Source organism: Grampus griseus (genome assembly GCF_964374135.1).
Source record: "Grampus griseus genome assembly, chromosome: 8".
Taxonomy (NCBI): Eukaryota; Metazoa; Chordata; class Mammalia; order Artiodactyla; family Delphinidae; genus Grampus; species Grampus griseus.
This window is the reverse complement of record NC_139002.1, coordinates 49,498,891-49,643,069: the sequence shown is the minus strand read 5'-3', so window position 1 is coordinate 49,643,069 and position 144,179 is coordinate 49,498,891. Positions and strand designations below refer to the sequence as shown.

General features: G+C 39.4%; 2 protein-coding genes across 3 annotated transcripts; one reads left to right on the top strand and one right to left on the bottom strand.

The window, feature by feature from the left end:
• Nucleotides 1-38,114: 38,114 nt before the first annotated feature.
• On the bottom strand, nt 38,115-110,613 carry PRCP (prolylcarboxypeptidase). Of its 2 annotated transcripts, none has more exons than XM_082660181.1 (11): nt 110,581-110,613; nt 108,892-109,080; nt 71,742-71,882; nt 68,531-68,632; nt 65,274-65,455; nt 64,880-65,037; nt 64,026-64,198; nt 48,660-48,824; nt 47,532-47,719; nt 38,714-38,930; nt 38,115-38,612 (listed from the first exon to the last, which is right to left on the bottom strand). In XM_082660181.1, exons 2-10 carry the CDS (start codon nt 109,063-109,065, stop codon nt 38,714-38,716), a joined length of 1,500 nt encoding a protein of 499 aa, XP_082516307.1. In that variant the 5' UTR covers nt 109,066-109,080; nt 110,581-110,613; the 3' UTR covers nt 38,115-38,612. The 2 variants fall into 2 exon arrangements, with proteins under 2 accessions (XP_082516307.1, XP_082516306.1); XM_082660180.1 differs by having other exon boundaries at nt 38,116-38,612; nt 38,709-38,930.
• Nucleotides 110,614-117,798: 7,185 nt separating this feature from the next.
• DDIAS (DNA damage induced apoptosis suppressor) lies at nt 117,799-130,521 on the top strand (the record flags this gene model as incomplete). The annotated part of the gene is made up of 5 exons (XM_082660868.1): nt 117,799-117,820; nt 118,157-118,285; nt 124,993-125,154; nt 126,679-126,796; nt 127,921-130,521. Exons 2-5 carry the CDS (start codon nt 118,173-118,175, stop codon nt 130,519-130,521), a joined length of 2,994 nt encoding a protein of 997 aa, XP_082516994.1. The 5' UTR covers nt 117,799-117,820; nt 118,157-118,172.
• Between the last annotated feature and the right edge of the window lie 13,658 nt (nt 130,522-144,179).

Genomic DNA, 144,179 nt, shown 5'->3' with positions numbered 1-144,179 from the left:
AGCTACAAGGTAACAAGATTTATATTAAAATTCATCTGAATGTCCAAAAAGTATATTTTTAGAGAGGCATGTATACCACTAGCAGAGCTGGCCCAAGGAACATATTAAGATTCAATGAACTGTTACTCCCTAGTGTTTTGCCAGACATCTCAAAATCAAAGATATCCTGCCTCAGTTATATCCTATCACAAATGTTCTATTTTAATCTAGTGATTCTCTTCAGCCAAACTGAGTTATTCATTATTCCTAGAGGGGCAGGCCAACCAGGCCACTTTCCAAGACCCCAATTTATCCGGAGAGCTAAAGCAGGTCTATATTATATAATATCAACACAGATGGTTTTAAAAAGTGACAGCAACCCAGTTTCACCAGAAAAATCCACCAACAAAGTCAGAAGAAAGCCTCAGAGGGACTTCCCTGGCAGTCCAGTGGTTGCAACTTCACCTTCCAGTTCAGGGGGTGCAGGTTTGATCCCTGGTCAGGGAGATAGGATCCCACATGCCTCACGACCAAAAAACCAAAACATAAAACAAGCAATATTGTAACAAATTCAACAAAGACTTTAAAAATGGTCCGCATCAAAAAGAAAAAAAGAAAAAGAAAGCCTCAGAGTACCTTGTGCTTTATAAATGAGAAGAGTGTTTTGGAGGCTGGGTTGAAACAGACAAGACCGCCTCTCTCCAAATTCTGTGCTTCTGATGGGACCCTGACCTCCCCCTCCTTCCCCTGTCTAACACTCACAGCCTCACACTATCTGCCTTGAGACCTTCAAGCTTAATCTCATATACGCTTTATACCTGTTTAAGTCAGACACCCTGTAGTCAGGGCATCCTCATCCTCTGGGCTCTCATCCCTCACTTGGCTCTCTATATCCAAACTTCTGATGCCTTTGACTTCAGGAAATACCTGAGGAGACCCTTCCTCTGTATCCCTCTGGAAGTCAGAGCAGTCATCAGCAAATCCTATATATCCTCAATCTTGTACTGTCCCTTTGCCTTCTTATTCTAACAGAAATCTGACTCTCTTGGCAGGGCACTGCTTACCCATCAATGCTCTCAAGTGGTTTTTGTCTTATCTCCAAACCCCTTGTACCACAGACCCAGGCTAAGTAAATGTTCTCCTTTCCCATCCTAGTGTCTCTTGACCATGCTTACCCTTTCCTCCTAAAACTCCCAACTTTGAATAATGTTGCCAGACCATACTACCCTCTACCCTCTCATTGTTGCTGTCACCTCCTGACCTTTAAGTCATGCTCTTTCATTTCCTGGAGACTGTATCTCACTTTTATTCTCAGTTATAATTCAATAATTTCACTGAGACATAATTTCAATAATCATATAGCTGTTCTTCCCCACGTCCTGGCTTTTGTGTTCCTTGACCTCATCTCCTCCAGTGATATTGTCTTACACCCCAACGTAATCACTCATCCCCATAGTCATATCCTACACCTTATTATTACAAAGAGTTGCAACTTCTACCTCATCTCAGTTCCAAGCATGCCAATTCTGATCGCCACCACCTCTTATCTTTCCAGTTTGGGTATTCCAATTCCAACAAGTCTTTGACCCCACAAAGACCTACAATCTATAGATCCTACTCTTTTTCACTATTCCCCACTATAGCACCTTGCTGTGGCTTCCCTCCCATCTCTATCCAGCTTAGCGTCTATAATTCAACATAATAATTTCTCCCTTACATGCTCCTTCGGCTCTCTTTTCCTTTCTCGCTTCATTGTACTCTTCTTGAAAAATTCCAACCTCAGCAAGATCCACCTCTTCACTTCTCCTAGCCGGCACCTAAGCAGCTGAACCTGGCTGGAAATAAACACACAACTATGCTGACTGGTCTGAATTAAGTTCATGACTCCTAAGCTTGAGCAGACCCTCAGAGCTCAGGAATTGTCTCCCTGATCCATTCACTCTCCCACTTTCTCAGATAAGTATTTCATATGTTTTCCTCTCTATAACCTCCACCCCTCTTCCATCATTGCTGCCTTTCACATAGAACTTCAGAAGCTGCATCACCACATTTGCCCTCACACATGTGTCTGTGCCCACGTTCTCCACCTTCCCTCTCATTACTGTGAATGGACAGTCTCCTCCTACCAAAGGCCAACCTGTCTACTCCTATAGTGATTCTTTCTCCTCTCCCTATAATCAAGGGCATCACTCCAGTCATTCTCTTCTCTCTTTTATGTCATTGATTACTATCTTTCTATAAAATCATCCCCATCTACATAAACAGCACCTGAAATTCTTCCATTTATTAAAAAATATTAATTTATTTATTTGCTGTAAAGCAAAATTCTTGAAAGGTTTGTCTCGTGTTCATTTTCTCCAGTTCCTCTCTTTGTGTTTTCTAGGGAATCCATCTCAAACAAGAATTCACTCCTACCATTTCATAGCTACTACTCTTATCAAGGTCTTTAGTAATCAACACTACCAAATCCAATGACTAATTCTTAATCATAGTTTACTTCGACAATCAGGAACATTTGATATATTTGGTTCCTCCCTCATTCAAACATCGTGTTTACTAGGAATCCAAGAAACTGAAAACCTCCTCATCTCACTGACTGCTCCTTCTCAGTGTCCTTTTCTGGTTCTTCCTTATCTTCCTGACCTCTAAACATTGGCATACCCTAGGGCTTAGCCCTTAGATCTGTTCTCTTTCCTTCATGTACTCATATCCTTGTGATCTCATCCAGTCTCATGATTTTAAGTACAACTGCCTGGCTGACAACTCTTAAATTTATAAATTCAGTCCAGACTTCTCACCTGACTTTCACACTTAAATATCCAACTGTTTAATCAAATAACTCTATTTAGAAGTCTAATAGACATCTGAAATTAACAGGTCTGAAGCCAAACTCTTGATCTTCCCTTAAAACCTCTACTTCCAAAATTTTCTCTATCTCAATTAATGAAAACTCCAAACTTCTGGCTTCTCACATCAAAAACTGTGGAGTCAACATTGACACCTTTAATACCAGACATCGAATCCATCACCAAGTTCTGCTGTCTGTGTTTTCCAAATATCTACAATCCAACCTCTTCTCCACACCTACATTTTTAGCTCTTTGGTCCAAGACAACAAACCTGGTTTATTGCGATAAAACTACTAACCAGAGTCCTTATTTCCTCCCTTGCCTTGCCCTGTAAATCTATTCTCCAAACTTTTTAAAATGTGTAAGATTGTGTCACTTCTCTGCTCAAAACTTTTCAGCAGTTCCCATTGCACTCAGAGTAAGAGCCAAGGAGTTCCATGAGGAATAAACTAGTCTCTATTTCCTCTGAGTCCTGTATGTACCTGTAATAACACTTATCACACTGAATACTAATGAGCTTGTTTACCAGTCTGCCATTGCCTACTCTGTTAATTCCTTGAGGACATGGAATGTGGACACTTTTTTTACTTTCTCATTTCAGTATTCAGTATGCCTAGTACATAGAAGGAGACCAACACATAGCCATTGAATTCTAATTGCACATGACCACAGTCAGTCCTCCTAAATACCCAATTTTTCTTGAAGAAAAGGCCCAGGTACATTCCCAGATAGACTATAAGCTCCATGACGAGACAGACTGCATCTCCCTCTTTCACAGTTCTGTCCTCAGTACCTAGTGTGATGCCTACTACACAGTGGGTGCCAGGTAAATGGCTATTGAGTGAATAAGTGAATAAGTAATACAATAAATGTCCCACAGCTCAGGCTGACTACCCCTCCCCACAACTGTCATCTCCAGAACAGCTCCCTGTACTTTTCTGAAAGAAGGCTTCGAGCTCTTAGCTTCTTTCAGAAGTGCCGTGTTGGCAGAGAGAAACTGCTAGCCTCGTTTCCCTGGCTCAGCTGGCCGGGCTCCGAGCTGCATGGCTGGCCCTGGATTGGGGGAGAAAGGGAAGGGCAACTATAGATCACTGTTTCAGTGAAGTGAGCAACACTTGCTTCCGCAGGGAAAATATCTTCTTTATTCACCTTCACCTCGATGCCGAAGTGCTCCTGACCAGCCAGCTTTGTCCCCAGACACTTTCTCCTCCATCTCAGGAAGCCAGGAGCCAGGGCTCACTCTCTCTTTTCTGGTGTGTGGTCTGAGTTTCAATTCTGTCTGGCAGACAGTATGGAGGACTCCAGGTCAGCAGGGTCATCAGAATGCTAAGAGGAAATCTGATTGATGAGCAAGTGTCAGCAGGAATGAATGGGAGCCTTAATTAATGACTTCTGCCCTGTTTCAAAGAAAGGTTCCCTTACACCCAGTTCTCTCTTTTCTCTGAAAAAAAATTGGGGTGGGGTAAGGAACTGAGGAGGAAAAAGAGGAAAAAGCACCCCTATAATCCAAAGTTTTCAAAACGACATAAAGGAGACTTCAAAGACAGACATGGTCAGTTTTTTATGTGCGAGACTGGTTCAGTGATTCTCTCCTCTCTTTGTTTCCATGGACAGCTAGGCTCCATTCCAAAGCTAAAAAAGAAAAGGCCGCATTGTTCTGAGGGGAGCTCGCTTTTACAAGAAATTTCCTCCTCACCACTGGGGCAAATTAACTGCCTCGGCCCTGGGTGCTCCTGGACCATTTCTTCCCAAGCTGGCCCAGCAGGCCAGCCTCCCAGCCCTGCCCGCTCAGACCAGAAGAGGAGCGTAATCCATCTACTCGACTCAACACACTTAAAAAACTGACCTGCCTAGTGGAAGATCACAAGTCAGAGTGATAAGGGTGGTAACAGAGGATTGATCAGGATTTATGTACAACAAAGAGGTAACATTAGGGTACAGAAGGGTACCTAGAACAGGTGGTATCTAAACAGGTTTACATTCAGGAACTTTAGCTTGCCACTCAGCAATGGACATCTGCCACATGCCTCGTCACTGAGTTGGATGAAACAACAGAATACAAAGAGGACATTTCCAAACCGCAGCTCAGCAAGTCACTTAAACTCTCTGTTCTGGGAGATCAGCCCGGTGCTTTGTGACCACCTAGAGGGGTGGGATAGGGAGGGTGGGAGGGAGACGCATGGGGGAGGGGATATGGGGATATATGTATAGGTATAACCGATTCACTTTGTTATAAAGCAGAAACTAACACAACACTGTAAAGCAATTATGCTCCAATAAAGATGTTAAATAAATAAATAAACTCTCTGTTCTTATAATTCTCACCTCTAACCTGGACTCATGATATCTATTTCCAGGGGTTGCTGAGGAAACAATAAAATGAGATAACATAGGTACAATTCTTAAATAGTACTTGGCACATAGAAGTTCATCAATAAATGATAGTTTAGAAAGGGGGAGGGGAGTTAATCCCTGTTTGAAGGATTTCCCAGCGTAGTGAGAACAATAAACATGAAAAACAAGTAATTACATTGTATCTTAGTTCTAGTTAACAAATTACCATAGACTGGGTGTCTTATAAACAACAGAAATTTATTTCTCACAGTTCTGGAGGCTGGAAGTCTAAGATTAGGGTGCCAGCAAGGTCAGGTTCTGTGAGAGTCCTCTTCTGTGTTGTAGACTGCTGCCTTCTCACTGTGTTCCCATTCATGAGGGATCCACACTCGTGACCTAATTACTTCCCAAAGGCCCCATCTCCTATCTCATTGAGGCTGAGGATTTCAACATATAAATTTGGTGGGGGACACATTCAGTCCACTGCACATTGTGATATTATGAACGCTACAAGAGGTGTGTACAAAATATAAGTGAATATATATACAGATGGCCAACAGGCACATAAAAAGATGCTCAACATCACTAATTATTAGAGAAATGCAAATCAAAACTATAATGAGGTATTACCTCATACCAGTCAGAATGGCCCTCATTAAAAAGTCTACAAGTAACAAATGTGGGAGAGAGTGTGGAGAAAAAGGAACCCTCCTACACCGTTGGTGGGAATGTAAGTTGGTGTGGTCACTATGGAACACAGTACGGAGCTTCCTTAAACAACAAAAAATAGAGTTGCCATATGATCCAGCAATCCCACTCCTGGGCATATATCCAAGCAAAATTCTAATCCAAAAAAATACATGCACCCCTATGTTCATAGCAGCACTATTCACAATAGTCAAGACACGGAAACAACCTAATGTCCAGTGAAAGATGAATGTATAAAGAAGATGTGGTACATATATAGAATGGAATGCTACTCAGCTATAAAAAAGGACAAAATCATGCCATTTGCAGCAATATGGATGGAACGAGGGATCATCATACTAAGTGAAGTAAGTCAGAAATAGAAAGACAAATACCATATGATATCACTTATATGTGGAATCTAAAATATGACACAAATGAACTTACCTACAAAACAGAAACAGACTTACAGACATAGAGAACAGACTTGTGGTTGCCAAAGCGGGTGGGGGTGGGGAGTGATGGAGTGGGAGGCTGGAGTTAGCAGATGTAAGCTTTTATATATATAATGGATAAATGACAGGATCCTACTTTATAATACAGGGAACTATATTCAATAATATACTGTGATAAACCATAATGGAAAAGAATTTTTTAAGCCTTTTTTTTTTAAACTTATTTATTTTATTTATTTTTGGCTGTGCACGGGCTTTCTCTAGTTGCAGTGAGCAGGGGCTACTCTCCATTGCAACGCACAGGCTTCTCATTGCGGTGGCTTCTCTTGTTGTGGAGCACGGGCTCTAGGCGCACGGGCTTCAGCAGGCTCGCAGGCTCTAGAGCACAGGCTTGGTAGTTGTGGTGCATGGGCTTAGTTGCTTTGCAGTGTGTGGGATCTTCCCAGACCAGGGCTCAAACCCATGTCCCCTGCATTGGCAGATGGCTTCTTAACCACTGTACCACCAGGGAAGCCCGAAAAGAAGATTTTTTTTAATGTATGTATATGTATAACTGAATCACTTTGCTGCACAACAGAAATTAACACAACATTGTAAATCAACTATACTTCAATTTAAAAAAATAAGTATAAAGCATAGTATACAGTATAGTAACCCTCAAGGGGAAGTTTCAGCACAGATTTAACAAACTGGCCAAATTTAATGTGAGTGTTAAAAATCAGGTAACACTTCACCAAATTAAGGAAGCTGGGAGGACAATTTGAGGAGCGGGCCCAGTGAAATCAGATCAAGCTGCTACTATGAGCTTTATGAGTGGAGATGAACAGATGAGACAGGTATTGGGATAACAGAAGAACCAACTTGGCAATGGGTTGGATGTGGGGTTCAGGCCAGAGAAAGAAGTCAAAGATGGCTGAGATTGGGCTTGATGGCGGGAAGCTGTTGATGCACCAAATTAGTCTCAAAAGGAACAAGGCACAGTCAGGACAAAAATGAAAAAGCAAATTGAATGGATCCAAAACCCAAACCAATGGGGTACTTTATATTCTCTTATGCTTCTGGAAGTGATGAGCTAGAGGGAGGACACTTGGCTAACTTTCGCTTAGCAGCCTCAAATGATAATAGACCCCTTCTACAATTCCATTACACTTATGAATTACTGATTCAGCACTGCTCCCTTCTGTGGCAACCATCCCAGTGAGGAGAGAAGGGAAAACACACAATTAAAGGAAACAGAGCCAGCTTGGGCCAGACCCTCAGGGCTTCTGCTCCAACAGTTGGGATTAGATCATACCCCCAGTGGAGTGGTGATAGCCAGAGCAGAGGGGATGTCTCACCTTACAAAGGGCTCCAGCTCTAGCACTTCCACCTCTAGCCCCACCCCCTACCAAGGTGATAGCTGCCAGCACAACTTGAGGAAAGACGTGACTTGGGTCCACATCAAATCCAGCTCTCTCACCAAAGGCATTGGGCACATGCAGTCTGTATATGAATGCTCCCACGTAAGAACACCACTTCAAGACCACAATAGGTAATTGTTTCACCTAAATTCATAGAAGCAGAGAAAGTTAGGCAAAATGAAAAGGCAGAGTAACTGCTGCTTTCAATTGAAAGAGCAAGAGGAGACCTTCAAGATGGTGGAGGAGTAAGACATGGAGATCACCTTCCTCCCCACAAATACATCAAAAATACATCTACATGTGGAACAACTCCTACAGAACACCTACTTAACGCTGGCAGAAGACCTCAGACTTCCCAAAAGGCAAGAATATCCCCACGTGGTAGGGCAAAAGAAAAAAAGGAAAAACAGAGACAAAAGAATAGGGACAGGACCCGCACCAGTGGGAGGGAGCTGTGAAGGAGGAAAGGTTTCCATACACTAGGAAGCCCCTTCACTGGCAGAGACGGGGGTTGGCAGGGAGAATCTTCAGAGCCATGGAGGAGAACTCAACAACAGGGGTACAGAGCGCAAAGCAGAGAGATTCCTGCATAGAGGATCGGTGCCAACCAGCACTCACCAGTCTGAGAGGCTTGTTTGCTCACCCTCCAGGACAGGTGGTGGCTGGGAGCTGAGGCTCTAGCTTAGGAGGTCAGATCCCAGGTAGAGGACTGGGGTTGGCTGCGTGAACACAGCTTGAAGGGGGCTAGTGCTCCACAGCTAGCCAGGAGGGAGTCCAGGTAAAAGTCTGGAACTGCCTAAGAGGCAAGAGACCATTGTTTCGGGGTACGCGAGGAGAGGGGATTCAGAGCACCGCCTAAATGAGCTCCAGAGACGTGCGGGAGCTGCTGTTATCAGCACGGACACCAGAGACCGTCATGAAACGTTAAGGCTGCTACTGCAGCCACCAAGAAGCCTGTGTGCAAGCACAGGTCACTATCCACATCTCTCTCCCGGGAGCCTCTGCAGCCCACCACTGCCAGGGTCCCGTGATCCAGGGACAACACACAGCGTGCCTCAGGTTATTGCAATTTCACGCTGGCCTCTGCAGCCACAGGCCCAACCCACATTCCATATCCCTCCCTTCCCCCAGCTTGAGTGAGCCAGAGCCCCCTAATCAGCTGCTACTTTAACCCCCTCCTGTCTGGGCAGGGAACAGACGCCCTCAGGCGACCTACACACAGAGGAGGGGCCAAATCCAAAGCTGAACCTCAGAAGCTGTGCAAACAAAGAAGAGAAAGGAAGTTTTCTCGCAGCAGACTCAGGAGCAGCGGATTAAATCTCCACAATCAACTTGATGTACCCTGCATCTCTGGAATACCTGAATAGACAATGAATTATCCCAAAATTGAGGTGGTGGAATTTGGAAGCAACTGTAGACTTGGGTTTTACTTTCTGCATCTAATTTGTTCTGGTTTTATGTTTATCTTACTTTAGTATTTAGAGCTTATTATCATTGGCAGATTTGTTTATTGATTGGGTTGCTCTCTTCCTTTATATATATATATATATATATATTTCTTTCCTTTTTCTATTTTGTGACTGTGTATGTGTATGCTTCTTTGTGTGACATTGTCTGTATAGCTTTGCTTTTACCATTTGTCCTAGGGTTCTGTCTGTATTTTTTTTGTATTTTAGTATAGTTTTTAGCACTTCTTATCATTGGTGGATTTTTGTTTTTAGGTGAGGTTGCCCTCTTCTTTCTTTCTTTTTATTACTTTTTTATTTATTTTTTTTAAATAACATTAATTTATTATTTTTTCTTTCTTTCTTTCTTTTCCTTCTTCCTTTCTCTTCTGAGCCGTGTGGCTGACAGGGTCTTGGTGCTCCGTCCGGGTGTCAGACCTGAGCCTCTGAGGTAGGAGAGCTGAGTTCAGGACACTGGTACACCAGAGACCTCCTGGCCTCACATAATATCAAACAGCAAAAGCTCTCCCAGAGATCTCCATCCCAATGCTAAGACCCAGACCCATTCAACGACCAGCAAGCTACAGTGATGGACCCCTATGCCAAACAACTAGCAAGAGAGGAACACAGTCCCACCCATTAGCAGAGAGGCTGCCTAAAATCATAAGGTCACAGACACTCCAAAACACACCACGGGACATGGTCCTGCCCACCAGAAAGACAAGATCCAGCCTCATCTACCAGAACACAGGCACCAATCCCCTCCACCAGGAAGCCCACACAACCCACTGAATCAACCTTACCTGCTGGGGGCAGACACCAAAAACAACGAGAACTACAAACCTGCAGCCTGCAAAAAGGAGACCCCAAACACAGTAAGTTAAGCAAAATGAGAAGACAGAAATACACAGCAGATGAAGGAGCAAGGTAAAAACCCACCAGACCAAACAAATGAACAGGGAATACACAGTCTACCTGAAAAAGAATTCAGAGAAATGATAGTAAAGAGGATCCAAATCTTGGAAATAGAACGGAGAAAATACAAGAAGCATTTAACAAGGACCTAGAAGAACTAAAGAGTAAACAAATAATGATGAACAACACAATAAATGAAACTAAAAATTCTCTAGAAGGAATCAATAGCAGAATAACTGTGGCAGAAGAAGGGATAAGTGACTTGGAAGATAAAATAGTGGAAATAACTACCACAGAGCAGAATAAAGAAAAGAAGAATAAAAACAATTGTGGACAGTCTCAGAGACATCTGGGACAACATTAAACTCACCAACATTCAAATTATAGGGATCCCAGAAGAAGAAGAGGGGGAAAAAAAGGGACTGAAAAATATTTGAAGAGATTACAGTAGAAAACTTCCCAAATATGGGAGAGGAAATAGCCAATCAAGTACACGAAGAGCAGAGAGTCCCATACAGGATAAATCCAAGGAGAAAAACGCCAAGAGACATATTAATCAAACTATCAAAAATTAAATACAAAGTAAAAATATTAAAAGCAGCAAAGGAAAAGCAAGAAATAACATACAAGGGAATCCCCATAAGGTTAACAGCTGATCTTTCAGCAACTCTGCAAGCCAGAGGAGAGTGGAAGGACATATTTAAAGTGATGAAGGAGAAAAACCTACAACTAAGATTACTCTACCCAGCAAGGATCTCATTCAGATCCAATGGAGAAATGAAAACCTTTACAGACAAGCAAAAGCTAAGAGAATTCAACACCACAAAACCAGTTTTACAACAAATGCTAAAAGAACTTCTCTAGGCAGGAAACACAAGAGAAGGAAAAGACCTACAATAACAAACCCAAAACAATTAAGAAAACGATAATAGGAACATACATATCTATAACTACCTTAAAAGTAAATGGAATAAATGCTCCAACCAAAAGACACAGACTGGCTGAATGGATACAAAAACAAGACCTGTATATATGCTGTCTACAAGAGATCCACTTCAGACTTAGGGACACATACAGACAGAAAGTGAGAGGATAGGAAAAGGTATTCCATGTAAATGGAAGTCAAAAGAAAGCTGGAGTAGCAATTCTCATATCAGACAAAATAGACTTTAAAATAAAGACTATTACAAGAAACAAAGAAGGACACTACATAATGATAAAGGGATCAATCCAAGAAGAAGATATAACAATTGTAAATATTTACGCACCCAAAATAGGAGCACCTCAATACATAAGGCAAATGCGAACAATCATAAAAGGGGAAACCAACAGTAACACAATAATACTAGGAGACTTTAACACCCCACTTTCACCAATGGACACATGATCCAAAATGAAAATGAATAAGGAAACACAAGCTTTAAATGATACATTAAACAAGATGGACTTAATTGATATTTATAGGACATTCCAACCAAAAACAACAAAATACACTTTCTTCTCAAGTGCTCATGGAACATTCTCCAGGATACCTCATATCTTGGGTCACAAATCAAGTCTTGGTAAATTTAAGAAAATTGATATCATATCAAGTACCTTTTTCTGACCACAATGCTATGAGATTAGATATCAATTACAGGGGAAAAAACTATAAAAAATACAAACACATGGAGGCTAAACAATACACTATTAAATAACCAAGAGATCACTGAAGAAATCAAAGAGGATATCAAAAAATACCTGCAAACAAATGACAATTAAAACACAACAACCGAAAACTTATGGGATGCAGCAAAAACAGTTCTAAGAGGGAAGTTTATAGCAATACAATCCTACCTCAAGAAACAAGAAAAATCTCAAATAAACAACCTAACCTTACACTTAAAGCAATTAGAGAAAGAAGAAAAAAAAACCCACAGTTAGCAGAAGGAAAGAAATCATAAAGATTACATCAGAAATAAATGAAAAAGAAATGAAAGAAACAATAGCAAAGATCAATAAACGTAAAAGCTGGTTCTTTGAGAAGATAAACAAAATAGATAAACCAATAGCCAGACTCATCAAGAAAAAAAGGGAGAAGACTGAAATCAATAAAATTAGAAATGAAAGAGGAGAATTAACAACTGACACTGCAGAAATACAAAGGATCATGAGAGATTACTACAAGCAACTCTATGCCAATAAAATGCACAACCTGGAAGAAATGGACAAATTCTTAGAAATGCACAACCTGCCAAGACTGAACCAGAAAGTGAGCATAGAGGGAACCTACCTCAACATAATAAAGGCCATATACGACAAACCCACAGGTAACATCATACTCAACAGTGAAAAGCTGAAAGCATTTCTGCTAAGATCAAGAACAAGACAAGGATGTCCACTCTCACCACTATTATTCAACATAGTTTTGGAAGTCCTAGGCATGGCAATCAAAGAATAAAAAGAAATAAAAGGAATACAAATTGGAAAAGAAGAAGTAAAACTGTCACTGTTTGCAGATGACATGATACTACACATAGAGAATCCTAGAGATTCCACCAGAAAACTACTAGAGCTAATCAATGAATTTGGTAAAGTTTCAGGATACAAAATTAATACACAGAAATCTCTTGCATTCCTATACACTAATGATGAAAAATCTGAAAGAGAAATTAAGGAAACACTCCCATTTACCACTGCAACAGAAAGAATAAAATACTTTGGAATAAACCTACCTAGGGAGACAAAAGACCTGTATGCAGAAAACTATAAGACACTGATGAAAGAAATTAAAGATGATACCAAAAGATGGAGAGATATACCATGTTCTTGGATTGGAAGAACCAATATTGTGAAAATGAATATACTACCCAAAGCAATCTACAGATTCAATGCAATCTCTGTCAAATAACCAATGGCATTTTTCACAGAACTAGAAAAAGAATTTCACAATTTGAATGGAAACACAAAAGACCCCAAAGAGCCAAAGCAATCTTGAGAAAGAAAAATGGAGCTGGAGGAATTAGGCTCCCTGACTTCAAACTATACTACAAAGCTACAGTAATCAAGACAGTATGGTACGGGCACAAAAATAGAAATATAGATCAATGGAACAGCATAGAAAGCCCAGAGATAAACCCACACATATATGGTCACCTTATCTTTGATAAAGGAGGCAAGAATATACAATGGAGAAAAGACAGCCTCTTCAATAAGTAGTGCTGGGAAAACTGGACAGCTACATGTAAAAGAATGAAATTAGAACACTCCCTAACACCATACACAAAAATAAGCTCAAAATGGATTAAAGACCTAAACATAAGGCCAGACACTATAAAACTCTTAGGGGAAAACATAGGCAGAACACTCTATGACATAAATCACAGCAAGATCCTTTTTGACCCACCTCCTAGAAAAATGGAAATAAAAACAAAAGTAAACAAATGGGACCTAATGAAACTTAAAAGCTTTTGCACAACAAAGGAAACCATAAACAAGACGAAAAGACAACCCCCAGAATGGGAGAAAAGATTTGCAGATGAAGCAACTGACAAAGCATTAATCTCCAAAATATACAAGTAGCTCATGTAGCTCAATATCAAAAAAACAACCCAATCCAAAAATGGGCAGAAAATCTAAATAGACATTTCTCCAAAGAAGATGTACAGATTGCCAACAAACTCATGAAAGGATGCTCAACATCACTAATCATTAGAGAAATGCAAATCAAAACTACAATGAGGTATCACTTCAAACTGGTTAGAATGGCCATCATCAAAAAATCTTCAAACAATAAATGCTGAAGAGGGTGTGGAGAAAAGGGAACCCTCTTGCACTGTTGGTGGGCAGGTAAATTGCTACAGCCACTATGGAGAACAGTATGGAGGTTCCTTAAAAAACTAAAAATAGAACTACCATATGACCCAGCAATCCCATTACTGGGCATATACCGTGAGAAAACAATAATTCAAAAAGAGTCATGTACTACAATGTTCATTGCAGCTCTATTTACAATAGCCAGGACATTGAAGCAACCTAAGTGTCCATCGACAAATGAATGCTTAAAGATGTGGCACATATATACAATGGAATATTACTCAGCCATAAAAAGACACGAAATTGAGTTATTTGTAGTGAGGTCTATGGACCTAGAGACTGTCATACAGAGTGAAGGAAGTCAGAAAGAGAGAAACAAATACCATATGCTAACACATATATATGGAATCTAAAAAAAAAAGGTACTGATGAAACTAGGGGCAGGACAGGAATAAAGACGCAGATGAAGAGAATGGACTTGAGGACATGGGGAAGGGGAAGGGTAAGCTGAGAGAAAGTGAAAGAGTGGCATGGACATATATACACTGCCAAATGTAAAATAGACAGCTAGTGGGAAGCAGCTGCATAGCACAGGGAGATCGGCTCAGTGCTTTGTGTCCTTCTAGAGGGGTGGGATAGGGAGGGTGGGACGGAGATGCAAGAGGGAGGACATAGGGTGATGTATGTATATGTATAGCTGATTCACTTTGTTATATAGCAGAAACTAACACACCATTGTAAAGCAATTATACTCCAATAAAGATGTTAAAGAAAAGAAAAAAAGAGCAAGAGAAAACCCCTGAAAAATATGGAATAAAACAGAAATAAATAACTTACCATGTAAAGAATTCAAAGCATTTGTTATAAAAATGTTAACTGAATTAAGGAAAAGAGTAGATTTACACAATGATAATTCTAACAAGGGACTAGAAAATATAAAAAGACCCAATCAGAAATGAAGAATTCAATAGCTAAAATTAAAAAAAAAAAAAAAAACACACTAGAAGGAATGGATAGCACACTTAGAGATGCAGAAGAATGCATAAGTAATCTGGAAGATAGAAAAATGGAAATCACCCAATCAGAACAGCAAAAAGAAAAACAAATTTTAAAAAATGTAAATAGTCTAAGAGATCTCTGAGGTAACATTAAGCACACCAACATTTATATTATATGTCTCCAAGAAGGAGAAGAGAGAGAGAAGAGGATTAATTATTTATTTGAGGAAATTATAGCTGAAAATTTCCCAAATGTGAAGAAGGAAACATATATCCAGGTACAGAAAGCACAGAGAGTCCCAAACAAGATGAACCCAAACAGACCCATACCAAGCTATATCATAATTAAAATGGCAAAAGTTACAGAGAGAATTCTAAAGGCATCAAGAGAAACACAAAGAGTTATACATAAGGGAATACCCTAAGGCTATCAGTTGATTTCTCTGCAGAAAATTTGCAGGCCAGAAGGGAGTGGCATGGTATATTTAAAGTGCTGAAAAGGAAAAACCTGCAATCTAGGATACTCTACCAAGTAATATTATTATTTAGAATAGAAGGAGAGATAAAGAACTTCTCAGACAAGCAAAAACTAAAAGTGCTCATCAATACTAAACCTACCCTAAAAGAAATGTTAAGGGGTCTTCTCTAAGAGGAAAAGAAGTAAGTATATATCAGAAAGGGAAAACCCCACAAGGAAAGGCAAATATAGAGTAAAGACCAAGGATCAACCACTTAAATAAGCCACTATGAAGATTAAAAGACAAAAAAAAACTGTAAAAGCAACTATAACTATAATAAACAGTTAAGAGATAAACATGAAGATGTAAAATATGACATCAAAAACACAACGTGGGGGAGGGTAATAAAAAATGTAGACCTTTTAAAATGTGTTTTAATTTAAATTCATATCAGTTTAAAACAAGTAGATATAGTTATAGTAGACATATATGAACCCATGGTAACCACAAATCAAAAACCTATAATATAGGGTTTCCCTGGTGGCACAGTGGCTAAGAATCCGCCTGCCAGTACAGGGGACATGGGTTTGAGCCCTTGTCTGGGAAGATCTCACATGCTATGGAGCAACTAAGCCCATGCGCCACAACTACTGAGCCTGTGTGCCACAATTACTGAAGCCCATGTGCCTAGAGCCCATGCTCCACAACAAAGAGTAGCTCCCACTTGCCGCAACGTGTGAGAAAGCCCACGTGCAGCAACAAAGACCCAACTCATCCAAAAATAAATAAATAAATAAATGAAATGTATTTTTAAAAACTGTAATGTATACACAAAAACTAAAAAAAAAGGGACACAAGCATACTACAAAAGAAAATCATCAAACCACAATGGAAGAAAGAAAAAGAAGAAACAAACTGAGAAGAACTACAAAAACAACTGGAAAACAAGTAATAAAATGACAATAAGTACATACCTACTGGGACTTCTCTGGTGGTGCAGTGGTTAAGAATCTGTCTACCAATGCAAGGGACACAGGTTTGAGCCCTTGTCCGGGAAGATCTCACATGCCGTGGAGCAACTAAGCCCGTGCACCACAACTATTTAGCCTGCCCTCTAGAGACCATGAGCCACAACTACTGAGCCCGCATGCCACAACTACTGAAGCCTGCATGCCTAGAGCCATGCTCTGCAATGAGAGAAGCTACCACAATGAGAAGCCTGCGCACCACAGCGAAGAGTAGCCCCTGCTCGCTGTAACTAAATAAATAAAAACAAATAAGTAAATTTATATAAAAAAATAAGTACATACCTATCAATAATTACTTTAAATGTCAATGGACTAAATATTCCAATCAAAAGACACAGGGTGGCTGATTGGATAAAAGAACAAGAGCCTTCTATATACTGCCTACAAGAGAATGACTTCAGAGGTAAAGACACACACGGGGGGGGATGGAACATGAGGGGACGGAAAAAGATATTTCATGCAAATGGAAACAACAAGAAAGCGCAGGTAGCAATACTTATATCAGGCTAAATAGACTTTTTTAAAAGGTTATAACAAAAGACACCATATAACGATAAAGGTATCAATAAATGAAGAGGATATTACACTCGTTAACATATACACACCAAATATAGGAGCACCTAAATATATAAAGCAAATACTAGCAGACATAAAAGGAGAAATTGACAATAATACAATAATAGCGGGGGACTTTAACAACCCACTTACATCAGTGGAGCAATCATCCAGACAGAAAATCAATAAGGCAATAATGGTCTTAAATGACACAATAGACCAGTTGAACGTAATAGATATCTACAGGACAATATATCCAAAAACAGCAGAATACACATTCTTTTCCAGTGCACAGGAACATTCTCCAGGATAGATCACATGCTGGGCCACAAAGCAAGCCTTGGTAAATTTAAGAAAATTAAAACCATATCAAGTATCTTTTCCGATCACAATGCTATGAGATTAGAAATCAACTACAAGAGGACTTCCTTGGTGGTCCAGTGGTTAAGACTCTGTGCTTCCAATATAGGGGGCATGGGTTCAGTCCCTGGTCAGGAAACTAAGATCCCACATACCACGTGGTGTGGACAATAAATAAATAAATATATACTAAAATAAATAAATATAATTTTTTAAAAAATCAAATACAAGAGAAAACTGCAAAAAATACAAACAGCTGGAGGCCGAACAATATGCTACCAAACAATAATGGATCACTGAAGAAATCAAAGAGGAAATTTAAGAATACCTAGAGACAAATGACAATGAAAACATGATGATCCAAATCCTTTTGGATGCAGCAAAAGCGGTTTTAAGAGGGAAGTTTACAGCAATACAATCTTACCTTAGGAAACAAGCAAAATCTCAAATAAACAACCTAACATTACACCTAAAACAACTAGAGAAAGGAGAAGAGACAAAACCCAAAGTTAGTAGAAGCAAAGAAACAATAAAGATCACAGCAGAAATAAATACAACAGAGACTAAGAAAACCATAGAAAAGATCAATGAAACTAAAAGCTGGTTTTTTGAAAAGACACACAAAATTGATAAACCTTTAGCCAGACTCATCAAGAAAAAAAGGGAGAGGGCCCAAATCAATAAAATTAGACATGAAAAGAGAAGTTACAACTGACACCACAGAAATACAAAGGACCATAAGACACTACTACAAGCAATTATATGCCAATAAAATGGACAACTTCTAAGAAAGGTACAATCTCCTAACACTGAACCAGGAAGAAACAGAAAATACAAACACATCAACTACAAGTACTGAAATTGAATCTGTGATTTTAAAACTCCGAACAAACAAAAGTCCAGGACCAGATGTCCTCACAGGCAAGTTCTATCAAATATTTAGAGAAGAGTTAACCCTTAACCTTCTGAAACTATTCCAAAAAATTAGAGTAAGGAACACTTCTAGAGTCATTCTAAGAGGTCACCTCACCCTGATATCAAAATCTGACAAAGATACCACAAAAAATGAAAATTACAGGTCAATACCACTGATAAACATAGATGTAAAAATCCTCAACAAAATACTAGCATACTGAATCCAACAATACAATGAAAGGATCATACACCATGATCAAGTGGGATTTGTCCCAGGGATGCAGGGATTTTTCAATATCCGCAAATCAATCAGTGTGATACCCCACATTAACAAACTGAGGAATAAAGACCATATGAACATCTCAATAGATGCAGAAAAAGCTTTGGACAAAATTCAACACCAATTCATGATAAAAACTCTCCAGAAAGTGGGCACAGAGGGAACCTACCTCAACATAATAAAGGCCATATATGACAAACCCACAGGTAACATCATACTCAACAGTGAAAAGCTGAAAACATTTCTGCTAAGATCAAGAACAAGACAAGGATGTCCACTCTTGCCACTTTTATTCAAAATAATTTTGGAAGTCCTAGTCACAGCAATCAGAGAAGAAAAAGAAATAAAAGGAATACAAATTGGAAAAGAAGAAGTAAAACTGTCACTGTTTGCAGATGACATGATACTTTACATAGAAAATCCTAAAGACACCACCAGAAAACTACTAGAGCTCATCAATGAATTTGGTAAAGTTCAGGATACAAAATTAATGTACAGAAATCTGTTGTATTTCTATACACTAGCAATGAAAGATCAGAAAGAGGAATTAAGGAAACAACCCCATTGCAACAAAAAGAATAAAATACCTAGGAATAAATCTACCTAAGGAGGCAAAAGTTATAAGACACTGATGAAAGAAATTGAAGATGACACAAACAAATGGAAAGATATACCATGTTCTTGGATTGGAAGAATCAGTATTGTCAAAATGACTATACTATCCAAGGCAATCTGTTTCAATGCAGTCCCTATCAAATTATCAATGGCTTTTCACCAAACTAGAACAAATTTTTTTTTAATTTGTATGGAAAGACACTAAATAGCCAAAGCAACCTTGAGAAAGAAAAATGGAGCTGGAGGAATCAGGCTCCCTGACTTTAGACTATACTACAAAGCTACAGTCATCAAGACAGTACGGTACTGGCACAAAAACAGAAATATAGATCAATGGAACAGGATAGAAAGCCCAGAAATAAACCCACACACCTATGGTCAATTAATCTACAACAAAGGAGGCAAGAATACACAATGGAGAAAAGACAGTCTCTTCAATAAGTGGTGATGTGAAAACTGGACAGCTACATGTAAAAGAATGAAATTAGAAACTTTTCTAACACCATACACAAAAATAAACTCAAACTGGTTTAAAGACCTAAATGTAAGACCAGATACTATAATTCTCCTAAAGGAAAACATTGGCAGGACAGACTTTGACATAAATCACAGCAATATCTTTTTGGATTCGTCTTTCATCTCCTAGAGTAATGGAAATAAGAAAAAAGTAAACAAATGGGACCTAATTAAACTTAAAAGCTTTTGCACAGCAAAGGAAACCATAAACAAAACAAAAAGACATGGGCTTCCCTGGTGGCGCAGTGGTTGAGAGTCCGCCTGCCAATGCAGGGGACACAGGTTTGTGCCCCCGTCCGGGAAGATCCCACATGCCGCGGAGCGGCTAGGCCCGTGAGCCATGGCCGCTGAGCCTGCGCGTCCGGAGCCTGTGCTCCGCAACGGGAGAGGCCACAGCAGTGAGAGGCCCGCGTGCCAAAAAAAAAAAAAGAAAGAAAAGCCCGCAGGTGGCAATGAAGACTCAACACAGCCAAAAATAAAATAAAATTCTAAAAAGTAAATAAATAAAATAAAAGCCACCGGGGTGTGTGTGCATAACAGAAAAACCATGTGAGGACACAGCAAGAAGGCAGCCATCTGCAAGCCAAGGAGAGGCCTCAGAAGAAACAAAACCTGCCGACATCTTGATCTTGGACTTTTAGCCTCCAGAACCGTGAGAAAATTAATTTCTGTCATTTAAGGTACCCAGTCTGTGGTATTTTGTTATGGCAGCCCTAACAAACCAAAGCAGATGCAATCCATTTCAAACATGTTCTCAAGCAAAACAAGAGCTAGTCCTCAGGTAAGAGGACTTGTCACATATAGTTTATCCTATATTCACCTGGTAACTGAGGGGGCCATCTATGTCTGCTAATTGGTTTTATCCAAAAGAAAAATAAACTTCTCATATCTTTATGAAAGGAGGAAGTTTTACAACTTGAAGCAGGTCACCCACTGAGGTTAGGCTCCTACCTTCTCCCAGAAACTGGGATATAGGTGTTCTGTCTCCCTTAATGGTTACTTTTCAAAGAGAAGTCTCCCAGGATGGATGGTGATGCAATTGTACAACAATGAGAATGTATCTAATGCCACTGAACCAACCACTTTAAAAGGGCTAACATGCGGGCTTCCCTGGTGGCGCAGTGGTTGAGAGTCCGCCTGCCGACGCAGGGGACACGGGTTCGTGCCCCGGCCCGGGAAGATCCCACATGCTGTGGAGCGGCTGCGCATCCGGAGCCTGTGCTCCTCAAAGGGAGAGGCCACAACAGTGAGAGGCCCGTGTACCGCAAAAAAAAAGAAAAAGAAAAAAAGGCTAACATGAAAAAAATAATAGTATAGAAATAAAATGGCTAACATGGTAAGTTTTATGATATATATATTTCGCCACAATTTTAAAAAGAGAGATGGTTCCCAAGTCCTTGAAAGGCATTCCTGGGTTGTAAAACTGGCAAGATGCTTTTTAAAAGATTTATATACATCTCAAAGGGGTAGAGAAAGAATTTGTAAGTTTTCTTTTTAAAATGCTCTAAGGAAAAGGAGGGGAGAAGTCTCTTTTCTTATTCTCAACAGTGCCCTTACAACTTAAATTCTATTCCTTAATTTCATACTTAAGGAAACTGAGGTCCAGAATGATAAAAAGAACTTGCCTGAGGTCACACTTGGTGAATTGCAAAGCCTGAACTTGAATTCAGATGTCCTGATACCCGGGCTAGTCCTCACTTCTGAGATACCTCCAGAGAGAGTAAAGCCCCTATACCTATACCTGGACAAACAGCATCTTATCCTGAAGCTCACTGCCTGGCTGCTGTGCATATTAAGGAGTCAATGTCCTTTGGCAATGTCTGTGTGGCTAGAGACAACACAACAAGTCATCTCAGTTTAGGCCAAATACAAACCACCAAGCAGGGCCCTCACTCCCTGCTGCAAGGGAGTACCTGCTCACAGTGCTTAGGGAAGTGTCCCTGCCTTCCTTTCTAATCTGTCTTGACTTGGATAGATGGTATAAATTCTATACTCCCCCTCTGCTTCTAGGCCAAGGAGAACCCCTTTGAAGGCAGGGCTTTGAAGAAGCAAAGCCTTGAAGGGGTTAGGAGAGAAAATCCTGGTGCTTGGCCCAACGTGGTGCCATCTCCAAGAGGCTGGCTTATATTGTTCCAGGCACTAACGATAACAGCGACTACATTTCTACAGCACTTAACTTTCTAAAATCCTGTAAAACCTCCTTTATCATCACAATAACCTTCTGAGTAAAAACGGAAGGCTTTACGCACATCCACTACCTACCTTCCCCTTCCCCTAATACATACACACACACACACACACACACCACCACCACCACCACCACCACCACCACCACCACCACCACCACACATACCACTTCACCCTCCTGTCAAAATATACACATACATCTTTTCCCTCCACACCCAACCTATTATTTTTTAGTTAAAAACCTTAAGGACATTCAGGAGTTTGACCAAGTTGCTGACACAGGAGGCTGCTGAACTCCCGTGCTCCCATGCACACTCCAAACATATAGCTATAGACAGAGCAGTTCCCTCTGAAATAAATACAGAAACTAGCTGAGAAACTCTTACACATCAGGCAAATGAGAAAACATCCATATCAAAACAGGTAGGAAAAACTGAGACACACTTACCATAGACTCTACTACCAGCACAGCACCATGTAGTTGGGAAGGAATTCCCAACATCCAGCTTCTCCCTGAAATGCAACGGGTTTGGACCCACATTTTGTGATCTAACTTTTAACCTGAGGGATAGGCCCCCAGAACACCAGGCTCTGAAGGCCAGTGGGGCTTGCATCCACAAGTCCCACAGGACTGTAGCAAACAAAGACACAGTTCTTAATGGTTTCAGGAATACACCACCCGGGTTACACACCTCAGGCCAAGCACAGAGGGAGCAGGCAAAAATGCTCATCTACCAGTTTCTTCCTGAAAGGGACTTAAATACATACTTTCCCAGCTGCTGCCTGAGGGGCCAGCTTCCAATCAGCCTGCATGTAGGTACTGAATGCATTCCTCCCCTTTGGCACACTGACAGGTCTTGACACGCCTACTACTAAATAGTCATTAAGAACAAAGAAGGCACTTTGGACAATCACAAAGGTTTGTGAGACAATTAAGAGCTAGGGCTGGGCTGAGCAATAAGGTTCATCTCCTACCCGAGGCCACTCCATCAAGACTGGGAGAGTTGGCTCTTTTATCTAATTTACATAAACCAACACAAAGAGTCAAAGAAAATGAAGAAACAGAGATCTATGTTCCAAACAAAGTTAAAAGATAAAACTCTAGAAACAGACCTTAATGAAACAGAGATAAGGGATTTACCTGATAAAGCATTCAAAATAATGGTCATAGTCTCTTCAGCAAGTGGTGTTGGGAAAGTTGGATGCTGCATGTAAATCAATGCAGTTAGAACATTCCATCATACCCTACACAAAAATAAACTCAAAATGGCTTAAAGACCTAAATATAAGACATGACACAATAAAACTCCCAGAAGAGAACATAGGCAAAACACTCTCTGACACAAATCAAAGCAATGTTTTCTTAGGTCAGTCTCCCAAGGCAATAGAAATAAAAACAAAAATAAATAAATGGGACCTAATCAAACTTATAAACTTTTGCATAGCAAAGAAAACCATTAAAAAAAAACACACAACCTATGGACTGGGAGAAAATATTTGCAAATGATGTAACTAACAAGGGCTTAATTTTCAAAATATACAAACAGCTCATACAACTCAATAACAAAAAAAAAAACCAACCAATCAAAAAATGGGCAGAAGACCTTATTAGACATTTGTCCAAAGAAGACATACAGATGGCCAATAGGCACATGAAAAGATGCTCAACATTGCTTATTATTAGAGAAATGCAAATCAAAATTACAATGAGGTATCACTTCACACCAGTCAGCATGGCCATCATCAAAAAGTCTACAAACAATAAATGCTGGAGAGGGTGTGGAGAAAAGGGAACCCTCTTGCACTGTTGGTGGGAATGTAAACTGATACAGCCACTATGAAGAACAGTATGGAGGTTCCTTAAAAAAATAAAAATAGAGCTACCATACGACCCAGCAATCCCACTACTGGGCATATACCCTGAGAAAACCATAATTCAAAAAGAGTCATGTACCACAATGTTCATTGCAGCTCTATTTACAATAGCCAGGACATCAAAGCAACCTAAGTGTCCATCGACAGATGAATGGATAAAGAAGATGTGGCACATATATACAATGGAATCTTAGCCATAAAAAGACACGAAATTGAGTTATTTGTAGTGAGGTGAATGGACCTAGAGACTGTCATACAGAGTGAAGTAAGTCAGAAAGAGAAAAACAAATACTGTATGCTAATACATATATATGGAATCTAAAAAAAAAAAAAAATGGTACTGATGAACCTAGGGGCAGGACAGGAATAAAGACGCAGACATAGAGAATGGACTTGAGAGGGCTTCCCTGGTGGCGCAGTGGTTGAGAGTCCGCCTGCCAATGCAGGGGACACGGGTTTGTGCCCTGGTCTGGGTAGATCCCACGTGCTGCAGAACGGCTAGGCCCGTGAGCCATGGCCACTGAGCCTGTGCATCTGGAGTCTGTGCTCCGCAACGGGAGAGGCCACAACAGTGAGAGGCCTGTGTACCGCAAAAAAAAAAAAAAACAAATCAACAAAATGAAAAAGCAACCTATGAAATGGGAGAAAATATTTACAAGCCATACATCTGATAAGGGGTTAATATTCAAAATATGCAGGAAACTTTTACAAATCAATAGCAAAAATACAAATAACCTGACTTTAAGATGGGCAAAAGACCTGGATAGACATTTCTCCAAAGAAAAAAATATTTGAAGATCATAATAATGAGTTCAACTAAAACACAAGCCATAGGTACGTGATGCATGGCAACCTTTTTCAACAACGGTCCCCCGATAAAATTAAATCTTACAGAAAATATTTCGAATGACTTTTTTTTTTTTAATTCTCTTAAGGATGGTGCCATTTCTAGATGCAATGGAGAAAAGTTAATTCATTACACACAATAGATACTTTAAGCATTGGGGCATAATTCCTTCATTGAATACACAAAAAAGACTTGAATTGAGAGTCTGAGAAACAGAGAAGGGTCAAGAAGGAAGCCTGGGCTTCAGGCTTGGCACCTGAGAAGCTGGGAGTTCTATTTACTGAAACTAGAAACACAGCACTCCACCCCCACCACTCTGGTTGTAGAGAGTTCTGCTGCAGCTACGGTGATATTTCTTGTCCTTTCTGTGCAATCTTCTTGGATGTCCCACAAGCAGAATCACTCCTCATGTCCTGAAACCAAGTTCTCATTTTTCATTCCCCTACATTCCTTCTCTACCCTCAGTTGGTTGGACTTTACCCTGGAGATGACAGAAAGTCAGTGTTTTGCAATCATCAGTTCAAGGGCAGGCCCTATGCAGATGTATCTGTGCAATCTCACAGTGCCTGCCACAGGGCAGGTGCTCCCTATATATTGAGTGAATAACTAGTTATGCATTTATGATGACTAAACCCTTTGGAACTTCCTAAGCAAGAAAGTGACTTAAGATTTGTCTTTAATTGGATTACTCTGGCTGCAGTGTGTAGAATCTCCTAGAGCAGGTCTTCTCAACCTCGGCACTACTGATATTTGAACTGATTAATTCTCTGCTGTGAGGGGCTGTCCTGTGCATGGTAGGATGTTTAGCATCCTACATCCCTGGCCTCTACCCACTAATTACCATTAACTCTCCTGTCCCCAGTTATGAAAGCAAAAATGTCTCTTCAGACATTGGCAATGTTCTCTAGGAAGCAAAACTGTCCCGGAATGAGAACCACTGCCCTGAAGGGAAAAGAAAATGAAAGATCAGTCAGGAGGCCATTCACCACATAATGTCATAGGAGGAAGAAGAGGGAGTACAGTCACATTGATTGAAAATGTCTACTATGTGCTGGGCACTTTGCATATATTATCATATTTTAAAGAGGGATATGGGATAAGAGAGCTCTACTCCCATACCAACTGCCCCCTAAAATCCCTTCAGGGTTACCTGAGGTCAAGCTCCCAAATGATTAAACCCTAAAACAGACACCATCACTTTCCCTGGCCCCATATAAACGCGGTGGAGTCTAATTCCCACGCCATGTCAAAGAGAAGTGTTTGACATTGCTCCATGGATATTAATTTAAGTTATTCTGGGGAGGCCTCAAAGTCACTTTCCAGTCAGATCCAAGGGGGGACAGGACAGAGGTTCTTTGCACAAGGTGGTCAGACTCCAGACCTTGGGTATCTTATTCCTTTGTCCAAGCCCTCAGCCACCCTTGGGGAGCCTCTCCCTGGGGACCGCACAGCAGCTGGGCAAAGAGCTGAATGTTGGAGCCGACCAGTTTTCCTGGTGAGGTCCAGCTCAGAGGGCCCTGGAAGGTGCCTGTGCATTCACTCAGCAGCCTGGGGACTCGGTTTGCTCCCACCAACGCCCGCTGATTGCTGCTGGTATTAATAACATAAGCAGCAGGAGGCTTTGCACCAGAATCAGGGCTGTCTGGATAATTATCTAGTGGCCTAGGACCAGTCAGTAAATTACTCTGTGACCTGAGAATTCAGCAGGTTACCACCATCACTCAGGCCTGCTCACTTTATTGCTCTCCCCTCCTGCTGCACTGACATTTATTTGTCTCGTTTACATTCAGAGCATTGATTTCATGCCTTTTGTTTTCTGTCTTAGAGGTGAGAAGTAGTTTCTTTAGGAAGGCTGGTTCTCAGGTCAGTGGGATAGCTGTAGTGACACAGGGAGGGGGGAATACTGGAGTTTTTGTTTTCTGCAATCATTTAGTGTGCTCCTAGCACGTCAACACCTGCTCTCTGTGGTACTCCCAAACACATTTCTATCTTTTTTGTCAGAGTTGTGACACTCTCTAGTAAACCGCCTGTATATGTAAACTTGCATATTGGGGAAGGGGAGGTCAGAGAAGAAAACTCATATCACTCCCTCCTCACACACTACACTTCAGCTATACCAAATGGGAATGGTACATTCAAGTTAACTTTCCCAAATTACTTGGGGTATTTGCCTAAACTGTTCCCTTTATCTAGAGCACTCTTTGCCCTCTCCTGCATTGCACTCTTACTCATCTTTCAGGTCTTACCTTAGATGTCACTACCTGCACCCCGCACCCCCACCCCGACCCAAGGAAGCTTTTCCTTGCCCATCCAGAACACAGTTACTCATGCCCCTTCTGGGCTGCCATAGCATCCTATACCTTATTTTTATTACTAAATTCAGTTGGTTGCAATTACCTGTTTTCTTGTCTGTCCCATCTTTCAGACTGTGAGCTCAATGAGAACAAGAACCAGCTCACAACTCTTCCAGGTCCCCATTTAAAGTGGCCAAAAAAATGTAATAAGTAGACGTAGGAAGATATACCTTAACTCTGTTTTCCGGCAAACTCGTTTCCCAGCTTCAGCTCAGCCAAGACACTCACTTACATATCCAACACCACTCTTCAAAGAGAGCTGTCATGAAGTTTGCCAGTGGGGAACCTACAGCTTCAGCTAAGGACTTTATTCCCATTCCCTGCAATTATCTACTTTATCTATCCCTCTTTTCAATTCACCAATTTCTATAAATGCACCTGAAGATAATCCTGTAACTATCATTTATTGTTCACTTTAACTCCATAATCCATCTGAAAAACACAGATATTCCTGGCTCAGCTGATTAAACTGCTCTATAACCTTGATTAAGACATTTACACGCATTCAACCTTGATTTCCTCTTGCATAGAATGAGTCCACGATCTCTTAAGTGCCTTCCATCATGAAAGTTTTCTGATTCTAAAATTTGAAGTATATTTTGTGATTCTGCACCATAAAAGTGGCTACCCTTCCCACTTTCTGCAAAACCCTTCTAAAAACTATTTATTATTATTATTTTTTTTGGCTGCATTGCATGTGGGATCTTTCGTTGCGGCATGTGGGCTCAGTAGTTGCAGCATGAAGCCTCTCTAGTTGTGGCACTCAGGCTCCAGAGCATATGGGCTCTATAGTTGTGGCACACAGGCTCCCCAGATGTGGCACGCAGGGTCAGTAGTTGCAGCACACAGGCTTATTTGCCCTGCGGCATGTGGGATCTTAGCTTCCTGACCAGGGATCGAACCAGCGTCCCCTGCATTGCAAGACGGATTCCTAACCACTGGACCACCAGGGAAGTCCTGTAAAACCCTTTTTGATAAACAAAATATGAATCAAGTAATTAATTAAAGTAAATAATTTACATACTTTTTCCACAAAGGTGCAGTGTGAAAGATCATAATCTGGCCCCAACTTACTCATCCAACCTGCCCACTCCATTATCATCACAAACTGCTTCTAACTCCTCTCTGCACAAATGCTTTTCTAGCCAATGTGCTCTCTTACCCATGATATTCCATCTGCCTTTCTCCTCTATACACCTGGAAAACTTCTAATTCTGTTTTGAAACCCAGCCGTGGTTAACTCCTCAGGGAAGTCTTCCTTGATTTGAGATGCAGCATGGCACAATGAATAAGGGTTTAAACTGTAAAGTCAGACAGATTTGGGACTCTAATTTGGCCCACCACCTATGGTGGTGGAAAACTGACTTAATTGATCTGACCAAGCCTCAGCCTCCTCATCTGTGCAATGGGCATAATAGTTCCTACCTCATAGGGCTACAAGGATTGAATGAGGTAACCTAAGGAAGACATTTGACTCAGCTCCTGGCAAATAATAAGTATTGTATAACATTTAGCTATTATTATTGACTCCAGGTTAAAATTAATCACTTCTGATGCATACTTATCAAGCTGAATTTTACAGGCCTGTCTTCCCTACAAGATTATGACTTCCTTAAAGTTCAGAGACTTATTCATATCTGTATTCCCAGAACTGTGCCCAGCACATAGTAAGTAACGAATAAATGTTTTAAGATAAACTGAATTATACATTTAGAAAAGAAAGGTATTCTTAAAAGAACAAGAATTTAAAATAATACTTTAAATAAAGGTAAAATAAAAGTGTACAACATGTTATCTGATCATGCTCTAGACTGGCTGTGACACTTTCACATTCACGTTCAGGTTTTCACTTTGGTTTTCACAGTGAATTTATGTGGCAGGTATTATTATCCTGAGTTCACAAATGAGAGAAAGGACCTTGATTTTGCTTCAAATTCACAGAGCAATTTGCAGAACCCAAACCTGTATCACTTTTCTCCCCTCTTATGCTTCTCTTGCCCACCCCCACCCCCCAAAAAGGAGCAGCTCAACCACTCTTAAAACTCAGGTGTAAGATTTTAAGCTTCCACAAGTGATCCCTCACCCAGCACCCAATGAAAGCAGGCACAAAGACAGGGCCCTTCTCCGAGATGCCATTCCCGCTGGTTACTGCGGCCCCTACTTCTTCGCACGCTGGAGGAGAAAGCATGCATGGGCTGTACATTTTGCCCTCAGCATTCAGGAGACACTTGGTTTCTGCCAGTGCTTTGAGCTCCTCCAGGCTTTTCCTGTACTTTTGTGCAGCTGAGAAGGTGAAGCATAAGGGTATCAAAAGCTGCAAACAGTTCCTACCTCTGGAGACAGGCATTTACTAGAAGAAAGAACGGACCAATGGCTCCCCAGAGCATTGTTCAGCCACATTAGAGAAAGGATTAAGCAGATACATTCAGCTATTCTAACAGATTTTCTTTAAGCTTTGAATACGCCTCTCACCCTCACTCAGATAATCACATTAGTTTTGTCATTAAAAGCTCCCTTTTGTAGAAAGTACCTAAACCGCTTAAACCACCCAGAGAGGTCGCATACATTATCAAACACCAAGACAAACAAAAGGGATTTTCTGTTCCACATCTCAGTTTTCCTTATTCCTCAAAAAATCTGGGAAATCAAGGTAGAAATTATTTTGCAAATGGATAGTGGCAGGACAGCAATTCTCACTCCTTCCTTCCCCGGGAAGTCCCTTAGCAATCAGAACTGGGAAGACTGAAAAACTTCTGCGCTGGGGCCAGAAAAAAACAAAAGTTTAGCCAGGGATGAAGACAGCAGAGAAAGGAGGGGGGTAGAAAGAGTGTGCTTGCCTCTCTGCCACAGGAAATTGCATTTGGAACCAAGGAATGGTAGAAAAGCACAGGATTTGGGATCAGAACATGCCATTTACTAGATCTGTGGTTAGTGGTTGGGGGTGGAAGAGTTTCTTCATTTTTCTTGGCCTTATGGTCCTCCTTTATAACATGGAGGTAGGTAATATCTGCCTTGCTTCCTGCACAGGGATGTTAAGGGGCTCAAAATGAGAAAAAGCAGGCAGCAGAGTTCATGTAAACTATGATACAAGCATTACAGGGGAGGTATCTTTTGGCTTTCTTTTTATAACCCCCATGATGATAGGAGCTATGTCTATCTTTTTCACAATAACATGATGGGTGCCTAACCCTTGGTACATGATGAGTGCTTAAGACTTTTTTTTAAATAGTGCTTTTATTGCCTTTCTCACCAAGCTCCATCCTCCCTGCAAACTTCCATCCTTCAAGTCTCAGTTCAAATGTTACTTCTCCTTTAGAGCCTTCCTCAAACTTTCAGGATGAATTCATCACTTCAGCTTTCATGCTCCCACAGCATTCTGAATGCAACCCAAATTCTTAGCCCAAAGTATTTAATCGTCTGACATTGTGACCGTCTCTCCCCTTTAATAGTGAGCTTCTTGAAAACAATAGGGCTTTGCCTTTGAATTCTTACTACCTAACACTGTACGGCATAGAGTAGCCATTCAATAAACGTTTGAATGAACAAATGATAAATGAACAAACAATCCAAAGAATTGCAGTTATTTGGCCCAGTGAAGAGAAATTCAAGGAGTAACTTAAGAATCAGACTTCAAAATAAAGGTTATTAAATTTTAGAGAAGATAATGTGTCTGTACTACACACTGTGTTATTGTTATTTTTAGAGTTTAAGACTATTGGATGAGCTGAATAAACCATCAGTTTTTCATCTCCTTTGCTGGGTAAAACTTGAGGAAAGGGCCTTAAATTATAATGGAGAAGATTTAGGTTAGACTAGAGTTTCTCAACACCAACATTATTGCCATTTGGGGCCAGACAATTCTTTGTTGTGAGAGGCTGTCCTTTGCACTGCAGGATGTCCACTAAATTAGATGCCAGTACAACCCACCCCCTCACCCCACACACACATACACATCGACTTGTGATGACCAATAACATCTCCAGACATTGTCAAATGTCCCTGGGTGGTAAAATTGACACCAGTTGAAAACCACTGGCTTAGACCTAAAGAATAAACTCCTGCAGGTGAGGGTTTTGTGGCATCAGAAAAGAAGACAAAACAGGTAGTGTAACTGACCATGAGTTCCTTAGAGATAAAGCAGAAAATTTACTTTACTGCTTTATATTGTACCTTCCATTCTGAAGGCAGATGATTAACTAAATGAATTGACATCATGATAACACATGAAATGTCCCCTTGTCGACCGTGAGATTTCTGAAACAAGAATAATAGCCTGTGTCAATGAAAAAGGAGGCCATTTATCAAATCATCTGGCTATTTCCACTGTACTGCACTTATTCAAGGGCATTTACTATACATCCTCAGTGTCATAGCGCCTTACATATCACCTGAGCAAAAAGTTTCACTTGGAGTTTAATATCTTGGAGTTACTGATGGATGGTTTTCTGCACGCCTTTCTTTGGCTCTTTGCATCTAGATTTCAGGGGCTACAAAACAAAGAAAAGCAGTTAAAACCACTCTCCCAAAGCTAAGGAGGAAGTTTGTTAACAGATGCAAACATCACTGCATAGAATCACCTGATTCCCTATCTCTGCTCTGCCTCCACCTGGCTGGTGAGCTGCTACTGGTCCCATAGTTCATCTGTGAGCCAAGTAGTGTAATAGTAGATACAAATGTCTGAGTAGATTCAGAAGCAGTTTTTCAAACTACTTCATTTGTTACAAAACATCATTCTTCCCCTTATTCAACTATCTACAATGACATTTAAACTGGCCAACGAACATCTATTCAGAAAAATTTTGACTGAGAGTGTTCCTCCAGACACTGTAAAATCCATGTATTTCTAGATTAAGTCAGATCAGCAAATACACACACACCCCCCAAATATATATACATACCAGTAGTATATTTCATTAGTTCATTACAGTTTAATCATTATACTTTGGTGTTATGACTTTCCTTTATACTGAAAGGTCATATAAGAATGAATACAGTGAAATTTAGCAATATGTATAGAGAAATTGAAAATCTTATTCATTACATTACATTTTTCCACTTTCTGAGGCTCTTTCAGGAAGTTCCTGCCTGGGACTCTCCAGGCTGACTGATCTTAAGTACAGTGTGAACTGTTTGACTTTGTTTTCCTCTTTGTAGATGGCTGATAAAAAGCTTAGAGCCAAATTTTCTTGGCCTCTATCATCAGAAAACATCTAGAATTCCATGGCAGCGTTTCCCAGTGTGTGTTTGGCAGAGCATTAGTTCTTAAATGTTGTTGAAAAAGGGGTTCGAGATCAGTTTGGGAAATGTCACATTCTTGTTGATTTCACAATGAACGTGGCATATCAAAGTTTTGAGAGATTCTGTAGTAAAGATAATCTGTTTAAATTTATTTTAACCATATTCAAACAGTTTGATCATGTACCTCTTTTTTATATAACACCCACTTACATCTGGCCTTACTAGCATTCTGTGGAAACTGTTTTATAAATGCTGCTTTATGATTTGCATTCCTAGATAAATTTTACATCCCTATCCCTTTTAAATCTCTTCTGTCCCACTTATGCTGTGCTTACTGTATATCTTTAGATCACCTGAAATCCTTTCAGAACCAGGTGTGACAAAAATCTTAAAATAAATAATAAATAAACACGTGAGCTGTATGACCTTGGGCAAGTAACTTTCACATTCCAGGCCTGGGTTTCTTATTTATTTATTTATTTTTTAAGAAGATGTTGGGGATAGGAATTTATTAATTTTATTTATTTATTTTTGCTGTGTTGGGTCTTCATTTCTGTGCAAGGGCTTTCTCTAGTTGTGGCAAGCAGGGGCCACTCTTCATCGCGGTGCACGGGGCCTCTCACTATCGCGGCCTCTCTTGTTGCGGAGCACAGGCTCCAGACGCGCAGGCTCAGCAGTTGTGGATCACAGGCCCAGCCGCTCCACGGCATGTGGGATCCTCCCAGACCAGGACTCGAACCCGTGTCCCCTGCATTAGCAGGCAGATTCTCAACCACTGCGCCACCAGGGAAGCCCGTGGGTTTCTTATTAAAGACGTTAGCCATGTTAAACACACATGTGTTTGATCCCAAGACTGCTTTTCAGCTCTGCAATTTTATGCGTCTCCACTATTAGGCAGCAATATCTGTTAGAACCAGCCCTTTCCTTCACCCCCTTGCATTGAAAAGTGGCTCCAGAGAATCTATCCACTTGAATGGCTATTTCTAGTCAGTGTTCTATTCCCACCTAACATCAAGGCAGAGTTATATTCAGCTCCCTTGATAAAAAGTGCCAGGCTGATGGAGTAGGAGAGGGAGGCTGGGGCATGAGCAGTTGAAGTGAGGGAAAATCAGTGGGTCCAAGTTTTAGAGGTATTGAGTACTTGGAGACCTAGGGAAGCCCAGGGTAGGAAGTACTTTCCAAAATCCAGGGGAGCCCAGGACAGGAGGTCATGTGAGCACATCAGAGCTGTGAAAGATGCTTGGCTATAGAGATGAACAGAAAGCTTGGCCTTTCCACCCTGGAAAGTATCCATTCGTATAAATTTACCGAGGGCCTACTGAGACCAGCTGCCCAGCGTCACGCCATTACTAGATGCTGATTACTAGAAGAAGTAAGGCATAGTCCCTGCTCTCAGATAGGTAATCAAGTTGATCTGAGCTTTGAAGTATGCAAAGAAGTTTGCCAGTGAAAACACACTGGAGGGTAGTGATAAGAAGGGAATCAGACAGAGAAGCAGTATTTTATTTTATTTATTTTTTAAAATAAATACATTAATTTTTTATTTTATTTATTTTTGGCTGTGTTGGGTCTTCACTGCTGCGCACAGGCTTTCTCTAGTTGTGGCGAGCGGGGGCTACTCTTCGTTGCGGTGCGTGGGTTTCTCATTGCAAGTGGCTTCTCTTTTTGTGGAGCACGGGCTCTAGGCCTGCGGGCTTCAGCAGCTGTGGCACGTGGGCTTCAGTAGTTGTGGATTGCAGGCTCCAGAGTGCAAGCTCAGTAGTTGTGGCGCACAGGCTTAGTTGCTCCGCGGCATGTGGGATCTTCCCGGACCAGGGCTTGAACCTGTGTCCTCTGCATTGGCAGGCGGATTCTTAACCACTGCGCCACCAGGGAAGCCCAGGAACAGTATTTTAGAATAACAGAAATTTTTGTGTTTGAAGTGCAGGTTGTTAGGAAAGTCAAAGGCAGCAGTAAGAACGGGAAATGAGTGCAGAGAGGTAGATCCCAATTTTAGCAAAGGCTGTACCAGGGATCAAGTGATGGGTTGGCTCAGTGGAGTCAAATGTACTACAGTTGTAGGAGAATTAGGATGTTTGGGGTCTTCTTAAGAATGTATTGTGGTAAGTACAGTATAGTAGCAGCTCCTGAAGTGTATTTCCTGAACACTAGTTCCTTGAGCTCACATCCCATGCTTTGATTACCATCTATTGACCATGGCTCTCCAGCCCAGACCGGGTTACAGATCTTTACATCCAACAGTCCTACTTGACAGCTAGCTCCACTTGGTTATTTCAAAAGTATATAAAACTCAGCATGACAAAACTGAACTCATAATCTTCCTGCCAAACCTGGTCACCCAGTGGGGCTTTCTTTCCAGTTTATGACACCACCATCTATCCAAGCGCACAAGTCAGAAATCATCAACCTTGACATCTCCTGCCCAACTCATATCTCATATAAAACTCATCACCAAATCCCACTGGCATTCCTTACCAAATCTCTCTCAAATTCATCCACTTCTCATTTCCACCTCTACCACCCTAGTCAAAGCCCTCTTTCTCTTACTTGGACAACTGCAACTGTGGCCTCCTATATTACATGCTTACCCCCTCCAATACACTCTACAATTTATAGCCAGAGTGATCTTTTTAATGAAAATCTGTTCATGTCACTCCCCTGAATAAGGACAGTCGACGGTTTTTCATTCCTTATAAAGACTCCTTATCATGGTCTACTTGAATGAGCTTCCTCCCTGCCCAGGTCTCCAGATTCATCTTACGTCACTTTCTCTGTGGTCATGTGGTCATCTGCTGTCCCATACAGAGGCCTTCTTTCAGTTCCTTGAGTATACTACACTCGGGGCTTTTGCGCATGCCGTTTTCTCCACTCCTCTTCTAGCATAGCCCCCATTTACCGTTTAGATAACCTAAAACATCACCTCTCAGAACAGCATTCTCTTGCTCCCACAGACCAGCTCAGACTATTCCCTGCTAAATTTCCTAATAACACCACTCTTCATAACACTTATAATTGTACCCTCTGTCTGTATAATTTGACATTTCGTGCCTTCCTCCCACTGGAATGTAAACCTTATTAGTAGAGACACTGTGTTTGCTTTTTCACCATTGTATCCTCCAGGTTCCAGAACAACATCTTATGCCTTGTAAATGCTCTGTAAGTAAGAGCATTTCTGTAAGCAAAAGTTGTATTCTTTTTTTTTTTGCGGTAACGCAGGCCTCTCACTGTTGTGGCCTCTCCCATTGCGGAGCACAGGCTCCGGACGCGCAGGCTCAGCGGCCATGGCTCACGGGCCCAGCTGCTCCGCGGCATGTGGGATCTTCCCGGACCGGGGCACGAACCCGTATCCCCTGCATCGGCAGGCGGACTCCCAACCACTGCGCCACCAGGGAAGCCCAAAAGTTGTATTCTTGATCACCATTTCGGAAAGTCACACTGCATATTTACAGTTTTAAAAAAAAACTACTTAACTTTAACCCATCATTTTCCAACCTTGCTTAACTATGGATCTTTCTATTACGTAAGTCATTGGCATTTTGTGACACCTATGTTCCAAGAAACACTGTTTGATAGATATACACTGAATTGCTTGAGATGCTCTTCCTCCACCCTCATCCTAAATAGTGTGTCTCTGAAGCCATGCGTTTATGATTTTATCCCTCCCTAACCATCTGAGAGTTGTGGGCTTGCGAGATGGTGCAGCCTCAGGAGCCTGAGGACACCATTCTGGGAAGTCGTCACAGGCCTTTTGTGAGCAGAGAAGAGGAAACTGATCTGCAGAGATGAAGCAGCCATGGGAAAGGAAGCGTTCGGCAGGGCTCCCCTACTCAAATGGGATCAGGTAGGACAACAGGAGTGAGGAAAACTGAAGGCACATGCCTTGTCTGAGGAAATTCAAATTCAGAATTCTCTTAACTAGTGGTGCTCAAGGTGTGATTCCCCAGCGTCATCTGGAAACTTGTTAAAAATGCAACTTCTCAGGATCCACCCCAAGACATATTATTACAAACTCTGGGATGGGGCTCAACAATCAATGTTTTAACAAGCCCCTCGGGTAATTCTGATGCACATGCACACTTTAGACTGCTAACCAAACTACAAATAAGAGAAGCAAATCGTATGCACTGGTTGACAACTGGTGACCTCTGCTGTAAGCGAGAGAAAGTAGCAGTCTTGACTTTTAATGACTTTCCAGACCCTAATTCCATTCTTTCACAATTCCTCATTACCCAAGTCCTGTAGCTATTACTACATAGCTTCAATAAATTCCCTCTTTTGCTTAAGCTGGTTTAATGAGGTTTTGTTGCTTGAATTCAAACAAAGATTTAAGCTACACCAATAAAGTGAAAGCAACAAAACAACAACAACAAACAAACTTGGATGCAAAGCTGGGTTCTGCTAAAAATGAGCTGTGAGGCCTTAGACAAGTCCCTTCTCTGTGGGCCACAATGCCATCACCTACGAATGATGTGGTTGGACTGGATGACATCAGAGTTGCCTTCAGAACTCTCTAATATACTAGACTAGACATTGGCTCCTCTGGATAATCTCTTGACTCTACAGATCCCTTAAGAAAGATCTCTAAATTTCTTTAGTTCTGCCCATTGACTCTAGGTAGTTAGAGTAACAAAGACACAGAATAAAAAACACTCCAACTCTCTGTGTCTCTCTTTCCTGGTCTTCAAAAGCATCATCTAATAATTAGATGGATGCTTTAAATAAGGCTTATTTGATGCTTCAATTATTTTTCAATTTAAAATTAAATTTTAGCATATTATAATTAGGCCAACTTTAGTTAAGGTTGCTATCTGTCATGAAATGTACATAGAAAAAACATGTACATAAAAAACAGTCATTTTTGACAACTTTTCTCTTCACAAAAATGCAACTCATCCAAACAATCAATATTAAATGAAGTGGCAAAGTATTTTAAAGATTTTAAGTAAAAAAGGTTTCAATGAAAATATCCTAAAATCAATATAGCCTAAAATAAATAGTAAGAATATTCTCCATTAAGCCCATAAACCCTGCATTATATAACTTCTTAGTTGACAAAGAATAAAAACTAGTATTGTCTTGACCCTTAAATTCCCACCCCAGCAGACTTTTCTCTGATGCTGAAATGAAAATAGTGACCAAATGCTTTGATGGACAACTTATCACAATGAGAACTGAAGGCTTCCGAAACCAGACAAAGATTTTTCTGTATCTCCCAGATGCCAGGGAAAGTAAGGGGAATATTTCAGTCTCCCACCCGAGAATGAACATTATATCTGCATTTTATAAAAAAAAATAAGTGCTTTAGAAATACTCAAGCTCAAGATACAGTTTTTAAAAAGCAGAAAATGTTCCCAAGGCAGAGTGAAGAAAAAAAAAACTGAGAGAAAATAAAAGGAAACAAGGGAAAAGAAATCTTTCAACAGAGTAGAAACTGTTAGTCTCTCTCTCTGTCCCTGAAAGGTTTTGATCCAACCCTATTTGTTATCCTAGAAAAGCTCTTCTGAAGAAAGGTCTCAGTGTAAGAACTGCTTGAAAGAAGCCAACCCCTTGGAAATAGGAATGGCTCAGCCATTTATTAATGTCAAATATGCTGCCTGCATGAATTAGTCAGCTTGTCTTTTGGAAGCCATACAGAAAAGTTCTTGTGCACCTGCCTCTTAGTGTCCTGACACTTCTGGCTTTAATGACAGCATAACAATCACCAGAAAATAAAATTAAAAAACCAAAATGCTGAACATAATTATATTTTGCCTTCTGAATAGCTGATTCATCAGTTTTTAAAGGCTTCTTACTGAAGTATCATCAGTAACCACAGAATATAACCTGCTCAGATGTAAAAAGAAAAGGAAAACAGAGTCATTTTCCTAAACTGGCAAAACCTGACCAAACTACCACAAAACTGACCTCAGAAACAAAGAGAAATGGAGCAGAAAAAGGCCAGATTTCTTACTGGCAGTACCATGTGGCAAATATCCCAGAACTAAGAAAAGCTGCCAAATAGAAGAGAGAAAATTAAAGGACTTTACAAAAACAGCCAAGCCCAGCGCACACAGCATTCCCAACAGCTGGAGTGAGCTTCAGAAGCAACACACAGGTATAAGGTCCAGCCCTATTCTTTATTTACAGCACAGTTCAAAGTCATTAAATCAAGCACAAAAGAAATGGTTCCCATTTCCTGGTTTGGCACTGGATATCCTTCCTACCAGCTGCAATTACATCATTTTTATCCATCTTCTGCTTTTCCTTTTGGGAAAGTAGAAGAGGGGCTAGTGACAAATGGGCCAAAGAGACTTCAACTTCGAAACCAATAAATCCCTGCTTTCAGAGAAACCAAGGAAGTGACTCCCCCCTCTTGTGAAAGGCAGTCAATACTCTGCTCTAGTTATCAAGGCCACTGATGGTGTGGGAAAGCTGTCATGAAGAAATTCTTCCTGGAGGTGGCACAAAGATGGCAAGGACTCAGGTCATTGGATGGCTGCTATCACCACCATCACGTTCTCTTCTGTCTCAACCTTCACCACACCAAATCTAATAAACAAGGGAAAGTAATTATGTACAGAAAACCAAAGTGAATGGAAGTGTGGGTGGAATGAACTTAAAAGAAGAAACTGAAAATGATCTAACGTTACTCAGTGCATCTTTCCCAGACTTGCATAGAAATCTTTGATCCACTGCTTCATGTGTCTCACTTCCAAGGAGCGGGCTAATAGCACAGTGACGGGATCAAAGGCATTGTTGGCTCGGAGATCTAGATGATGCGCTCCCTCTGGGATGACGATCGCAAGTAAGGTGTCTGTAATATCCTTAGTTACTCCACCTCCTGACCACGGGTCTATTTCACCATTGCTAAGTGAGGGAAAGAAAAAAAAAAACAGATTATTAGTTTTTTATATCTACACAAATATAAGATAGGAGAAACCTACTATAGGCATAACACCTAAAATTATAAGCTTATAACCTGGGGGATTTGATCTGAGGATTTAATCTGTCATATAGAAAGGTGCTTTATCCTGGAGTTTGACAATATTTCTGCAAGCAGGTACAGAAATAGGACCAGAGAAGACTGAAGGTGATGCCCCATGAATCAACCTAGATTGTACTGGGACTTGGAATTTAGAAGACTGAATTCCAATCCTGGCTTCATCACTCAAAAGCTGTATGACCTTACACAAGTTACCTGACTCAGTCTCCTTATCTGTAAAGTAGAGTTAACAAGGCCTACCTCATAAGGTTGCTTCAAGGGTTAAATCAGATGCTACATGTGGATATGTTTAATAAGTGTCAGGCACATAGGAGTCTTTCAATTAAAGCCAGTCTCCTTCTTTCCTAAGACCCAAATACCAAAGTGATAAAGAAAAATTTCCATATTTAAAAATGTTAATTATCTCTTGGCTCTTTAAGAAAACAAACCATTTTTTTAAAAAAATGTCCCTCTTAGTATAGTACTTTGGGAAATAGGGCGGTAGGACTGAAAAAACTGCTCTGAATCTAGAATCAGAACTTTTGGGCATTACTCAAGATACTCATTTTACATTAGCTTTAAAATTAAGGAAATGCTATTAGGTTATTAGTCCTGGCTGGTTCACACAACACATTTCAGAATGATGTAAACAGGATCAGTTATTGAAACAGGATATTTAGTTTAGCTGAAAAAAAAGCCAATACAAACACAGACAGCATCCCTAATAATATTTGTTAACAGCTTTGTTGAGCTATAATTCATCTCCCACAAAAGGGACACTTATATCGTACAAATTCAATGTTTTTTAGTGTATTCAGAGATGTGCAACCATCATCACGATCAATTTTAGAACATTTTCATCACCCCCAAGAGAAACCTATACTCACTGGCAGTCAAATCCCCATTCCCCTCTACTACTTCCCCTCACTCTCAGCCCCAGGCAACCACTAATCTACTTTCTATCTCTATAGATTTGCCTATTTTGGACATCTCATATAAATGGAATTATATAATGGGTGTTTTCTGTGATTGGCTTCTTTCACTTTGACATATTTTCGTTTCATCCATGTTGTAGCACGTATCAGTACATTTTTCCTTTTTATTGCCAAAAATATTCTATTGTATATGGATATGCCACATTTATTTATCCATTCATCAGATGCACATTTGTGTTGTTTCCACTTTTTGGCTATTATGAATATTACTCCTATGAACATTTGTGTACAAGTTTTCACATGGATGAATATTTTCATTTCTTTTGGGTATATAACTAGGAACGGAATTTCTGGGATATATAATGACTTAACCTTTTGATGAACTGCCAAACTGTTTCCCAAAGTGACTGCACTATTTTATACTCCCACAAACTACATCTGAGGGTTCTAAATTCTCTGTATCCTCACCAACATTTATTATGTGTCTTTTTGATTATAGTCATCCTATGTGGGTGTGAAATGGAATCTCATTGTGGTCTTGATTTGCATTTCCCAAATGACTGATGGTATTGAGAATTTTTTTCATGTGCTGACTGGCCTTTTGTATATCTTTTTTGAAAAAAATGTCTACTCAGATCCTTGCTCAGTTTTAAATTGAATTATCAATTAAATCATTTGATCCATCTTGAGTTAATTTTTTTGTATAGTATGAAATAGGGATCCAGCTTTATTCTTTTGCCTGTGAATATCCAGTTTTCCCAGCATCATTTCTTAAAAAAAACTATTCTTTCCTCAATGAATTGTCTTAGCATTCTTGTCAAAAATCAATTAACCACACAGATAAGGGCTGACTTCTAGACTGTCAATTCTCTTCCACTGATCTATATGTCTATGTTTATGCCAGTATCACACTGTATTGATTACGGTAGCTTTATACAAAGTTTGAAATCCGGAAGTATGAGTTCTTCAAATTTGTTCTTCCTTTTCAAGATTGATTTAGCTATTCTGGGTCCCTTGCATTTTTAGATGAATTTTAAGATCAGTTTGCCAATTTCTGACTGGTTTAAAGTTTACAAAGCCTTTCATATTTGACCTCACATTATATCAACCATGTGAGGTAGGTTTAATTACAACTCTTAGAGATGAGAAAACTAATGCCTAGTGAAGTTAGAAGGCTTACTCAAATCAAGCCTCTGAGATACAAACTCAGATCTTGTAAGCCTATTCCAACGCTCATTTTCTACTACACATTGCATTTCATGGACACATGATTGCTGTTGGAAATCAACAGCACATACCATCTTGGCTTGTGTGGTGCAGAGTAAGAAGAGCACAAACTTCGGGATCAGACACACCTGGGTTCCAGTCCCAGGTCTGCCTCTCATCTTACTAATCTCATGGAAGCTTAGATTCCTCAGGATATAACAGGGGCTGAAACAGCTGGATTTAAGTACCTGGCCCATGGTAGGTATTAGGTCACTTTTCCCTGTACAGCACCTCTTGGTATGTCTATCTATAAATCACTTGAAATCACTTACAGAACATTTTAATGTGTTCTGACATTTGTTTAATGCACATTCTATTTTGCTGATATTGTTACAAAGCCTGAAATAACAAATCTTCAAGGTCATATTATCAGACATATGAAATTATTTCCATAATTTGCATAATCATTTAAGAAAAACCCTATCATCTGTAAGTACAATCTATACACAAATGACTATCAAATAATATCTTTAGCCAGGACCTTTCCCCTAAACTTCAGGACCAATATTCAATTATATACTTGACATTTTTACATGGCAGTCTAACGAGACATCTCAAGCTTTCAGGTCCAAAACAGAGCTCTTTATACTCTCCAACTCCCAACCAGCCCTGCCACTATCTTCCCAATCTCTGTCAATGGCAACCTTATCTTTCCAGTTGCTGGGCCAAAAACTTGTTACTTTTTAATCTCTCTTTCATATCTAATCTGTCGACAAATCTTGTCAGCTATAAATTCAAACATACCCAGAATTTGAACTCTTCTCACCACCCCACTGCCACTGCTCTGGTCTAAGTCACCGTTATCTCTAGCCTGAAGAGCTTTTTTTTTTTTTTTTTTTTTTTTTCAGTACGCGGACCTCTCACTGTTGTGGCCTCTCCCTTTGCGGAGCACAGGCTCCGGATGCGCAGGCTCAGCAGCCATGGCTCACGGGCCTAGTCGCTCCGCGGCATGTGGGATCTTCCCAGACCGGGGCACAAACCCGTGTCCCCTGCATCAGCAGGCGGACTCTCAACCACTGCGCCACCAGGGAAACCCAGCTGAAGAGGCTTTTAACTGATCTTCCTGCTTCTACTCTTGTCTCCCTGCGATCTAATATCAATACAGCAGCCAATTTGATGCTGTTAAAATCTGAATCAGATTCTGTCACTCCCCTGCTTAAAACACTCCAAGTTTTCCCATTTCCTTCAGAGTAAAAACCAAACATGCAGGACCTACAAGTCTCTAAATGATCTGGGCCCTTCCTGCCTCTCTGATTTCATCTCCTGCTACTCTCTCCCTCCTTAACTCCACTCCAGCCACACTGACCTTCTCACACTGACCTTCTCCTCCTACCTGGAGGAGAACATGCTGTGGGACATTTACCTCTCAAGGCCTTTGCCTCTGCTTACCTCTCTGCTTGGAGTATTCTTAGCCCACCGAACTCGTGGCTAGCTAGCTCCTTCCTCCACATCACTATTCAAAAGTCACCCCTGGGCTTCCCTGGTGGCGCAGTGGTTGGGAGTCTGCCTGCCGATGCAGGGGACACGGGTTCATGCCCCAGTCCGGGAGGATCCCACATGCCGCGGAGCTGCTGGGCCCATGAGCCATGGCTGCTGGGCCTGCGCGTCCGGAGCCTGTGCTCCGCAACGGGAGAGGCCACGGCAGTGAGAGGCCCGCATACCACAAAAAAAACACAAAAAACAAAAAAACAAAAACAAAAGTCACCCCTTGGTGAGGTCTTCCTTAGTCACCTCATCTAAAACTTCAAACTTCTCCCCACCCCCACCAAGATTTCATAACCCTCTTCCCCTTATTTTTTTTTCCCTTAGCACTTATCTCCTTCTAACATGCTTATAAGTGCTATCTTGTTCATTATCCATCTCTCAAACTAGAACTCCCCAAGGGCAGGGCTTTTTGTCTGTTTTATTACTGTATCTTCAGCACCTGGCACACAGTAGGAGCCATACAAATATTTATCGAATGAATGAAAAAAGAATGTATGTAGTTATTTGTGGCCTTACATCAGATGCCCTACACAAAAGAGATCTATAAATACACGCATGCAAGTTTAGGAACATGTAAATCACTTCAGTACTTTTTACATGGGAAAGCAGAGTTCACCTAAGTGATTCATATATAGAGAGACTGACCTTCAGTTATGTGTAATACTGGCAAGAAACAATGAACTAAGTCAGCAGACCTAAGTTTTATACCCTATTAAGCCACATGACTTTGGGTAAGTCACCTGACCCCTCTGAACCTCAATTCTCATGTGTATTACCAAAAAAAATTTTTTGAAAGATAATGCCCCTCACTCACAGAGATATTGTGAGGCCCAAGTTGAATAATATATGTGGAAATCAGGTATAAACTATAAAACACATGAATGTGCAGCATTATTAGAGTTATTATCATATTCTGTAAGCATAAGAAGTGTTAATACTTCTGAGAGGTAAATGAATAATGAAAAGGGATGCAATAGCATTTCTCACAGAAATTTGGTCAGAAAACTAATGCAATCAATTTTCTAGGTAAATGTACAAATTAAAAAAGAAATATGCATTTAGGTACGTTAAATACATGTGTATTTGAAATACAAGTTTAAAACCCCTGTTCTACCCTCACCACACTTTTAACCACATTTTTCTTCTTAAAAAAATTAATTCAATTGCAACTTAACAACATCATTCTTGGGGGAAAAAAATCACTCCAAAAATGTACTTTTTTTGGCGGGTTTTGTTAAAAACAAGAGGAAAAACTCACATGCAAAATAGGAGCCTTAGTTTTCAACTATGAGATAAATTTTTAAAGTAAACTACACAAGGGGTTGGATTCTCTTAAGTGAACAAATGGCCTTTATCATTATTGCAATTTGACAGGACCAACCCAGATAGGAAACTCTCCATTATTTGCAAAACAAAAAAGCTATCCCAACAGCCACATAATAAGCAAACTGCATTTGATTTAAAAGGTCATCTGAATCAGCCTAGTGGCTTAGCAACAGTGTTTGGAGTTGCTGAGAGACCTAAGATGCACATGGACTTGAATTTCTTGGTTCTAGACATGTGAAAGCTAAACCAGTCACTGGGAAATTTACAGGAGAAAAAATACTGGCTTTCATGAGAGAATCTAGATGCCTGGATAAAATTCCCAACAGTGAGCCTCACTTAATTGCTGGCAACAATTAATTTGCCTGAGAAATGATGTTAAAGTAACCAGCTTCTCAGAGACTCCTTTTTGAATTTATATTTAAATAACTGAAAATGACCATTTGTAAGATAATTTCTTACCAACTGGAGTTGGGGAAAAAAATAAATCCTTCCAACAAAACCACTGTGGAATAAGAAAATTGCTGAAATGGAACTATTAATAGCTACTATTAAATCCTCATTCATTCAACACATTTACTGAGTGCCTACTATGTGTCAGGTACTGACTGGGTACAGGTGACTTAACCATGAACAGACAAAACCTCTGCCCTCACAGTGCTCACTTCTATGATAATCTATCTACTCCTCGAAGTAACTCTGGCAGGTAGTCATTATTTCTAACTCATAAAAATTGGCAATTTGCCTGAGGCCACGCAGCTAATTCAGGGTAGAAGCAGAATGGCACCCAGGTCTCCCTGACTTCAAAGCCCAAGCTCTTAACTGGCAAATCTCTAATCCAACCATTAAAAACAGACTGAATTTTCTAACCAGAAAAGCAGTCACAGTTGGATTTGTGTGAGGTGACTTGAGAGAAGCATGAACATAAAATACACTTTCCACATGGTTCCTTGGACATTTTCTTACTCATCAACCAGTAATGTTTTCTAGCTGATGGCCACTAAGTAGACAGAACAGACACACCTAAAGCTGCTCTTTTACTTTCAGAATATGCTTTCTTCAGAAAAGCAGTAGAATTTTGAATTTTTAAATAACTTAAGTTTTACATTGAATTCTTCACACCTAGCAGCATATGGGAAAAGATTTCTTTTTAAAAGTAGTCTTGCCACTGCACAAAGATAAACCAGCATTTTCATATAGTTCTGCCTTTAAACTTTCACATGCCTCTGAAGCCTTTCTGAGCTTTATATCATTCCTCATCCTTATCAAACATATTAGGCATTCACTCTGTGCCAGTCACTGTAGCAGGTGCTAAAGGCACAGAGATGATTAAGACAAAGTCTCTGTCTTTGAGAAGTTTACAGTCTCATGGGGCAGATAGAAACACGAACAGATAATTTCCACACAGGGCGCTAAGGGATAGTCACAGGCCTTAGCGGAGCTAAGTGTGTGGGGGAAACCTAACCTCCCTGGAGGTGTCAGGGAAGGTTTCTTGGAGGATGCCCGAGCCTTAGGAAAAAGAAAAAAGGGGAAGGAAAGGACATTCAGGGACAGGTAAGTCCCCTGTTGGCTAGAAGGTAAAGTACAGGCTGAGAGTATACTTCCATTTATTCATTCAACGTACATTTTTTGAGCATATATATTTGCTAGGTCTGGGCCAAGTACTTCACTAGGTTAAATTTTTTAAGCATCACAACAACTCTGTGGGTGATTTTACAGAAGAGAAAACTGAGGGTCAAAGAGCTTAAGTAATTTAAGACAGCTCATTCTGCCTTTGCACAACTCTGTTAGGAAGTCCTTTCTTACACTGAGCTAGAAGTTTTTAACACTGAGCCATAATTTCCACCTACTGGCTTCAGTTCTACTCCTCAACCTTTTTTCACAAAATCTATCCTTTCCACCGATGATGATGATGATGATGATGATTGTTATTTTGATACCCTGAGGAAAACAGTATAAAAGGACAAATGGATCACTAAAATACTCATCTGTAATGGATGAATCCAATAAAAAAGGATAATGTATTTGACGAAAACTCAGATATTAAAACCTTTATATAAGGATTTAAAGACTCCACTTTACAATTCAACTTGAACTTCAGCTTTGAGCTTACAGCATCAGCACGCTAGAGAAATCCATACAAATACTACTTGGAGGTAAGGTCCTAAAGAAAAACAAGAACATGACAAAGTACTTCCTCCTCTGAGGCAACAAAGATGACCTTGGACACCCAAGGCTTATACGTAAGCTTTTTTCAGTCCTCTCAGTCCTTTCATGTTTTCCTGATTTCAAACATCCTAACTTGGCAGTTTCCTTAAATACCTTAAATATACTTATTTGCTCAACTGTCACTTCATAAGGTTGAGATGAAAAGTATAGTTTTGCAGACTCCTATTGAGGACAAGGAAAACAATTTCAGGAAATTAAAAAGAATCTTTAAGTTTTCCATACAGTGGGGGCAGGTACCCTACTGAGTGAGAAAATATCATGAACCCAATAAGACAGAGGCTCTTTTGCAAAATGGGCAGTGCCACTGGCCTAAACCCAGAGAGTGATCCTTCAGTCAAAACAGCATTCCTCACTCCTAAAAGCTATTGGCCATGTCTAGAAGGTCAAATGTAACTCTGTTTAGAAGAGTTTGTAAAAGAATGACATTTACAATTTAAACAATAGGTCCCGTTTAAGGGATATGTACAGGTATCTCTCTACTATCTCCATATAGATTTGGGGAAATTTTTAATTAAATGGTTGCAATTTTAATAACTAACAACCTAATATTCAAGCCGAAACATGGAAATTTTGAAGTTGCAATCAGACACATAGAGTCTACTCAATTAACTCCAACGTGAACCAATACCAAATATGACACTACTAGTGCAGCAGTGTAACAGAAGAACAAACACGGGTTTTGTAGTCAGACACACCAAGGTTGCAAACTGACTTTATCACTTGGTAACTAAAACAAAGCTGGATGAGTTTTGGCAAGTGACTGCTCACAGTGACCTTCACTTTTCTCCTCAGTAAAAAAGGGACTATAAAAACTGCTTCCAAGGGTTGTTGTGAGAATTGAATTAAGTAATTTATTTAAAGTGCCTCATACAGTGCCTGGGACAGAACAGAGTGGGCACTTCAAAAGTGTTTGTTAAATATATATTAAAATTTTTTATTATCATTGATAACAATAGTAACACAAATTGAGAACAACAGATGATGCTTCACTTTGTGTTGGAGAGTATTTTTTTAATATTTTAACTTTGCTGCTGTTGTTTTTAAGCCTTTAAGCATATTGGTAATAGAGCAAAAATTCATATCACCTCTCAGCATCCTCTGTCTCTCAAGAAGTAGAAAAACATGATGGATACCACTGCTGTATTCTATATTGTTGTAACTGTGCAGCATTTTCCTGGTTCTCTTTTCTCAGCTATTCTAAAAATGTCTCCGTCAACCAAAGTTTTCTTTGGATCAGCAAAAATTCACCTGAAAATGATGTTCGTGTGTGAACTGATGTTTTTGCCTCCATACATAGTAGGGATCCAAGAGGGCCTTGGTTTCACACCCCACTGTTTAAAACAGTCATCAGAAAATTCCTTAAAGTTCCACGAGTGAGGTTCGAACATGTCATCAATACCATTAGAACAGAAGGGCATGACCATTTCTGTGCAGGTCTGAAAAAGCAAACCAGGAGAGATTCCAGTGAGAAGATGAGGCATAAAATGTTAAAGAAATTGACCAAGATCATACAGCCTGTAAGCAGTAAAGCCAGGGTTTGAACTCAGGGAGTCTGGCTTCAGAGTCCCTGTTCTTTATGCCATACCACCTCTCATTATTCCTGGAAAGGCTCAGCTGAGAAGTCACAGAAGTTGGGGCTATACATTCCTTCTTTGCAAACTGCTTCATTTCACATCTATTATCACATTTAATCCTCAAAACAACTCTGGAGGAAAGTATTACTATTATTATTACTAGTCTCATTGTACAGATGAAGGAATGAATGGAGGCTCAGACAGAATCAAGTTAGACTCCCCCTTCTTTTCTATGTCCATAAAATGCTACCTTTATGGGACTTACCAAGATCTATTGTAACCATTAGTTACCTATCATTTCCACCAAGCTATATTTGATGATTAGATCGTATCTCATTTACCTTTGTGTCTCTGGAGCCTAGAAAAGTGCCTGACTTGTGGTAAGTACTCAGAATATATTCTGTGATGATTAAATACCAAACTGAACTAGTATATATAGTATATATAAGACAGATAAACAACGAGGTCCTACTCTATAGCACAGGGAACTATATTCAATATCCTGTGACAAACCATAATGGGAAAGAATATGAAAAAGAATATATATATGTATAACTGAGTCAATTTGCTGTACAGCAGAAATTAACACAACATTGTAAATCAACTTTACTTCAGTAAAATAAAAAAAAAATGGAATTGGTATTTAATGAATGTATGAATGAGGAAACTTATCCATAGTCTCAAAGTATAAGGTAATAGAACTCAGATTTGGATCCAGGTGATAAAATCTTGCAAATTCTCTGTTATAGCACAACCATATCAGTGAAAAGTAAGTTCCGCTTGGGGAAATATACACACTTACCTGATAGCTCCAACCCAGGGCTCCCAGATTGCTGGTTGCTGTCTCTGATATATTCAGGCATCTCGCCTGGCCCGAATAATTGTAATATACATTCAGAGCTTGGAAAATATTCTGCAGCAGCCATGTATCAGATACATTGGGATTTTTCAAATACTGGCACACTACCTGTCATTTTAGAGAGATAAAAGGGAGAAGAGTCGAATAAAAATATAAAATTACAGTTTAATAAAACAAAGAAGAAATATGAGTTTGATTTGATCATAAAACAATCTTAAGCATCTAACGGCATTGCCTGACAATTTCTATCTATTGCATATAACCACCTTCATAAATGAATAAACCTTTCAAATTACTCCCCAAACTACAGAAATAAACCAAAGTCATTTGCATGGTATGCAAAGTCCTCCCCACTTACCACTCTAGGTTTATCTTCTGCAGCCTTTGCTCCAGCCTAGCAAAACCATTCCCACCACACCAACTTCTTTCCCTCCTCACTGCCTTCGCTCACACTGAAATGCCCTTTTCCCACTCCACTATTGCCTGGCAAACACCAACTCATCTTCTTCAACGCAGCTCAAGTGTCACCTCCTCTATGAGGCCATTGTTGCCTATGCCCTCAAGTCAGGGAGAACTAAATCACTCCCTTCTTTGTGCCTCCTCATCCTGTGCTTATTTCTATCAGAGCTGGTACCGCACTCATTTGATTCCAGAATGTCTCCCATGGTACTTAGCAAGGCATCTGGCAGCTAAATGTTTGCTGAATGAATGACTATATTTTTATGAAAATGCAAAATTTATGAAATTTCTTTTGGAAAAACTACACCAAGCTCCTACATCTGTAACATTATAAGAAGCATATCAGGCAGCTCCCCAGTTCAAAATACTCCTAACACTCGACTATAATCAGAGCTAAAAGTCACAGGTAATACTTGGGGTTGGGAGCGAAGGCAGGACTGACTAGTCAGGGACATGGGGAAATTTCAAGGTTATGAAAATATTTCTTATCTTCATAGGGGTCTGGACTATACAACAAACAACACACAATTTGTATGTAAATTTTACCTCAAAAAATTTATAAACAAATATTGAACCCTAGATAGTGATGTTAAAGCTGAAGTATACAGTCTATATTTCATTTATTTCTGCTCTAATCTTTATTTCTTTCCTTCTACTGACTTGGAGCTTCACTTGTTCTTTTTCTAGTTCCTTGAGGTGTACATTTAGATTGTTTATTAGAGACTTTTCTTGAGGTAGGCATTTATCACTATGAACTTCCCTCCCAGAAGTGTTTTTGCTGCATCCCATAAATTTTGGTATGTTACATTTCCATTTTCATTTGTCTCAAGGTAGTTTTTAAATTTCTCTTTTAATTTCTTCTTTGACCCATTGGTTGTTCAATAGCATGTTGCTTTATCTCCAAATATTTGTGAATTTTCCAGTTTCCTTTGTGTAATTTATTTCTAGATTCATATCACTGTGGTTGGAAATGATGCTTCATATGATTTCAATCCTCTTAAATTTACTAAGACTTGTTTGTGGCCTAACATTTCATCTATCTTAGAAAATGTTCTATGTGTACTTGAGAAGAATGTATATTCTGTTGCTCTGAGATAGAATGTTCTATAAATATCTGTTAAGTCCATCTAGTCTAATGTGCTGTTTAAAATCAATGTTTCCTTATTGATTTTCTGCCTGGATAATCTATCTATTGATGTTAGTGGGGTATTAAGGTTCCCTACTGTTCATGTACTGCTGTCTATTTCTCCCTTTAGGTCTGTTAATATCTGCTTTACATATTTAGGTTCTCCTATGTTGGGCACAAAAATATTTACAAATGTTATATATTCTTGTTGAATTGACTCCCTTATCATTATGTAACACACTGTTTTGTATATCATTATAGTCTTTATTTTAAAGTCTATTTTGTCTAATATAAGTATAGCTACCCCAGCTTTCTTTTGGTTTCCATTTGCATGGAATATCATTTTCCATCCCTTCACTTTCAGTCTGTTCGTGTCCTTACATCTAAAGTGAGTCTCTTATAGGCAACATATTGATGGGTCTTGGTTTTTTATTCATTCAACCACTCTATGTCTGTTGATTAGAGAATTCGGTCCATTTACATTTAAAGTAATTATTAATATATATGTGCTTATTGCCATTTTGTTCATTGTTTTCTGGCTGTTTATGTAGTTCCTCTAGCTCCTTTCTTTCTTTGTCTCTTGCTCTCTTCCTCTGTGGCTTGATGACTTTCTTTAGTGGTATGTTTATATTCCTCTCTCTTTATCTTTTGTATATTTACTATAAGTTTTTGTTTTCTGGTTACCATGAGGCTTACATATAACAATTTATATTGATAAAAGTCTATTTTAAGTTGATAACAACTTAAGTTTGATCCCACTGAAAAGCTCAACATTATTACTCCCCCATTTTATAATTCTGAAGTCACATTCTACATCTTTTTCTTTTGTATATCCTTAACAAGTTACTGTAATCATAGTTATTTTTACTACCTTTGATTTTTTTGGCCTTCATACTAGTTTTGTAAGTAATTAATCCACTACCTTTACTATATATTTGCCTTTCCAGTGAGATTTATTCTTTCACATGAGTTCTTGTTACTACTTAGTGCCCTTTCTTTTCAGTTTAAAGAAGTACCTTTTAACATTTCTTATAAGGCTGGTTTAATGGTGATGAACTCCTTTAGCTTTTGCTTGTCTGGTAAACTCTATCTCTCCTTCACTTCTGAATGATAACTGCCAGGTAGAGTATTCTTAGTTGAAAGGTTTTTTCTTTCAGCACCTTATATAGTGTGTCTTTCCCTTCTGGCCTGCAAAGTTTCTGCTAAAAAATCTGCTCATAGTCTTATGGGAGCTCCCTTGCCTGTAACAAATTGCTTTTTCTTGTTGTTTTTTAATATTTTCTCCTTGTATTTAACTTTTGACATTTTAATTATAATGTGTCTTGGTATGGGTCTGTTTGGATTCCTCTTATTTGGAACACTCTGGGATTCCTGGATCTGGAAGATTAGGGAAGCTTTCACCTATTATTTCTTCAAATAAGATTTCTGCCCCTTTCTCTCTCTCTCTTCTCCTTCTGGGAACCCTATGATGTGAACGTTAGACCACCTGATGTAAATGTTAGTCTATAAGTCCCTTAAGCTATTTTCACTTTTTTTCATTCTGCTGCTCTGACTGGGTAAGTCCTACTGCCCTGTCTTTGTGTTGACTGATCCTGTCTTCTGTTTCATCTAATCTGCTGTTGAACCCCTCCAGTGTAATTTTTTTCAGTTATTGTATTCTTCAGCTTTGTGACTTCTATGCGGTACTTTTTTTAGATATTCCATCTCTTTGCTGAAATTCTGTGTTCATCCATTCTTGCTCCCCAGTTCAGTGAGCATCTTTATGACCATTACTTTGAACTCTTTATCAGGTAAATTAATATCTCTCTCATTAAGATTTTTTTCTGAGGTTTTATCTTGTTCTTTCATTTGGAACATATTCCTCTATTTCTTCATTTTGTTTGACTCTCTGTGTTAGTTTCTATATAATAGAAAAAACCACCTCTCCCAGTCATGAAGGAGTGGCCTCGTGTAGGAGATGACCCTTGTTGTTCAACCCTGCCTTAGCTCTTGGGTGTCTTTCAAACCTTTGTGCTTATCCAAGCAGCCTATTATATTTTTAATAACTCCAAGTAGTTGAGGACATGCCAAAACCTGTCAGCATCCCAAAAGGGAGGATCTTAGCCCTTTCATTCAGGATGACTAGAAGCCAGACCCTCAAGCACTAGCTTTTAAAAGTATGCAAATATATACAGTGCTGTGGGACTGCAAGCATAAGCCCTGTTGGCCACCAGAGTCAGGTGATCTGGAAGTGTCCACTGGGCAGTCACAAAAAACAGGGCTCCAGATGAGTGTATAAGCTCTTTTCTAGGTGATATCAGCAAGCTGAAGCAAGGCAGAGGGAAAGCACCAAGATGACATCCATGGCCTACATCCCTTAAGAGCAGCTTTGCAGGCCACTAAATACGTGTTAAACCTGAAGCCTGCCCCTCAGGCAGAAGCTCCAAACAAGCAAAGAAGTCTCCTTCACAAAAAGACTAGGGGGTGTACCTCAGTCTGCTGTCTATGCAGTGCCCTGAGGGTGGCAGCCTGACAAGAACCAGAGCTCCAATAGCACAGTCCCATGGGACTCAGGAATGTAAGACCCAACCCCCCAGCCACCAGAGCCAGGTGATCAAGGGGTGTCCCCTGGGTGGGAGCCACAAAAACTGGGGTGCCAGACATAAAAGCCAGGGCACCAGACACATGTAAAGCTCCCCTCCAGGAAACACTGCAGTCTGGAGCATGGCAATAGAAAAAAAATTAATAAAACTAAGACCTGGATTTTGAAAAATAAAATTAGCAAACCTTTAGCCAGAGTGACCAAGAAAAAGAGAGAGAACTCAAATAAATAAAATCAGAAATGAAAGAGGAGATACTACAGATACTACAGATCCTATGTATTTCTGATACCACAGAAATACAAAGGATCATAACAGAGTACTATAAACAATTATATGTCATCAAATTCAACAACCTAGAAGAAATGCATAAATTCCTAGAAACATGCAGCCTATCATGACTGAATCATGGGGGACTTCCCTGACAGTCCAGGGGTTAAGACTCCACACTTCCACTGCAGAGGATACAGGTTCAATCCCTGGTTGGGGAATTAAGATCTCACATGCTGTGCAGTACAGCCAAAAAAAAAGACTGAATCATGATGAAACAGAAAATCCAAACAGGCTGAATACTAGTAAGGAGATTGAATCAGTAAACAAAAACCTTCAAAAAAACAAGAGTCTAGGACCTGATGGTTTCACAGGTGAATTCTACCAACATTCAAGGAAGAATTAATATCAATCCTTCCTAAACTCTTCCAAAAAAATAGAAAAGGAGGGAACACTTCCAAGTTCATTTTACAAGGCCAGAATTACCCTGATACGAAAACTACATAAGAATGCCACAAGAAAAGAAAATTACAGGCCAATATCCCTGATGACCATAGATGCAAAAATCCTCAACAAAATATTAGCAAACCGAATTCAATGATACACTAAAAGGATCATATACCGTGATCAAGTAGGATTTATCCAGGGAAGCAGGGATGGTTCAACATCAATAAATCAGTCAATGTGAACCACCATATTAACAAAATAAAGGATAAAAATTAAATGATCATCTTAATAGATGCAAAAGAAGTATTTGACAAAATTCAACATCTATTTATGATTAAAAATAAAAACTCTCAACAAACTGGGTATAGAGGGGACATACTTCAACATAATAAAGGTTGTATATGACAAGCCCAGTGCAAACATCATACTCACAGTGAAAAGCTGAAAGCTTTTACTCTAAGATCAGGAACAAGACAAGGATGCCCACTCTCACCACTTTTATTCAACATACTATTGGAAGTCCTAGCCAGAGCAATTAGGTAAGAAAAAGAAATAAAAGGCATCTAAATCTGAAAGGAGTAAGTAAAACTACCTCTATTTGCAGATGACATGATATTATATATAAAAAACCATAAAGGCTCCATCAAAAAACTGTTAGAGGAAATTCCCTGGCAGTCCAGTGGTTAGGACTCCACACTTGCACTGCAGGAGGCATGGGTTCGATCCCTGGTCAGGGAAGTAAGATCCCACAAGCCGTGTGGTGTGGCCAAAAAAAAAACTGTTAGAAAAATTAATGAATTTATTAAGAAAAATCAATGAATTCAGTAAACTTGCAAGACACAAAACCAACATACAAAAATCTTCTGTGTTTCTATATACTAATAATGAACTATCAGAAAGAGAAATTAAGAAAACAATCCCATTTACAATTACATCAAAAAGAATAAAATAGGGCTTCCCTGGTGGCGCAGTGGTTGGGAGTCCACCTGCCGATGCAGGGGACAGGGGTTCGTGCCCCGGTCCAGGAGGATCCCACGTGCCGTGAAGCGGCTGGGCCTGTGAGCCATGGCCGCTGAGCCTGCGCGTCCAGAGCCTGTGCTCCACAGCGGGAGAGGCCACAGCAGTGAGAAGCCCGCGTACCACCAAAAAAACAAAAAAACAAAAAACAAACAAACAAAAAAGAATAAAATACCTGGGAGGAGGTATTTTAGACATGAAAGACCTATATATTAAAAAATACAAGACATTGGGCTTCCCTGGTGGCGCAGTGGTTGAGAGTCTGCCTGCCGATGCAGGGGACACGGGTTCGTGCCCTGGTCCAGGAAGATCCCACATGCCGCGGAGTGGCTGGGCCCGTGAGCCACGGCTGCTGAGCCTGTGCGTCCGGAGCCTGTGCTCCGCAACGGGAGAGGCCACAACAGTGAGAGGCCTGTGTACCGCAAAAAAAAAAAATTGAAGAAGACACAAATAAATGAAAATATATTTCATGCTCATGGATTGGAAGAATTAATATTGTTAAAATATCCATACACAAAGCAATATACAGATTCAATGCTATCCTTATCAAAATTCCAATGATATTTTTCACAGAAATAAAATTAAAAATTCTAAAATTTGTGTGGAACCATAAAAGACCCCAAATGGCCAAAGCAATCTTGAGAAAGAACAATGGTAAAGGCATCACACTCTCTGATTTCAAACTATATTACAAACCTGTATTAATTAAAACAATATGCGGCTTCCCTGGTGGTGCAGTGGTTGAGAGTCCGCCTGCTGATGCAGGGGACACGGGTTCGTGCCCCGGTCTGGAAAGATCCCACATGCCACGGAGCGGCTGGGCCCATGAGCCATGGCTGCGGAGCCTGCGCGTCCGGAGCCTGTGCTCCGCTACGGGAGAGGCCACAACAGTAAGAGCCCAGCGTACCGCAAAAAAAAAAAACAAAACGAAAAAAAACCAATATGGTACTGGCATAAAAACAGACACGTAGATCAATGAAACAGAATAGAGAGACCAGAAATAAACCCATGCATATATGGTCAATTAACTTATGACAAATCAAGAATATACAATGGGGGGCTTCCCTGGTGGCACAGTGGTTAAGAATCCGCCTGCCAATGCAGGGGACACAGGTTCGAGCCCTGGTCTGGGAAGACCCCACATGCCGCGGACCAACTAAGCCTGTGTGCCACAACTACTGAGCCTGCGCTCCAGAGCCTGTGAGCCACAACTCCTGAAGCAACAAAAGCAAAAATAAACAAGTGGGATTTCATCAAACTAAAAGCGTCCTGCATAGCAAAGGAAACCATCAACAAACGAAAAGGCTACCCACTGAATGGGAGAAAATATCTGCAAATCATGTATCTGATAAAGGGCTAACATCCGAAATATATAAAGAACTCATACAACTCAACAACAACAACAACAAATCCTATTAAAAATGGGCAGAAGATCTGAATAGACAGTTTTCCAAAGAAGACATACAGATGGCCAACAGGTATATGAAAAGATGCTCTACATCATTAATCAAAAGGAAAATGCAAATCAAGAGTACAACGAGATATCACCTCACATCTGTTAGAATGGCTATTATGAAAATGACAAGTGTTGGCAAGGATGTGGAGAAAAGGGAACCCTATGCACTGTTGGTAGGAATGTAAATTGGTACACCACTTTGAAAACAGTATGGAGGCTTCCTCAAAAACTTAAAACTAGAAATGCCATAAAATCCGGCAATTCCACTTCTGGGTATTTACCCAAGGAAAACAAAAACACTAATCCGAAAAGATATATGCATCTCCATGTTCATTGCAGCATTATTTACAATGGCCAAGATATGGAAACAACCTAAATGTTCATCAACGGATGAATGAATAAAGGAGATATGGTACATGTATATGATGGAATATTATTAAGCCATAAAAAAGAATGAAATCTTGCCATTTGTGACAACATGGGTAGAATTTAAGGGCATTATGCTAAGTGAAATCAGTCAGACAGAGAAAGGCAAATACTATATGATCTATCTCTCTTATATGTAGAATCCAAAAAAAAAAAATTTTTTTTTTTTTAAATTTAAAAAACCATGCTGGGACTTCCCTGGTGGTGCAGTGCTTAAGAATCTGCCTGCCAATGCCTTCCCTGGTCTGGGAAGATCCCACATGCCGCAGAGCAACTAAGCCTGTGCGTGAAAACTACCGAAGCCCATGCACCTAGAGCCCGTGCTCCGCAGCAAGAGATGCCACCGCAATGAGAAACTCACGCACCACAACAAAGAGTAGCCCCCGCTCGCCGCAACCAGAGAAAGCCCCCGTGCAACAACGAAGACCCAACACAGCTAAAAATAAATTAATTTATATGTAAAAAAAAGAAAGAAACAGAACTGAACTAAACTGAAAGCTGCAAAAACCTATCAAGCCTAAAGCAATAAGGAAATGCATGTTGAAGAGAAAAGGCAAAAGATTGTTTTGCTATTCTGACAACTCTCAATTATTCATGGTAAGTCAAAAATACCTAATTGCATAGCCCTTTTCTCAGAAAATGTTCCTGAGAAATATGCCAATTAGAAATACTCAAGAATATATGGAAATCAAGAACCAATCATAGAATTTATTAAACTATCTAATGCCAACAGTTGATCAGCATTCTTTCCTGCATGTGGACACCCCCACTGGACTTAGCTCTTTCAAAATGCAGCACAAAACTACGGAGTAGACCCATGCAATGCAGAGAAGAGCATTACGTTCAAGCACAGCATGGTAGATGAGGCCGGGTGACAGTGCAAGCTGGGCAGGGGGAGAAGGGAGTGCTGATATGCAGCAGCAAGTGGCCTAATACTCTCGAAGAGAACAGTAACAAGTGAGTGTGACTCACATGCTGGCATCAGATCCCCTCTCAGAGCTAGAACACTGGGCCTCTGTCAGGCAAAGAAAAGGAGTCCCTATGAATAGCCATCTCTGCAAACAGCAGTTACTGTCACTCCCTAAGAGACACAAGCATGGCTGGGGACTGGCACCAGCTGACAATACTTGGGTTTTGGCAGCCCCACTTACACAGAGAGAACATCCTGGTCAGAAACTTGGCCTCTGCTGATAGAAATTCCATGTCCAGATTAAGGGCAATCCTGGGCCCACTGTCCTCTGTGAGGTCAGAGCACCCTTGGAGTACTGTGTCCAATTCTGAGCACCACACTCTAATAAGGACACTGACCAACATGAGGAAATTCACAGGGGAGCAATCAGGATGGGGAGTTGAGGAATAGTTGAAGAAACTCTATAATTGGTCATTTGAATCATCCCCAATCTTTTACTATTGCAAGTAAGGCTACAATAAATATCCTTGGGGCTAAATCTATCTATCTATCTATCTACCTATCTACCCTTGTTTTCCTGAGATAAATTCTTAGAGGAATTATTGAAGGAAATAAACATTTTTTAGGCCTTTGCTACATCATGTCAAACTGCCTTATAGGAAGGAAGTACCAGCTGATAATTCTACCAGTAAGATAGACAGTAGGCCTGAAAAATATCACTTAAAATTTGTTTACAAATATTTAAAATAAGAGAATTTTGTTGTTTTAGGTGTTTCTAAATTTCCTCTCTAACTCAAAGGTTCTGTGAGTCTAAGCATCATCCTCTAGATAAAAGACACACTCTCTACATTTCTCTATGTACAGTTGACCCTTGAAAAACACAGGTTTGAACTGAGTGGGTCCATTTATACACGGATTTTTTTCAATAAATATATAGTCAGCCCTCCATATCCACAAGTTTGGCATCCATGCATGGACATTTCCACCTGAGGTTGATTAAATTCACGGATGGGAAACCCATGGATACAGAGGCCCACTGACTATACTACACCATTTTACATAAGGGACTTGAGCTTCCATGGATTCTGGTATACACAGGGGCTCCTGGAACCAATCCCCTGAGGATACCATGGATACTGAGGGAATTCCATTAAGAATTTTAGTAGCCAAGAGTAAATAAAGTTTTCCCCAAAATACTTAAATTATACTAGCAAAACCTCAGCACTATTCCCATGCTTATTTAAAGACTAGTAATTCAACAGGATATATTCATATACTTTTATTAAAGATCTATAGGATACACAAAATATGTAAATGTTAAGCCGAACCATATGAAATTGCCATGTTTATAAGTCAAACACAAATATTGGCATTTTTGGTTCAACCTCATATAACACTTCAGCTTACGCCTGATAATTTGCAGGTATTACCCATCTGATGAGGGCAAGCACTTGGTTTGTTGATTATTTACTTAGGGACTGTCATCTAATCAGACAAGGAAAGCTTCTCTGCCAACCACTGCCATCCGAAATACTCAGCACTGAGGTAGCCCCTGTACTACACTTTCCATTTATTTTGTAGACACTAGCAAACAGTATCTTCTAAACAATTTCTACAAAAGGCACAGCATTCCTACTTAGACTATAAATCTACTGATAAGGGGGCAGCTGGGGCTGAGTCTGCTAGTAAAACTATTGACTATTCCTTGAGGTCAGGTGCTTTCCCTACAATGACCCGGGGAGAAACATATAATAACCATCTGCATTTCACAGGGAAGGAAATAAGCTCAGAGAGGTCTGCTACAGACACACAAATTTAAAACTGTGAATATAAGTTCTGAACCCAAACTTTGGCTACAAAGTCCTGGTATACGAATATCTCTTTGATATCATATAATAACAATTATATGCATATAACTAGCATCAACTTAGTGCTTACTATACACCAGGTCCTATTAAATCCTCATAATGACCCTAAGAAGCACTATAATTATTATTATCCCCATTTTGCAGTTGAGGAAATTAAAGCACAGAGAGGTTAAGAAACTTCTCCAAAGTCAAACAGCTAGGAAGTAGCAGAACGGGGATTCAAATGCAGACCCACTCTGAAGTTTCCATTTGTAACCACTACACTACACACACTCAACCTAGAAGTTATAATATAAGAGAAAAATAACAACACGTACAGTACCTAAACATACCTGTAGCCTCATGCTTAATTTTTTAAACAAATATTTTTTTATTCTTAGATTATATTTTTCTAAGTTTATTTGTTTTAGGTAGAAACTTAGATAGAAGGGATTCTGTGGCAATATAAAATTATAAAACTTCTTATTATGCAATAGTGAAAAGGAAACTGTAAAAGAGTAGAGCAAAATGAGGTTCAGGAAATGGACAGACTTAATTCACTTTCTACTTCCTAGAACAAATGTGAACATTCAGGAAAAATGTAAAAAGAGCATAAGAGGTCCATTTTAATAATTCTGTGTTAAAGAGTGTAGAAATTATGGAGATAGTAGAACATTGTAATCTTAGTACCAAACTAATCAACTCTGTACCCAAATATTTAGGTTCTGCTCTTTGACCCATGTACACCAGAGAAAGTGAAGATAATGAATTGTTTAAAAGCTTTAAGTGTCCCTGTACCTATGAGGATAAGCATTTGAATAAGAGAGAAAAAGAAGGCAAAGAAAATGTTTTTAAAGGAGAAGGAAAGAAGATAGGTTTAAAAAAAAAAAAATCCATCTCTTCTCAGAGAGTATGGTCCATCCACATTAGAGAAAGGATTAAGCAGATACATTCAGCTTTTCTAACAGATTTTCTTTCTCTAAGGCTTCAATACGCCTCTCACCCTCACTCAGATAATCACATTAGTTTTGTCATTAAAAGCTCCCTTTTCATAGAATGCACCTAAACCGCTTAAACCACCCAGAGAGGTCGCATACATTATCAAACACCAAGACAAACGGAAGAGATTTTCCATCTTATATCTTATTATTTCACTGTATCTATCTGCATGCTCAGGAGGCTAAGCCAAAAGATTTGGTGAGTTATCAGCTGAAAAATGATTCCAAAATAGACAAACTCTACAGTATCCTTTAAAACTGGTCATTAAGCTGAGAACTGAGAACTAGCAGTTTTTATGCTGACAGAGCAGTCAAATGACACAGAGGTTTTCTATTTCCCTTTTCTCTTCTTCCTTGTGTTCTATCAGCCAAGTCCATGATTATTTCTGCATGAATGTTGCAGCTTCTGTTAACAGTAAACAAAAGCAAATGGAGTCTGAGTGTGCATGGCTCAAAGATAAATTAGAAAGAATGATATTTGAGTTGACATGGAAAATGGCATTCAGTTGCTGCATGTGGATACTTCAGAACTGTACAAGGTCCAGGCAGAATTGGAAATCATCTGCTTTTTTCATAACCCAACTATTACATATTATCTCACCATCCTAAGCCTGAGTTACAGGCTCAGAAAAGGACGACTGTTTGTCAGCCCTTTAAAAAGGAGGAAGTGTATCAGAGGGAGGAGGAGTCCTGGTTAAATGGAACTATCCAAGTGAAAGAGCAGTCCCCAACTGGGTAGTGTTCCAGGGATTAGGGGGTTGGGAGAACAGAGAGGGGGGTCAAGAAAGGAGAAACAGAATGAACAGTGAAAGAAATTGATCTGAAGCTAAGAGTTGGGAAGAGAGGCATGTAGTGGAAAAATTCTGAAATCAGATAGGATAAAATTAGAGATAGATGTAGGCAATGGAAGTTTCTCAAGCAAAAGTCAAAGAGAGATTACTTTCGGTGGGCTGCAGGCAGGAAACAGAATTATAAATATATCATAAGCAATAAAGAATTCCTTAGTATGTCAAAAGAAAGGATAAAGTTGGTAAAAAAAAATATTAACTGGAGGAAATGACAAAAACAAGTCCTGGATAAAAGAAGAGAAAGGTGGGCTTCCCTGGTAGCGCAGTGGTTGAGAGTCCGCCTGCCGATGCAGGGTACACGGGTTCGTGCCCCAGTTCGGGAAGATCCCACATGCCGCGGAGTGGCTGGGCCCATGAGCCATGGCCGCTGAGCCTGCGCGTCCGCAGTCTGTGCTCCGCAACGGAAGAGGCCACAACAGCGAGAGGCCCGCGTACCACAAAAAAAAAAAAAAAAAAAAGAAGTGAAAGGTGATTGTGAGGCAAAGACACAAAGTTATCTTGCCTTAAAAATAAACTTTTGGGCTTCCCTGGTGGCGCAGTGGTTGAAAGTCCGCCTGTGGATGCAGGGGACACGGGTTTGTGCCCCAGTCTGGGAAAATCCCACATGCCGCGGAGCGGCTGGGCCCGTGAGCCATGGCCGCTGAGCCTGCGCATCCGCAGCCTGTGCTCCACAACGGGGTGACACCACAGCGGTGAGAGGCCCGCGTACCGCAAAAAAATAAAAATAAAAAAAAATAAAATAAACTTTTAAAATACATATGTACACAAAAGATAAAAGAAAGATTGTGCTAAATCAAAAACAGATGACAAAATATTTGAGATATACTCCACTAATTTTGAGTGATTATTTAGGAGAGAGAGAGGATAGAATATATATTTACGTTTAAGACTCAACAGCAAAATATCTCAAAAGGAACATTAAAGAAGCGGAGATAAAACCAGTTAGACTGTTCACTGTTCCAAATCATAAACAAATGAATATTAAAAAGCTGTATTCCTCTGGCATTTTTTCTAAGTCAGGGCGGTAAACTACAGGCCCCAGGCCAAAGCCAGCCCACTGCCTGTTTTATAAATAAAGTATTGTTGGAACATAGTCTTCCTCATTCATTTAAATATCGTCTATGGTTACTTTCTGCTAGAACTACAGAGTTGAGTAGCTGTGACAGAAACTACATGGCCCACAAAGCCTAAAATACTTACTATATAGTTCTTTACACATAAAGTTTGCCAACCCCTATTCTAAGTAATGAGGGAATTGCCCATATGTTTTTATCATCTGACAACTCAGTTGTTCTCCAAGTGGGCATAAAGATGCAAATGTAATTCTCACTTTGTACACAGAGTTCAAAGTTAAATCTGATAGTTGTCACACTGTGGCCAGCAATCTACCCAAATCTTCAGTCAAGTCTTCTAGTTCAGTGCAATGTGGGAGAAGATCATAGCCTCTGAACAATGGTAGACTTGAGTTCAAATCCCACTTCCACTACCTCTTAGTTGAGCTTAAATATCCTCTACCACTACCTCTTAGTTGAGCTTAAATATCCTCTCCATAAAACTGGAATTATAACTCTTTTTTCCCACAGTATTTTTGTGGGGATTAAATGAGATAGTATATATGAAAGTGCTTTGTAAATAGTAAAATAATACAGAAAGATAAGACATTATTAGCACATAGACATTTATGGAGACTCATCGGTTCGGATTTAGTTTTTTCTCATTATTTTGATCTAGGTTTTCTTACCATGAGAGAGATCTGTTCTTTAAAATAACTTTGTATTGTCAAAATTCAATTTAATTCAATATGCATTTACCTCTGGCTTGCTATGTGCAATATACTCACTGGTCATTCTACTTTTTAGATGAAGAAAAATATCTCTAATAGCAAATGATCTTGTTCCATTTAGGCTACAAAGTTTTAAACAAGGTGTGCATTTAATAATTCAAAGGGACAGTTAAATTAAAAGTGCTTTTGAAACCTGGTTCTTGTATTACCAATTCTACCTACATTCACAGCATTCATTCTAGCTGTAGAGTCTGCTGTATTCTCTAAATTTAATAACCATCAAGTTGGCCAGCTTTTGTTTTTAAAACTAAGAGGAATGCTCTTTACAAAGGAATGCTTAAAAAGAACACATACAATAAAGAATTCTGGCATGAAAAGAACCTTAAAATTTATTGTGTCAAGTGTCTTTAAATTTTCCAGAGTGTTTTCACATCCAATATTTTATTTGATCCTCAGCACATCCCTATTGAGAACATAGGTATTGTTATCCCATTGTGCAGAGGAAGACACGGAGGCCCAAGAAGAGAACAGACTTGCCCAAGATCACGCAGCTGGTAAATGGTAGTTCTGAACAAGGAACCAGAGTCAGTGCTCTTTCCACTCTACCTTGCTGTGTGGGGATCATGCCTTTATGATATATGTAGCACTTAGAATGTGTTAGCAGTTGACTGAATCATAGCACTTTGATAGCAGCTGCGATTTATTAAGCACAGACCATGTATTATATAGCTCTATGTGTCTCACATATATAAACTGTGTATATGAAGTGCAGAGCACAGAATTTGGTACATAGTAATTATTCCATTAACAGCAACTATTGGTCTTATTTCTAAGAGTTGGTTCTTAGTTCTAAGAGTTGTAATTCATACAACTCTGTAATCTCTGCATTTTATCTCCATTATTCAAATGAGAAAACTGAGGTCCAGAAGAGCTAGGTAACATGTCCAAGTTTGAGGAACCAGAAAGTGACAAAAGCCAGGATTTGCCTAGGTTTGAGGTTTGACTAACTTCAGAGCCCCTTTGTCACTAGGACTTCCTCTGATGTTGAAAGTCAGAGAATGCACCAAAAAAAAAAAAAAAAAAAAAAGGAGAGAGAGAGAGAAGTATGTGATTAAAAGTGATGAAAGGACATTTTCCTATTACCTTGATAGGCCAAGCAGGCAAAGGCTGTAAAAAGTTGGACTCATAAGGGTAGTCCACCATTGCCAGATTCACCCAGGTTTCAGAGATCCAGTCTTTCAAATGCTGAACATCCTGAGATTCTGTTAATGGAGTGCATAAGTGAAGGGCTTCAGAAAGCCAGTGCAAGCCAGTACCTGAGAATAGAATCAAATTGTTGGAATCTAATAAGCACTGCTCAACAGAAGCGCTTTACAGATCATTCATTCTTCACTTGGTATTTTAGAAAACTCAGTCTTCTATACAGTTTCTCCAAGAATGCTTTTTCAACATTGAACAAAATATTTTTAGAACTGGTTAATCTCGTGATAGATAAGTTGCCTATCTTCATGAAGCTTACCAGAATTAGTATTCTGAATCATTCCCTTTTGTAAATAAATAAATGGAACATATAGAGCAATGAGAATGCATAAACTACAACTAAATAATACAAATGGATTTATCTGACAGTGCCGAGCAAAAGACAGCAGAGACAAAAAATACATACTATGCAATTCTGATTACTAAAAAATTCAAGAGCAAGCAAAATTAATCTATGGTTCTAGAATGCAGGATAGTGTAGCCTGATAAATGCAGAGGTAGTATCTGAAAAGGGCTTGAGGGGATTTCTTGATCTGCATACTCATTACACTATATATTCACCTTGCAAAAATTCACCAAGCTGTGTATTTTGATTTGTGTACTTTTCTATATGTTATATTTAAATACATATGTTATAATTAAATATATAAAAAGTTTACTTAGAAAGTGGGAAGTGTTAAATTTTATACTTAAAAGGTAAAAAATCCCAAGATTCCATTCTCTTAATTAAAGCTTACCCTTTTCTGTGAGTCGACTAATGGCATCCCAGGACCTGCGGATACTCTCTGAACAATTTGGGCCACTTTTCCTAAAATCTGTAGTTACAATCTTCATAAATACACCACAAGGTACCATATTCTCAAACTGCCAGATGGGGGCAGAGGATGCAAGAGCTCTAAATGGTAAGAAGTCCAAGGAAGGAGAAAAGAAAAAAATGTAACTCATCGAATTCAAGTTTTAAAATTGAAACTTATATTGAACAAAAATGGTGAGAAAAATAACAGCTGTTAATGAAATAGAAATGAAAAATCTCAGTACAACAGAATAGAACATGTTTTACCCAAAACAAATCCCTACGGTTGCCTTGACAATTATTAAGAAAGTGCTCACATCCAACGTAAGTGCATTTACCCAACCACCAAATGAGGATACTTCATCCTGAACCAGGCTGCAAGCATGCCACCGTAAGAGCCCCCTAGGGCAATGACAGGTTGATTTCTAGCTCCTGGGATTGTTCTTTTCAAGTATTTGATTAACGTTGCAAAATCAGCCAGAGCTTGCTCTGTTGTCAGAAAATTCAAGTGTCTGGAATCCTAAAGAAAAATAACAAAGAACATGGGTATAAATGTGCACATAATAGCAGCTTAGGCATAGCATAGATCCAGAAAAAAGCCAGATAAGCTTTTCTCCAAATAGAATTTCTAGGCAACTGAGTTAAAACGCCCAGTCAAAGCAATAGCAATGCTGATTTAAACTCATGAAAAAGTGACTTTAAGTTTGTGGGAAGAAGATAAGGTATTTTGCATTCAATGTAATTTCTATTAAATGCTATTTACCAAAGACCTTGTTGAGGTAGTAGAAACAGCAGAGACAAACTGTAAGTAACAGTTAACAACAAATGTGATAGAATACAATACTAATCTTAACAGACAACTACTCTATTCTAATTTTATTTCAAATCTTGAAACATTTACAATGGCTACCATATAGGCAAAGGTAAACTAAACCCTGTGGAAAACTGAAGTAAGAATCATCAGTAAAAATAAAACTCATCCTTCCTCATCAGAAAGATGATTATTACGTCTGATATACCAACAACTGGAACAAATCAGCCTGCCTGATGTACAAGTATAAAATTGGAGTTAAAAAAAAAAAGAAAAACAGCAACCTATGGAACAACTATTTTCAGACATTGGAAAACAAGCAACACAAGACTTTGAGTCCTGAGAGAAGGATACTCCGCAAGTGAGTTCCATGATCATCTAGTTCTCTACCTAGGGAGAATTTCCTCATTGCAGTATAGGGAGGTGGAACTGAGAGTCCTGCTTAGCTGAGAAGGCTAATGAAGTGTCTCCTTTGAAAAGGTGAAAACTAATTCTTCTCCTTTTGAACTTGGGCTGGACTTAGTGACTTGGCTCTAACACGAATAGAATGTGGCAGAAGTGATATGTGACTTCCAATGTCAGGTCATAAAAAGCACTGCAGTTTCTACCTTGCTCTCTTGGATTGTCAACTTTGAGGGAAGGTAGCTGCCATGTCAAAAGGTCACTCAAGCAGGCCTTTGGAAAAACCCAAGAGGGGATACCCTGAAGCCTCTTACTAATACCCAGAATCAGTTTGTCACTCATGTGGATCTTCCATATGAGCAGAGAGGGTCCTCCAGCCTCACTCAAGTCTTCAGATGACTGAAGCACTAACTGACATCTTAAGCTCATGAGATCCCCTGAAACAGAACCACCTAGCTGAGCCACTCCTAATTCCTTACCCACAGGAACTGTAAGATAATAAATGTTTTAAGCCACTAAGGTTTAAGGTAAACTGTTATGTAGCAATAGATGACTAACACACCTACATACCCATATCAGACTATCCTATTTGACCTTCATACTTTAGTCTCACCACTCTGACTACTCCCATCACCTGGTATATTTTGGAACCAGAGTTCCATCTTTCCTCTTTCCTACTCCTTTAACCTTCCCTCTTATCCAAGATGTATGCTTTCTGGCTTCTTACCTTCTCTCTCATTGTCTGTCACTATTCTTTACTTCCAGTTTTCATGGCACTATGTATAGCTGAGTGCAGTTTTTTCCCAATTCTCACAGTATATCTGTAATACTCCCCTACGCTACTGACAAATTCTGTGAGTACATGAAGGGAAGGAAGCATATCAAAGACAGCCCTTACCGCCATTTTGCTAGCAACATATGAACCACAGGGACCTAGGAGAGGAGGTTATGTTTCTACCTGCAACAAGCTGACTACCTCCCAATGGTTTCAGGACCTGTCAACTCCCCTAATCAGATAATTATGCAAAATAATAAGCTAAAGGATAGAGTTTCCCATGTAGCCTAACAAATATCAGCAAATTGCTCTGCTTTTCATTTATAAAACAAGGACTATTTATTATTTATTTATTTATAACATGAGATAATAAAACCTCTGAAAATAAAAATAAAAAGTCCTTTCAAAACAGGAAGCCTAGAAAATGATTAACCCCAATCATTTCTAACTCATATTTCTCCAAAAGCATGGTATGTGTATAACGGTGGTATGCATGATGATCTTAGGTAGTGAGCAAACATTTTTAATGTAATACTTGTTTTATTTCAATGTAATTTAGAGAAAAATAGTACATAAAGCCTTACTAAGATAACACTAAGTTTGAAAAGTGAGTTGTGGGACTTTCCTAGCAGTCCAGTGGTGAAGACTTCACCTTCCAATGCAGGGGGTGCAGGTTTGATCCCTGGTGGGGAGCTAAGATCCCACGTGCCTCGGGGCCACAAAACCAAAACATAAAACAGAAGCAATATTGTAACAAGTTCAATAAAGATTTTAAAAATGGTCCACATCAAAAAAAAAAAAAAAAAAAGGGGCTTCCCTGGTGGCGCAGTAGTTGAGAGTCTGCCTGCCGATGCAGGGGACACGGGTTCGTGCCCCGGTCCGGGAAGATCCCACGTGCCGCAGACCGGCTGGGCCCATGAGCCATGGCAGCTGAGCCTGCGCGTCCGGGAGCCTGTGCTCCGCAACGAGAGAGGCCACAGGAGTGAGGGGCCCGCGTACCACAAAAAAAAAAAAAAAAAAAAAAAAGTGAGTTATTTAAAGAAAAATAGTCAATGAATAATAATACAGATGGCAAATTCATATAGCCAGAATCACAAGGGTAGTACATGAGTGACTCAGTTGAGGAAAAGGTGTCCTGGCTTATTAAGTGTAGATTTGTAGCTTTGGCTGAGGCCAAAGCTCCTTGTGAGAACAGAAAGGCCAGAAGGGAATCCAAGTGGCCAGTTGGCCTCACTGAATCACAGTGATGATTTGTCCTTATTGTATTGAAAAACACCTTACTAAGCAAACATTTGCGCACTCATTACATTTTTTTCCAGTGGTAGACCCAATAATTTAAGTGTATAATTTATAAAGCAGATTATTTACTGACATTTTTTAAACACTGAAAAGTTCCCTCCAATCTCTGCAGCCATAGATTAAGATTTGCCTGGTGAAGGCTAGCCTCATCACACTGAGTTAAAGGCTGATCATTATACATAAAAAGTAAAGATTAAATACAAATTACTGAAATTTCAGGCAGTTCAACTTAAAGCTATCATTTCTTTCTTACAGTGGGACATGTAATTAGAAAATGTTCTAAACTTAAAAGTAGAAAATACACTTACCTTGAAGGAGTTGGCACCAAAGGGTAGGGACTCTCCATAATATCGATGTTCAGCAAACACCAACATAGCTTTCAGTTCCTCAGCCACATCCCACATGAACCCCTAGGAGGAATTTACAAATTCACAGGATAAAATCAGGTCGTGAAAAAAAGTCTGAATCTCTTTGCAACTCATGAAATGGACCAAAAAGAGTTCTCTGAGAAGCTGCACAATTCATATTTGTTCCACAGGTAAACAATATAATTGCTGTTTCACTGTTGCACATCAATCTCACACTGTATTAGAGTGAAACAATTAAAAATAAGCCCAAGTTGCTCAACTACCAGTCATTCCAACTCTCCTTATTCTGACACTCTAGCCTCAGAATCAACATTATGTCTAAAATAGTCTTCAAATTGCACTGTGTGCCAAAAAATCTAGGAAAGACCTGCGGATAACTAAGTTATCTGTCTACTCACAGATAACTTTTATTTATAACATGAAAGAGAACAATACAAATAAACATATTGGACTCCCTTGGGTTTTAGGTTAATCTTATTTACATGAAGATAAATAGTAGCTAACCATAGCTAATATTGAGTGCTTACAACTTGTCAGATACTCTTCTAAACACTTTATATGTATTCACTTAATTATCACAACAATCTAAGAGATAGGCATTTTGATTATACCCATTTTACAGACAAGGACACTGAAGCACAAGAGTTTAAATAACCTGTGACAGTCACACAGCTAGAAAGTGGCAGAGCTAAGATTCAAGCACAGGCCATCTGGCTCCAGAACACAACCACATCAAGTGCAGTAAGACCTCCTTATTTCCACACATAATGCTGGTCATTAATCAACCATTGCATTTTTTCACTTACCTCAAATTGTGCCTTCAGAATCCTTCTTAACAAAGCATTCTAGGTGCCCAACTTCAATCGACTAGATTTAGCACAGTCGATCTAGACAAATCGACTAGATTTGTCATTCCCTGTGTACATTATTGCTTTTTAATGAGCTGTTGCTCCCTAACAAAGACTAAGAACCTCTAAGGTTTTTTTGTTTGTCTTGACCAATAAATGAACAATTAAAAGGGCTGTATGCATGTGAGGACAGAGAATTTAACCTGATATCTGTGATGGTTTCAATAACCCCCATTTTCTCTCTTAACACCTTGCTCATTCCCTGCCATGAATCTACAGATTCTGTAACACCAGCTCAAGATGCCCTCCTCTGCCTGTCCCCACTATGGCTTACTGATCACACCCTCCGCTCAACACCACTGTGCTAGGTATAGATCTCTATTACTCTGCTGCAATATTTGCTTACATGTGTGTCTGACCCTACCAGACTATGAGCTTCTTAAGGGTAAGGATCATCCATCAAAATAGCCAGAGGAGTTGACCTCAGGGTTTGAGAGGAAGCAACTGTATTGATTATTTACCTGCACCTATTTCAGGGTGTTTTATTTTTCAAAAGAGGTCCATGTAACATATTAATATTAAATAACATTATGTGTCAGCATTGTTCTAAGTTCCTAATTCTTATTTGCCCTCATAACAACTCAATTAACTAGACATTATTATAACCGTTTAATATATAAAAACTAAGGCACAGAATAAGAAACTTACTCAAAGTCACAAAGCATAGTGGCAAAACCAGAATTCAAATCTTATCACTGGCTGACATCTTCACTCTTGACCACTATGCTATACTGCCTCTCAATAAATAAATGTCCAGAATATGTAAATATGCAACCCAAACATTTTAGTATGTAAAGGAAGGTGTGTCTAGGGCTGGGAAAGGGTCAAGATCTGTCCTTCTAGGATCTGCCTCTATCAGGTACCTGGAACTCTTCCTACCCTGAGTAGCTCTTCCTTTCTACCACTTCAGAGGTCAGAGATTCCCAGCAAGTCTTATTAAATTATGCTGCAGTGCCTGTCAGAGCAGTGGGGTCTGTGGAGGCAGGAACAGTTGCCTACCTATGATAAAGAACAGGAGCTGGGAAAATAACTGGATAGGAGAAGCTGCCCCGTGGCCTTGGCATAAAAGAGAAATCACATTAGAAAGAGAAAGGGAGACAAGGCAGCCTCAGTTGTTTCACAGAATAACAGAGCAGGAATCTGATGGAAAGTAAGTCCTGATTTCATCTGTCACTCATCTAAGAGAGACAGATATCTAGGATCTCAGCTCTTAGGGAATTATTTTATTTTCAACTAACATATTTAGACTATTAGCATTCCTAAGGAAATAATCAGAAATGTGGAATGTGATAACACAGTATAATTGGGTTCATATCTTTGCTTTCAGTGCAGTTCAGTTCAACATTTACTAAGACCTCCTGAATACCAGGCACCATGCCAGACATTGGCAGTGGAGAAAATACGATTCAGTCCTCACTTTAAGGTAGTTCACAGACTAGCTTTTTGGTAGAAAGTTGCCATTTTCTAGTCTTAGCTCTGGAACATTAAAAAGGAAAATTTCTTCCTTCCACGTGTCCTCCTAAATTAAGTTTTGTTAACAGATTCAAGCATTACTATAAAAGATGACAGAATATATAGTCAGGGAAGCAAGATAACAGCTACACTTTTTTACCCTCACAAATATAAGAAAAATGGTAGAACAGGGAAGCTAAAATATAGCTACAGTTTTACCTTTGTCCATTCCTATTTGACAATCAAACTTGTATTATTTTTTCTTATTTGCACTGGCTTTGTTTAGATTTTATTAATTCATTCATTTAACAAATATTTATTGAGTACCTACTATATGCCTAGCACAGTCCTGGATCTGAGCATACAACACTGAACAAACAAAAATTCCTGCCCTTGTGTTCACATTCTAGAGACCATAATAATAATAATAAACTATATGCCATAACATTCCCACTCCCATTTCCCTCATATCCTTGTTCAATCGTTAAATAAGCTGGGATATTTTTTTTAAATCTTTTAAAATTCAATTGTCCAAAAACAGTATTTCATTCTTTTCATGTGTAATTCTTTAAGGCTGAACAGGCTTGTTGGATATCTGTATTTATTCTTTTGTGAACTGCCTATTCATGTACTTTTTCTGTTTTTCTATTATTCGTGAGTTTATCTTTTTGTTATTTTTTAAAGAACTTCACAATACAGAAATACTCAGTCATATATACTGCAAAAGATTTTTTCCAGTTGATGATAATAAAAAGGAAATTGAGCCCAGAGTTTCACAAATCTGCACATACCGTATTATTGCAAAACCAGATAATGTCCCCTTCATTACCAGTGTAGAAAAGTATAGATCCACCATCTTCCTTCCAATGTTTATCAGCTATTAGGTACCGTTGTTTAAAAGTTTTATCAGTATGAAATCCAAAATGATCAACCTATGACAAAAAAGAAACAGACAAGACATATTTCAAAGGAAAGTAATTAAATATCAAACAAGTATTTATATTTATTCTTCCATTAAAATCAATCTATGCTACAAAAATCACAAAAAAATTTAAACTTCACTTGGTTTCATTAGTAGTAGTAATATTGATATTGTTATTTTGAAATTATTTTCTTTATATTTTAAGATAAAGCAATGTTATTGGTGGTCAAGATTTTCAGTGTAACACAAAAGATACAATTATAAAATCAAGTAGCTACTTAAAAACAATAATGTTAAAATTGAATGAAACAGTAGAACCTATTAATTGGAACCTATTCATTTTTAAAATACAGACATTCCTTACTACCTGAATTTTCATTATTGAAACTTTTAATATCAAAATTCAAGGACTAAACAGACCACTGAAAAGGTCTATAAACATTGTCACCCCAATAACAATTAACATTCCAAGGGCCAGGATTTTGGTATCTAATACTATTCCCCACTAAAACGAATAGGGCTTGTTAGTGAAATGGCTGCCTGACATTTGGGACAAGAAAGCTACGAGATAAACCAATGCATCTTCCTGTGCAAGGAAGCACTCAAAAATTAATGGAGTTATATCTAACAAATATAGGAGACAACTACAAAGGACTATCATTGGCTAAAGTTTTAATAAATTGAACATAAAACAAATTGAACATAAGAATAATGATTGTAGTTGATTGAAACGTTCAATTCATGAAAATCCATTACTCCATAAGGATATCAAAAAAGAAAAAGCAAGAAAAATATTCGTTCGCCACCACTTAAGTTATTTATTAAACCAACTCCTCACTTAGAAGTTGTAAATAAAAAAGTAAAGAACTCAACATTTAACCTGCCTTTCCAATAGAATTATATTTCAGGGTACCAAATAGTCCCAGTTGATGAAAAAGAGCTCTGTTTTACCAAATGTCAGCTAATGCAGAAGAAATACAAAGGGTAGAAAAACAAACTGAAGATACTCTGAAGAGGCAATCAGACAAATCCAAAGGTAAGACATTTTATAAGAAAAAGGCAAGGCAATATCCTGATAAAAGGACTGTTTTAGATTAAATAAATTTTAAGGAACATAATAATCAAATGCAATGCATGATTCCAGATGGTATCTTGGTTTGAACAAACAAGATATAAATGACAATTTAGGGACAACTGGGTTAATTTAAATATGGACTAGGTATTAGGTGAGACTAAGGACTTGTTAATTTTGTTAAGAGTGATCATATTGTTTTGGCTACATAAAAAAATGTTTTTCTTTTTCTACAGCTGTACATTGAAGGATTTAGAGAGAAAACGTCATGCAGTTTATAATTTACTTGAAAATACTTCAGCATAAAAAAGTAAAATGAATTTAAAGGAAAAAATATAATCTACACTGAGAGAAAAAAACACACTGGATACTGAGACTTTGTGAGATACAATATAAAACATGTCAGAATGACACAATTTTAAGCTTACATTGCACTTTAAATGTATTTTTTGAGCTTTTTCACCCTTCTCTTAATAAACTCACCATTTAAAAAATACAATTATTAAACCCTATAATATGGTAAAGTTCATATACAACTATCTGAATTTAAAGAGTTACCCAACAGTACAGAGCCCACTGAACCTTTAGGGTCATAGTGTTTGAATTCTTCAGTGCTTTGGAGGGACAGGAGTGAGAATGCAGGGTGCTCTGGGGCACACATAGGCTGATCCAGTACTGCTCCAGCCTTCCTGGGGCAGGAGCTGGTTCTGACCTAATCCAGATCTTGTAAGATTTCCCTTGGCTGTTCTAAAACAGATGGAACTTCCTGCATCCACTCCATCTACACACACACACACACACACACACACACACACACACACACACATGCATACTTCACATTCATACCAGAGGTCCCAAAATGCAAGTTTCTCAAAACTGCACCTAATGCACACATCCCAATGTCCACGATCATCACCATATATAGTCCTAAAATACAAGCTATTCTAATATAAAGACTATCTACCTTTCAGTAAAATAAGCAGTCTGTATGGAACAGGTATATAATAATGATGTCCATGTGCTAAAAAACCCCTCCCATGACATATGTTAACTCTCTCAGTCACTTATTCAACAAGCATCTATTGAATGGGCCAAGTACTTGTTCTAGGCCAAGTAGTAAACTAAGCAACAGGATAAAGCATTAGCTGAGCCACAGCTCCTTGATTTAACTTAAACTAATTCAATTATACCCACTAAGCCTAAAAGTAAAAAAGAGCAAGAGAAATAGGCAAACAGTGAAGGGAAGATAGACAAGTGATTCCACTTGCTTCCATTCAAATTAGTAGTGTTTCTCCACATGAGGTCCCTAGATATCAGTATCAGCTTCATCTGGGACTTGTTAAAAATGCAAATTCTCTGGCTGAATCCCAGGCCTACTGAATTAGAAACTGTGGGGAGTAGAACTCAGTAACTTGTGTTTTAACAAGCCCTCCAAGTAATTCTGATGTACAGCTAACATTTTGAGAACAATGAGTTAGCATAAGCCCCCAAATAAGACAAGAATCTGCTATTCCTTCTCTTGATCTAGGTTTCAGAATACTTCTAATATGTAAGCATCTCAGTATGCTGAATGAAACTCTGATGTTTAAAGATGTGAATTACCACCCAACATGGCCCCTAAATACAAGCCAACTGCATCATTTGAAGCTCAACAGGAAAAACCATCATCTGTTTCAACAAAGGAGGAAGGACTAGCTGTGTTGGACTTAAAGGAAGGAAGTACACAGCTCTCTAACAAGATGCCTTCTCCTGGTATTCTCAAAGATAATTCTGCCATAGTGATTTTCAACTTACCCACTGACTTTAGAGCCTAGCCTTGTAAAATGAGATATCACTGTTCCCTTTAAAAGCAGCCCACCAAGAAACCTATTTCAATAATACAGTCTAAAGGTTTCAAATTTGAAAACATGGGTATGTGTTTGTATATATCATGTTAAATGTATATGGTGAAAAAATTCTCGCCAGAGGAAGAGCCTGTATCTAGAATTACAAGAGCCACAAGAACTTTAGACAGAGAAAGCCAAACCTCCTTCTGTGGCTGCTCTCAGGGCACTCCTGCTCCTAGCAATCCCTAACTGTTTAGCTTGGGGAAAAGCGGGTGGAACTCTAGTATGACAGAAAGAAAGCAGGTTAGAAGTCAACAGATCTAAACTTGAATTCCTACTGTGGGGCCTCAGGCAAGTCACTTAACCTCTGTGAGCCCCACTGTTGTCCTATATAAAATAAGCATAATAACACATAACTCAAAGGATTGCTGTGAAGATTAGAGAAAACATATCCAAAGTATTAGGTATAGTCCCTGGTATATAATACATGCTCAGTGAATGTTAGCTCTCCACTCCATCCCATCTGCACACCAATCCTAAGCATGGAGTACTTAGATGGGGTAAATAAGGCAGAGAGTGATGAAGCTCTTCACAGAATTATAGGACATACCCTTAGAATGTCAAAATCTCCTATCTCTTGAGTGCTTCACCTAAATATTAAACAGCTAGAAAGAGGCAGTGAAATATCATTTACAAAACATTAATTTGCAGAATTTTCTTGACTCTTCCTAATTATCAACGATATCAACTTCGGGCTGCACAGCTATAGATATTTTCCAATACCTAACGACCCAGCATACTAGGTGCAGCATGCCCTCTGCTGTTGAGAACTGAGGCCTGCACGCCACTTACAGTCCTGTGCTCCTGAACAGAGATTTTATAAATCACAACATAAAAGGAGACAGGGACGTAGAAGCCATTTGATCTGCGTTGTTCAACTGAAGAAACCAGACTCAAAGAGGTCAAGTGCCTTGGTCAAGGTTACAAGTCAGAGGCAAACCTGGAATCTTTAATTGTTTTTTCAATTTAGTGTATTGAGATAACTAAAATAATTAATAGCACTGTAAAAGCCACACAGGCATGACCTCAAAAAGTGAAAACACCTCTAGTCACACACAGCAGTCCTTTCTAGAATGTGGTCCTAGAAATTCCAAGAGATGCTCCCCTTCTTCACCTTGTAGAGGATAAAGAGATCCATGAGAATGGGTAGGCAAGAAGGAATAAAGAGAACAACATCCTTTAAATAGTTTATTGTGGCAAAAATAACTATTTGGACTTTAAAACTGCTCAAAAATAAAATTTACACCCAGAAAAGCCTGTAAGAACATCACATCTATTAGAAACAGTTTTGGTGGCAACTTGGAGTGAGGGTTAACACAGAGCACCTGCTCTGTGTCTGGTACTGTGCTGGTGCTTTACACAAATCACCTCACCATCTTCCCCATTACCCTCTGGGGGCACGTTCATTATACCAGTCTTACATAATAAGGACACTGAAGCTCAGAGAGGTCAGATAACTTGTCCAAGGTAATATAACTAATAAATAAAAGTCAAATACAATTGTTTTTCATGTGCTTTATCCACTACCCAATCCTACTTCTGACAAAATCCAGCCTGCTTTTTTTCACTGTAACACACTATGGCAGATAGGGCTGGCTACAAACTGCAACCTTCAGCAGGGGACACTAGAGTATCTTCATTTGCAAAATGAAGTACATATCCCCAAATACATACTAACAGTTATACTGAAGCATATGGTCTTTTCACTGACCTGACTCAAGAATTGTTACTATATTGTTTTTAACTCATTTACTCAGGCTGCTGATAAAAAAAAAAAAAATCACGTTGACTCTTAGTAGCTTTTAGTTTTAAGAAACTCAGTATACAGTTGGTTTCATTTACATACCCAGATATATGATAATAGTTAATTGAAATTTTACTAAACATATGAAAAGTATACTCAGAGATATACAAGACAAAAAAATAGACTCACACCTCCAATACATTAAAGCACCTTGAAAGAGGGCTCTCTGGTCTCCAATTCTAATCCAGAGATGTTAAAATGAAATAAGATGTTCTTTCTTCCATTTGATGTATGTACCCTGTATTAATTATGGAATTATGGCATTACATTCTATTAGAGTTCCTAAATGGAGACCGACATTGTTTCTGGGCAAGCTTGATCTCCCCTGAAGGGGTAGACACCTTCATGTTAGAAGGACACAATTTGTCAAAGAAGGAACCAAAACCTGAAAGGAAGGTGGGGTTTAGGCAGGATCTGGGTCTATAGTTGGAGAAAAGTCCTATGAGTGGGGTCCTACTAAGTTGTCCCTCACCCAGGAGTAGCCACAGAACTGGGTCAAGACGGGAGAGCAAGCCATATCTTATGAGTCAGATCATGGGTGACTAGGTTTATTTCTACTTTATTATGTCAGAACCTTTCAAGAATCTTTTGAACGTTCTACCTTTGTTCATCTGTACTACAAAGATACCAGGAAAGATTGGAGAGTAAATCTGACTTAAAAGAATTAAAAGGGAAACAGTATCCCTTGATGAGAGTGGTGGTGGTGATAAGGAAAAGAATCACAAGTCTCTCCAAGAGGAAGGTGAATCCAAGAAACAGGAATGTCATTCCCTTCCCACAGGGATGCTCCCTTTATAGCCAACCTTAGCAGGTCTAGTTTCCATTTTAACAAGGAAGGTGGAAGTTTCCTCAGAGATAACCTTCAAGTGAAATCATCCTTCTATGTAATAAGATGCTGCATATCTTCACACATCTTTCTGTCCATATTAATATAAGAGAGAAAACTGTATTCCTTCCTTCTGTATATTATTTGTAACCTGCTCCTAGTCTCAAAAAAGAAACTCTTAGATATAAATTATTTACTTAAAGATAAAACAAACTGGGAAGGGAATAAAAGGATATGAGAGAGTCCACTGTGGAAAAAGTTTGGCTATCCAGCTTCCTACACCTACAAATGAATTGTTAGAAAGGCAAGAACACAATAGCTACCACAGTGCCCCTGTACAAGACAGATACTTTATAAATAATTATTAAATGAATGCAGTCCAAATCTTCCTAATGTGGTCCCCCACATTTCTGTGTAAAAGGTCCTCTTGTTAATGTTAAAATTCTCATAGACACTTTATATCGTGTTATATCAAGCCAGTGCTTGAGAAAATATAAGAGAAGCTATTATAAATTGAATAATGGTATAAATAAATATCACAACAGCATCTAAAAACAGTATATACTATTCTCAATAGTATATACTTGGTAGGAAAATGGATTCAACACAATTCTACAGTGTTCAGGAAGCCTCCTTTCCCCTGACCAAAGACTTGGACCCCAAAAGGAGAATCCCATTCTAAATTACCAAAATTCTATGACATCAAAATATTCTCTGCTCTACTAAAACAAAGGTGAAGATATCCTGCCCTTAAGAACACCTAAAACATTCCAGTAAATCAAGAAATAACATGTTTTGTCCAACAATAGTCAGGTGTTTCAGCAGAGGAAAATTCTGGCATCATCTACTGCCTAAACAGCTCTGTGAGAGCACCACACGATCAATAACTTCCTGTGGCTTCAGGAAGCTCTGTACCACTAGAATTACCTGAGCACATTTTAAGCTCGCAAATTAGAGATAAAGTGTCACTGCAATTATTAAATATCTAAATTTTAGTAAATGTTACATCGTCAGAGGGCGCTGTTGTATAAATATTGGATTGGCCAAAAAGTCCGTTCGGGTTTTTCCGTGTTATGGGAAAAACCCGAACGACTTTTTGGCCAATCCAATGGTAAAGCAGGAGAACCGTTAGGTTTTTTTTTTTTTTTGAACCGTTAGATTTTAAATATTAGATACATAAAATTTTAGGACAGTAAGGGAACTTAAATCTCAAGTCCAAACTCTTAAATGAAAAAAACCTGAGATACAAAAATGTCAATTATTTTACATCTTTCTTTTTAAATAAAGATATATTCACATAGTTTAAAGTCAGGGTTCAAAACGCATGTTGTTAGAAGTCAGACTAGTGGTTACCCTTGCGGGGGAAAGTCACTCTAAAAGAGAATGAGAGGATTCTGGATTTAGGATGGTGCATTTTTCTATACCTATAAGATAATTAGCAAATAGATTTGTAAACACTTAAGATTTCCTTTAAGATACACGTATTATGTACATATGATGTTTATATTTCTATTTCACTATAGTCATATGTAAATTATATTATACTAAATCACATTTATATTAAATTTTTCTCCAGACTATTCTACAAAGCTACAGTAATCAAGACAGTATGGTACTGGCACAAAAACAGAAATATAGACCAATGGAACAGCATAGAAAGCACAGAGATAAACCCAGACACATATGGTCACCTTATTTTTGATAAAGGAGGCAAGAATATATAACGGGGAAAAGACAGCCTCTTCAATAAGTGGTGCTGAGAAAAATGGACAGCTACATGTAAAAGAATGAAATTAGAACACTCCCTAACACCATACACAAAAATAAACTCAAAATGGATTAAAGACCTAAATGTAAGGCCAGACACTATCAAACTCTTAGAGGAAAACATAGGCAGAACACTCTGTGACATAAATCACAGCAAGATCCTTTTTGACCCACCTCCTAGAGAAATGGAAATAAAAACAAAAATAAACAAATGGGACCTAATGAAACTTAAAAGCTTTTGCGCAGCAAAGAAAAACATAAGCAAGATGAAAAGACAACCCTCAGAATGGGAGAAAATATTTGCAAATGAAGCAACGGACAAAGGATTGATCTCCAAAATGTACAAGCAGCTCAATATCAAAAAAAACAACCCAATCCCAAAATGGGCAGAAGACCTAAATAGACATTTCTCCAGAGAAGATATACAGATTGCCCACAAACACATGACAGAATGCTCAACATCACGAATCATTAGAGAAATGCAAATCAAAACTACAATGAGGTATCACCTCACACCAGTCAGAATGGCCATCATCAAAAAATCTACAAACAGGGGCTTCCCTGGTGGCGCAGTGGTTGAGAATCTGTCTGCTAATGCAAGGGACACAGGTTCGAGCCCTGGTCCGAGAAGACCCCACATGCCGCGAAGCAACTGGGCCCGTGAGCCACAATTACTGAGCCTGCGCGTCTGGAGCCTGTGCTTCACAACAAGAGAGGCCGCGACAGTGAGAGGCCCGCGCACCGCGATGAAGAGTGGCCCCCGCTTGCTGCATCCAGAGAAAGCCCTCGCACAGAAACGAAGACCCAACACAGCAAAAATAAATAAGTAAATAAACTCCTACCCCCAACATCTTCTTAAAAAAAAAAAAAATCTACAAACAATAAATGCTGGAGAGGGTGTGAAGAAAAGGGAACCCTCTTGAACTGTTGGTGGGAATGTAAATTGATACAGCCACTATGGAGAACAGTATGGAGGTTCCTTAAAAAGCTAAAAATAGAGCTACCATATGACCCAGCAATCCCACTACTGGGCATATACCCTGAGAAAACCATAATTCAAAAAGAGTCATGTACCACAATGTTCATTGCAGCTCTATTTACAATAGCCAGGACATGGAAGCAACCTAAGTGTCCATCGACAGATGAATGGATAAAGAAGATGTGGCACATATATGCAATGGAATATTACTCAGAAACGAAATTGAGTTATTTGTAGTGAGATGGATGGACCTAAGAGTCTGTCATACAGAGTGAAGTAAGTCAGAAGGAGAAAAATAAATACTGTATGCTAACACATATATGGAATCTTAAAAAAAAAATGGTTCTGAAGAACATAGGGGCAGGACAGGAATGAAGATACAGACGTAGAGAGTGGACTTGAGGATACAGGAAGGGGGAAGGGTAAGCTGAGACAAAGTGAGAAAGTGGCATGGACATATATACACTACCAAATGTAAAATAGATAGCTAGTGGGAAGCAGCCACATAGCACAGGGATATCAGCTCGGCGCTTTGTGACCACCTAGAGGGGTGGGATAGGGAGGGTGGGAGGGAGACCCAAGAGGAAGGAGATATGGGGATGTATGTATATGTATAGCTGATTCACTTTGTTATAAAGCAGAAACTAACACACCACTGTAAAGCAACTACACTCCAATAAAGATGTTTAAAAAAAATTTTTTTTCTTTCACTTAAAAATGTGTATTGAGTATTCATTAGTGACAGGCATTAGGAAGGAGAACGGAGTAAGATACAATTCAATCTCTCAAGTTTTGAATGTAAAAAAAGTGATGAGCATACTAATAAACAATCACAAGATGGTATGGTTTAAGTTCTATATACAAAGTGCTGTGGGAGCTTAGAAGTTACGTTCCGACCTGCAGGAATCATGCAAGGCTTCACCAAAGAAGTGATATCTGAGGTGAACTCAGAAGAGTAACAAGAATTTTTCCAAGTACAGAAAAGCATGTCAAGCAAAGGGAGCATGAGGAACTCTGCAGAACAAGCATATTCAGGAACTGTTGTTGTTTGTGGCAGAAGATATATAATTCATGAGGAGAAGAGATGGGAGATGAGATTAGATTCACCAGGCTGCCACCTGATGTACATAGGAAAATCTCCCTATAAAGAGAAACCTAACTGAAATCTGAGATTGCCTCTCTAAACCAACAGTGAATGAAATAGGTACGCTAGAAATAGAGCCTTAATGAGGCAGAGACTTTCATCTGTTGTGTCCACTGCTAAGTCCCCAGTGACTAGAATAATGTCTGGCACATGGTAGAAGATCAATGACCATACACAGAATAAATGCACGCATGCATACATCCTAGCTCTGCAGATGGTATTAAAATAAACCCAACACAGCTTCAGAGAACAGCATGACTCAAAGCAATGAGAATAGAAATCAAAGTTCCCACGATCAAGTTTGTGAGGATTCATTTATTGCATGGGTCTGTTACTGGCTTTGGAAGAGTTGCAGAATGCTGTAGTCAGATGTGCCTTTTGCCCAGTGACAAATCACGTGCCTGAGGAAGAACCCAAGCATAAAACCTAAACCCGACTCACAAGAGTTTAGCGTTATCCAGGCTGCTGAGGAACCAGGAACTGCATGCCCTCTGCTGGGAGGAGAAACAGGAAGATTTAATATAGACAAAAGGCCAGCATCTAGGTGGAGGAGCAGGGGAAGGACTAATCAGCATTTTACTGAAGTATATAACCTAAAAGGTCAGGTATGACCTTGTGACAGGGTTATAGTCACAGTTTTTAGGGCTGTAAAGGACTTAAACCTGTGGCTCTCTGGCAGTGCACAGTTATTTAACCTGAATGACAGCTTCTTGTAAAATGTATATTATACTGGATCATTCAGCAGCATACTAGTGTTCAGTACACCCAAATGTGCTGCAAAATGTCGATTTGAGCAATGTGTAAGATACGTTTTTCCACAAAGAGTTTTATGAAGAAGAAAGAAACATGGTAGAGGTATAATGCCCAAAGGCAAAAAGTGATTAGAGGGAATAGTTGAGACTATAGGTGAGAGTGGGATTAGTGATGCTGGGAGATTCTGAGGAGACAGGAGAAAATGAGGTCAAGACACATATGGAGGGATTTGATTTGGACAGGAGGAACCCCTCCTCCTTTGGGAAACAGATGGGTACAGAAGGAACTACATCTCTAGGTGGAAAAGGAGAACACTGACGGGGTTCTGGCTAAAACGCCTCTCGTACAACAACTAAGTTTTTTAATCACTGAAGTAGGGGGCAAGGCTATCTACTAAAAGAGAGTAAAAGGGCATAGTGTGGCAATGATTTTAAGATAGAGGTGAAAGTGCAGCATGGAAGAAGGAACTGATGCTCAGGCCTTCATAGGATCCCTGAGTTTAGAGACTAAATTTGCAGGTACAAAAATCTACCTAGTTGTGGGTTTGCTTCAACAGACATCCACCACCCAGGACAGGAGTAGAGAAGTTTAATGGCTAGATAAAACTAGGATAGGAATTTCATAAAGAGGCTGTGACAGAGAACAGGAGGCAAGGGAGCTGAGGTCATCCCTGATGTCCATGCATCCCCAAAGCCATGAATACCCAAAGCCATGAATACCCAAAGCCATGAGGTCCTCTCCATCACAGGCAAATGCTGCTGAAATCTGCTTGCTGAATTGCAAGGGAATCTAAACTATGTTATATTTATTCCATTTTAAAAAGTGAAAAATCTTGCCAGAACTCATATACAGTAATCCCCCCCACATCCATGGTGGGTACATTCCAAGACCCCCAGCAGATGCCAGAAACTGTTGGTAGTGCTGAACCCTATACGGTCAGCAAACCCAATATAGTCAGCCCTCCATATTCTTACCCATATATTTGGCTGCAGAACCTACAGATACAGAGAGCCAACTGTATTATGCCATTGTATGGTACGATATATAAGGGCCTTAAGCATCCGTGGATTTTGGTATCCGCGGAGGGGTCCTGGAACCAATTCCCTGTGGGTACAAAGGGAATATATTCTATGTTTTTTCCTATACTAACAGATGGGTAGCATATACAGCGTGGATACGCTAGACATAGGGATGATTCAGGTCCTGGCAGGACAGAGCAGAAGGCGTGAGATTTCATCACACTACTCAGAACAACATACAATTTAAAACTTATGAATTGTTTATTTCTGTAATTTTCCATTTAATATATTTGGACCAAGGTTGACTGCAGGTAACTGAAACTGTGGAAAGGAAAACCGCAGATGAGGGGGACAAACTAATGTTTTTCTTCCTTTATGATGGAAGAGATGGAGGCTGGTATCTGGTAAAAGGTAAAACGATAAAGACCCCCACCCCCACCCCCAAAAAGGCAAAACCATACTTCTCAAGTACAGGATACAGACCTGTGTATGTATGTAATTTACAATCCAATTGTCCATATTCCCCCTCCTCTGAAGGGATGGTCCTCCTGCAGAGGGCTGTGATGACTTCCCAAATCTACTCTTCTCCAACTGAGCAAAACCCCAGTTCTTACCCATATAACATGATTTCTAAAATCTTCACAACCCCATTCACATCCTAGTTCAATTATCTTCCCTTTCATGGATGGTGTGCCCAGAATTGAGCACAATGCATGAAATGTGGTCTAATGAAGTGCCTTGCTCACCAATGGCTAGAAATAAATAACTTGTGAGTATGTTTATAGATATAGATCCACTAATGCAGCCTACTTTAAATTGAGAGTCAGGGAAAGTGTACTGCGTTGAATAATGTCTCCCCCAACATTCATGTTCTTCCCGGAACCTCAGCAAGTGACTTTATCTGGAAATAGGGTCATTACAAATATGATTAATTAAGATGAGGTCATGTTGGAATAGGGTTAGCCCTTAGTCCAATATAACCGGTGTCCTTATAAGAAGAGAAGAAACACAGAGACAGATACAAAGAGAAGGCCATGTGAAGACACAGTTATACAAAAGAAAGACAGCCACGTGATGACAGAAGACGACACTGGAATTATGCAACTGCAAGCCACTAAGGATTGCCAGCAACTACCAGAAGCTAGGAGAGAGATGGAACAGATTCTCCCTAGGAGGAACCAATCACACCGACACCTTGATTTTGAACTTCTGGCCTCTAAAACTGTTAGAAAATAAATTTCTGTTGTTTTAAGCCTCCCAGTTTGTGGTACTTTGTTACAACAGCCCTAAGAAACTAACATAGATGGCCTCTCTGTGGAGGTGGCACTGGGGGTAAAGCCTGAAGAAGCCAGCCAGGGGAAGAACTCTAGAAAGAAGGAACAGAAAATACAAAGGCTCAGAGACTTGGCATGTTGTAAAAACAGAAAGGAGACCACAGTGTCTGGAACATGGTGAACAAGGGGAAGCATTGTGGTATGGGATGAGGCTCAGGGCCAGGTGGGCCACAGTAGGGAGTTTAACACAAAGAGCAGTGAGAAAGCCTTAAAGAGCTGTAGGAGTTATTCTGATCTATGTTTTAAAGAGATCGCTCTGGCTGCTCTGTGGAGACTGGCCTGGAGAATGAGATGATAAAGAAAGGGAGAAGAGTAAACAAAAGGCTACTGAAAGGTCCAGGTAAGAGATCATGGTAAGACTGAAAAATAAGCCAGGTTTCTTCAGTCACTATATATGTAATATATATAACATCATACACCACTTTCTAAAATCATAATACACCCAGGAAAGATCACAATGAAAAAAGACCCAATGTATGACATCAGTAGTATTTGCATAACAGCAATCAACAAAAGGAAGTCTTTTGAATAGCTATAACCACCACTATTGTCCTTTAATAACTGATTCTGCACTGACCCTGACTCTGGGCATTCTAAATAGCAAGAGCCCTGCTAAAATGGTGAAAGAGTTCCAAGGCCATCAGGCTCCCAGTAGCATTTAATGGATGTGAACAAAGCAGATTTTACTTCTACCCTTTTCATCCAGAAACTAAAGAAATTATACAACGTGAGAATGTAATTGTTCTCAAAGCTGATGGTCTCTGTTCCTCTCTGGTGTGACAAAAGACATCAGGGACCACAATCTTTACCTGGTTACCTCTGTCAAATCAATAAACTACATTTTTAAAAAGTAGTGTATACAAAGAAGATACTACTACACAATGCTAAAATGCACCTCTTCCTCCCCCACAAAGGACCTTCTGTGAATCATACCGTGAGAACTGCTGAAACAGAAAACTTACAGCATTCTCTCTTTAGAGATTGCTTTAAAGAAATAATTTTTTATTACACTAATACATGACTTTAAAGGCTTTTAGCATTCCAAAAAATTAAACTTTACAAAATGCCCACATGAAGATCATACACAAAAGGAAGCATTGAAGAAAGTAGCAGCCTGAGCTTTTTCCTTCTGGGGAACTCCAACATCCAATTTTCAGTCCTGGTTTCACTATAAAATGGCCTCTAGAGACTCTTAATCATCATCTTAAAAATACACTCTATAGACTGCTCATTGTTTTCAGCATTCATCCGGTCTGAATGATAAGGGCGCTGTAAGAAAGATAAAGGAAGGGAAAAGGATATCCTCAACTGAAATCAAAAAGCTCAGAACAATGGCAGCAAGTTCAAACAGGACCAAGTTGCTCCTTGATTACTTTCAGGTGCTTTTGTCATTAGGCCACAGTCCTGCATAGCAACTGCCCAGAGCTAATATGATATATAGATAAATGACAGTCATTGTTTACAGTCATTCATTCATTTCACAAGTATTTCTTGAGTGCCTACCAGGGGTTAGTGCTAGAGATACAACAGTGAACAAGGTAGATATGGTCACTGCCCTCACACTGTTTATAGTCTAATGAAAGAAGCAGATAATAAACAAGCAAATACACAAATAAAGAAACACTTAGAGGGACTTCCCTGGTGGCTCAGTGGTTAAGAATCCACCTGCCAATGCAAGGGACTCGGGTTCAATCCCTGGTCCAGGAAGGTCCCACATGCCACGGAGCAACTAAGCCCAGGCGCCACAACTACTGAGCCTGCGCTCCAGAGCCCACGAGCCACAACTAGTGAGCCTGCAAGCCACAACTACTGAAGCCCACAGGCTACAACTACTGAAGCCTGTGCGTTCTAGGGCCCACGTGCCGCAACCACTGAAGCCCGCACGCCTAGAGCCCGTGCTCTGCAACAAGAGAAGCCACTGCAATGAGAAGCCCGTGCACCACAACGAAGAGTAGCCCCTGCTTACCACAACTAGAGACAGCCTGTGTGCAGCAATGAAGACCCAACGCAGACAAAATAAGTAAATAAAATAAAATAAATTTCAAAAAGAAGAAACACTTAGAAACTGTAATTGTGCAGGTTTGACTCTGACAGAGAATAACAGAGATAGACCTAATTTTAATAGGGTGATCAGAGAAGGGGTCTCAGAACAGGCAATAGTTAATTAAGCCTTTAATCTCCACAGCCTTCTAGTTAGGTATGTCAACTGTGTGAAAAGGGGATTCTATTCAATGCCACTTCTTCCACAAAGCATTCCTTGGTCTTCCTGCCTTCTTTGTGCTTCCATGGTAATTTCAGCTCTATTATAGTGCTTTTCAAATGTAGCCTTTGCACTGTATTTACCTATTTACACATGTCATACACCTGCTATACTATTATAAACCCTAAAGTAACCCTATATAATAAGATGCTAGAATCTATTGATCAAAACCATGTGTATTATTCCCACCTGCCCTGTGAATAATGTAAGGCCTGCACTAAGGGCTAAATGTACATTCTCTCATTTGTTCGTCACAGGAACCCTATGAAGTGAAGAGGCTGCACCGTGCCATACTGCCTCCCCTTTCTTGTTCATGTCTGAATCCTCATAGCACAAAGTACAATGGGCACAGGACTTGCTCCATCAATGACTGCTGAGTTGAACTGAGCAGAAAAAGTGAGAAGTGTGATGTGACACCAGGAGACCAAGTAACCCAGGCTGGACTTAGGCTATACCAGTTAACTCTACTCCGGGCCCTTGGGGCCACCAGTAAGGCTCTGTTAGCTTTCTTGGCTCACGAGCCCAGCCGCTCTGCGGCACGCGGGATCCTCCCGGACCGGGGCACGAACCCGCGTCCCCTGCATCGGCAGGCAGACTCTCAAACACTGCGCCACCAGGGAAAGCCCCTCTGTTAGCTTTCTATCAGGTGTGTTAGCCCCAGGAAATGTGAAGAGATCCTAAAATTACCAAGTTAAAATCCTACTCAACTGTGAAAGAGTAGAAGAGTGGCAAAAAGAGGTGACCATGATTAATATTGATTCTCCTTAGCAAGGACAAGGCCCTTTCATACCCCATCACTTCCTGAGTGCCTACTGCATGTGTCTGGCTATACTAGATACGATAAAAAGCACAGTCTTTGCTCTCAAAGAGGACACAGACTAGTGGAAACAAGTGAGTAAAGAAACTATTTCTACACAAGGGATGCACATTATGCACAGGATGCTTGTTACGGCAGCCAAGAGGAGACACAACCCAACTAACTGCCGGTAGAGGAGGCTAGAGAAGAGGCAAACTCAGAGAAGCTGACAATGCCTGTGCTGGGACCATGCCCACCTCTTTTCCAACCTCATCTTCTGCCACTCGCCCCTCTCATAATTCAGAAATCATTGGATATAATATGCTTTCTCAATTCTTCAAAATTCATAAATCATCTGGATATAACATGCCTTTTTATATCATCTGGATATAATATGCTGCACACAGATTTACCCCTGCCTGGAATGTCCTCCTCCCTCACGTCATTACAGAAAACTCCTACTTCACCCTCCATGCATCCAGGTGTTCACTCAAGCACTGTCCCCTCTGTAAATCCTTCCAAGACAACCCTAGGCCCAGAGGAAAATGCTCCTTATCCAGTGGAAAAAGCCCTGCTTTGTAGTCTGGCAATCCTGAGTTGAAATGCTGATTGTACCACTTTCCAGTGAGGTAGATTCCAGCAAATATTTTCACATCTATGAACCTCAGTTGCCTCATTTCTAAAAGGGGCTACTAATATCTTCCTGACAAGGTTGCCAGGATTCAAGTATGTATACAAATCCCTGACCACAGTAAAGGCTCAAAATTTATTGAATTATAGCAAATAACCCCTGAGGATTGATGGCCATCAATAATTTTATTTTTTGTATTTAAAAAAACACACAAAAGTACATTACAACCATATGCATATTTTTACAACATTTAACATGTGACCCTGGGGAACCTAAAAAGCAATTTGACAATGCATTTTCCCCAGGTATAATTCTGTCTTTACTAAGGCAGTAAAAATCATGCAAGATAGGGGCTTCCCTGGTGGCGCAGTGGTTGAGTCTGCTTGCCGATGCAAGGGACACAGGTTCGTGCCCCGGTCTGGGAAGATTCCACATGCCGTGGAGCGGCTTGGCCTGTGCGCCATGGCCACTGAGCCTGTGCGTCCGGAGCCTGTGCTCCGCAACGGGAGAGGCCAAAACAGTGAGAGGCCCGTGAATCGCAAAAAAAAAAAAAAAAAAAAATCATGCAAGATAGCCTTTACATAAAGGATCTTCTACAAGAGAAAAGAGCTGCCAGAAGTATATAACCAAGAAAAGCTTCGCCTCAAAGGCTTATTTCATTTAAAAAAGAAAGGAAGGAAGGGAGGAAAGAAAGGAAGGGAAGGAAAAAATCAGTGGAAAAGAAACAGCACATTCTTAGGAAAATTATTCAGGGGTAAGAATTACAGTCTGTCAACACTACTTACTATAGGATATCCCCTCCCTTGGGACTTCCCTGGAGGTCGAGTGGTTAAGACTCCACACTCCCAATGCAGGGGGCCCAGGTTTGATCCCTGGTCAGGGAACTAGATCCCACATGCTGCAACTAAGACCTGGCGCAGCCAAATAAATAAATGTTAAAAAAAAAAAAAAAGAATATCCTCTTCCTTTAAAACTATAATTCAAGGGCTTCCCTGGTGGCGCAGTGGTTGTGAGTCCGCCTGCCGATGCAGGGGACATGGGTTCGTGCCCCGGTCTGGGAAGATCTCACATTGCTGCGGAGCTGCTAGGCCCGTGAGCTATGGCCGCTGAGCCTGCGCGTCCGGAGCCTGTGCTCCGCAAAAAAAAAAAAAAAAAAACTATAATTCAAGAAGGCTACAATGAAAAGGTAATTACCACCATTTGTAAGTGATGGTGTTTTCATCTCATAGCATAGTACTTCTTAAAGTTCCCCATTTTAAAAAGTCTTTTTTGTTCATTCTCAAAATGGATGAGTATTAAACAAGAAATAAATCTTCTCCCTTACAGTATCCTGCTTTTGCTCCTTAGTATTTAGAAATACAATCCAAGTCAGGAAATCTCAATTACAAGCCCTGCTATTATGCAAGCACATAAACACTAAGGAAGAAAACAAGTAAAGAGGAAATGAATGTGTGTTATTCCCACCTGCCCCTGTGAAAGGAAAAATCCCTGAAAGGAATGATTTAACTACCAAAGGAAAAATCTGTAAGACTACTAAGGGATACCCAAGTCCCCAAGTCCCTTCTTCCCCAAACAGAATCATCTCCCTACAGTAGGAATAGTTTTCACCGTGCAGGTCTCTCTCCTTTGAACTCTCATGCTATATACCTCTCCTGCAATACTTTACACTCACCCTTAGTAAAGATTTTTGCTTCCAGGACTTAATCTCTCCATTACAGGAGAAAGATTCATCTTTGTAAGGTCCATCTAGTCTAGATTAGTGTTTTATAAAATGGAGGTTGTGATCCATTAGTGGGTTATAAACTCCATTTAGTGGGTCACAGTCAGCATTTCTCTTTAACAAAATTGCACATTATTCAGCAAGCTAGCTACAGAATCTATGTCTACCAAGAAATTTTTAAAATCTAATAGCCTGAATCATTATGCTCCTATGGGTGTATTAATTCTAAGGCTTTCTACTTGAGGGATAGCTATCTATTAAATCACATTCCAAGATGTAATTATAATTCAGGCAACAAGAGCCATTTCACAAAGTAGAGCACAGTTAACAGTCAAATGAATGCTACAGACATCAAGTACTAGGGAAGCCCAGGGAAGGATAGCTCATGCTAGGCTAGGTCAGTTGGGGAAGGTTTCCCTGAGAAGTGAGGCTTAAGCAGGGCCCAGTAAGATGTGGATTGGAAAAGAGGAGAAGAGAAAAAAACACAGTGCCAGCTAGCCTGGACAGAAGCCTAAAGAACAGAGGAACTCAAGAGGCTACTGTAGTAGTTTACTTTGGGCCTACACAAGGTAATAATTCTGGGAATGTAAAGGAAGGGGCAAAAACTAGGAAGGAATCATGGACAGTCTTCATGACTGATTGGATTTTTGGCATGAAGGTGAAGGTGAGGGAATCAAATGATTCTAAAGTTTCCTATTCTGGGTGACCAAGAGAGTAGTGCCATTAACAGTAATGTGAAAAAAATCAAAGGCGTTTTAGACAGGAGTCTCATGCAAAATGTAATAAAACATTAATATTTGTTATAAAAGTTTATCTTATTCTGAATGCTTATACCTCTGAGTTGTACCTAGGTAGCCATATGAGGGATACTAAGCAATGTAAGTAGCATCCTATTCTTAAGGCACTCATTACCTGGAAGAACCAAGGCTTGACACTCAGCCAGTTCTTAAAATATTAAAACACTTCCATACCTGTTGGCAAATAATTACCTTAGCACCTTGAGTGGCACCATCCCCTTCTCTGTGCCTAACTTCCCAGCTGCCCCAGTCCCTTCTCCACACCTACAGACCTAAAGAACTAACCTACAGCACTCTAAGAGGCCTCAGCTCTATGACCAGTTTCTGCTTTGATTGGGCAGTGTCTATGCCACGCTGGTAGCACTAGGCAAAATATAATAAAAGCAAGTGTTAACAGCGTTCAGAAGACGGAGTAACCACTTCAGCTTGGGCCAGTTATTCATTCAAACAGCTGTTGAGCGCATACACTGAAGATACACTGATGGATGTGGTCCCAGGACTCAGGCTGCTCACAGGCTAATGGGAACACAAACATATAAACAAATCATTGCAATCCAGAGTAGTAGCACAGAAGTACCTGTAGAGTGCAATGGGAGACACAAAGGGGATGAAGTCAATTACCCAGCCCATCAGAAAGAAGAAAAGCAGTCCCATAAAGTTTCACAGAGAAGGTGGTGCAAGACATGAGCAGCAAAGGATGAACAGGAGCGTGCCAAGCAGAGAAAGGAGAAAGACAAACCATTCCAAGCAGAGAGATACCAGCACTGTATAAACCACATCCCAGCATAGTGTGTACAAAACAATGAGATGACCAATGTGTAATGCATGGCACAAAGTGTCAATAATAAATAACAAGTGTTAGAGATTTTTTTCCTAGCACATTTATGTTTGTAAAGGTTGATCCTAAAATGTATTTCCATTGCCTAAGCCTACACTAGCTAAGCCAGGAATGGGGCAGTCAAGATATCCTGAGAGGCATGGATTCAGTCAGTTTGGAATTAAATGAAGTACATGGAATCTGCACGTCAACTAAAGTTGCCTGCACTTGTTAGATATGTGTAATCAAAGGTGAAGGAGGGACAGTAAATGAATTGGAGTATGAATTAGGAGCAAAAGACCAACAGAAGACCTCACTACTTTTCCAATTAACAAAAAAGGGCTTCCTAGAGGGAGACATTTTTTAACAGAAGGGAACATGCGAGTGTTAAAACAAGCCAGACACCTCGAAAATTGAAGTATTTAAAGAATAAAGCTTTGCAGGAAGACCAACAGGAAAAAGTGTACATATATATTTGTCTTGAGTGTGGAGTAGAGAAAGGTCACATGAAGAATAGACACTACAGACAAATGACTATAAATTCAAATTAATAAAAGGATTTGGCAATGTTATAGAATTTGACTGCAAAAAGCCTTTCTGGAAATCTTTAAAAACCATGATCCATATTTTTTGGAAAGTAACTCCCCTAGCATCTCAGCCAACATCCATTTCACCATGGTAACACTCACATTCTTCAGAGATGGACCAAAGCACTGGGGGTATATAAGTAACAGCAATAGGCTCTTCTATACCTTGCCTAAGGTCAGATATTTGCATTTAATGTCTGCAATAAAACAGGACATAATACGCAGTGTCATTCCATCAGCTCAGTTCCACATATACAGAGCTTGGTGCTGTGGCCTCCCAGAACCACAGATGAGTGAAACCCAAGATTGTTGCCTTTGAGGAGATCATGGAGAGATGCTCGGTAAATATGAATTCCCTTCTCTTTTAAAGTGTGGTCATTTTCTAGATATTTATATAGTCTAGACTATATAAAAAGGCAAACAAAAAGCCTGTTTTGGTCTGCACTGGCTGCACCAGTCATGGTCATTTAAAGCCAATTGTTCAAGAGAAAGGAAGCATCCGACGCCAAGGAGAAGGAAGTCATCATCACTGCTTTCCAAAATTGTTGTATGAGCGGCTCCCTCAAAGGAAGAGGCCATCAGTGCTCAGGAAGTGACAGAGGTTTCCGACAGTTTTAAAGCACAGTGTCTGCAGTGTGACCCATGGTTCAAACTGCATAAAAATAAAAATTAACTGACAAATGATAACAAGTACTTCCTCACTTTCCTATCTGATGAATCAGCCATTGTTTGGGTTGCAGTTCCTTGTTTAAATTAGGTTATTAAATCACAATGATGCTGGCCAAACATGCTAGTCATATGCTATCAGCAAAACTTATCAAAAATGCCAAAGTGTGTCAAGGCTTAAATACACACACACACACAAAACACACATGTGCTTTTACACTAATAAAATCTAACCAGTACCAAGGGCATCTTTCAAACACTTTGTTTTTTGTTTTCCTCCTGAAAACCACAAATGTTCTGTGATGTAGAGGAAAGAGATGGGAATTTGAAGACAGATTTGAGTTTGAGTGCCAAATCTGCTATCTATTAGAGCTATCTGAACTTGAACAAGGTACTTCATGTCTTTGGGTTTGTTTTCTTATCCGTAAAATAAAAAAAAATAATAATAATGATACCTATCCCAGATGTGTCTTGTGATGATTAACTTGGATAATACATTCATGCAAGTGCCCAGCAAGGGCTGGCAGGAAGTGAGAGCTTGGTGTATTATTAATATATTTTGCAGTATATTATTAGCATGCACCTCCCAAGTCTGAAACGACTTCCAAAAACACACACGAACATACACAATTTATATTATGTATTTAATATTGCCACTTAGAAGGAAGAAATTAATATATGAAACCTCAGCAATTTGTTCTGAGTGTTCACTTAAAAAGCCATAACCTTGCAAAGTAAAATTTTAAATAAATTTTTTTTCAGCTCTCTTAGGTAATGACTTGGTGACAGTGAGAGCATCTCACACACCAAATATGTTGTGGTCTAGTATGGGATATGCTTTTGCTTTTGACTTTCTGCCCACTTACCAGTGCTAGGACAGTGCAATATATTTTTGGTACACATTCATTGCTGTATAAACTACGTAGCTCTGAGGAAAGGTACATACTGCAGCAATGAAACACGGTGGCTTTGGATATCTTATTTATAAAGAAATTTAAAATAATCTGTGATATCCCCTTCATCACTTCATATGCTGAAGATTATAAATCCACATCTCAAGGAACTACTTATTTCCTCTTAGGTGGCAAAACAATGGTTCAAATAGCCGGCCTTCTCATAAAACTGGTTAAAGAGATTAGCTTAAATTTTCAGTCTAATATTCTTTAAAACAATAACACTTTATTAAATAAACAGGAGCCTAGTACTATTATTCTAAACAGTGTGTTTAAAGATGAGACCAATATCCAGACTTCTAAAGAAAACAAAATACATGGGTAGAGTTAACTGGACTTGACTCCCTAACCCAGAGACTGGGAGACTTTCAAAAACAGAGTGCCAAACAGTGACCTCTGTCCTTTGGAGTTACTGGGTAGGAGGGGGAACATGCAAGGCCCTCTGCAAGTGGAGTGGAAGATGAAGATATGGCAGGGACTAGTCCATGCAGCATAGATTAGGGACCTTTATATGAATTCTTATTAACTTATTCCAAGCCAAATTTTGTACATGGACTGCTGGGAAAGCTTAAAATGGAGGATTCGCTAATGTATTTATGGTAAACTGTATTAAGCACCAAGCTTAAGGGGACAAAGTTCCACAGTAGTGACCTCATTACTTTATTCCCCATGGAGAATGCCTTTTTGTGATCATCAATGGAGGTCTCTTAACATCCTTTACTCTAGAATGTACAGAGCCACCCAAAAATATTTCATAGTACATTTTGTCTCAGGTGTCATAGTCCCCTTCTGCTACTAACGTAGTTCCCATTCATTTTTTTAAATTAACTTTTATTGGAGTAGAGTTGACTTACAACGTTGTGTTAGCTTCTGCTGTACAGCAAAGTAAATCAGTTATACATACACATATATCCACTCCTTTTAAAATTCTTTTCCCATGTAGGTCATTACAGAGTATTGAGAAGAGTTCCCTGTGTTATACAGTAGGTCCTTATTAGTTATCTATTTTATATATAGTAGTTATATATGTCGATCCCAATCTTCCAATTTATCCCTGCCCCCTCTTCCCCCCCGGTAACCATAAGTTTTTTTTCTACATCTGTGACTCTATTTCTGTTTTGTAAATAGGTTCATTTGTAACATTTTTTTTAGATTTCACATATAAGCAATATCATATGGTATTTGTTTTTCTCTCTCTGACTTACTTCACTCAGTATGACAATCTCTAGGTCCATCCATCTTGCTGCAAATGACATTATTTCATTCTTTTTTATGGTTGAGTAATATTCCATTGTATATATATACCACATATTTAACCATTCCTCTGTCGATGGACATTTAGGGTGCTTCCATATCTGGCCATTGTAAATAGTGCTGCAATGAACACTGGGTTGTATGTATCTTTTTGAATTATGGTTTTCTTTGTGTATACACCTAGGAATGGGAATGCAGGATCATATGATAGTTAGAGCTACCATATAATCCTATAATCCCATTCATTTAAATTCTTCTTTCCATAACAGAAAACCAAAGCCAGAAGAAAGCTCTGTATTGTTAAAAACTCTGTTATGTTTCTTTTTACTCTCCAAAATCACCCAACTTGCTGTTAAAAAGAGAATTGAAACTCCTCTTATTCCTCAACTTTATTAATGTGTAATCTGGATTTCCTTAATATAATATGACTTCCACAACTATCTCTAAATCAGACCATAAATTACGAAATCTTCTATCTATTCCAGAAATACAGCTATTACAGAGGCAACATGGAGTATGGGTTCTGATGACACAAAAGCTCAGTTTAAATCCTGGTGTTATCATTTATCAGCTATGTGATCATGAATAAAATTACTTCATCTCTGAGCCCTCTATTCCTCTGTAAAAGAGATGTAGTACCTTCATGCAGGGTTTAAGATAATTATATGAAGAGCACATATGCAGTACCTGTCACAAGGTGAACATGTCGTACTATGGTGAACAGAGCAGTGCTCTGTCCCAGCACCAACTCAACACCAAGTTATGTTCTTAAAGTCAATGAAAGCTTCAAAGAAGGAATACCCACATCATGAGTGTGTAAGTGGAAATAGTGACAACACTGACTTCACAGTGTTGATCGCCCACCTCCTGCCTCATCATCTCTGCCCCCTGTCCCAGTCTTACTGACCTCCTTTCAATTCCTCCTACTCTTTCCTAAATTAGTATGTTGTACATGATACATCCTCTACCTGGACAGAAATCTCCCATCACCTCCCTTCTCCTTGCCAACTCCTACTCAGCTTCTTGTCTCTGCTTTAACACCATTACTGACCAGAGGAAGCCCTAATACGCAAGACTTAGGACCGTACCGTAGATTCCGCAGCAAACTACTTCCTTAAAACACACATCACACTTGTAATTACTTGTCACTATCTTCTTTCCCACTAAACTGTAAGCTTCATGATGTACGTTTTTGTTTTCCCCTTATCCCTAGCTATTGACACAGTATATGGCACATAGGGAGAGTTCAATAAATATTTGTTGAATGAATATATAACTGTGCTGCTTTACTCTATAAATGTTAGCTATCATAACTTCTGTAATAGTTATACTTTCACACATATAAATTGTATCATATAACCAAACTGCAGGGCTGCTCTGGGAAAACTTCCTAAAGAAATCTGACTTTAATAAATCTGCCTTATCTTAACCCCACGTGGGCAGTCCTCACAATACAAGCAGCAAGAAAGAGATCATGAGCCTGACAGAGACAGGTCAGCTGCTTCTCTCCAGTCACAGCACTGAAGGGCAACTTGGAACTAACTGATTCATACACAATAGACAGCAAGGATTTACAAATACACGTAGTTAATTAGCCGCTGTTTACAAATGAAAAGCCAAAACCATAAAAAGTACTCCCTTTACTTTAGCTCTCTAATAAACAAAGGCAGTACACAGCCACCACAGAAGCAGCTTTTAAGGAGATATTGTTCCTGATACATTCATTCTTCACCCTTCCCCTAGCCCACATCCTCACACAAAGCAGAAAAAACAGGGGCTGCGGCACTCCCTCCCACGACTCCTTCTATGTAGATACTTTGGGAGAAGGGTCAGTACAGACAACCAGCTTCCAGATCATCCAAATAAGAGGATGAGAACAAGTAAGCCTGTTTTTATTTGCCTGGCTTCCTACCTTCTTCCCCCAAAGCCTTTTAGACAGTTGAGAATCAAGTTTCCACACTCTTTCCTTCCCTATACATACACACCCCTTCCTTACTGCAATGTGCAGAGAAGCAGAAAAAGGGAAGGGGGAAGATATAGATTCAAAAAACGTTTGTGCAGATGACACTCTAAGTAAAAGAGCGTGCTGTATGCTGTGGAGGGGTATGGATCCTTCAAGACAGGCTTCCTGCTTTAAAAAGGGAACAAAAGGTTTTAACACAAGGCTAGAGTAAGACACATGCCATGAGAGAAGTACAAAGAAAGATCTGACCAATCACACACTTTCTGGGCGATTAAGAAATGGCTCCTGGAGGAGGCAGTGTCTGAGATGGGGCTTAAAAAATGCAAGGGGTTGATAAAGGAGGGAAGGGCCAGAGAAGAGGCATTCCAGGCAAAGGGACAATGTGGATTAAAGCATAGAAACAGGAAAGAAATGGGCATGTGTGGAGAACAGATTAGCAAACTGGAAAGGTGGGTTGCAGCCAAAGGGTGGAAGGCCTCAAACATACAGGATTTTGTTCTTAATAAAGCAAACAATCAGGAATCATTGCAGGTCCTGAGCGGAAGAGTGGTTTGACTGGAGGGGAGGTGATTAATGTGGCCCATGGGGACTGCAGTGGAGGGGGAACTGTAGGTTGCAAGGAAGGCCAGTTAAGAGACTCTTCCAGTCCAAGAAGGCAGTAATAGAAGCTGCAACAAAGCATGACGGCCATACAAGTGAAAATAACAGATATACTCTGAGAATAGAATCAACGTAACTTGTTGTTATAAAGAATATGGGAGAAAGAAGAGCCAAAAATACCTGACGTTTCAAGCTTTAGGGACTTTATACTTTCTGCTCCCTCTCTGATCCAGTGTCCCTTCCTCAGGGAAACCTTCCTGAGATAAGCCTTTCCCATCTGCTGTACCCCATATTTACACATACATATCACCTTGCTTATTTCCTTCAAGGCAATCATTACAATCTATAATTATCTTATTTATTTAATGTTTATTTGCTTACTATCTACTTCCTAACCAGAAAATAAGCTCCACACGAGCAGTCCAACTATTGTCTCAAGAACCATGCCTGGCATATATGTAGCCCTCAATAATTTTTTTAAAATGATAATAGCGCCACCAGGAGAAAGTCACCACTTAACCAGATAAGTCTGGTTTTGAGTTAGAACTACAGATCCAAGTAGAAATATAAGGAGGCAGATGAGGTAGTAATTAAAACGCAGTTGGTGCCTCAGTTTCTCCATCTATAAATTGGGGATAGCAGTACCGAGACCTCGTGAGGTCACTGTGAGAATTAATTAGCTAATATATGTAAAGTGTTTAGAACACTGCCTTGTACATAGTAAGAGCCCAATAAATATTTTCGATTATTACTATTATGATTATTCTTAGAGAAATATGCCAAAAGTGAGACAGAGACAGATCGATCTACAATTATGGATTTGGGAATGATCTGCAAAGCAGCCATGAGAGGAACCATGGGCTCCTATCTGTGAAAAGCACAGATAGGAGGGGTTGGAGACTTAGGGAAAATATATGCCTTGGTTCTACTTAGGTGGCCTGAATTCCCCCCCGTCTGTTTGAAACATGTACAATTCCTCTGGAAACCTTTCTTCTTTCCTGTCACCCTCTTCTCCCCTTCCTTTCAGTAAAACCTTAGGTTGAAATGGGGTTATAAAGGGCCATTGTTCTTTTTTTCCTCTATCTCCGCTCAAATGAGTTCTTCATCCTTGTTTCAGCTGTGTATGGAAGATAAGGATGTAAAATATTCAAGGAAAAAATGGCAAAGCAGCCATAGCCAGGCAACGAAAGAGAAACAAGAGTAGTCTGAGCGTTTACCCAGAGATGTGGTGCTGGGTAGTGCAGTCTGGAGTCCTGAGGCCCAGGTTCTGACACTGCCACATACTGCCTGTGTGAGCCAGGACAGGGCAACTGCTTTTTTTTTTTTAATAATACTCTTTTTAAATGGATTATAAAACAATGCAGATTCATCACAGATAATGTGAAAAATACAGAAAAGTATAAAGAATAAAATGAAACATCACACATCTTTCCACCATTGTTACTATTTTAGTATATTTTCTTCTACTCTTTCTCTGTGCAGCTATAAACATATTGTTAAACATATCTGACCCTCTCAATTGGTAGTTGATTTTTCTCTCAAACCTCTCCCACCACTGGGTCTGGAGGTGGAATAGGTATTTCCATTGTTCCTAATTCTTCCTCCGTCTTCCCCAATTCGCTACCTTTAAATATTATGTCATCAAACTATAACACCCCACTACCCTTCTCACTACAATCATCTACTGACCCCTGGTTCACTTCCCTTCATGCCTTGAAGATTTTAGCTCCTTGTTCACTGTCGCTCCAACATAACTCCTTTCAAAACTCTTAGTGATGGGATTCCCTGGTGGTGCAGTGGTTGAGAATCTGCCTGCCAATGCAGGAGACACGGGTTCGAGCCCTGGTCTGGGAAGATCCCACATGCCGCGGAGCAACTGGGCCCGTGAGCCACAACTACTGAGCCTGCGTGTCTGGAGCCTGTGCTCCGCAATGAGAGAGGCAGTGATAGTGAGAGGCCCGCGCACCGTGATGAAGAGTAGCCCCTGCTTGCCACAACTAGAGAAGGCCCTCGCACAGAAATGAAGACCCAACACAGCCAAAAATAAATAAATAAATAAATAAATACTTACTAAAAAAAAAAAAAAAAAACTCTTAGTGACTTCAGTACCTTGGCCCTTTAGTTCCTTTTGCTCCTCTCCTCCAAGGACCTTGTCCTTCACCTACCTTGGTCACTAACCCATGGTCAAACCCTAGACCTTGTCACTCCCAGTAACTGTAATCCTGCCACACCCTCAATTTTAAGCATTCTACTTCCTCTATCTTTCCAGCTCATTCCCTCTTCTACTATGATTCTCCAAATCCTTCAACCTCACATTATCCACCTTTTCACTGTCCCTCACCCCATCCTCACTCACCTCCCTACTTGGCTTAAATTCTGTGGTCCATAACTCCTTTGCATACACCCCTCAGCTTCCATGTCTCTCTCTCATTTTGTTTTACTCATTTGGCAAAAGGGCAAAATCCTAGTTGAAAAGAATTCTCCACCAACCCCACACCCATACCCAAGAAACTAAATGTAGCTATAGAAACATACAGCCATGTCATGTGGTCTTACTAACTTGCATGAGACTTCACAACGGCCCTGCAGTCAAACTCTATTTCCCTAGTTCATTTGCCTTCCTTCTCTACTAGAGGAGTATGTACATTCTCTCTCCTCCTCACTGTCCTCATCCCCTACTACTCTCTCCCTTGGGCACATCCCTCCAGCCATACTGGCCTCCTTGCAGTTTTTCCCATCAGGCACACACCTACCTCATGGTTTTTGTACTTGCTCTTCCCAATGCTTTTAATGCTCTTTCCCCACTGCCTAGAATAGTGCCTGGCACATAGTAGGCACTTAAAAAAAATTGAGTAAATGAATCTGGAAATACATTGTACATTCAGTTTTCCATTTTGTTTTTTTCACATCATTAATTCATGACTATTTTTCCACATCATCAGATATACTTCAAGACCATCATTTTTAACAGGTAATAATATTCCATTTAATGGATACACCACAAATCACTTACAATGATATATTTACAGTGAAAAACCAGTAGATTTACAAGTAGGATATTTTGGATGTTTCCTTCTTTGATCTTTTTGAACCTTGGTAGTTTCACATCTAAAAATGAGGATGATATCTACCTCACAGGATTGTTGTAAAGACTGAATGTGGAATATAAATAGATACAGAGATGTGAGTTTTGTTACTACTGCTTACAACATAGAGGCATCATGGTGTCAACTGAATGAAAGGTCATAGATCTTGGAAGCAACAGATTAAAATATAACTCACAATATTCTCCCTTAATAGCTTGATCGAGACATTTAGCCTATATGAACCTCAATGAAGCCATCTATTTTTAAAAGTGATTGTAATAATTAACCAGTATGTAAAAGATTTTAGCATAATATCTGGCCCAGATTAGATAATCGATAAATTTCATTGTTCGCTGCTCATAAACAATAACTAGGACTTTTCTTAAATTGTGAACTAGAAGAAAAAAAGATTTTTATATATTCCCCAATAAAATATATATTATCAATGCAGAATTTTCCTGTTTTGATGGACAATTATCTAATACCTACAAAGCACGAGTAAGATTTTTTGTATAAATCTATATATTGTTTGTTTTATTAAAAAAAAAAGCAAAACAATTATTATTATTTTTTTTTGTGGTACACGGGCCTCTCACTGCTGTGGCCTCTCCCGTTGTGGAGCACAGGCTCCGGACGCACAGGCTCAGCTACCATGGCTCACGGGCCCAGCTGCTCCATGGCATGTGGGATCTTCCCGGACCGGGGCACGAACCCGTGTCCCCTGAATCGGCAGGCGGACTCTCAACTACTGCGCCACCAGGGAAGCCCCAAAACAATTATTTTTAATTACTGAATGACAATATGAATAAATTAATTCCCTTTTTTATTATGTGCTTCAATGTGTACATATATGTGTATATGTACATATATATGATGATGGTAAGCTGAGCAAGAAAATACTAAGTAGACCAGCCTCACTTTAGGGCTATTTTTTGAAGCAATCTGTGAGCTGCAGCCATATATTGGGTTGGCCAAAATGTTCGTTCGGGTTTTTCTGTAACATCAAATAAATGCCAAGACGTTACAAATTTATTAGTGCTTTTCCATATTTTTCAGATACAACTTAAGTATGTGCTATTGGAATGGTCAAAAAATGTAACGTGAAGTCCTCCAGGATGTAATCATCTCTGCCTCCCCAGGACCTAGCCTGGTGCTTGAAATATAAAAGGAATTAGATAAACATTGAGTAAGTGCATGGGTAGGTGAGTAAGTGACTGATTAAGTATGGCAGTCTTTAGTGCCTTCTCTCCTTCTAGGCACTCCAGAGTCAATACTTTTTGTCTCCCCACCCTGTGGTTAGAGAAAGCAATGTAACCTGTTCTGGCCAATGACTTATGAAAGGAAGTGACCTATCATTTCCAGGCTGGAGCATTTACATGCTAGCAGAAGCCTTCTATGTTCTTTCTCCACTGCTACATTGATCGTGAAAGCATAAATTGAGAGGAAGCCTCTATCAGACCCTCAGTCTCTAAGTGAATGTAATGAGCAGAACCCTCTGCTCACCTGAATGGAAATACACTGTGAGCCACAAATTTCTATTGGGTTAAATCACTGAAATTTTGGAGTTTTGTTACTGCAGCACAACCTAGCCTATCCTGCTTACTACAACAAGCAGGGTAATGACATTCATTTTAGAACTCATGAGTTTATTTTTAGAAAAACAAAATGGTACAGATAAGTGGTTTACCTTGAACATGTAACTTAACCTCTCTGTATGATAGTTCTCTCACCTATAAAGCTGGACAATAATAGCATCTACCTTGTAGGATGGCTATAGGGATTAAATAAGTGAATGTCTATTAAGTATTTAGCACAGTATCTAGAGCATATAAATATTTCAATAAATGGTAGCAGATTATTATTATTATTAATGCATTAGACACTTATGCACTGCATATTTCAATTTACTCTCCCCCCTTACTCCATATTCATTTTAATTTATAGCCAATTTTTTCTATTCAAAAAATCTTTATTAAGAAATACTATGTAGAGGGTACCATGCAAGGCACTGGGAAGGAAAACAAATAACACATATCATCAGTTATTCTTCTTACCTCTGATTCTTCTTTCTTCTCCAATCCACCTTCAACCAAGCAAACTTTAAAATCATAAACATAAATACAATGTTCTATGTTATAAATATGGTATCAGTGGGAGAGCTAATTTTTAATTTAAAAAACATTTTACATGATTTGAGTCTGTATCTTATTCAAAGTTGACATGGAAAAATTGTTTAGGTCTGATTTACCGAAGGCAATTAATGGGTAGGGCAAAAAATAGAACTTGTGCTTACATCTCCACAGCTCCTGATATAATGCCCTATAGACAGGAGGCAGTTGTGAACAGAATTACAGATGCATCAGAGATCAGCAGATCTAATCTTCTTATCTTACATATTAGTACACTGAGATCTAGAGCGAAGCAATTTGCCCAAGGTATCAATATTAACACAAGTTAGTGGCAGGGCTGATACTAGCACTCAAATTTTGAAAATGTGTTTTATGTGGCTAAAGCACAAAGTCCCTGTATGCTGAATGGATACAAACATGACAGTACAAAATCTAAAATTTTTGCTGAAATTACATTTTAGCATTAACTGATAAAATATTCAAAACTCTTCTATCAGAAAGACAGGTTAGATTTAGTATTATTATCAAGAAGAGATGGTATTTGCAAAAACCTAAAAGGATACATTTATTATCATATATTTTCCCCTCCACAATTTACCAAAACTCAAAATAGCATAGAAAAAAAATAGAAATAGCTTCAGATGACTTTCTTTATATATCAGTCTTATGTGAAAGAAAATGATTTCAAGTGAGGAAAACAATTAATTTCTATGCCTTATTTACAAGTGTACTATATTATATCCCACTGGTAAAAAGACACATATGTACTACTTATGTAACAGAAAAGAATTCACAAAGATTTTCAAGAATAATTATTTTAGGTATGACAAGGAATGACTTAAATATTTTATTCTGAGTGGAGAGGAGGTAAGTTAAAAGCCATATTAAGAAACTGCAAGATAAAATAAAAATAACATTTACCATTTACTGAGTGTTTACCAAGTGATCTAAACTGTGCCTGATAAGCACTTTACACATATCAGCTCATTTCACAAGAAGTCTGTGAGATGAGTAGTATAATTATCCCTATTTGGCTGATTATAAAAATGGAGGCTCAGAGTAACTTGTCTGAAGTTACTCAGGTAGTGTTAGAAACAGAATTCATTCTCAAACCTGTATGGTATTCAAGCTCTATCAAGTTCTTAACCCTCCATAATTCTGATCACAGTCAATTCATCATATCTAAGGGGTGGACTACAATGACCCCTTCTGACAATGATTCTGTGAGCGAAAACAGAAATCAGTTCAGAATTCACATAATATTTGTGACGGTATGCTCCAGGCCTCAGGGGAAGGCCATCAACAGATGAACCAATAAGAAAAAGAGAAGAAGGGAAAAATGAAAAGAGGACGAGGAGGAGAAAAAGCAATAGGCCCTTCCAAGAGGCCTGACACAGCTCCATTTTACTAGACATCAGGGCCACCATGACAAGAAAGGGAAACCCAGAAAAGGAATTGAAAGTAGAACTGTAAGGGACATACATAAATCAAAATAGCTTAGTCCACTGTGATGGTCTCACAGTAGATAAGGAAGGAGCTGTGGGAAGGCCCTGCAGGAGTCAGCAGCCATGAGTTCAATGCTGGGCCAAGATGCAGAGCTCTCACATAAACACTGCTCAGTAGTTAAATAAGAATAGTTGAGTGTAGATGACTGACCACTAGGTTTCTAGAACAGACATTACCACAACTGTCAGCATCTGGATCAACCTGAAAGGTATAGCACTACAGAGAGTGTGGTTTTAAGAGAGAGCAGGGGAGGAACCAGCATTTACTCTATTAAGTTCCTTAATTTCCTAATGTTCCAGGCACCATGCATGTGCTTTCCTGAATTACCATATTTAACCCTCACAACAACCTTGGTAGATGTAATGGTGAATTTTACATGTCAACTCAGCTGAGCCATGGTGTCCAAAATAGTCAAACATTTTAGATGTTTCTGTGAAGATGTTTTTTGGATGGGATTAACATTTAAATCAGTGGACTTCGAGTATAGCAGCTTCACCCTTCATAACGTGGGTGGGTCTCATCCAGTCAGGTGAAGGCCCAAACAGTAAAAAAGACTGGGGCTTCCCTGGTGGCACAGTGGTTGACAGTCCGCCTGCCGATGCAGGGGACACGGGTTTGTGCCCCGGTCCGGGAAGATCCCACATGCCACGGAGCGGCTGGGCCCGTGAGCCATGGCCGCTGAGCCTGCGTGTCCAGAGCCTGCGCGTCCGGAGCCTGTGCTCTGCAACGGGAGAGGCCACAACAGTGAGAGGCCCGCGTACCGCCAAAAAAAAAAAAAAAAAAGACTGACCTCTCCTGAGCAAGGAATTATGCAAATTGACTGCCTTTGGATTCAAACTGCAACTCTTCCCTGGGTCTCCAGCGCACTGGCCAACCCTGCAGATTTTGGACTTACAAGGCTCACCAATCATATGAACCAAGTTCTTAAAATTAATCAATCTCTCTCTGTGGAGAAAGATATACATAAACACACACACACACAGACACATCCTATTGATTCTGTTTCTCTAGAGAACCGTGACTAATTCAGTAAACACTGATTTCTACTTTCACCAGTGAGGAAAATGACAGCCTGAAAGGACTCATTCTCCTTCCTCACTACATCACATAGTAAAATGCCCTCAGGATTCACATTCCAGTCAGAGGGGCTCGGGTGGGAGTAGGAGGGTAATGAAGAGCAGGGAAACCTCATAACCACAAGCCATGCATCCCAAGGAGCCTTTTACAACACTGGCATCACACATGTACCCAGAGCCTTGATGTGCCCGAGTGATGTGCTTATCCTTTGTCTGGTCTCCTGATTCAGTTATTTTGGATAAAAGATATCAAATATTCCTACTAAATCAACAACATTTGAAGACGCTGAAAGAAAAGAAAATATAATTGGTAAAGAACAGAATTAAAAGATAAAAAGAAAAATAAACAAAAAATGATTTGTGTCAATTAAATAATGGTAGACTTTGCTTTGTTTGGGTTTTCATTGGATAGTCATCCATTCACTCTCTCAACAAATATTTATTTTGTACTTTATATTTTTATGGGCTCTTCTGGGTACTGGACAGTGCTATCTAGCTGAGGAGACACATACAAAATAGTACATGTGAAAAAAGACCAACTAAAGTCAAGAAAGTTGACATTTCAGCTGGGATAGAGGTATGAGTTTAACTAGCAGAGAAGACGGATGGTATTTCAGACAGAAGAGGTGACATTTCAGCTGGGATAGAGGTATGAGTTTAACTAGCGGAGAAGAGGGATGGTATTCCAGACACAATTTCTGACACAGTCAACTTCAATTCTATGTTCTATGTTGCTAAAAGTATATGTGTACAGGGAAGGCGCGGGGAGGCGGGGGCCTATGGCAGGATATGAAGCTGAAAGACCAGCTGGGGTTATGAAATGAGGAACAATACCAAGGACTTGGCCCTTCATTCTGCAAGTAATCAGAGTTATGAAGGAGGGTTCAGCTTTTTTACCAAGACCATTCATGGAGCTTATGTGCATATAAGGACAGCTGGGAATCGCTTGGTCAGCTGGACAGATATAACCACAGATAAATAAAATTATTTTAATGTTTGATGAAAATTAAACCTTGAATAAAAACTACACCTTAGGGGCTTCCCTGGTGGCGCAGGGATTGAGAGTCCGCCTGCCAATGCAGGGGACACGGGTTCATGCCCCGGTCCGGGAAGTTCCCACATGCCGCAGAGCGGCTGGGCCCGTGAGCCATGGCCACTGAGCCTGCGCGTCCGGAGCCTGTGCTCCGCAACGGGAGAGGCCACAACAGTGAGAGGCCTGCACACCGCAAAAAAAAATAAAAATAAAAAAACTAAACCTTAGTTATAATAACTGTTTATTATTAAAAGGCATAAAAGTATTTCATGTGCTCTAACTAAAAAAATTAAAGTTGAGTTTACACATACTTTTCAGTCCCAACTAAAAATCTATGGTCCAGAAAAGTTGGCAATTACTATAAAACCATTATTATGCAACAAATACATATGTGAAAGTTTTTCTCAAAAAAATGAAATAAAACTCAATTGGAGTTGATGTAAAGAAAATTATCATGGTAATAAAACATTTGTAGAATCTGTGTCCTAAAATATGAACTAAATATAAACCAGAGGGCAAAACGTGGCTAAGGCCAGATCTTATAAATCACCAAAAATGGAAAAAGAACTGGCCTCAACTTATATATCTAAAGAGTGAAGTGGTCAAGAAAGGAATCCACAGTGAAGGAATATAAATTAGGACCTAAGAGATCATTCAGTCTCTTCTACCCTTTCATTCCCTACCCCGCTTTTCTGCTGATAGTTCTCTCTCATCATTCCTAAAAGGATTGTAGAGATCTTCATTCCAATAGTTCCCCTTCAATTTCACTTTAATTATGGAACTCTGCAATATCCCAGTATATAAAACAGATAAAAACATAAAGTTCAGGCTGAAAGAGGTCAGGGAGAGAGGGAGTTCTGGGGTACCCTAACTTGGATTCCACTTGGGCCTTCCCCATCCCTTTGAGACAGCTCCATAAAGAGCCCTTAATTTTCCTCAGTAAAATGTGAAACACACTGGTCCTTGTCCAGATCTCTCAATTTACAAATGAGGAAACTGTAGCCTAGAGAGTTGCCTAAGAAAAAGACCCCTGTTTCCTAGTACTCCTGCTAAAACTAGAATGCTTTCTCTTCCTCATAATCTCTAAATTTCTGGGTTAAAAACAATTTCTTACAAATTATTCTATAAGTTCACACCATCCCTCTATCTCAAATTCCTATTCAGAATTCATAGGTCAGTAACCATGAGTTTAATAAGTGCCTACTTGAGGCCAGATACTCTGCTAGGGACATGTGATCTGCTCTCATTTAACCATCACCAAATCCTCTGGAGATCTAGAAATTGGGCACAGAGAAGTACTTGAAACTTCCCAAGGTCACAGAGGTAGTAGATTGGAATCCTGGTCTATTTGACTCCTAAATCCAAACCTCAGACTCTTGCACTTCTAATCCCAACCTTTCCCAAATCTTTGCCTATCTTTTCACAGGCTCCCAGAAATACAGAACTGTAAGGGATCCTGTCATTTCACACAGGATGTACTTCTTCATCCAGGCTTCTCAGGGAATACCTACCTCATGCTTCAGCCAAGCACAAAGGCATTATGCCTACCTTAAACCCCTAAACTCAGGCTTCAGAACTATAGAGATGCTCACCCCCACCCCCCTCCCCAAATCTTGAGAAAATCCTACAACTTCTTTTACAAGTGTGAGCTACATATATGTTCAGTTTCACGGAGAACAGGGAAGGTTAAAAACTCTAAATAAAAGGGCTACACGGGGCTTCCCTGGTGGCGCAGTGGTTGAGAATCCGCCTGCCAACACAGGGGACACGGGTTCGAGCCCCGGTCCGCGAAGATCCCACATGCCGCAAAGCAACTAAGCCCGTGTGCCACAGCTACTGAGCCTGCGCTCTAGAGCCCGCGAGCCACAACTACTGAGCCCACGTGCCACAACTACTGAAGCCCGCGCACCTAGAGCCCATGCTCCACAACAAGAGAAGCCACCGAAATGAGACGCCCGCGAACCACAACAAAGAGTAGCCCCCGCTCGCCATCACTAGAGAGAGCCCGCATGCAGCAACGAAGACTCAACACAGCCAAAAATAAAATAATTAATTATTTTTAAAAAATAAAAAAATTTAAAAAGGTCTACAAAATCAACTCTGAGCTGAACATGAGACAACAGGCTGGTAATTTAGGTTGAATAAATACTAGATATTATCTAATAAGATATTGGAAGTTTGAATTTAGGGGCTGCTTTGGGACAAAGGATGACTGTCACCTTGAAGTAGGTGCCAGAGTTGGGATTAAATAATTTGAATTTGGCGGGAGGCCAAAGGAGTTTTCATTAGGGTAGCCTCTGGAAGCAGAAGGCGTTGGAGTCACTGCTGTGGCCAATCACAGAAGAGAGTGTAGAGCCAGAACTGATAATAAATCATTGGTAATGGGAGGACAGAATTTAAACAGACTGGGGACCTGGGGCCACCATCTGTAAAGTGTAAGCCAAAGTTCAGACAAGTCCTAGGCATTAGGGGTCCGAAATTTCAGGTGAGCTCTGGTGCCTGGGAACCACGAAGCCAGTCCTCGCCACCCGCTCCGCCACCCCAAACCCCTTCCCCCTTACCTTCTGTTGGATGTAGTGAATCGAGTACTTCATGGCAACAGCGGGACGGGATCTGAAGCTGGTTGACAAGTGCAGGCTGCTGAGGGCCCTCAGGGCCGGCGGTACGGGTGTGGCGGCCCCAGGAGTCAAGAAAGCCAGGAGCAGGAGCAGGAGCAGGAGGGAGCGACGCCCCATGGCTCAGGCTGGCTGCTGCAGAGAGGGTAAAAGGGAGACTGGCAGATGCGCGCAGCCCGAGCCGGGCCCGCCCGCAGCTCCCCCCGCGGCAGACAAGCTCCTCCTCCCCGGGGGAAACCCAAAGCCACACCCCGCCCCTCAGCAACTCCGCACAAACCCGGGTCGCCCAAGCCATACAGACCCCGTCCCCGTCCCCGTTCCAGAAGGTGCCACCAGATTTTACTTCTCTCTTGTACCATCCCCTCTTTAGAGTCCACCTTTATTCCGGTCGCACTCTAATTCCATTGCCACAGCCTTGTCCTCCACAAATTCCATATAATAGTAATAATATCGATAATAGTATAGCCAACTAAAAATTGGTACTTGCCATCAGCCTCTACAAGGATTAAGTCACTAGCCACTGCAGCCTTGACCTTCAACACACCCTAAAAGGAGTTCAGGGTGATCAAGAATGAGGCACTCTGTGCTCTGGGAAAAACTGGCAGGTCAGGCCTTTCAGATATAGTTTCAGGAGGTTTTATGAGCCCAAATTCTTGCATCTTCTCATATCTAGAAAAGCACTAAGATCATCAATGGTGACATCTGCTCCTTGTGACTAGCAGCTAGCCTCTGCCAAAATGTGTGCTTGACTGTGCATACCCCTTTCACTAAAATCATATGTAACACTGACCTTCCCCCCTACCTCTTTGGAGCAGCTCCACAGAGCTATCTGAGATGCTGTCTCTCGGGCTCTAGTCCTCATTTTGTCCCCAATAAAAGTTAACTCACAACTCTCACTGTGTGCTTTTTCTTTTTTTCCCAGTGGGCAGTACCATGACAATATATTGATGGTTCACTACAGCACTAGGCTTAGTGGCACACCATCTCATCTAACTCAACCATCCCACCTATTTTGTGGGTCCTGTATGATTGTTATTCCCATTTATAGCTGAGGAAACTGAGGAAACTCGAGAGGTGCTGGGACTTGCACTAGGTCACTCAGGAGGCGGTGGAGCACTGGCTTCGCAGACCGCTGAGTGTGGCTCCTTTGCACCCCACCTCCATGATGTCAGCCTAACCACCTCCTATGGTACTCTGTTGGTGGGTCACCCCAAACCTCCGTGTAGCCCACACAGGCCATCCCTCACCGACAACGGAGGTCGCCCGGCAATCCCACTAGATCCAGGGCCCTTCTTCCACGTTACGCCTCCTTTCTTCTTCCGGCAACCCGCAACCGCTTCAAGCCCCGCCTTCCCCTCCCCCCGCCCCCCGGCAGTGCCATCCCTGGCCGGCAGAGGCCCCTTTTGTCTTCGCGGCTCCCCCAGCACCCACGTCCGCTTCTCCTTCCAGTCAGCCCGCTGAACCCCGGTCCAAGGGGCGCTCCCGCCCACCCCCACCCCTTCCTGGGGTCCCTACGCCCAGCTGGCTCAACGCTACCCGAAAACCAACTTTACAGACTGTACTAGTGCTCCCCCAGTCGGTAAAGAACCTTCGTCAAACCCTGTCTGACAAAAACGGTCATCCGCAAAAGCTCACAGGCTGTTGTGCTAAATCTCCACCATCGGCGGCTCCTTCTTCTGATTGGCTCTGAGGAAGGACGGCTATATCGTCACTTCCGGCGGAAGGAAGCGCGGGAGATTCGATTGGAGGGCGCTCGTTTTCCGCTGAGTCTTGTGGATCTGCGTCACTGTGCTTCGCCCGGGCAAGGATCCCCGTCCTGTGCCTCAGGTGAGGAGCTGGGAGAGGAGGTTCTCGGGGAGCAAGGGCCGGAGACTCCTAACGAGACCCTTAACGTCGTTCTGAGTGAGACTCAGTGCATTTTATGTTGTTTTTTCAGGAGTCAGTCTCTTCTAGAAAAGGGCGGTTATGAGCGTAAAAGAGTAAGAAGGTCAATTATTTTAATTTGAGACGGTGCTGCTGCAGTCACTCAGCTAGCTTTTGTATGTGCCATCAGGTGGACACGGGTGAGCGTCTGGAACCGGACATACAGGGAGGAAAAGGTGCTACTTGCGACTTTTGAGGTGCTCGGAGATAAGTAGGCAGCTGGCTTTTCCAAACTGCTTTGACGACCCAGAGGGAAAGAGCTTAACTGAGCAGTGTGCTCAAACCAGAAACTTGAAAGTTTACTTTTTTTAAAAAAAAATTTTATTCAAGTATACTTGATTTACAATGTTGTGTTGATTTCTTCTGTACAGCACAGTGACTCAGTTATACACATATATTCTTTTTCATATTCTTTTCCATTATGGATTATCACAAGATATTGAATATCGTTCCCTGTGCTGTACAGTAGGACCTTGTTGTTTATCCATTCTATATATAATAGTTTGCCTCTGCTAATCCCAAACTCGCAATCCTTTTCTCCCCTATTCCCCCTCCCCCTTGGGAAACTTGAAAGTTTTCTAGGTGCCTTTCTTATCTCTCACATCCATCCAGTCGTACCAGCCTCTTGAATATCTCAGATCCATACACTTCTCGCCACTTTTACTGTCATTACTTTGGTTCAGCACGACTACTACATAACTATGCCAGTAGCCTCCCAGCTGGTTCTTCTTCTTTCAATCCTGTTACATTTCAATCCAGACACCACATTGGAGGCTGATAAAGCACAAATCTGATCTGGCATGCCCCATTAAAAACCTTTCCTTCAGCCCCTCCTATTTGCCCTCAGGTTTGAGTTTAACATGGTTCACAGGGCCCTTCTTGTCTTTCTGAGTTCCTCAAATGCACCATTATCCCTCACCTCCAGACCTCTTCTAAATCCCATCACCAACACAGCTAATTCTTACTCATTCCTTGGGTCTCCGTTTATGAAGCCTTCTAAGTTAAGAAGCCTTTCCTAACCCTGCAAGATTGGGTCACAAAGCACCCAGTAGTTAGTTACTCATTCTACAGATAGTTTTTAAATGCCTCCCTTCTCTGTTCCAAGAACTGCTAGGTACTAGGATTACAATGGTGACCAAGATGTGAGATTCCTGTTCTTTCTTTTTTTTTTAATTTTATTTTTATTTTTGGTTGCATTGGGTCTTCGTTGCTGCACGCAGACTTTCTCCAGTTGTGGGCAGTGGGGGCTACTCTTCATTGCAGTGCACGGGCTTATTGCGGTGGCTTCTCTTGTTGTGGAGCACAGGCTCTAGGTGCGCGGGCTCAGTAGTTGTGGCGCACGGGCTTAGTTGCTCCGCAGCATGTGGGATCTTCCCAGACCAGGGATCGAACCCATGTCCCCTGCATTGGCAGGCGGATTCTTAACCACTATGCCACCAGGGCAGTCCTAGATTCCTGTTCTAATGGAACTTAAACCTTTTATGGGTGGACTTAAGAAGAGTAAAGTGGAATTTGTTTGATTTGGGTTGGTCTGAGAAGGCCTCTCTGAGGAGTTGACAGTTAAATTGAGACCTAAAAGACAGCCATGCAACAGAAGAAAGGAAGAACATTCCAGAGTGAATAGGTTATGCCAAGACCTTAAAGCAGGAAAGAGCTTGGCATCTTAGTGTTCAAGAACCTAAAAAAAGACCAGTGTGGCTGGATCATGTTCAGAAAGAACAGTTTTATGAGATGAGTCTGGAGAAATGTTCAGGGACCAGATCACACAGTTAGGATTCTAATACAGCAGCATAAGCAGGAGATGATGGTGGTTTGGATTAAGCTGGTGGTAGAATATACTAGGGGAAGAGTGAATGACGGTTCTTATTTATTTATTTATTTATTTATGCTGCGTTGGGTCTTCCTTGCTTTGCGTGGGCTTTCTCTAGTTGCGGCGAGCAGGGGCTACTCTTTGTTGCGGTGTGCGGGCTTCGCATTGCAGTGGCTTCTCTTGTTGAGCATGGACCCAAGAACATGCGGGCCTCAGTAGTTGTGGCACGTGGGCTCAGCAGTTGCGGCACACGGGCTCTAGAGTGCAGGCTCAGTAGTTGTGGCGCACGGGCTTAGTTGCTCCGCGGCATGTGGGATCTTCCCGGGCCAGGACTCGAACCCGTGTCCCCTGCATTGGCAGGCGGATTCCTAACCACTGTGCCACCAGGGAAGTCCCAGAATGATGGTTTTTAGATGCGGAAATAGACTGAAGGGTGTCAAAAAAGACTGATGAATGTGATGTGGGACTTGAGGGAAAGAAAGGAATGAAAGATGACTTGACTCCTGGGTATCCGGCTTGAATTACTAGTTGGAGAGTACTGCCATTTACTGAGATGGAGAAAATTACTATTAAAGAGGTTTGAAAGGAAACTAACAATTCAGATTTTTTTTTTTTTTAGCCTATTAAGCCCTGAGATGACTATGAGATATCCAAATACATTTGGCTGTCAGATAAGCAGTTGAGATATGGAAGTCTGGAACTTACACATATTGTGTACCTTTGTGTCACTTTGTTGGTAGTTCTACATTGTCTGTCTTAGCCAATAGATTATAAATTCTTTGAACAGAGAACCTGTTTTTTCTATCTGTAACCCTGTTCCCTTCCCCATCCCTAGAATAGTACTTTACCTATCATAAATGCAGTGGACAAACTGTGCATTATACTCACTAAGATTTTCCTGGCTAATGTTTTAAAAATATTTTTCACCAGTATTTCTCCAAATAAAAGAGGTTTTGTCTGATTTTTGCTTATTTAATTTTCTTATCTCCTGCCTGCCTCTCCCCTTTCCAGATTTTTCATGTTAACGTCAGAAAATCATTTCTCAGGGACTTGTTATGACTGCCTTTAGAAAATTAGACAAAGTATGTACCCTTTGAGGAGACCATTAGTTAGTCTTAATAAAGCAACTCAGAATACCCACCCTTTCCATAGCTGAGGACTCTGTCCTGTAAAATGTGAAACGGGAAATCTGAGAGCAGCAAAGTGACAAAGATTTTCTTGCAAAGCAAGAACAGTTTGGGAAGGAATGAAGAAAGGGAGAAGAGTTAGTCATATCTCCTTTTCTGTATGCCATTAGAAGTGGGGAGTAGTTTTTTAAAGGAGTGATTTCATCCTTTGGTCACAGCCTTGAAACAAATACAAATAGTTTTTGTGAAGCTTGAGCAAACAATGTAATGGACTAGAAAGACTGGTGAGCTACTCATCAGAAGGTATGAATTCCAGACCTGATGCTACCTGCTTCTTGACCTTTAATTAGTTACTTAATTTCTCTGAGTGGATCAGATAATCGTATAAGAGAGAGAACTGTAAAGCATTCAGAAGAATTTATGAGCCCAACCAGGTTATAAACTTCATTAAAATAGAATCCACATCTTACACTTCTTTTCACCACCCTCCCCATAGGCTAATTCACATTAAATACTTAATTAAATTTTTTCTCCATGATCTAACACTTAAGAAGAATTATTCTAGTAGACCAATTATTTTGGATTTTCTAATCTAGTCCAAAGGAGGAAAAAACTGTATCAGTGTGTGTGCATATATGAGCGTGATTTTTTTATAGGCTATTAAGTTACCTTCTAAAAACTTGGTAATGAGGGAATTAAGCTGAAAAGCCTTAATAGTAGTTTTCACGTGTAGGCAACGTAAGCCTTATTTGGAAACTTGTGAGACATGCAAATTCTCAGGCCCTCATCCCAGACTTAATGAAATCAGACTCTGACATTGGGGCCCATAAATCTGTGGTTTAGCAGTCCCTCCAGGTCATTTTGATGCACACTAAAGTTTGAGAACCCAAAGCATCTCTAGTGTGAAAAGGGTGCATCACCTGTGTTAGCATGATTCCATTAAATATTTGCTTCACCTAATGCCCCTTCTTCAAGTAACTTTGTTTATAATTTAGCTTAATATGTTTTTTTTTAACATCTAGTTTTATCCAAAAGAAGATATGGGCTTAAGATGAGTTCCTTCCTTGTGACAGTAATTTTTTGTGATAAATTAGTAAAGCATCTTGGATTATAGTTCATCTCCCATGGCTAGAAACAGAGAAAGCAAGTAGTCCAGAGTATTCCATGTTAAATTAAAAATGCACTATAATATGTCCACCTGGACCCAGCATATTTTCATAAGCATAAGTCTATCAGAGTCTTCAGTCCTGGACATTGACTTGAGCAATCTCTGGCCGTCAAAACAGCCAACTGAGGTCCTAATTAATTCCCTAACATTTATACTTTTCTCCCTCTCTCTCCATCTCATTCTCCTGTTTCTACTTCTATATGTGAGAGATTAAGAGGACCCAAGGTTTTTATTATATTTATTGATTTTTCTAATTTAAAAAGTAATACATTTATGAAATATTTAAAATATTTAAATAAGAAATATTTAAAATGGAAATAAAAATCACCTTTAATCTGACAACTCTGAGAGAAAGTACTTTTTAAAAGGAGGTTATCTGTGTGCCTAACTATTCTCTTTCTCCCCATCCCCGCCAAGCTAAGACTAGATCAGTCCCCTTGTTGTATTTTCTCATGGTATTCTGTACTTTTTCTTTATAGAATTTTCCACAATTTCAGTTTTTTGGTGTGATTATTGGTCACTATAAGTCTAGTGACCAGGTAGGGACCTTGTATATTTTGTCCATCTCTTATATTATTCCTATCACCTGGTATTTATCAGCTGTACAATAAATGATTGATACATAAGTAAATATATTGGACTTATTAAGTTGGAATATGGTTTGCTGACCGTGATGGAACTGAAAGTAATGTAATGCAATATCACCATCCTTCCCAATAAAATCAAGAAGAAAGATAAACTGCAATAGATACCACATATGGAATTGTTCCTAAGTCTGTGATCATGTTTTCCTAACTTTAATATTCGCTCATTCCTGATGCTTCATTCAGTTATCCATCAAACATTAATTCAACATACTTTAAGTCAGGCAGTAGAGAGAGAGGCAAAACAAACTAGATGACAAGAATCATAAGGAAATACTATGAAAATAACAAAAGGAATAACTAATAGTGACTGTCTAAAAGGATCTTATTGCATTTTTTTCACCAGCCAATGAATGGAAAGTCTTTTAGCCATTTGCTGGAATTTACCAAGTGAAACGCAAATAGTAAAAATACTTCAATGACCTTTTTCATTTCAGTTCTCAAATTTATTTATTTCTCCACTAGAGGGCAGTAAACCCTTAAATAATGACAATTTAACCTTCCTTCCTTTAAAAATAACAGCAGTTAGTGCTTGCACAATTAATTTAGAAATTAATTCGCAAATATTTCTGCTTATATATGTTTTTCATTTATAGGTGACATGATAGACCAGGTCTCCATCTTCATGAAACTTTAAGATTAATGGGGGTAGAACCAACAAAAACAAGTAAGCATGTATCATCTGTTATATAATTTTCATGATTGCATATATCACGAGCACGATTAGTACCATGAAGGAGTAAACTGTGTGATATCATAGAAACTAAGAGGAAGGAAGTATTTACCTGAGATGAAATGGGGCTCTCTAAGGGGTAACATTAAAGATTGAAGGATGAGAATGAGCCAGCTATTTGAAGTACTGAGGGAAGAGCATTTTAGACAAAGAGAAAGGTAAGCACAGAAGCCTAAGAAAGATTATTTGGTGTGTTTGAGGAGCAGAAAGAAAGCTAGCATGGCTTGAAGTGCAGTGATTAAGGGGGTGAGTGGTACAAGGTGAGGTCAAGGAGGTGGGGCTAGATGAGCTAGGGCCTGACAGGCATTGTGAGGAATTGAGGCTTCATTCTAAACTGCAAGATTTTAATCAGGTAAAAGACGACATTTTCAGGAGGGAGTTTTGCCCTGTTTTATCTCTCCTAGCTCATAGGCAGGTGTACCACCTTGTTACACCCTACCCCAAACTGGATTTTAGAGGAAGTGTAGAGGGAGGATGCCTTTGCTGACATACATTCCATCATTTGTTGCATTGGTAAAAGGAACTTGAGGTAAGTAGCACTAAAAATAGCAGTGTTCTCTGGCCTTTTCTTTCTGCCTTTTCCTTGTATCCTGTATCACCTCCTCTACCTTGTCCTTAGAGATTGCCATGTAGCCTAAAGTGACAGCCAAATCTAGGAAGACATATCTGCTTTTGGTAGAACCTTATTAGTCATGTATACCTAAGGGTTCAAAAACAAGGATAACAACAAGAATTAAGCAGAGTTAGATTTTTTTTTCTATGCCCGCTTTAATAACATAGATCGGTGATTTATGTAAATCCATTTATCTATAATCTTTGTACGTTTCCATCTTACTGCCTTAGGTGGCAAGATTTTATTTTCACAGGAATATTTTGATTGGTAGACAGGATTAGAAACATTTTAAGATACCCATTCCATAATCACATTTCTAAATTCGTGATCATCCTCAGGAGGAGCTATACCTAAAAGATTCTTTTATGATTTTGAAACTGATGACTTACACTTTGTCAAAATTTGCTGATGCCAGTCTCAGAAACAGTTTCACCCATTTGCAGAAATTGAAAGCTTTTGCCATGTGTTTACAAATGAAAATTTATTGGTATAGCTTTATCTTGAACATGTACAGAGATTTTTATTTCAGAGCATTTATATTATGCTATAAATAAGCTAATCAATTTTAAAAATTTTGATAAACCAACATTTGAGTTTTTAAAAGGAAAGTATAAAAGAGGCGAACTGCTATTTTATTGTTTTACTTCTCTGACGTGTTTTATACAAGGCTCATAAAGCACTTTGAACTCTCATTTGACCATGCAACATTTTTATTTTTCTATCTGTACACTCTAAATTGTCTTTTTTTCCCTCTTCAAGCTGTGTAGAAATGTACATACTGAAATCTAATGAAGTGATTTTTTTTTCCAGCTGAAAAGAACTATTTCCCACCAATTTCGTTTCTTTTAAACATTCCTGTAAGTTCATTTAAGTTCCTTTCTATTAATAGTGGAAACAAGTTCTATATAGCTCTTCTTATAAAGATGTTGAAAGAAATTAAATGATACCTTTCTTGAATTACTGGGGTGGAGCATTTATTCAAAAACAGAATATTTGCTTGAACTACTCTGTTTTAAATCTTATTTTCTTAATTAAACAGAAAAAGAAAATTAGTTTACCAATACACTAACATTTACTACAAAAAAAAACATCTATTGACTTTGCAGTGAAGTTTAAGTGATTTTCCTAAGAAATGAATTACACACATGCAATTAAAGATTTGCCATTCATCCCATGGTTATTTTGTTTTGCAGACCACTGTGAGGACACATGAATAGAAGAAGAAAATTTCTTCTTGCCTCAGTTCTTGCTCTCCAGAATTCTAGTTTTATATATCCTTCATGTCAAAAGTGCTTCTCTCGAATACTCCTGGTCTCCAAAAGGTAAAAATAAAGCCTGAAAGTGTGAGAAAGAAAATGCAAGTGTACACTGTAGATTTCCTATGGCTCAAAGGCAAGTAAGGATTAAATTTGTATCAGGACGTAAGATTCTCTTAGATTGGTTCTTCTGTAAATCCTGGAATAGAATTGGCTGGTAATCCTCTATTACTAGAGGGATGTTTCACATTATCTCCAAGTCTTTACTAAGTACCTGCTTCAGAGAAGAAAACTAATTTCTCAGAGAGGAAGTCACGAGCCTGATGCAAAAACTTAATACACTTCTGGGATATCCCTGGAAATAGTGTAGGGGTTTTTTGTTTGTTCATTGTTTGCTTATTTTTGCATAATCTCCAGATTATTTTTTAATAAATGAATAAACTCCCTGAGAACAGGGACTTTGTTATTGTAACCTCTGTATCCTTCAGCACCTAGAACTGTGCTTGGCACATAATACTTTATTATGGTGCCCAGATTCAGGCCAACTAGACCTGAGAGCCTAGGATTCTTCTCTGATCTTTATAGAGTACAGGTGAGAGGTTAGGGTTGGAGTTCCTTAAGAATACATTCTCTCTTCCTAGGGGTGAGAATAAGAATATCTAGTAAGTACCTAGTAGTATGTAAGTAGAGTAGTAGGCCAGCAATATGCTTAACTAGTCTTTTTTGTCTAGTTAGCATTGTATGGGGAGGAATTGACAGTTCCAACCCACACCTGGACTCTTAAGTCATCCTTCCAGTAGTTTTCACTATTTCTTTATTAAGCTATTCTTTCAAGTACTCATTTGTAAATTGAGAGAAAGAACCTATTTGTGTTATTCATCATTAAATCCTCAGCATTCAGCCTATGGTTTAGTTCATAGAAAATACACAATAAATGTTAAATGAATGAATAAATGACAATGTGATAGTGTCTAGGTTGTCTTCGATCTAGACTTAGCTTCACTCATTTTCAGGTTCCTACCTATTTTCTGAAAAAACTAAAACACAGGGACTGTTTTCCTTTGATCAGGACCTATTCTTAGAAGCAGTGTGGTAAAATGGAACGATTTCAAGCTTCGGAAAACACAACAGGGTTGTAGATAGGCTCTGGCACTTGATAGTTGTATGATCTTGGGCAAGTATACTTTACCTATTGCATTATATCCTGGTGATTAAAAAGCACAGTTCTCTGGAGCCAGACTGCCTGGGTTCAACTCTCAACCCTGCCACTTAAAGCTTTGTAGCCTTGGGCAAGTCACTTAAATTATCTGGATCTCAAAATGGGGAAACTAATAATATCTGCTTCATAGGATTGTTGTGAATTAATAAATGCTTCAAACATTGTGTGATACATAATTAGTAATATATAAATGTGAAACATTTTTAAAACTGAGTTTTTTTCCCCCAAGTCATTTCTTTTAAAGATAATCTATAACAACCATTTAGGTTGAACAATACTGCCATTTTTACCTCTTTAGACTGGTAATAACAATAGATAACATTAATGAATGTTTACTATATGCTACACATGGTACTAGGAACTTTGTAAGCATTATATCTTTTAATACAACAGCCCTGTGAGGTGATGCTACTGTTAATGCCAACTTTCAAAGGAGAAAATTAAAGCTTAGAAAAGTAAAATAAATTGCCCCAAATCACAAAGCCAGATAGTTAGTGGCAGAAACATATTCAAGCCTAAACAGTCTGACTGCTATCTAGATCCATAATTACTATATTACCTCTAAATTAGCAGTGAAATTTGTATCCAGAATGATACCTCCCGCTCTCTTTCCCAGAGTTTAAGATGCCCTCAGAAAACTGAGCTCTAATTGGACCATTTAGTCACATAAAATCCACAGCACTTTGTCCTTGCCTGTGGAAATGTAGTCCACAAAAATATAGCCTCTCCTCTACAGATATTACATTAACAGTGCTACACAAAGTCTATTCCCATAATTTCCAGTGCTTATCTTTTCTACTGTTATCTCTGCTTTCCTTTTTTCTTACCTGGAGTCAGTTGTAAGCCAGCACAGGAAACAGAAATTCCTCACTGCTGCAGCACAGCAAGTTTATGACAGAGGAATTCCACACTGTAGCCTTTGCAGAAGATTTTAGAGACAGTGAAGAACAAAAAGACTGCTCCCTAAAAGTTTTTCATTGAACCCCAAATCCTTAGTGACAACCACCATAATACGTTTTGTGTTTTATGGGATTAACTTTTTTCTCTTAACCTCCAAGATTAGAGCAGTGGTGGTTTTCAAATTACTGTTCTGCAGAGCCTTAGGGTTCTATGCTTCTAGAAGGAGATAGGATTAGAGAAGTAATAGTGGATTGTGCTGACTAGTAGGTAGGGCTTTAGGGCCCCCACTTTAGTTTCAACAACAGCTCCATTCTCAGCCTTGAATTAGGGTTCCAAATTAGATTTCTTTTCAAAAAAGATTCCATGACATAAAGATACAGATAAAGAAATAAAAATGTAAAAACTATATGTACAGTTGACCCTTGAACAACACGGGGCGCCAACCCTCTACACAGTATAACTTATAGTTGGCCCTCCATATGTGCAGTTCCTCCATTTATGCAGGTCCTCCATACCTGTGGTTCCTCCATATGCACAGTTCCACATCCAAGAATTCAACCAACCACAGAATATATAGTACTATATAGTATTTACTCTTGAAAAGATCCATGTATAAGTGAACCTGTTACAGTTCAGACCTGTGTTGTTCAAGGGTCAGCTGTATAAAAGTTAGTTTGGTCCTTCATTATCATATTCATATATATGTGAATATGTATATATATATATGTACACATTTGTATATGTGAATATGGTAATCTCATATGAAGGAACAAACATATATATATGGTTTTATATATGTATGGGGGAGGTGTATGTACTCCCAAAAATTATGAGCAAGAAAGGGGACTCATTTGTCCATATAAGCAATCTGGCCAGGCCAAACATGTAAATTGCCCTTCTGATTCACTTAAAGGAACCCATTATCCCTTTGGTCTAGAAATCTGTCTCTGCACTAAGAACTTTCTTTTCCTGTTATTTTTTAATATTTTTCATTACCTTTACCTGTGAAATATGTAAAATATTGTGTGTTATGGTTATGTGTGCAGTTTTCTGGGAGAGAAGAGAGTCCATTGCTTTCATCAGATTTTCAAAGAGTTACTAATCTCATCAATTTTTCTACTTTGGGGCTAAATATAAGTACACTAACCTAGAAAAATGAATGAAAGAATGTTTTAACTGGTATCAAACAAAAAAGGTAGCAAATATAAGTATTATTTTAGATAGATCCTTTCAGAGGCTTCTTGGGGTCAAAACTTTTCATAATAATTCTAAGGCATAATTTGCCTTTTCACTCTCATTCTCGTAAAAGTGCATAGTGGAATTTTCCAGAGACTCCATGACATGTGATATCACAGCAGAGTGAGCAGAGAAGGAGGTATGAGAATCCAGCTGTCATTAAATAGGTTTGCAAAATATAAAGCAATGCCACTCTCTTCTCACTGATTTATTTTGGAACACATAGTTATTTTTTGTAAAAATATGTTCTTTTTGTTAACTATGCAATGGATCTATTTTTTAAGGTATTAATAAGTATTTTTTAGAATTCTCACTTTCATTTAACTTCTCATTTTCAATTGGAAATATAGATAGATATTACCCACATAAGCAAAAGCTCTTTGGTATTCTCAATAATTTTTAGGAGTATAAAGGGTCCCTGAGACCAAATATGTTTGAAAACTGCTATTCCATAACAAATGACATTTTGGAAATAGGGGTGCCTCTAGAAGTTAAATCAGAGGACTGTGATTTCAATGTGTTGTCTCTACCCTTGCTTCTCAAAATGTGGTCTGAGGAGCAGCTGCATCGGCATCACCTGGGAGCTTGTTAGAAATGCAGAATCTTGGGCCTTGTCCCAGACTTAGTGAATCAGTATCTTCATTTTAAGAAGATCCCTAGGTGATTGGTATACATACTGAAGTTTGAAAAGCTGTGATCTGTATTACTCCATACTAACATTTATTTCAATTCAGACTTATTCCCAAAAGGATTAAAGGAAACTACATAAATATCTTCATTTTATATATAACATAAAAGTATAAATAATTTAGTGTATATATGCATTAATGCTAATAATGCATTAATACTAGTCTTTCTTAGGCTATCATTGATACTCTGTATTTGTAAGGTAGTTCATTATTAACCATACTGTTCTTACAGTTATACAAGAAAGAACTCCAGGCAAGGAATCCAAAGCCTTGGATTTGGTCATAAAAATCACTAACTTTGTCACATTGGGCAAAAATTCACCCCAATTTCCCAGTTTGTGAATGGGAGTAAATGCCTTGTTTATGTATCAGAAGGAAATAATGTATGTTGAAAACATTTGTAAACTGTAAAACACTGATGCACATTAATTGTAAGATTTGCTAAGAATTTTACATTAGATCTGAATGCGTTATTAGTACATAATTTTTAAAGAAGTTCTAATATATATTTAAAACACTTAATTCATTTCACTAGAGCTTGGTACTAATGAGGTTTTATGCCCCAGTAAGTCGATTACCTTCACTTCCTTCTATGGCCAGACTACAACACAAACTCCAGCCAATTTGGTTAAGATTCTATGAATGGATTGGCACAGATCCATCATCAGTGTGGAAAAAAAAATTAATAATTAGCGCAGATGTAATGATGATGAATCAGTAACTTCTTCTTTTAATTTATTTATTGTTTTTATTTATTTATTTTTTTGGCTGCGTTGGGTCTTCATTGCTGCGCGCGGGCTTTCTCTAGTTGCAGCGAGCGGGGGCTACACGGGCTTCTCACTGCGGTGGCTTCTCGTTGCGGAGCACAGACTCTAGACGCATGGGCTTCAGTAGTTGTGGCATGCGGGCTCAGTGGTTGTGGTTTGCAGGCTCTAGAGTGCAGGCTCAGCAGTCGTGGCACATGGGCTTAGTTTCTCCGCGGCATGTGGGATCTTGCCGGACCAGGGCTCGAACCCGTGTCCCCTGCATTGGCAGGCGGATTCTTAACCACTGTACCACCAGGGAAGCCCCAGTAACTTCTTATATGAAGGATTAACCTTTGTTCAAGAGTCACCTTGTGAGCCATGGAATTCAGGCTCCCCCTAGTGGCTGTCTGGGAGCAATCAAATTTATACAACTGTCTCTAACATTTTCTATGCACATTTTTAAGCCAGATCATTAGCGACATGAAGAAAAAACAGTTCTAGGATTAACCATTACCATAAGATGTTTTAAGGGGTCAATTTGTTAAATTAAGAATGTGAAAAATGGATAGCAGAGTTCTAAGATATTGCAAACAACTAGAAAAGAGGGGAAGCATAAGTAGAAGTGACGGTAACCATCACAATACTTAATATAATTATGAGGGAGAAGCAGACTAAACACATTAATTTGACAAGATCTGTACTAGATTCTTTCTTTACTTTCTTTTCTTATACTTTGTCTCATGTTATCCTTCTTCAATCCTGGATTTCACAGATGAGGAAATCTAAATTTAAGGGATTTAGTATCTATCCTAAGACCAGACTGCTAGTACATAACAGTAGTGTTATACTTGACACACAGTAGTTTTGTTTTTTTATAAATTTATTTATTTATTTTTATTTTTGGCTGTGTTGGGTCTTCATTGCTGTGCGTGGGCTTTTCTCTAGTTGTGGCGAGCGGGGGCTACTCTTCATTGCAGTGCACGGGCTTCTCATTGCCGTGGCTTCTCTTGTTGCAGAGCACAGCCTCTAGGCCTGCGGGCTTCAGTAGCTGTGGCTCGCGGGCTCTAGAGCACAGGCTCAGTAGTTGTGGCACACAGGCTTATTTGCTCCGCGGTAGAGGGATCTTCCCAGACCAGGTCTCGAACCTGTGTCCCCTGCATTTGCAGGCAGATTCTCAACCACCGTGCCACCAGGGAAGCCCATACACAGTAATTTTTGATAAGAAAGAATTTGGCCCAAAAAAAAAAAAAAGTGTTTGATAGAATTCAAACTTGAAAAAAAGAAAACCAACTAATGTCTAAACATGACCTAGGCCATCTTCACTATTAAACATGAACCACCACCACCACCCCCCAAAAAAAAGAATGCCTTTGGCCATAATTGCCTTACAAACAAGTTAAACAAGATGTTTTGTACCTATTTTTTGTAATCTAATAAATTCTCAGCATATTTCAATGAACTAAATTAAAGAAAGTAAAGTTATTCTTATAATAGTGAGAAAAATATGACTAGGTACTTTGTGTATAAATATTTATTAAATGTTTTGAGATTATTCATTGTCCTTTTAACAGAAGATAGACTCAGGTCTTCTGTTGGTGTGGTGCTTGCTTCATTATATCTAGTTTGCCCCCACCCCCAACCACAGACTATAATATGCCTCATTTGTTAATGATGACTTAGCTACCCAGTAACAACCAACCAGCCACCCTCCCTCCCCACACCCCTCTCTCTCCCCACATACACACACACAGTTTTCCTTCAATTTCTATCAATTTGGTGCTACTTAATTTAAATCAGTAAAGTAACTGTTATGAATAGAGAAAATTCAAAAGAGCTTGATCTGAAATCGTTTAAGAAGGATGTAACTTGTACATTTTGTACATAAAATATTATTTTTAATCTTTACTTTTCCAGATTTGTTTTACATCATATTAAAAAAAAGTAAGTGAACGTCTCTATGCTTTTTTTCCTCCACTTTTCCAGGTCTAATTGTCCAAAATGTGGCTCTACTGGTGAAGCTGAAAATGCCAGTTACAGATATAAGCTTGCCTTAAAAGTTGCAGAATCAAACAAATTATTTGGTATTACTGTATTTGGAAGCTGCTTAGATGCATTTTTTGGTCTTACAGCCACTGGTTTGCACAGGTAAGAATATTTAAACATTCTTTTTCCTAGCTACTACTTTAGTACATCAATAGGATTTGAAGACGTGGGGTTTTTTTGGTTTTTTTTTGTTTTATTTATTTTTGGCTGTGTGGGGTATTTGTTGCTGCTTGTGGACTTTCTCTAGTTGTGGTGAGTGGGGGCTACTCTTCGTGGCAGCATGCGGGCTTCTCACTGTGGTGGCTTCTCTCTTGTTACGGAGCACAGGCTCTAGGCGCACGGGATTCAGTAGTTGTGGCGCACGGGATTCAGTAGTTGTGGCGCGCAGGCTTCAGTAGTTGTGGCTCATGGGCTCTAGAGCGCAGGCTCAATAGTTGTGGCGCACGGGCTTAGTTGCTCCGCGGTAGAGGGATCTTCCCGGACCAGGTCTCGAACCCGTGTCCCCTGCATTGGCAGGCGGATTCTTAACCACTGCGCTACCAGGGAAGCCCCCAAAGATATGTGTTTTTAAGGTAATATGCATTTAGTAAAAACAGATGATCACTCGACCTCAGATCATCAGTTCATTTAAAAGATAATCAAGTGAGAAATAGAAAGATGTTTATTTACTGAATACCTATTGTGATGATGTTAAACCATGCTCCAACCAAACTGTAATTAGACTATTAAATTACAAAACTCTAATCCAAGTTAGAGAAATATATAATAAGAAAGTAGGGCTTCCCTGGTGGCGCAGTGGTTGGGAGTCCGCCTGCCGATGCGGGGGGCGCGGGTTCGTGCCCCGGTCCGGAAGGATCCCACGTGCCGCAGAGCGGCTGGGCCTGTGCGTCCGGAGCCTGTGCTCCGCGACGGGAGAGACCACAGTGATGAGAGGCCCTCATACCGCAAAAAAGAAAAAAGAAAAAAAGAAAGTAAAATTGTTTCAAACTGAAGGATTTTTCAAATCAAGTGGCTAAGGTCTTTTGAGGTGGAAGAAGCTATTTGAAGGAATATTTGCATATCAGAAATTGAATTTTGTCATTTATTTCATTTGCATTGCAAGTTCATCTGCATAGTTTGACCTGTTAAGATGTTCTGAGAATGTAAGGAGATATGTAAGCAACTGAAGCTTTTTCTCCCCTTCAATCTTCTGCCCTCCTCCCCTAATACTTAATAGAGGAAATCTCTGTTCATCTCCTTATAGTTGAGAGCAAAGCGATTTGAAGAAAGGGAGGGCCAAGGGAACACAGCGAGGATTGCCAGCGACGAGGAAAGACTTCCCCCTCTGCTTTGAGGAGAAGGGTTAAAGATCCCAGCACTACTCCCACTGACACTTTTAGAATAATTGCTGGGCCTGATTACTAGGCAGGCATCTACTTTATTCACATTTGATCAGTTGTTTTTGTCTTTCTAGGCTATAAGAACCTAGAGGGAACAAAATGCTTAGCTCTTAAAGTCACTTTTTTTTCCCCCTATATGTAACTCAAAAGTTTCATGCTGTATTTTCAAACTAATTGTGTCGTCTTTGTGGAAAGTTAAAATTTCAAAGCTTATCTCTTCCCATTTTTTATTTTCTTTCCAATCAAGGTACATTCAAGATCGTAATGAAATTCCAGAAACACTGGACAGTGATGCAGCTCAGACCCTATTAACTAAAGCAGTTGAAACTTGCTTTGTTGGACAAAGCTTTATTTTTGGAGTGACGGTAATTGAGACTAGCTTTCTTTTTATTATTATGCTAACATTTCCATTGTAATGAAATGATTTTAATTTTCTAAATAGTTTTTAGGAGTCATAAGTGTGAGAGCCTGTGGAAGCACTTTAAGCTTTGTAAAAATAGGCTATAGGTGATCTGTTAAAATACCATGTATGACAACTTCCTCTTTCAAAAGTTAGAAGAGCCCCATTCAAATGCATTCAGAACTTTAAAAATCTAAATTTATTATAAATTCACAAGTGTTAGATATTTTGTTTTGATATTTGGTATTTACTGTACCCTCTAAATTCAGTTCAGGTTCTGTAGTAAAACTTTCGTCAACTCTAGCTTTTTAATCTTATCTATAAAAGGAGAAAGAGGGAACTAACCTTGAAGGCAAAGTAACTGAGTGTTGATAACTGTAAGAATAGGTTAGGAAGGATCATCTTAAATAATTATAAAAGTGACTATAGAAAAAGTCCAGAGAATGTGCTGACTGAAGGAGTAATCGTTTTCTGTCTCTTGTATGCTAAAGGGAACAAAATCAGTATTTTGCCTACACTGCAGTCAGTGTTTTAAAAAGCGGAATACAGCACTTCACAGCTGAACAGTGAGAAAACCCAAAGGGAAGATGAAATCAGAAGCTACAGAGGTTTTCTTTCTTAAAATCTCAGATGGCTCTTTTTCTTCTTTTTTTTTTTAAAGTGAGAACATTCCTTTAAACACTGAAAGCTTATGGAAGCTGATGAGAAATATAATAGTAGTTACCATTTATTGAGCAACTACTATTTGCTAAGCAGTATAGTTTTCTGTGTGTTATTGCTAATACAGTAATCCTGCATTTTTATCCTTATTTTATAAATGAGAAAACTAAGGCTCCTAATAACTTGTCCAAAGTCCCAACACTCGGAAATTTTAGAACCAAAATTTAAAGACAAGTCTCTTTACTCCAAGGTTTACTTCCCCATAATTTCAATTCCTCTAGCGTTAAACCCTATAACTCTAGAGGAATTGAAATTACAGGGGTGGGGGTTATAGTTGCATCTGTTTTTAACCTTTTAAAACCCTGTTTCACATTTGAGTCAAAGGAAGAAAATATTATTCTGATTTAAATTCATTTACTTCTTTCACAGAATTTTGAAAGCCAACATCGACAAGGTTCAGGTTCCAGTAACCTCTTAGAGCAGTGCTCAGACCACAAGAGAGAAGTTAAAGCGCTAGTAGCTTGCCAGATTGTTCTACCAGACCCAGGTGTCGTAGGCTTCACTGTCATTGACTATTTCCATCGGCTTTTGCAGCTTTCTGATATCAGGAAACTTCGCTGTGGCTCCCAGGCACCTAATAGCCACCTACTTGCTTTAGAAAATTCAAATAGCGATGTCAGCAGCATATGTGGCCCTGACAGCAGTTCTTGTTGTTTTGAGTCCCATGGCAGCGATGATTTTTCAGGATTCTGGCAGCTATCACTTGAACTGACTTCCGTTGTTTCACAACTAACAGATGATGATGATTTTTCAGCTTCAAAACAAAGCGAGGCCATTGATACTCTTCACCAGAACAGAATGTGCATCTCCTCTGCAGAGGCCACTGGTTCCAATAGCTGCCATGATACCATTCAGGGTTTATGGAGCCCTGTTTCTTATATGGATCAAAATAGTGCAGCACAAAAGCTGGGTGAAGAACTTGGCTTACAAGCTGATCAGCCAAGTGCGGTTCATAGCAATCATCATGAAATTGGAGTTCCTGGTTCTAATTTATTCCCTTTGAAAGTGCAAGAGCCCCTTGAGCCAAGTAATACAAAATCCTTCCACAGTGCAGTGGAAGTTAAAAATATATATTCCCAGCGTGAGCTAACATGTCACCAGTATCATGATGTAGATACCCCCGCTAGCTTTCAGGAGAGATCTGTGTGTTGTCCACCTTCATCACTCAGACTTGAAGAGATAGCTGGGGGTTCTCAGGACTGTGACCCTGAGATCTGGGCTGACCTTCCACTCTCTGAAAGCCTAAACAAATTTCTGGCAGCTATCGAAAGTGAGATTGCTATAACCCAGACAGATGGCAGTAGCAGGAAATGTCATCTAGATAATGACGTCAGTAAATTACATGCAGACCACAGCAGGATATCCGTGACTCCACAGAGAACTACTAGATCCTTGCATGCACCACCTGTAGGCTTAAGATCACCACAAGCAACAGTCAAAGCAAACTCCAGCAAAAATAACTTCCTTTCCAACTGTGAAGCAAATCCAAGTCCTAGCGTTCATAAGGAGTCACAACCAGAGAACACAGCAGAGACTATCTCTATAAGTAGTAGTGAAAGAGGCATTTCTGAAAATCTTCTACCAGATGTTTATCTGTCAGTTCTGTTTCCATCTTCAAAAGGCTCAGGCACAACAGTTACTCTTAAGTCTACCAGAATTCCACCACATGAGGCTGAAATTTCAATTAAGCACGATACTTCAGAGACTGACCATTCTTGTCTCAATAGCAAATATTTTAATGGATGTGGAGAAAAATCACTATCCGAAATGAGTGAAAAGTTGACAACTTTGAGTTCTAGGAGATATAATGATGTTTCCAACCTTCACAACTTAGAAAATAAACAATACTGTAGGCGGCCAAAGAACCAGGGTGACAGTTTGACAATTTGCAGGAAACTCACATATCCTTTAGAAGCTCTTTGCAGTATGCCAAATAGAAGTACGAACGCATTGAAAGAAATGTCTTATGAGCACACTGGTAATAACCTAACAGCAAACTGTTCTGCTGGTCATGAAGGTGGCTACAATGCTTCTGCTGATCTCTTTGATGATAGTCCTAAAGAAATGGACATGGCAACGGAAATGACCCAAAAGTCACAGGATATTTTGTTACAGTGGGGAAAGTCTTTGGCAGAAAGTCATCATACAGAATCTGATTTTTCATTGAGATCATTCTCTGAAAACTCCAGCCAGTCTTCACAAAAATTATCCTTGCAAAACACATCTGCCTCTCTGTATCTAAAAACATGTCCCTCTCCACCTCATTTTCAGTCAGATTCAGAATATGATTTTGAAGATAGCCAAGACTTTGTTCCATGTTCACAGTCAACTCCAGTTATAGGATTCCACCAAACTAGAATTCATGGAATGACAGGAGCTTTCAAAAAATTACCTGCCTTTTATTTGGACCTTGATGCTAACTATAAAAAGACAAGGATTTCCACTGTAAATGATGCACAGCAAACCACCCCAAGCTGTCCAAAAAATATAAAGACAACCAGCCAGAAATCCAGAAGCCCTACTATATCTAGTATTACACAACCAGAGATCTCCAACAACTGTCCTGTTGCTAAGTACCTTGAAACTGATTTTGATGAATGGGTCCCTCCTACCACACAAAAAGTATTTCCTTCAGAAATGCTTGGATTCCAGGCCATGGGTCTAAGGAAATGCCCAGCTGCTTATAATTCTCCTGATCAAAAAGAGTTACCAAGAAAAAAACTGAAATATGTCAAACAAAGAACTGATAAATGCTTAATTAAGAAAAAGTTAAATTTGAAGAATATGCTTACAGCAGCAGAACAGAAATCTCCTGACTATAACAGTACAGGGTTAGGCTGGATTTTCAAGGAGTCGGTTTTGGGACTTGCTTCGCATTCAGAAGTCAAATGTTGCCTTCCATTTTCAGAAGGTTGGTCACCTTCAGTGCCTGAAACTAAAAGTGCTTGGTCTCCTGAATTGTTCTCATAAAATGTCACCTGAACCCAATTTCTGAGCTTTTAAAGGTAAGTCTGTTTGGAAACTCTTGCCTCCAGTGTCATGGAAAGCATTCTTACCATTTTGAACACTTGAAGAGAAGCAAATAGAAAAGAGGTGCTGTTGTGCCTTTTTATATGGGGGGAAGCCATTGTTCTTCCCAGTGTTTTATCCAGAATACTTTGATTTCAGATAATTTGGCACTTTATCTTATATTATTGATTGTACTTATGTAATATTGTCAGTTTTGCTTATTGAAAGTATTTGTTAAAATCACACATACATTCAGAAATAAAACCTTTGCAAACCAAAACTTAAAGTCTTTCTTAATTGTTCAGCTTAGATCAGAAAATGTCTACCATGTATTAAGCCAACTACTGTTCTGAGTTTGTGATACAAAGCTACAACGCCACTGATCTTAAAAGATTTTAGTCTACTGGGTAAGACAGAAATACAATGGACAATTTCAATACAATGCAGTAAATGCGATGATAGAAGTTTTTAACGGATATTAAATTTATGTTGCTCTGGGAGCATGGCAGAGAATCAGTTAACCCAGCAGCATCTATGGGCTGGGGATAAGAAGAAAGGTCAATAAAAACTTACAATTTAGAGGTAAATGTGAAACTGTCACTATTTTATCCAGTAATTATTTGTTGAATGCTTACTACATGCCAGGCACTATGCTAGATGCTGGGAATTCAAAAATGAAAGTCAAGCTCTTACCTCAGAAACTCATGGTCTAGAAGAGTAAACAGGTCTCTGATAGGGAGATAAGCTCAAAGGGCTAATAAGGAGCAAAAATGAAGAATAGTTTCTAGACATTCACGTCCTTAGCAGCACCTCAGCTGCACCCTGTAAAATATTTGTGCGTCTCTGGTCAGCTCCCTTTGCCATTCCCCACAGCAACTATTCCAGATACTCACCATTCTTCGTGCCACTGACCTACCTACTCTTGCCTCGTACTTCACGGAGATCACCTGTATTCCCTTACCTTCCCACACCCATACTTACCCACTTGTCTGTATCGACTCACCCACAACTCTTCTTCCTCTAACCTCAAAAATAATGCACACCTCCTATTTAGTGCTAATCTTTCTTTTTGGGCTGTTGATCCATTATACCCATCTTTATCGTCTTGCTCTACTGGCTCTCTCCCCTTCCCCCACTTTTAATTTTGAAAACTTGCAAAAAAGTTGAAAGAATGATACAATGTTACAGCATCTATACATACGACCTAGATTCAATCATTTAACATTTTGCCTTTTGTGTATGGGTGTATTTTTTCCATTGTGTCTATAGATATATATAGTTGTTTCTGCTGAACCTTTTTTAATTAGCTTATTTATTTTTGGCTGCATTCAGTCTTCGTTGCTGCGCACGAGCTTTCTCTAGTTGCGGTGAGTGGGGGCTTCTCTCCATTGTGGTGCACGGGCTTCTCATTGTGGTGGCTTCTCTTGTTGCAGAGCATGGGCTTTAGGCACGTGGGCTTCAGTAGTTGTGGCACGCGGGCTCAGTAGTTGTGGCTCACGGGCTCTAGAGCTCAGGCTCAGTAGTTGTGGCATGTGGCTTAGTTGCTCCACGGCATGTGGGATCTTCCTGGACCAGGGCTCAAACCCGTGACCCCTGCATTGGCAGGAAGATTCTTAACCACTGCGCCACCAGGGAAGTCCCTTTGCTGAACCTCTTTAAGGTAAGCTGCAGATATGACATTTTACATTGAAATACTTCAACATGAGTTTTCTTAAAATAAGGACTTTCTTCTACATAATTATTGGTACAATATCATTATCACACTAAAAACTATAACAGTAGTTCTACAACATTGTCTAATGTTTAGCCCATATTTAAGTTTTTCTACTTGTCCCTAAGTTGTAATTGTTGTCGATGTTGTTTAACCAGGATTTCATTAAGGTGACTCCATGGGGTTTGGTTACGTCTCCTATGTCTTTTTCTAGAAGTTCACCTCTTTTTTTCCACAACATTGGGTTTATGAAAATATCAGACCATTGTTTTGTAGAATGTCCCACATACAGATTTTTGTATTTGCTTCTTTGTAGTATCACTACCTTGTCTCTCTGTCTCCAGTATTTCCTGTAAATAAGGTCTAAAGACTTGATTAGATTTAGGGTTTGGGCAGAGATATTTCATGGATTTATGTTGTGCACTTCATATTGTATCAGTGGAGACACAGTATCAAGTTATCCCACTATTAATGATGCTAAGTGAGATTGCTTGCTTAAGATGTTGCCCACCAGATCTCTCTAGTCTACAGGTACTTTTTTTCTTTTTTTTCCTTTTTTTAAGAGTAAAGAGTCAGTATTATAGTTGCCTACCAGTGGTGTTAATGAGTTTCCATTTCCTGCTCTCTATCACTATGTGCTCAAGAATTTTTACTTACTCAGTGATGTACAGTCGGTTTCACTCATTCTTTTTGATACTCCATGTAATACTTGCTCCCTCACTTCCAGCTACTGTTGTTTATAGCCAGTCTCCATCAAAAAATAGTCACTGTCAGCTTTCACATCACTCACTATTCAACCTGCTGCAATCTATTCTCTCTCCCCCACCTCCAGTGGCTACGGTGTTGGTAGTTTTCTAACCCTCAAATCCAATGGATTTGTCATTCCTTATTTTATTTGATCTCTTTGCACTCTATATACAGGTAACATTTTCATGGTTTCTGGTTTCTCCTAGTCTCTGATCAAGTATGCCTGCAGGGCAATTTTTTTTTTTTTTTGCTGGGCCCTATATAAACAATTTGATTTTAAGATGTATTACAAAATTCATGGTCCCATGTAAGGTAGAGTTCATCAATGAAGATTTAGAATAATGGATAAGAAAAAGATGTGCATTTATTGACCAGTCAGTGCATGTGAAGATTCTTTATAGTATACAGGCAGCACCCCTTTCTCAGGCCAAAGATATAGTCTCTTCATGTTCTTTATTGTCAAATGTGCCATTCCTGGCTAATTTCATATCTCCCACTGTGATTAAAGAGTAGTAATGTAGTTACTATTGTATTGAACTATGTAGATCTTACCTCTACAGTTCCCTAATGTCATTTATTTAATGCTGGTTACATCTTTACTCATGATGCTGCATCCATTGTGCCACCGTGAGTACTGGCTTCCAGTAACTCTCTCAAATGTTGTTACTCTGCTTCACTGATGATTACCAAAAATGCAGATCTTACACAGAGTATGCAGGAAAATGTGAATAATAATTCATTTTCTGGTTATATTTAGCATTTGGACTTTTCTAGCATAAATGTAGAGCACATATTCTAACCGTGTCTTCTCTTGAACTTTTTAGGCTGTAATTACTGCATTCCCAAACTGTGATCTCTTAGCCACACCCAGGAAGAATAGTCAAGAGGCCCATGGATGGAGCAAGAAGAATAGTTTCATTTGTGCAAGGAATGCCCATTCCTCCATCAGCATGGCTTAAGCCCATACCTAGAGGGCACAAGGTCGCTGTCAATTGGAAATGAGAGGACGTTGATTGGAAGAGCCAGTTGGCATAGCAGAGCAGCAGTCTTAAAAGGCCTCAGATTAGATGGGCCTGTCCTGACACACAGTGCAGAACCTGCAGAGAGGGTAAGGGGACCTCCCTGGTGCCAGTGGTGGGAGGTGGACAGAATTTAAGAACAATGTCACCATCCTCACAAACTTGGTGGTCTACAGACCAAAGACAGTCCCATAGTTGGAACACAGACCAGTGGGAGCCAATGCACAGACCCACACATACAACTCAATCTCAAGGGTCAGTAGTTTGGTAACCCAAAACCCTGAATTCATTCTGTGTCTAATATGAGAGTCACCTAAAAGCACCATTCTGGCAGCTCAGTTTCCTACTATTGTGTGAAGGAAATATTGCTTCGGCCAGTAGAAATGGTCCACTCTTCAGATCCAGGGAAATTCCATAGGCACAAGACCCAGAGCTCCTTAGAGCATTTGTTCCACGTGAAGAGTAGGTGAGTGGGTTAGAAGGTCAGAGAGTACCTCAGATGGGAGAAATGGCACGTGTCCCAGCACCAAAGTGGGACTTGAAAATCTCAAGAGAGGCATTCTGGCGACCAAGTCTACATGGGGACCAGATCCAGGCTCAGGGTGCCTTCCTTAGTCCCAGGAACTGGAGGTGAATTCAGAAAATCTTGAGGAAGACACTCCAAAGCATCAGTCTCCCTGAAGCATGGGGTTGGGCAGGGTCCTTTCTTACTCAGCTCTTAGAGGTACTGTCTGATCATCCCCTCTTATTATCCTTGACTGCTTCATTTGCCTGCCTTTTAAAAGATGGTGCCTCTTAGTGTTCTGTTATTGGCCCTTCTGTTGTAAACCCGAATGAACTTTTTGGCCAACCCAATACATGTACTCTTTGGTTGAATTTATCCACTCATCTGTAGTTACCACCCATAAGCTGTTTAATTCAAAGTCTGTCTTTTATCTAGAGTCTCCTGAGACCAAACTTGTATGTTAGTGTTTTATTATTCAGCTCAAAATGTTTTATAATTTCCATGTGGGTTCTTTGACCCCTGAATTTTTTTACAAATGTATTTCTTCATTTCCAAACAGAAAGGATTCTTTCCCTAGCTATCTCTTTATGAATGATTTCTACCTGAATTACACTGTGGTCAGAAAAATTATTCTATATTATTTCAGTCCTTTGAAATTTGTTGAGACATTTTCTGGCCCAATCTATAGCCAGATTGTAAATGTTCTAGGTGTGCTTGAAAAGAACATATATTCTGCAGTTACTGGGCACAGAATTTTATATGTGTATATTAAATATATTAATCATGTTCAAATTATCTATATCTGTACCAACTTTTCCCTTGTTTTATTAATTATTGAAAGAGGGATTTTTAAATCTCCCTCTATGATTATGAATACGTATATTTCTCCTTTTAGTTCTGTCAATTTTTATTTCATTTTGAGGCTATGTTATTAGACACAAATTCAATCTTGTGTCTTCCTGATGGACATGGGGAAAGTCCCGTTTCATTGCTATTAATGCTTTTTGTCCTAAAATCTAATTGTTATTACTGTACTACATTAGTTTTGTCTTGGTTAGTGGGTTTTGTTTTTCATTTCTCTTTTATTTGTTTGTTTATTTATTGGCTGCATTAGGTCTTAGTTGTTGTGCACAGGCTTTTCTCTAGTTGTGGCAAGCAGGGCTACTCTTCATTGTGGTGCGCAGGCTTCTCATTGCAGTGGCTTCTCTTGTTGCGGAGCGTGGCCTCTAGGGCGTGCAGGTTTCAGTAGTTGTGGCTCGTGGGCTCTAGAGAGCAGGCTCAGTAGTTGTGGCCCACAGGCTTAGTTGCTCCGTGGCATATGGGATCCTCCTGGACAAGGGATCGAACCCATGTCCCCTGCATTGGCAGGCGGATTCTTAACCACTGTGCTACCAGGGAAGTCCCTCATTTCTCTTTTAAATCTTTCTGTAGCTTTACATCATAGAAATGTTTCCTGTAAACCTCATATAGTTTGGTTTTGTTTTATTGTCCAGTTTGACAATCTTTGTCCTCTAGCTGGAATATTTCATCCATTAACAATTAATGTAATAATTTAAATATATTTGAGTTTATCATATTTCATGCTTCCTGTTTATCCTGTCTATTCAATGTTTTGTGACTTCTTCTTTTTCTTATAATCCTTTCCCAAAGACCTTAAATCTTTTTAATCCATTTACTATTTCTTTTAATTATGTTTGTCATAAGTTTTAATTCTATATTTTTAACTCCACAAGATATAGTTTCTATAGTCAGTTTTTTATATTTTTGTTTTTGTTTTAGATTTACCCACATATTTACCATTCTCTTTGCTCTTCAATTTATGTTTTATCCTAGATCTTATATCACTTTCCTTTGGTCTGAAATAAAACCTTCAGAATTTTTTTTTTTAACTTTTATCTATGTAGTTTTTTCTTTTAATCCAGAGTTGTTTTTTGAGTTTTGAGTGTCCTAGCTTTGGCAGTTTACTGTTTATTTATTTATTTGGTTGCACCAGGTCTTTAGTTGGGGCAGGCGGGCTCCTTAGTTGTGTGTGGTATGCATGTGGGATCACCAGCAATCAAACCCAGGCCCCCTGCATCAGGAGCATAGAGTGTTAATGACTGTGCCACCAGGGAAGTCCCCAAAATTATTTCTTCTGTTGAGATTTTCTTGATGGAAAACTCAGGTTTTTTGATTTTGCATATTTATTTGTTTGTTTGAAGATGTCTTTATTTTCACTCTCAATCTTTTTCTTTTTTTGGCCACTCCACACAGCTTGCAGGATCTTAGTTTCCCAACCAGGGACTGAACCTAGGCCACAGCAGTGAAAGCACCAAGTCCTCACCACTGGATCACCAGGGAATTCCCAATTTTTCACTCTCAATCTTGAAAGATATTTTCTCTGAGTGTAGAATTCTAGGGTAGGAGTTATTCTCTTTCCACTCACAATGCCATTCAACTGTCCCTGGCTCTCATTGCTGTTGAGAAATCAGCTAACTGCCTTTTTTTTTTTTTAAGTAATCTGATATTTTTCTTTCTGGATATTTTTATTCTGCCTTTAGTGTTCCTCAGTTCTATTAATGATGTGTTGAGATATGGATTTCTTCTTTTTTTTTTTTTTGCGGTACGCGGGCCTCTCACTGTTGTGGCCTCTCCCGTTGCGGAGCACAGGCTCCGGACGCGCAGGCTCAGCGGCCGTGGCTCACGGGCCCAGCCACTCCGCAGCACGTGGGATCTTCCCGGACCGGGGCACGAACCCGCGTCCCCTGCATCGGCAGGCGGACTCTCAACCACTGTGCCACCAGGGAAGCCTCGGATTTCTTCTTTTAATTCTTCTTGAGATTCATTAAGTTTACTGAATCTGTGCATTAGTGCCTTTCAACGGTTCTAAAGATTTCTCAGCCATAATCTTAAAATATTGCCTCTACTCCATTCACTCTCATTTGAGAATTCCAATTAAACATGTTATGCATTCTCACTCTATCTTTCATTTCTCTTAACCTTTCCTTGATTGTTTTCCTCTTTATATCTGTTTGTGCTGCATTCTATACAATTTCTTCTGACCTCTTCATCTGTGTCTAATCTACTTTTCTACCTACCCATTGAGTTTTTCTTTCAAAAATTATATATTTTCTGAAAGCTGGATTTTTTTTTTTCGAATTTGCTAGATCACATTTTAAAGTCTTCTTTTTCCTCTAGACATTTTCAGGTTTGTCTGTTACCACTTTAGACACAGTAAGCATAGTTGTTTTATATTCTGTGTTTGACAGTTTCAGTAACTAAAGTCTTGATAGGTCCCTATTGTCATATTTTTTTTCTGCTGGTTCTCACTCATAGTGCCATGTTTCCTTGAGGCCTAGTTTAGCTGGAGCTACTTGTTTTCTTTGGAAAATTATTTATAAGAATTCTGAGGCCTAAGAAAATGTTTTCTGGGGAAGGATTTCCATTTGCTTCTGCCAAGTGCCTGGAATCACTACCAGTGTAAAACAACTTAAACTAAATTCATATTTGAGGGCTTTTTATTTTTTTAATTTATTTTATGAAGTATAATTGATTTATAATGTTGTGTTAATTTCTACTGTGAGAGTTTTTTAGATCCACCAAATGAGTTGAATTTGGGTTACTAAATCATACAGGGGTCAGATTATGACTATAACTTCTTAGGGACTGTTTCTTTCCTCCACTGCTGAGGGTTTATATCTGATTCCCCCTACACTGAAGACCTTCTGAGGTCCTGCCTTAATGGGCAATTCCTAATCCTATTAGATTCCTTACCATGAGCAAGTTATCTTCTGTTCCCCATACCTCACACAACAATGAAAACTGAGTTAAGATTGTCCCCAAAGCATTTTGTCCATCTTTTATGGCTGAATTATTTGTGACTGTATTACAGTATTTGACCTGCCATGAATTATCATTTAATAATAAACGTCCCAGGATTTTTACTCCTTTTAGATGATTAAAAAAAAACTACCCTCAAAGTTGCAGCTACCTTATTAGACTGTTAAACAGTTATTAAATTTCTAAATATTGGATCTCATCAGTTCTTAGCATTTTAGACCTGGAGGGGATCTTGGAAAACATCTGAATCAGTGGTTCTCATCCATAGGCTGCTCATTTAAATCACTTGGGGCCTTTTAAAACCATATTGATGCCTAGATCTCATCCCAGACCAGATTTATCAGAATTTGTGAGGGTAAATCTCACATATCAGTAGTTTTTTTAAACTCTCCAGGTGATTCTAATGTGAATCCAGGGTTACAAAGCACTGGTCTAAACCTCATAGATGAGGAAACTGAGACCCAAAGATGCTAAAAGTCTTCCCAAAATTCACGTTTACATAAGGTGGAGGTTAGAACGTGAAGTACCCTAACTCTTACTCCAGGACTCTATTGCCCCATTCTGCCTCCTTTATTATTGAATACTAAATAAAGATTGGCAACAACATTTCTTTTAATTCAAGAATTCAAACATCATGTGTTTTCTGGGTACTTGGCACTAATGATAGGATTATTAAATAGAAAAACACTCTGGAAACTTAAGGTTAGAGAAAAGCTGATGGAAAACTAGAAGGATTATCTAGTTAGCATTTGTTCTTTAAAGTCACTGCCTAGTCTGGATCTTCTACCTAAAGTGCAACGAAATGTTTTGGTTATAATTTAATACCAGGGGCAAAAGAACCTGTCTTCCCATTAAAACTGATACGTTTAATTATTTTCTAATAATGAGAACTGCATCCTTGACTGTTTTTCCTTTTTCTTGTAAAGAATTCCAAACCAAACATGATGCTCAGTTATAGCCACTGTACTGGGTCTTATGGTTTGCTCCCTCCTTTTAAGTGATCTGAATTTTATTTCCATTTTTATTAACATTATGGCATAAGTGCCCTTTATTATAAAAATGCCTTTATTAGTTTTGAAAGGAAGTGGTGAAGTAAATTTTTAAATTTAAAAACCAACCTCAATTCATTAATAGATTGTTACCATTTAATGAGTAAAATATATGTAAACTGCTGTTTTTTATTTCCCTAGAGTGTTTACCAAGGAAAACATAAAATATAGAGTCCTAAATTTATCTAAGAGAGAAATTTTAGATACATGGTTTTCTCAATCAGCATTATTCATTTTATAGATTTCTTTGATAATTATCAGTTGTGAAAGTCATATCTATACCTATTAGATGACTGATTATGTATGCATACGTACCAGAATCTAATGTGATACCACGGCCAGCCAGACTTTTCTTTTAGCTGCTGGTCTTTAAAGAGTCGATAACCATTTCTTGATAACCATAACTTATGTGGCAGACCTTTGTTAGGTTCTATCATTCATTAAAAGTATTCAGCAAATTGTTTGTTGTGTTCCAGAATGTACCTGGCACTGTGCTAGGCTTAAGATAACTGCTATCAAGAAGCTCACACTCTAATACATGTCACATACATTATATCATTTAGCTTTCATTCAATCCTATAAAATATTGTTATCCCCATAGCCTCTACTATCTTATCTGTAAAACAGAAATAATACCTCTTAAAGCTACTGTGAGAGTTAAATAAGACAATAAGTGTGGAACATGGTTCCTGCCATCAAATTCAGTGTTCTTTCTACACCACCACACCTTCCAATACCAGAATTTTCTGTTTGCTTTCACCTACCCCTTTATTCTTCAGATACCATTTTGAATTAGCATCTGCTCTATGGTTGTAATACCTTTAACCAATTCCAATTCCTCACCTCCACCATGGCTTCTTCCCATCTTTCTCCCTTTATTAAAATCCAATCCTTTTCTGACCCCTTGCTTCCCCCTTGCAACTCAAAGTATTTTTGGAAATGATCCCTTATCACTGATTCATTGTTGATGGCAATGTAATTGGTATGAATTCTGTGTAAGATAATTTGGCATTATCTATGAAAATTATAAAAGCATTTCCACTTGTAAAAAGTTATCCCACAATTATATTCATATATAAAGAAGTATTAAAGAAAGATATTCCATATCGCATTGTTTTTAATAGCAAAATAGTGAAACAAATAATCATCAACATTTATAAATGGTTTTATATGTGTAGAATATTACTGGAAGGATACAAAAAAACCAGTGAAAATTTTTTTAAAAAGTGAAAATCAGAGTGTATGGCATTATATGTATACACGTACACATATATACACATATAGACATATGTATATATCTTTCATGAGTATAATGATACTTTAAACACTAGGTGCCTTCAAATGATGATAGAGAACCAGTTCATTGTCTTGAAAACTTATAAAAACAAAGGGAAAGAATTAAACATTTATCTTAATTTTCTTATATAAACTGTACCATTGGATAACCAAATAGCTGTAGGGAATTCTGCTTATAAAGACTCCAACTAATACATTTCATAAATGATAGAAATGGAATATGACCATTTTGCAATCCCCAATGAATAATGGATGTGCTCATTGAGCATCAATGGCTGCTAATATTCCAAAAAGAGACAAGGAGCATCTGTCTATTTACTAGATGACTTGCTGCCTGATTCATGAATCATTCAATAAAGTCAATTAGATCTTCAAAAAAACCAAAAAGACAAGATATTATATGCTTCCAGATGAAAGAATATATCACTTCCTTTAATCTTGCCAAAAGTATTGAACCTGAGTCTAATCTCACCTCTGTATCTAGCTGTCAATTTGCAAAATACACAACTGACAAAAGAACATGCAGACCTACACCAATAAAAATGAAATCAGCAAAATCCAGACTAGGAAACTGCATATCAGACAATGCATGTTCTTCAACAGATGATTTTAAGGAAAAGAAAAAGATGGTGGAGGAGCCTGTAAATCATTTAAAAGGTGCATGAAATTTTTTTTAATGGGCAAGACTAAACTCCAGTGCCTTGAGATGCACACTTGTGTATGTCAATTCCTTGATCACTATGAAGTCAAGATAGTTTCTTTGAGAAGGAGAGGAGATTCAGGAATGGTTGGCAAAGTTCTATTTCTTGACTCAAATACAAGTGTGTTTACCTTATAATAGTTTACTAAATGATACACTTGTTTTCCTGCATTTATGTTTTAGTTTATATTTTTTAATGTTTTAAAAATAATTGAAAAGAATGTAAGTAGGTGCATTGTAACGAGGGAAACAAAAGGCACAGACAGGTGGAGCATCTCTCTTTGGGCCAGTCCTCATAGTTATTTTACATACTTTGTCATTTACAGAAGTCAGGTAACTCACTCAAGGCCAAGGCCACATCACTAAGTGGCAGAGCCAAAGCTCTGATTTTTCCAGTGCACTGCACCGCCTCTCAGGCCTTAAGGGGAATGCTGCAAGATCCCTCACCTCTTAGGCCAGGCATTTCTCTGTGAGACAACTTCTGCCTTCTTGTTGACCAGTGGCTGCAGCCACTTGAATAATTTAAGGTTGAAGGCAGGTGAAGTATTCTGCACTGTTTTTATCTGATCCATCACTTGCACTTTCAGCCTAAATTAATTTGTTATGTGATAAGAGAAAATTATCTCCATGGGAGAGAAATGAACTCACCTATAAAAATATTGCCTTTTCCCTAATAGGATTCAATCTGTTTCCTGCAGTTCCCTTTAGGTGCCAAGCTGAAGTGTATGACCGCTTGGCCTATCTCCCTTCATCACAATTCCTTCACCGGCTGAAGAATTTTCTGCTAACTCGAGCTACCAGCTCTGCCAAGAGCCAAGTGTTTGTCCATCCCTTGCCTGCCTTGGGTGGGAAATGATAACTCATGACATTGCAAAACCCAGGGCTGACCAGCAGCTTTCTCATTTTGTATACAGCAAATACAGGGGCTCAGGGCCTGGGTTGATGGACACAATAGCACCTATAATTAGATCCAGGTGCTGTATACACTGGCCATTGACTATGACTCCAATAATTACAAAGTCAACCAACCAAAATAGATGTTATCAAAGATGGCTAAAACAGAGACCTAAAAATCAGCAGGAGCTGGAGAAGCATTTTCCCACTCTTTGAAGATCTAAGCTTAAGATACATGTGTTTGGTAAAACAGGCATTTTTTCAGCAGGCCTTAACCAGATTACTTGTCTCAGGGCTTGCAGCTTGGCTGGTATCAGATAAAGGGATTCATTGAAAGCATAAGCTTAAGGGACATGATTAAGTTAACTGGAGTCAATAAATGCCATTGACAGTATGTTACAACTCTCCTAGATCTTGGGGTATTTCTTATGTAACAAAGGGGAAGTGGATATGGTAACTCTCATATTGAACCTGTGACTAAGCAGCCAGTCAGCCCAATTAACTAATACAATCTGCTGTAGATTGAATGTTTGTGTCCCCCCCATCCCCGAAATTCCTATGTTGAAACCTAATCCCCAAAGTGATGATGTTTGGAGGTAGGGTCTTTGGGAGGTGATTAGGTCATGAGGGAAAAGCCCTTATTAAAGAGGTCACAGAGAGCTCCCTCACCCCTTGTACCATGTGAGAACACAGTGAAAAGATGGCCATCTATGAACCAGGAAACATACCCTCACCAGATACCAAATCTGCAGGCACCTCGATCTTGGACTTCCCAGCTTCCAGAACTGTGAGAAGTAAATTTCTGATGTTTATAAGCCATCCAATCTATGGAATTTTGGTATAGCAGCCTGAAGAGACTAAGACACCATCTCTCAATGGCCTGCTAGATGACTAATTTTTATTTCATATATGTAGTGTTATTTATTATGTGCCTATTATATGCCAGACACAATGGCACTTTACTTGTATTATTTCATTTAATCCTCAGAGTAGCACTAGTATTCTGAGCACTAGTATTAGCTCAATTTTAAAGAAGAGAAAATTGAGGCACAGAGATAAAATAACTTGTTCAAGGCCATAACCAGTATATGGTAGAGCTAGGGTTCAAACGTAGGTCTTTTGTCCATGCTCTTCCCACAAATACTAAGGCAAAGATTGCTAACAGCCTACCCTAATATCCATCCTCTGCTTCTTCCTTTGTAATAAAACCCCTATTTTATTCAGGAGAGAAATATGCCCTATTGAAAGACTGTATTTCCCTGCCTCCCTGGCAAGTCAAGTTCTGGTCAGAAAGATATAAATGGAAATGTGTGGAACTTCCAAGAAGTTTCCTTAGAATGAAGGGATCAAGCCCTTCTTCCTCCTTCCTTTCTCTTTCTTCCTTCCTGCTGTGGAGACTGGGACGTGATGGCTAGGCCTCTAGCAGCTATCCTGGACAGGAAGGTGGTCTTGAAAATAGAGGCCAGAATGAGAGAGAGCCCAAGTCACTGATAACACCATGAAACCACAGTATTACCCATTCCAGGCTTCCAACCTCTAGACTTCTTTCACATGAGAAAAAGAAACCCTGCCTTGTTTTCTTGGGTTTATTATTATATGTAACCAAATATGCCACATATATCTGTATTTCACCCACATTTTGCCTTGCACAATTATCTAAAGCTAAATAATTCTGCTCTCGATGCCCACTAATTAGTAAAATAGCTGTCTGTGGCTCCAGCTTGTTTAACTCTTTATTAAAAAGGCCCGAAGAGAAAAGAACTAACATTTGTATGCCTTCTATGTGTTAGGTACCCATATATATTATTTAACATTCTCACTGTCTCATTCCATGATCATTCCCATCAGTGCTAATATATCCTGCTTTAAAAACAAAACT

Bases quoted from the DNA above. Each gene is read 5' to 3' on its own strand.
- PRCP (XM_082660181.1), bottom strand. From the start codon at position 109,065: ATGGGGCGTCGCTCCCTCCTGCTCCTGCTCCTGCTCCTGGCTTTCTTG. The intron at 65,038-65,273 runs GTAAATGCACTT...CTTACCATTTAG, and splicing joins TATCCTCATTTGGTGGTTGG to AGCTCTTGCATCCTCTGCCC. The intron at 48,825-64,025 runs GTAATAGGAAAA...CTAAAATGACAG, and splicing joins TGCCTGCTTGGCCTATCAAG to GTAGTGTGCCAGTATTTGAA.